This window comes from Pseudophryne corroboree, chromosome 7 (assembly GCF_028390025.1).
Source record: "Pseudophryne corroboree isolate aPseCor3 chromosome 7, aPseCor3.hap2, whole genome shotgun sequence".
Classification (NCBI taxonomy): domain Eukaryota; kingdom Metazoa; phylum Chordata; class Amphibia; order Anura; family Myobatrachidae; genus Pseudophryne; species Pseudophryne corroboree.
Window position 1 is genome coordinate 487,332,970 of NC_086450.1, and position 144,179 is coordinate 487,477,148.

Consider the following 144,179-nt stretch of genomic DNA (forward strand, 5'->3'; position numbering starts at 1 on the left):
AAGATCCGAGTCGCTCGGACCCGTGGAAAAAAATATGAAGTTCGGGCGGGTTCAGGTTCCGAGGAACCGAACCCGCTCATCTCTAATAGGCATGCAGGGATCCATGAGATCCGTGCATGTCTATCAGTGGGAAGGGGTGGGAAAGTTGTTTTTTTCACACAAAAAAATGCGTGGGGTACCCCCTCCTAAGCATAACCAGCCTCGGGCTCTTTGAGCCGATCCTGGTTGCAGAAATATGGGGGGAAAAATGACAGTGGTTCCCCCATATGAAAGCAACCAGCATCGGGCTCTGCGCCTGGTCCTGGTTCCAAAAATACGGGGGACAAAAAGAGTAGGGGTCCCCCGTATTTTTAAAACCAGCACCGGGCTCCACTAGCTGGACAGATAATGCCACAGCCGCGGGTCACTTTTATATAGTGCCCTGCGGCCGTGGCATCAAAAATCCAACCAGTCACCCCTGGCCGGGGTACCCTGGGGGAGTGGGGACCCCTTCAATCAAGGGGTCCCCCCCCCAGTCACCCAAGGGCCAGGGGTGAAGCCCGAGGCTGCCCCCCCCCCATCCAATGGGCTGCGGATGGTGGGGCTGATAGCCTTTGTTGTAAATGAAAAGATATTGTTTTTAGTAGCAGTACTACAAGTCCCAGCAAGCCTCCCCCGCATGCTGGTACTTGGAGAACCACAAGTACCAGCATGCTGCGGAAAAACGGGCCCGCTGGTACCTGTAGTACTATTACTAAAAAATACCCAAATAAACACAGGACACACACACCTTGAAAGTAAAGATTTATTACATACATGCACACAAACATACATACATACTTACCTTATGTTCACACGCAGGTCGGTCCTCTTCTCCAGTAGAATCCAAGGGGTACCTGTTGAATAAATTATACTCCCCAGATCCAGGGTCCCAGGGTCCTCGTCGCATCCATGTGTAATCCACGTACTTGAATAAAATAACAAACCGCAGACCCGAGCCACGAACTGAAAGGGGCCCCATGTTTTCACATGGGACTCCTTTCCCCGAATGCCAGACACCCATTCTGACTTCTGTCTAAGTGGGTTTCTTCAGCCAATCAGGGAGCAGGGAGTTGTAGCACTCTCCTGATCGGCTGTGTGCTCCTGTACTGAGTGACAGGCGGCACACGGCAGTGTTACAATGTAGCGCCTCTGCGCTACATTGTAACCAATGGTGGGAACTTTCTGCTCAGCGGTGACGTCACTTTAGGTCAACCGCAGGGCAGAAAGTTCCCACCATTGGTTACAATGGAGCGCATAGGCACTACATTGTAACACTGCCGTGTGGTGCCGCCTGTCAGTCAGGACAGGAGCACACAGCCGATCAGGAGAGTGCTACAACGTGGCGCTCCCTGATTGGCTGAAGAAACCCACTTAGACAGAAGTCAGAGTGGGTTTCTGGCATTCGGGGAAAGGAGTCCCATGTGTAAACATGGGTCCCCTTTCAGTTCGTGGCTCGGGTCTGTGGTTTGTTATTTTATTCAAGTACGTGGATTACACATGGATGCGACGAGGATCCTGGGACCCTGGATCTGGTGAGTATAATGTATTCAACAGGTACCCCTTGGATACTACTGGAGAAGAGGACCGACCTGCGTGGGAACATAAGGTGAGTATGTATGTATGTTTGTGTGCATGTATGTAATAAATCTTTACTTTCAAGGTGTGTGTGTCTTGTCTTTTTTTGGGTATTTTTTTAGTAATAGTACTACAGGTACCAGCGGGCCCGTTTTTCCGCCGCATGCTGGTACTTGTGGTTCTCCAAGTACCAGCATGCGGGGGAGGCTTGCTGGGACTTGTAGTACTTGGCCATGACTAGTGGCAGCAGCTTCAGCACGAGGTGGAAGTGGATCTTGATCTTTCCCTAATTTTGGAACCTCAACATTTTTGTTCTCCATATTTTAATAGGCACAACTAAAAGGCACCTCAGGTAAACAATGGAGATGGATGGATACTAGTATACTTATGGATGGACTGCCGACACAGAGGTAGCTACAGCCGTGGACTACCGTACTGTGTCTGCTGCTAATATAGACTGGATGATAATGAGATGTAGTATATATAAAGAAGAAAGAAAAAAAATAACCACGGGTAGGTACTAGGTGGTATACAATTATGGATGGACTGCCGAGTGCCGACACAGAGGTAGCTACAGCCGTGGACTACCGTACTGTGTCTGCTGCTAATATAGACTGGATGATAATGAGATGTAGTATATATAAAGAAGAAAGAAAAAAAAACCACGGGTAGGTACTAGGTGGTATACAATTATGGATGGACTGCCGAGTGCCGACACAGAGGTAGCTACAGCCGTGGACTACCGTACTGTGTCTGCTGCTAATATAGACTGGATGATAATGAGATGTAGTATATATAAAGAAGAAAGAAAAAAAATAACCACGGGTAGGTACTAGGTGGTATACAATTATGGATGGACTGCCGAGTGCCAACACAGAGGTAGCTACAGCCGTGGACTACCGTACTGTGTCTGCTGCTAATATAGACTGGATGATAATGAGATGTAGTATATATAAAGAAGAAAGAAAAAAAATAACCACGGGTATGTGGTATACAATTATGGATGGACTGCCGAGTGCCGACACAGAGGTAGCTACAGCCGTGGACTACCGTACTGTGTCTGCTGCTAATATAGACTGGATGATAATGAGATGTAGTATATATAAAGAAGAAAGAAAAAAAATAACCACGGGTAGGTACTAGGTGGTATACAATTATGGATGGACTGCCGAGTGCCGACACAGAGGTAGCTACAGCCGTGGACTACCGTACTGTGTCTGCTGCTAATATAGACTGGATGATAATGAGATGTAGTATATATAAAGAAGAAAGAAAAAAAAACCACGGGTAGGTACTAGGTGGTATACAATTATGGATGGACTGCCGAGTGCCGACACAGAGGTAGCTACAGCCGTGGACTACCGTACTGTGTCTGCTGCTAATATAGACTGGATGATAATGAGATGTAGTATATATAAAGAAGAAAGAAAAAAAATAACCACGGGTAGGTACTAGGTGGTATACAATTATGGATGGACTGCCGAGTGCCGACACAGAGGTAGCTACAGCCGTGGCCTACCGTACTGTGTCTGCTGCTAATATAGACTGGATGATAATGAGATGTAGTATATATAAAGAAGAAAGAAAAAAAATAACCACGGGTAGGTGGTATACAATTATGGATGGACTGCCGAGTGCCGACACAGAGGTAGCTACAGCCGTGGACTACCGTACTGTGTCTGCTGCTAATATAGACTGGATGATAATGAGATGTAGTATATATAAAGAAGAAAGAAAAAAAAACACTGGTAGGTACTAGGTGGTATACAATTATGGATGGACTGCCGAGTGCCGACACAGAGGTAGCTATAGCCGTGGACTACCGTACTGTGTCTGCTGCTAATATAGACTGGATGATAATGAGATGTAGTATATATAAAGAAGAAAGAAAAAAAAAACCACGGGTAGGTACTAGGTGGTATACAATTATGGATGGACTGCCGAGTGCCGACACAGAGGTAGCTACAGCCGTGGACTAACGTACTGTGTCTGCTGCTAATATAGAGTCTAGACTGGATGATAAATTATTGATGAGATGAAATCAATATAATATCACTGTACTGCAGCCGGACAGGTACTATATATATTTATTATGTAATGACTGATGACGGACCTGCTGGACACTGTCAGGTCAGCAGCACAGCACCACAGACTGCCAGTCTGCTACAGTAAGCTACTATAGTAGTATGTAATAGTATAAAGAATGGAAAAAAAAACCACGGGTAGGTGGTATACAATATTATATATATATATATTATATACAATTTTATATATATATATATGTATATATATATATATATATATATATTAAACTGGTGGTGATTGATTATTAAACTGGTGGTCAGGTCACGTTGCAACTTGCAACTAGTACTCCGAGGCCTAAGCAGACAATCACAAAATAAAAAATATATTATTATACTGGTGGTCAGTGTGGTCACACAATGGCAGTGTGGCACTGACTCTGGCAGCAAAAATGTGCTGTGCACTGTACGTTATATGTGTACTCCTGAGTCCTGCTCTCAGACTCTAACTGCTCCCCACTGTCAGTGTCTCCCCCACAAGTCAGATAATTAATACAATACACTGCAGTCACACTATCTAATCTTCTTATCTATATCACTTCAGCAAGTAGTATATATAGTAGTATAGTAGTACTCCTCCTAAGTAATAATGCTCCCCAAAATTACTACTAGTACTGTGTCTCTCTCGTCTCTCTCTACTGTGTCTCTCTCTCTACTGTGTCTCTCTCTCTCTTCTCTAAACGGAGAGGACGCCAGCCACGTCCTCTCCCTATCAATCTCAATGCACGAGTGAAAATGGCGGCGACGCGCTGCTCCTTATATAGAATCCGAGTCTCGCGATAGAATACGAGCCTCGCGAGAATCCGACAGCGGGATGATGACGTTCGGGCGCGCTCGGGTTAACCGAGCAAGGCGGGAAGATCCGAGTCGCTCGGACCCGTGGAAAAAAATATGAAGTTCGGGCGGGTTCGGATTCCGAGGAACCGAACCCGCTCATCTCTAATAGGCATGCAGGGATCCATGAGATCCGTGCATGTCTATCAGTGGGAAGGGGTGGGAAAGTTGTTTTTTTCACACAAAAAAATGCGTGGGGTACCCCCTCCTAAGCATAACCAGCCTCGGGCTCTTTGAGCCGATCCTGGTTGCAGAAATATGGGGGAAAAAATGACAGGGGTTCCCCCATATGAAAGCAACCAGCATCGGGCTCTGCGCCTGGTCCTGGTTCCAAAAATACGGGGGACAAAAAGAGTAGGGGTCCCCCGTATTTTTAAAACCAGCACCGGGCTCCACTAGCTGGACAGATAATGCCACAGCCGCGGGTCACTTTTATATAGTGCCCTGCGGCCGTGGCATCAAAAATCCAACCAGTCACCCCTGGCCGGGGTACCCTGGGGGAGTGGGGACCCCTTCAATCAAGGGGTCCCCCCCCAGCCACCCAAGGGCCAGGGGTGAAGCCCGAGGCTGCCCCCCCCATCCAATGGGCTGCGGATGGGGGGGCTGATAGCCTTTGTTGTAAATGAAAAGATATTGTTTTTAGTAGCAGTACTACAAGTCCCAGCAAGCCTCCCCCGCATGCTGGTACTTGGAGAACCACAAGTACCAGCATGCTGCGGAAAAACGGGCCCGCTGGTACCTGTAGTACTATTACTAAAAAAATACCCAAATAAACACAGGACACACACACCTTGAAAGTAAAGATTTATTACATACATGCACACAAACATACATACATACTTACCTTATGTTCACACGCAGGTCGGTCCTCTTCTCCAGTAGAATCCAAGGGGTACCTGTTGAATAAATTATACTCCCCAGATCCAGGGTCCCAGGGTCCTCGTCGCATCCATGTGTAATCCACGTACTTGAATAAAATAACAAACCGCAGACCCGAGCCACGAACTGAAAGGGGCCCCATGTTTTCACATGGGACTCCTTTCCCCGAATGCCAGACACCCATTCTGACTTCTGTCTAAGTGGGTTTCTTCAGCCAATCAGGGAGCAGGGAGTTGTAGCACTCTCCTGATCGGCTGTGTGCTCCTGTACTGAGTGACAGGCGGCACACGGCAGTGTTACAATGTAGCGCCTCTGCGCTACATTGTAACCAATGGTGGGAACTTTCTGCTCAGCGGTGACGTCACTTTAGGTCAACCGCAGGGCAGAAAGTTCCCACCATTGGTTACAATGGAGCGCATAGGCACTACATTGTAACACTGCCGTGTGGTGCCGCCTGTCAGTCAGGACAGGAGCACACAGCCGATCAGGAGAGTGCTACAACGTGGCGCTCCCTGATTGGCTGAAGAAACCCACTTAGACAGAAGTCAGAGTGGGTTTCTGGCATTCGGGGAAAGGAGTCCCATGTGTAAACATGGGTCCCCTTTCAGTTCGTGGCTCGGGTCTGTGGTTTGTTAGTTTATTCAAGTACGTGGATTACACATGGATGCGACGAGGATCCTGGGACCCTGGATCTGGTGAGTATAATGTATTCAACAGGTACCCCTTGGATACTACTGGAGAAGAGGACCGACCTGCGTGGGAACATAAGGTAAGTATGTATGTATGTTTGTGTGCATGTATGTAATAAATCTTTACTTTCAAGGTGTGTGTGTCTTGTCTTTTTTTGGGTATTTTTAGTAATAGTACTACAGGTACCAGCGGGCCCGTTTTTCCGCCGCATGCTGGTACTTGTGGTTCTCCAAGTACCAGCATGCGGAGGAGGCTTGCTGAGACTTGTAGTACTGCTACTAAAAACAATATCTTTTCATTTACAACAAAGGCTATCAGCCCCCCCATCCGCAGCCCATTGGATGGGGGGGGACAGCCTCGGGCTTCACCCCTGGCCCTTGGGTGGCTGGGGGGGGGGCCCCTTGATTGAAGGGGTCCCCACTCCCCCAGGGTACCCCGGCCAGGGGTGACTGGTTGGATTTTTGATGCCACGGCCGCAGGGCACTATATAAAAGTGACCCCCGGCTGTGGCATTTCTGACCAGCTAGTGGAGCCCGGTACTGGTTTTAAAAATACGGGGGACCCCTACTCTTTTTGTCCCCCGTATTTTTGGAACCAGGACCAGGCGCAGAGCCCGATGCTGGTTGCTTAAATATGGGGGAACCCCTGTCATTTTTTCCCCCATATTTCTGCAACCAGGATCGGCTCAAAGAGCCCGAGGCTGGTTATGCTTAGGAGGGGGGACCCCACGCAATTTTTATTTTTATTTTACATTGTTTCATTAAAAAAAAAAAAAAAAAAATGAACCCCAGCACGGATCACACAGATCCGGCCGAGATTCATTTTTAAAAAGTCAGCAGTGTTTTGCTAATCACTGCCGTGAAAAAAAGAAAAAAAACACGAATGACATCGACATCGGAACAAAATAAAAATCCGAATACGACAGCTTAGTAAATTAGTCGTAATCAATTCAAAAAGTTGCAGTTTTACACTTTCGATGTCATTCGTGATTGAACTTTGACCTTTTCCCGAAAATTACGAATCTTAGTAAATTTACCCCATAGAGATCCTACACATCAGAACCAAAATGATTTCAGATGCTTGTCAGGGTTAGGACGCCTGGTCACAAGACAGGGTAGTAAGGGAACTGTGGTCAGGCAAAGAGACTCTTCTCCATACTATCTAATAAAAGCATACCTCCCAACTTCTGTCCCGTGGGAATTGGGACACGCCGCGTCAATGCGGCAACAGCGGCTGAAAAGGGGCAGAGCTTTGAGTATAGGGGCGGGGTCTCGCAAGGGGCAGGGACTATTGCTGCAACCCCCGTTTTTGTCATTTTGGGGGCATGTCCAGCGCTCCATGACCTGCTGGACAGCCCCCGGCTCCCCTCCTTGCGCTGATAGATCCGTGCGCATGTGCTAAGCAGAGCAGCGTGGTCACAGGATCTCCCAACTGCCCCCCCCCCCCCCTTCGGGGGACACTGCGACCCATGGGAGGGACAGCGGGACAGTGTCCAATTAGCGGGACTGTCCCAGTTGGGAGGTATGATAAAAGGCTAACACTGCTCCTCACCTCTACACGGGAATTCAAGTATTTTGCATATCGGTGGACACTAGATGGCGCCCAATAGAGCAATTCAATTGTTAAAAAAATCCCCCAAACATCAGAACATCGTCACCATCACAACTTTGATTTTCCCATTAAACAATATTTTGAACGATTTGCCCGATAAAGTCGTTAGGACAATCTATCAAATTATCCTAATGTGTACCCACTACATCGCTAGCGACATCCCCCGTCATCTTTACATGCAGCTCAATCTGGGGATGTCGCTAGTGTCGAATGCAGCATGGCCCCGCCCTCCCCAGCCCCGCAATTGCACCATCGCTGCCGACATTGGGAAGTGTGTATGCACTTGCCGATGCCAGCTCCCTCGCCGGGTCCCGTTGCCACCGATGTTGTGCTGGGTACAGGGCCGGATTAACAATGGGGCGGGTGGAGCTGCAGCTCCAGGCCCTCCCATGAAATTAGGCCCACAGGACTCCCTGCAGTGCTGCTGTGCAGCTAGTATTGACAGAAGAAAAATCCTGTCACCAGCAACAGCCCAGCTCACCTCCCAGCCACCCCACTCACCCCACGATCAGCAGGAGCTGTCACACCATTCTACACAGGGCCGGATTAACAATGGGGCGGATGGAGCTGCAGCTCCAGGCCACCCATTGAAAATAGGCCCACAGAGCTCCCTTCCAGTGCAGCCAGTGATGACAGGAAAAAAAATCCTGTCATCATCAGCAGCAGCACACTCACCTCCTTGCCGCCCAGTCACACATCCACCCTGAACCGGCCGGCTGAAGTCCCAACCACCCGTGGGCTTATTCAAAACTACAGTAGCTGCCACTGTCTGAGTGTGCCCGAGGCCCCGCCCCCGGATCCGCCCGAGGCCCCGCCCCCATCCCGACCCGAAGCTCCGCCCCCGCATCCGATGTTACACAGTCTGGTGTGGAGCAGCACAAAGTCACAAACTGCACAACAGTACAAGTAGAAGAGCAAGGTAGGTGCTGCAGTGGTCACAATGTCAATCCATACATTTATTAAGTAAGAGGAATGGGAGCATAATTTAATGATATTATAAAAGGGGTGGGGACAGGCAGCTCAAGTCATAGAAATACTGCATATAAGGGGGGAGGTTAGTGGGTAAAAGTTACATACACATATAAGGAGGAACAGGGCCAAAGTTCAATATAAAGGGGGTCAGGAGGCACAACTTAAATATAAAAGGGTGAATATAGGTACAATGTAAATAATATATATAATGGGGGTAGGTGACATCATAACTAAATATGTAAGGGGGCATGTCGCATAAATGAATAAAAACATATTAACATCAGTATAAACCGCTGCATCTGTGTATAATGCCCACATGTATATACTGCTGCACCTGTATATAACGCCCACATGTATATACTGCTGCACCTGTGTATAACGCCGACGTATATACTGCTGCGCCTGTGTATAACGCCCACATGTATATACTGCTGCACCTGTGTATAATGCCCTCATGTATATACCGCTGCGCCTGTGTATAATGCCCACGTATATATACTGCTGCGCCTGTGTATAATGCTGACGTGTATATACCGCTACACCTTTGTATAACTCCCACATGTATATACTGCTGCACCTGTGTATAACGCTGACATGTATATACTGCTGCACCTGTGTATAATGCCCACATATATATGCTGCTGAACCTGTGTATAATGCCGACATGAATATACTGCTGAACCTGTGTATAATGCCCACATGTATATACCACTGCACCTGTGTATAATGGCCACATGTATATACCGCTGCACCTGTGTATAATGCCCACATGCACCCTTGGACTCATTTATTGTGTGTAAATCTGGCTCTGGTACTAGCCAGTGCTTCCTCAGCCATTTTCCTCACCGCACATCCCTGGTGGTAGGGCACATAGATTATAAGCTTCACTGGGGCAGGGACTGATGTGAATGGGCAAACACTCTCTGCAAATCACTGTGGAATATGTGTGAGCTATATAAATAACTGGTAATGTTAAAAATCATTTTTATTGGCCTGCATTGAGCAGGAAAACACAACAAAGTGCAAGGAGTGTGTGCTGTGTATGACGGCGGGGAGCACTGGCTATGGATTGATAGCTACTCCCCCACCCCCACCCACACACTTGTAGCTCAAAGAGTCATAAACTGCTCACCTGTAGATGCCTGGGCGTAGAAAAAGTGAATTACCAGAGAGAGGCCAATGTTAATTTGTTAACCTAATTTGTGTTTCCAGAGAGAGCTTATTTAATATTCAGTATTAGCATTCCGGCAGACTTTAAAAAAAAATAGTTTTCAAGGAGCGACATTTTCTTATTTCTCTTATTTTTCACACTGGCTGCACTGCCTGCAGGGGTAGAGAGGGCATGCATGGAAACGTGAGAAGGAGCGGCTGCAACACTGTAGACCTGTTCTCTCTGACATTTACTGAGCATCGCGGCTGTAAAGTAAGGAGGGTGATGAAGGAAAGGTCGGTCCAGAATGTGAGGGATGGAGCAGAGTAATGGAGGACAGGAGGGGCCAGAGTATGAGGGAAGGAGCAGAGTGATGGAGGAGAGGAGGGGCTGGAGTGTGATGAATGGAGCAGAGTGAAGGAGGAGGGGCTGGAGTGTGAGGAATGGAGCAGAGTGATGGAGGAGAGGAAGGGCTGGAGTGTGAGGGAAGGAGCAGAGTGATGGAGGAGAGGAGGTGCCGGAGTGTGAGGGAAGGAGCAGAGTAATGGAGGACAGGAGGGGCCAGAGTATGAGGGAAGGAGCAGAGTGATGGAGGAGAGGAGGGGCTGGAGTGTGATGAATGGAGCAGAGTGAAGGAGGAGGGGCTGGAGTGTGAGGAATGGAGCAGAGTGATGGAGGAGAGGAAGGGCTGGAGTGTGAGGGAAGGAGCAGAGTGATGGAGGAGAGGAGGGGCTGGAGTGTGATGAATGGAGCAGAGTGAAGGAGGAGGGGCTGGAGTGTGAGGAATGGAGCAGAGTGATGGAGGAGAGGAAGGGCTGGAGTGTGAGGGAAGGAGCAGAGTGATGGCGGAGAGGAGGTGCCGGAGTGTGAGGGATGGAGCAGAGTGATGGAGGAGAGGAGGTGCCGGAGTGTGAGGGAAGGAGCAGAGTGATGGAGGAGAGGAGTGACCGGAGTGTGAGGGAAGGAGCAGAGTGATGGAGGAGAGGAGTGACCGGAGTGTGAGGGAAGGAGCAGAGTGATGGAGGAGAGGAGGGGCTGGAGTGTGATGAATGGAGCAGAGTGAAGGAGGAGGGGCTGGAGTGTGAGGAATGGAGCAGAGTGATGGAGGAGAGGAAGGGCTGGAGTGTGAGGGAAGGAGCAGAGTGATGGCGGAGAGGAGGTGCCGGAGTGTGAGGGATGGAGCAGAGTGATGGAGGAGAGGAGGTGCCGGAGTGTGAGGGAAGGAGCAGAGTGATGGAGGAGAGGAGTGACCGGAGTGTGAGGGAAGGAGCAGAGTGATGGCGGAGAAGAGGGGCTGGAGTGTGAGGGATGGAGCAGAGTGATGGAGGAGAGGAGTGACCGGAGTGTGAGGGAAGGAGCAGAGTGATGGCGGAGAAGAGGGGCTGGAGTGTGAGGGATGGAGCAGAGTGATGGAGGAGAGGAGTGACCGGAGTGTGAGGGAAGGAGCAGAGTGATGGCGGAGAGGAGGGGCTGGAGTGTGAGGGAAGGAGCAGAGTGATGGCGGAGAGGAGGTGCCGGAGTGTGAGGGAAGGAGCAGAGTGATGGCGGAGAGGAGGGGCCAGAGTATGAGGGATGGAGCAGAGTGATGGCGGAGAGGAAGGACCAGAGTATGAGGGATGGAGCAGAGTGATGGAGGAGAGGAGTGACCGGAGTGTGAGGGAAGGAGCAGAGTGATGGAGGAGAGGAAAGGCTGGAGTGTGAGGGATGGAGCAGAGTGATGGAGGAGAGGAAGGGCTGTAGTGTGAGGGATGGAGGAGAGGAGGTGCTGCAGTGTGAGGGATGGAGCAGAGTGAAGGAGGAGAGGAGGTGCCGGAGTATGAGGGATGGAGCAGAGTGATGTAGGAGAGGAGTGACCGGAGTGTGAGGGAAGGAGCAGAGTGATGAAGGAGAGGAAGGGCTGGTGTGTGAGGGATGGAGCAGAGTGATGGAGGAGAGGAAGGGCTGGAATGTGAGGGATGGAGCAGACTAATGGAGGACAGGAGGGGCCAGAGTATGAGGGAAGGAGCAGAGTGATGGATGAGAGGAGGGGCTGGAGTGTGATGGATGGAGCAGAGTGAAGGAGGAGAGGAGGTGCTGGAGTGTGAGGGATGGAGTAGAGGAGGTGCCGGAGTCGGATGGATGGAGCAGAGTGATGGAGGAGAGGAGGGACCGGAGTGTGAGGGATGAAGCAGAGTTATGGAGAACAGAAGGGGCCAGAGTATGAGGGAATGAGCAGAGTGATGGAGGAGAGGAGGGGCTGGAGTGTGATGGATGGAGCAGAGTGATGGAGGAGAGGAGGTGCTGGAGTGTGAGGGATGGAGCAGAGTGAAGGAGGAGAGGAGGTGCCGGAGTGTGATGGATGGAGCAGAGTGATGGAGGAGAGGAGGGACCGGAGTGTGAGGGAAGGAGCAGAGTGATGGAGGAGAGGAGGTGCCGGAGTGTGAGGGATGGAGCAGAGTAATGGAGGGCAGGAGGAGCCAGAGTATGAGGGAAGGAGCAGAGTGATGGAGGAGAGGAGGGGCCGGAGTGTGATGGATGGAGCACAGTGATGGAGGAGTGGAGGTGCTGGAGTGTGAGGGATGGAGCAGAGTAATGGAGGACAGGAGGGGCCAGAGTATGAGGGAATGAGCAGAGTGATGGAGGAGAGGAGGGGCTGGGGTGTGATGGATGGAGCAGAGTGATGGAGGAGAGGAGGTGCTGGAGTGTAAGGGATGGAGCAGAGTGATGGAGGAGAGGAGGTGCTGGAGTGTGAGGGAAGGAGCAGAGTGATGGAGGAGAGGAGGTGCCGGAGTGTGAGGGATGGAGCAGTGTAATGGAGGACAGGAGGGGCCAGAGTATGAGGGATTGAGCAGAGTGATGGAAGAGAGGAGGGGTCGGAGTGTGATGGATGGAGCAGAGTGATGGAGGAGAGGAGGTGCCGGAGTGTGATGGATGGAGCAGAGTGATGGAGGAGAAGAGGGACCGGAGTGTTAGGGAAGGAGCAGAATGATGGAGGAGAGGAGGGTCCGGAGTGGGAGGAATGTCAGTGTAGAGGAGCTGGAAGGGGACAGTCACCAGCACTGTAAAAGCACTGTAAAGAAGATTGAGAGCACAGTTTGAAGTTAAGTAGCTAATGCTAATAATTAGGTGTGATCCGGTATTGGTTTCGAGAGTTTCTGTTTTGGAGTAGATGGAAGTGGGGGGATATGTGGGTCACAAGGCAAAGTCTCAACTTGCACCCCCCAAGCACATTTTATATGCCATAAGACCATCCAGATGCCCCCAATATGCCTTCAGACTCCTTCATATGCCTGTATAAGTCATTACACTCTTCCACATGCTCTTTATATACCATTAGATCCAATTAGATATGTCATCAGGACCCCGCCCCCTCATAGGCTCTACCCCCTTATTTAGGTCTGCTTCAGAAATTTCCCCAACTGGCTTTCCATCCCAATCTGCCCCTGCTTCCATGGATGTCAGAGCAGAGCTGGAGTGCAAAACCCGGCAAGTTACAGTACACACCAGGCGCGGGGGTTTCCTCTCCCATATTTAAGTGGTGTCTGTGTCAGTAAGTTTATCTGTGTTGTCTGTGTCAGTAAGTAGTATCTGTCAGTAGTGATGAGCGGATTCGGTTTTACTCGGTTCTCAAAACCGAATCTTATTGGCTATCCAAAACACGTGACATCAGTGAGTCAATAAGATTCGGTTTTGAGAACCGAGTAAAACCGAGTGAAACCGAATCCGCTCATCACTATCTGTCAGTAAGTGTGTGTTGTGTTTGTCAGTAGGTGGTGTCTGAGTCAGTATGTGTGTGTCAGTAAGTGGTATATGTGTCAGTAAGGGCTGTTTGTGTCAGTAAGTGGTGTTTGTGCCTGTGTATTTGTATCAGTAAGTTGTATCTGTGTCAGTAACGGGTGTCTGTCATTAAGTATGTACAGTATGTGCCAATAAGTGATGTCTGTGTCTGTAAGGGGTATCTGTCAGTAAGTGGTGTTTGTGTCATTAAACGTGTGCATCAGTAAGAGTTTGCCAGTAAGCTGTCAGTGGTGTGTGTGTCAATAAGTGGTGTGTGTGTGTGTGTGTGTGTGTGTGTGTGTGTGTGTGTGTCTGTCTGTCTAGCAGTGTGTTGGTGTCAGTAAGTGGAATCTGTATTACTAAGGGTTGGATGTGTTGGTAAGTGGTGTCTGCCAGTAAGTGTGTAAGCAAATGGTGTATGTGCTGGTGTGTCCCAGGAGCCCTCTGTTCCCTGTATGCCCAGTATTGCCCCCATCTTTTCTAATCTTTCCACATCTGTTCTGTTTTGTCTCATCATTGCTCCTCTTTAGATATCTCCACCTTTCCAGCTCTCTCTGTTACATGGGGGTCACTGTGATGCTCCCTGTATATGGTGGTCACTAATGCTCTGTATTACATGGTGGTCACACATTTTTTCTTGCTATAGTTAACTATTAAGTGGTTGAAGGTAGGCACTAGCTATGCCCTCCATGGAGATAGCTACACTCATGGCACAGGCCACACCCCCTATTTAGACCACAGACATACCACACATATCACCAGAGCAGGCCCTAACCAATATGATGCCCTAGGCAAGATTTTGGCTGGTGTCCCATAGCACCACCGCTAGTTCCGCCTCTGACCCTGCACCCCTTTCCCAGCAGCATCACCCCTCACCCATAGAAATCCTCATTTTGGTGTTCACATTTTATTATGCGATAGTGTCTCTAATTCACATTACACCACACTGTACACCACTTTACATTATATGTACGTTACGCCATACAGTAGTGCCCCTTATTCACATTACATCACACTGAATTGATCCTTATTCACATTACACCACACCATATTGCTCTTTATTCACATTAGACCACACAGTAATGTCCTTTCTATACGTTACGCCACACAGTAGAGCACCTTATACTCATAATGCCACACATTAGTAATGCATTTATACACATAATACCACACAGCAATGCACCATACACATCAGCCGCACATTATTAATGCCCTTATACACATAATGCCACACATTAGTAATGCATTTATACACATAATACCACACAGCAATGCACCATACACATAAGCCGCACATTATTAATGCCCTTATACACATAATGACACACATAGTGCCACTTACACATTTGCTGCACATTATTAATGCATTTATACACATGACTACTGCACAAGCAACCCAGCCACACACAGCACTCACATGGCTGCTAACACTGTGACCGCTGCCTCTGCTTGGATACAGATGTGTCCACATCCATCTTGCCTCAATACACCATGCAGCAGGAGATGCTTGGCATGAGTCAGCTGGCTGCTCTGCTAACGTCAGGCACCTTTTTTTGATTAAAATGCATCTTATTTGCATTACTTTGTGGCTAGGATGCACAAGCAGCCTCTGCTGATTAAAATAATATGTGGCATGCCTATATTCTGTGTGCGACTATGGCTGTATCTGCATATGGAATGGTACGTTACAGTGATTTCCAGGAATACACTGTAACGTAGCATTTCGTATGCAGATACAGCCGCATTTACACACAGAATATAGGCATGCTGCATATCATTTTAATCAGCAGAGGCTGATTGTGCCCCAATTGCCTAGTTTGCATATGCCTAGGGCCGGCTCTGCATATTACATCACTAGTTACACCACCGCAATGCTGGTCACACCTCCCTCCGGGGCACACAATAGGCCCTTCATAAATGTCAGCTCCAGGCCCATGTGGACCTTAATCTGGCACTGGCTGGGTACACATCATCTAATGTGTACCCAGCTTACATTTCTGTGGTTTCAATCAGGTCTCCTGACCATGGGGGTTGTCCAGAGTTGTTAACAAACCAAAACAGTTAGCAATTGGGCAAAACCATGTCCACTGCAGGTGGGGCAGATGTAACATGTGCAGAGAGAGTAAGATTTGGGTGGGTTATTTTGTTTCTGTGCAGGTTAAATACTGGCTGCTTTATTGTTACACTGCAATGAAGATTTCAGTTTGAACTCACCTCACCCAAATCTAACTCTCTCTGCACATGTTACATCTGCCCCACCTGCACTGCACATGATTTTGACCAATTGCTAACTTTTTTGGTTTGCTAACAGCTCTGAATAACCCCCATATGCTTTATATATATCTACTAGGCTTCTTGTTAGCACAAACACCTCCCCCCCCCCCCCCCCCCCCTTCCCCTCCTGAGGGTGCCTGATATATACTGTACCTTCCACCTGCTTGGTCTGCAATATCTACGGATCACTTACATACTTACATTTACATGATTTCAAACTTATCTCTTGTATTGTATGGATTTTGAGAGACCGTACTTCCGTCCCCATAGACACCGCAGTACGTAGATCACAAGTGTTGTGTCACAATTTACCAACTGAGATCTTCTCTCCGAGGTCATGAGAAACTATTTGTGCTGAATAACTGGAGATACATTTCCAGGTGATTTATTGCGGCTATAACACAACGACGGTTCTGAGTGCAGCCAACTACCAGATTATTCTTTGTTTATTGCTCTTATTGCTATGATATAATATATGAAGTCCCGGCCATCTATGGAGCCTCTGTTATCTTTGCTCCCCGCGGCGCAGGCGTGCACTTCCCCCGTGACTAGGCAATCCTTCTGTATAGTCACGCTGGGAGTGCACAGAGACGCTCCCATTCAGAGCGTCTCTATCCAGGCGCACGGATTGAGATGCACCTCCGTCTGGGCGCGTGCGCCCGTCCAAATGGAGATGCTCGCAATGACTCGGTGCACCCAGGCGGGCGCACCTAGTCACACAGGGAGCCAAGATAACGGAGGCTCCTTCCGTACTTGTCATTTTCATTTGGTCTACTGCAAAAAATAAAAGATTATCAGTTGATGGTAAAGTGGGAAATAACAGGTGTTTATATTACATTTTCTTTCATATGTTTAGTTTGCATTTATGTTTAGATTTAATTTTTATGGGAAATGGGATTTTCACATTTATCGGTAACACTGCTAAGACACAATCCCTCTTATGTATGTGACACAGGGGGTCATTCCGAGTTGATCGCTAGCTGAAAATGTTCACTGTGCAGCGATGATGCAAAAAAAAGGCACTTCTGCGCATGCGTATGCGGCGCAATGCGCACGCGCAACGTACTTTCACAATGACCAATGTAGTTTTACACAAGGTCTAGCGAAGCTTTTCAGTCGCACTGCTGGCCGCAGAGTGATTGACAGGAAGAGGGCGATTCTGGGTGTCAACTGACCGTTTTCAGGGAGTGTTCGGAAAAATGCAGGCGTGCCAGGAAAAACGCAGGCGTGCCAGGAAAAACGCAGGCGTGCCAGGAAAAACACAGGCATGGCTGGGTGAACGCAGGGCGTGTTCATGACATCAAAACAGGAACTGAACAGTCTGAAGTGATCGCAAGCGCTGAGTAGGTCTGGAGCTACTCTGCTAAGCTAAAACACACTCCCAGAGGGCGGCAGCATAGCGTTTGCACAGCTGCTAAAAACAGCTAGCGAGCGATCAACTCGGAATGACCCCCACTATACACTAGGTGGCAGTGTGTCATCAAAAATAATAATTGCAGAATGTGAGGAGCAATACCAGCTACACAGATCAGAGATACCCAGAACACACAACATGCCAGATACAAATGCAAACTTACACACTCAAGGAACAATGCAGAAATATGTATATTACACAAAAAACAAATGTGGTCTATGCAATATAAATAAGCCAAATATATATTTCTAGTGATACACTGTGCAGTAGCCAGTGATAACCTTTAATACATCCCTTTGTTAGTAATTTCCTATTGGGTTTTTTAGGACCAATTTCTTGGATCAGGAGAATCTTCAAAAACAACAGAAATTACATTTGTGTAAACTCAATGCAAAAATTAATGATATAGTATATAGTAAGTAACATAAGTGTCAGTATAAGACACAGATCACAGTTTGCAGTCCCTCTTTCTGCAAGGTCCACGTACAGTTTGTAGCAAAAGGAAATATTCTGTCTTGGGCTGTGGCAAATTTGCCATTTGGCACAGGAGGCACGTGCCTAGGGGCACCACTTGTTGGGGGCTGCACTAAGATGATTGTGTTGGTGATGTCAGCCTGAAATGTACCAGTAACTACAAAATATTCCCACTGTACTGTACAATACGGGATCTTGAATGGACTGTAATTGGGCAAGATATGCACACACTGCCCGTGTAAACCGTCTTACTTAGTAAATATGTATACATAATTAAAAAAAAAATGTCATACTGTAGTTAGTTGCTTTTTTATTATTCTTTTAAACTGCCTATCATCAAATGAGGGCTTATAACCAATCAATGAAAATAATAAAATTAGGAAGATGTTTGCAGGGGGGCGGCCATTACTGTTGGCCTTGGGGTGCCCTTACCCCTAAATCCGCCCATTGCCTTTGAAATTGTCCTTTCCCAGGGGACTTGGTCTAAAAGAATTAATATTATAACTGGATTCTCATCTGCAATTCTACTTCCTATCTACTATTACAAGGCTATGCAGAGTCCCGGTACTAAGAGCCTAATTCAGACTGGATTGCTGCAGCGGCAGAGATCGCAGTCTGAAGCCCTATGCGGAGTGTGCCCCCCGGGAGCCCAGTGAGATGCTAAAAACGTTTTTCCTGACACTCCCAGTAAAAGGTCAGTTACCACCCACAAACGGCCTCCTCCTGTCAATCACCTTGAGAACACCTGTGCAATCAGAATTTTCGCACCATCCCGTCGCTGATGCCCGTTGGTCAAAATCATGTGCAGTGCAGGTGGGGCAGATGTAACATGTGCAGAGAGAGTTAGATTTGGGTGTGGTGTGTTCAAACTGAAATCTAAATTGCAGTGTAAAAATAAAGCAGCCAGTACTTACCCTGTACAAAAAAACAATATAACCCACCCAAATCTAACTCTCTCTGCACATGTTACATCTGCCCCACCTGCAGTGCACATGGTTTTGCCCATTAGAGAAAGATTTTGCTTTTGTGATTAGGTCTGAATTAGGCCCTTAGTTTGATCAGTGGCAGTTATTATACCAGCATGTTTACCATACCTGTATAAGTGCAGATTCAATCATACAGTAAGAGGGAAGAGCAGGAGGAGAGCATTCTGTCCCTCCTGGAGAGGGTCATGTTGGGAGGTATGCCGCATTCTGCGCCTGTGCAACTAGTTACATTGTATGTGTGACAAGTGAATCTGCATTTTGTCTTCTGTGCAGTTACCAGGTCCAGTGTCATCTCTTCAGCTGGGTGGTCTTCACTTTGCCGGCGGTCGGGCTCCCGGCGACCAGCATAATCCCGACCGCCGGCATACCGACAGTTCTTCACCCTCTTGGGAGTCCACGACCCCCCTGGAGGGAGAATAGATAGCGTGGTGCGCATAGCATGCCACCGTGCCCGCAGCGAGCCCGCAAGGATCTCATTTGCGCTCGCCCAGTTGTCGGTATGCCGGCGGTCAAGATTCTGGCACTGGAATGCTGGTCGCCGGGAGCCCGGCCGCCGGCATACCATACTACACCCTCTTCAGCTGGTAGCCAGTTTGGTCCAGCTGTATTCTCCAGCCGATAGCCAGTCCAGTTTAGCTGCCTTCATCCGATAGCCAGTCCGGTTCAGCTATCTTCAGCCGATTACCAGTCCGGTTCAGCTATCTTCAGCTGATAGCCAGTCCGGTTCAGCTATCTTCAGCCGATAGCCAGTCCGGTTCAGCTATCTTCAGCTGATAGCCAGTCCGGTTCAGCTATCTTCAGTCGGTAGCCAGTCCGGAATAGAGCCACTTGGTGGTTCATTATTAGTTTTTACTGCTACCCAAGTCCCATTCAAAAGAGTTATATACAGCCTCATTGGTTCCAGCCCAGAGTCACAGCCACTGAACACCAGTCATCAGCTGAAGCAGCTAACGATATGTTAGGAAGATGACATGTAACACAGGTGTTCTTCAGGTGGGAAATAGGAAAACTAGGTAATTAGAATTTTAATAAACCTCCCCATAGAGGATGAAATGGGGGTTGACATAATGGCGTCATTACCGATGCGTGGCTTGTGTTGCGTAAACGATAACGCCCAAACGGACAATCAGATCAAAATTTGGATTGTACCTCCAGTGGGTAGAATTTAATAAACTACAAAAATGGTCCGGTCACTTTTTACTGTATCTGCTACGGGTGTTCCTCGGGTAACCAAGTATTAGTATTTACTTACATTAACACGTCTTAAATTTACATCTGTATAGATTTACAAAATTATTAACACTCATTTATATGTACAACCGTGACAATCAGAAACTCCCGCACGGGTAGAACAGGTAGTATATACACAGATATCTGGGTGCACTCACCAGACCTTCAGTTTAGTATAAAACGTTCAATGTGTCTCATTTTAGCATGCTACAATAAAGAATTGCACGTCTTTTATTAAACTGAAGGTCTGGTGAGTGCACCCTGATATCTATTTATAATACTCGATGACGGATATTTCCCTATACCAGATTTTGAGTGGCAACCCAGCGTGCTGCTGTACCTGCTGTGAGTGTGGATAGTTTATGGACATATATATATATATATATATATGCATACATACACACACACACAGACACATACTGTATGTGCTTAAAATAATAATAATAATAATAATAATAATAATTAATAATACTATTTAATCAGGGCCGGTTCCAGGCCGCTCTGCGCCCTGGGCAGGAAATGGGGCATGGCCTAATACAGGGGGCGTGGTCAGTTACGCCCCCTGTACATTACTAGCGCCGCTTGAATGCTGAGCGTCTAGTTCCCTTCGTGGAGAGGACCTTTTGCTGTGCGGTGCGCGATGACGTCATCGCGCACCGCTCAGCATTCAAGCGGCGCTAGTAATGTACAGGGGGCGTAACTGACCACGCCCCATTTCCTACCTAGGGCGCAGAGTGGCCTGGAACCGGCCCTGATTAAATAGTATTATTAATTATTATTATTATTATTTTAAGCACATACAGTATGTGTCTGTGTGTGTATGTATGCATATATATATATATATATATATATATATATGTCCATAAACTATCCGCACTCACAGCAGGTACTCTCCACGAAGGGAAACTAGACGCGTAGCGTCTAGTTCCCTTCACAGGAGGCCGGGGGGCAGCGGGCAGCGGAGGCGGACGGGGGGGGGCAGCAGGCAGCAGTGGCGGATCTTGCCATGGTGCGGCGCCCTCCGGACGGCGCCAGCGCCCTCCGGAAGGCGGCGCCCCGGGCAAAAGTCCTGCTTGCCCGTGGCAAGATCCGCTACTGTATTTAATAAAAAGTAAAAATGCGTGCATGTGTGTTACCAGGTTATAAAATGTATTCTGTGCTTTCTGAGTTTGTTACATTATTTTACACTACAATTTAAAGTACGCTGTGTGAAGTATACAGTTTGTGTTATGAATTTCTTTGTGCTGAAAACGGAAAAAAAAAAGTGAACAGGTGCACAGTACAGTGTGTGTAGTCACTATTAATCTACATTCAAAGGAACAGCGCTAATAACAATATAAAAATAAGAGGTATATGTGTAGACCGCAGATATAGACGGTCAGCTTATCTCCCATTACTGTAGTCTAGACATATATTTCTTGTTTTTATATTGTTATTAGCGCTGATCTATTGGATAAAGAATGGTTGAATATTGGCGCTGAATTGTCACCAATTCACCATTTAGGAACTAGCGGCGTATGAGTTATATATTTAAAATTATTAATATCTGTTATAATACTACATATTGGGGACTATGGGGGTTATTCAGGTTTGTTAGCAAAACAAAAAAGCAAGCAACTGTCCAAACCATGAGGGTAATTCAGTTCTGATCGCAGCAGCAAATTTGTTAGCTAATGGGTAGAACAATTTGCAGTGCAGGTGTGGCAGATGTAACATGTACAGAGAGAGTTAGATTTGGGTGGGTTATGGTGTTTCTGTGCAGGGTAAATACTGGCTGCTTTATTTTTACACTGCAAATTAGATTTCAGTTTGAATACACCCCACCCAAATCTAACTCTCTCTGCACATGTTACATCTGCCCCCCTGCACTGCACATGGTTTTGCCCAGCTGTGTGCTTTTTTAGGGGGTTATTCAAATATGGCCGTAGATTTTGCTATCACAGCAAAATCTGTGACCGTATTCTCACATGCCGGGGGCCACACAGCATGTGTGGCGCTGCCTCGCATGTGTGGCGCTGCCCCGCAATGCAATCACAATTCTATTGCAATCACATCTAGTAAAGGTATACCCGTCCAAACTAGGGTGTAGGTAGAGCACAGTCACCATGTTTCCACATGCAGGAAACACAGGCGACGTCATCGGCCGTTCCCGATAACTCCCATGACACTCCTGCGTTTCCTGCCATCCTGCCCCCAGTGCAGCTGGACACGCGTCACCTATCAATCACTCTGCGATTGCATCATTCTGGGATGCAATTGCATAGAGAAGGGTTGCGCACAAGCAGTACAGCCACTACAATGCGCAGATCCTTTGTATGTGGTACGCACTACGCAGTGGCAGCATCCAGGCCAATGACCGCCGCCTCTCCTCTTCCCTGGTCACTGCTTCCCATGCTCGAGTTCAAGACTATGCCCGTGCTGCACCCCTTCAGAGGAACACGTTCCCCCGCTTCATTAGACTCTCCCCAACCTTGCAAAGCTTCAAACGGACACTGAAAACCCACCTATTCATCAAAGCTACCCTCCCGATGCATAACCCAGTCCTGAGGCCGCTCCTCCATCCCCCTCCTGCCTCATACCTTGACCATCTCTGCTTTGCTTGCATACTGCCATCAGGCTTTCCTCCCGCTTGCTTGCACCTCATGTCACCTGTCTGTAGCCCCTTCCCACTAGATTGTTAGCTCTTCAGAGCAGGGCCCTCTTTCCTCTTGTTTTCAAAGCCCTCTTCTCCTCACATATCACTCGCAGCTCTCCCCTACTCAGCGACCATCTTTACCCTGCTAGTAAATGCTTCTCTCTATCTATGGCCACCAGCCCCTAGTAGCACGGTGATTTACTCCCTCACTACTAACATCTTATCTGTATTATGTATGAGAATTGTGCTGCTTGTTACCTGTATTCTATGTCTGTTATTTATCTACTGTAAAGCTAAGTTTTATCTCCCTGTACTGTACTTTGTACGGCGCTGCGAAACACTTGTGGTGCCTTATAAATAACATGTAATAATAATAATAGTATTAATAATAACAAACCTGAATAAGGCCATATGTAGCGCAGAGGAATTTGTTGTTTCTTTATGTTTAGTTCTTTAACAGAACACGCAGGGTTTAAGGAAATATGTTTCAGAAAGTTGCTTCCTAAAATGAAGGTGCATACACACGATGCAATGTATTCTTGCTAAGTTGTCTATATAGTCAAAATCGCAAGAAAAGTTAGCACATATCTCACTGTGGGGGTAATTCCGAGTTGATCGCAGCAGCAATTTTGTTAGCAATTGGGCAAAACCATGTGCACTGCAGGGGGAGGCAGATATAACATTTGCAGAGAAAGTTAGATTTGGGTGGGTTATTTTGTTTCTATGCAGGGTAAATACTGGCTGCTTTATTTTTACACTGCAATTTAGATTTCCGTTTGAATACACCCCACCCAAATCTAACTCTCTCTGCACATGTTACATCTGCACCTCCTGCAGTGCAGTTGGTTTTGCCCAATTGCTAACAAAATTGCTGCTGCGATCAACTCAGATTTAGGCCCTGTGTGTACACAACTTGCGATACTGATGTATGCCTCTGCAGGATCGGTAACGCAAGAAAAAATAGACGGTGCAAGTAAGTCTATTTTTGCTATGATGTGTACAATCTAGTACAAAGTATAGTCAAAAATGGCTCCGCCCCTCCATCTGAGGCCATGCCCACTTCACAAGAGGCCACACCCCTCTTTTGGACGCAACTCATGCGTGCCAGGTCCCACAACCTTCTAAAGTTGGGAGGCATGTGGTAGGGACCCATTCTTAAGGGGTTAGCCCACACAGTCTTGGACAGACATAAGAGACCATGGGCCAAATTCAATTAAAAGATGCAAATTTACTCCGAATCTTGGTACATTTGCTAAAGCGCCTATTCAGTTGTCCGCTAAATGGTCTTTTCTTTGTTTTTACCGCAAATTTTAATTCACCACCTCTGAGCAGGTGATAAACTTGGGGAGAATCCCTATTTTGAGTTATAAATGTCGGGATGTGTTTCTGAACCCCTGGGACACTCCCCTGAATGACTAATTAGGCCTTTAGAACTTTTTAATTGTTTTTAATTTGTCAATAATTACATGTCATTTTTGGAGTGAAAAAGTGCAAAATTATGAAAATTGGGGTACAAGCTATGGGACAGGGATATTGGGGTGCTGTATGAGTGGGACAGGTGTTTTTAGCCTTGCAGGTGGAAGCAATCGGTCTGTTTCCACCATTTTTTTAAAAAGTCCCCTAAAATGACCCATTTTCATATACCCCAAATTTAATGAGACTACTTATTTTGCTGGGAAAAAAACTTTCTATCATTGTTTTACATTTAAAAAAAAATGCATATACAGTAACAGCCATATGACCCAATTTAAGTACAAGAAATACTTTTATTATAACCAGTAATAAACTTTTATACTGTTATTCGATGTTAGTTTCGCTCTTTTGGGGGCTATGGACAGATTTACCCATTTTTCACTTTTACTTTCGGCACCAATTTTCGCTAATTTGCATTTGAATAGGGCGAATTGCAGCAGCGCACATACCGGCGAAAAGTCAGTTTTTGCTGCAAAAAAGATGCAGCAACCAGCAATCACAGTAAATGACAGCGATTTTGCTGCTAATTGAATTCAGACCCTTGTATCTGACCCTCCAAGAGAGTAACGATGTGTAATTTGAGTGCACTCTGTAGAGCCTGACTTTAGAAGGAGTGGGGCCCTCCAGCAGTGGGGCCCCCGGGAATTTCCCCCTGTACCCCTGTATCTTATCTCATGTCACTACGTGATCTGCCTGCACACAGCAGCCTAGCTCTGACTGTATCACAGAGACGACTGGAGACAGGAAAGTGAAACAGAAAGTACAGACGAGCAATAGAACTAAAAACACAGAAGTTAGGAGACGGAGAACAATGGCAGAAAGACACCCAGATCCTGTGAGAGGTGAGTTATGTCAGGAGTAAGTCATTGCTGCACTGGATAGAACGTTACTGGACAGGGAGCAGCTCAGATCCCAGAACTTTACCATGTTTATTGATATCCATCTTCTTCTTTAACTCATGCTTCAGATAATACTCCATGTACGCTCACCCTGTATACACCTTTGTCTTGCAAGCTACAATATATACTCCAGTAAAATAAAACTATTGACTATATGACTTTTCCAGGCTCTGGTCACTATATGCGGACATAGATCCCTGTCCACCTCCACATCTGCTGGACACTTCATAGGTAGAGTGCTGTCATCCTGTAAACAAGAAGTTGTACTGTGTGATCCAGGCATTACACGGTGATGTAGGTGTGATGTTATCAGCAATCACCATTACAGTCCTGCTTTCCTTGGAGTGATGACGATTTGCATGTCAGGGTTGTTTAGTGTTGGGGTTCAGTTCACAGCTCATGGATTGGGGGCACCGCACGTGATCTCGGAATCTGTTTTTGAAGTCCCCTGATTGTCAGATGTGACATAGATTCTGCTGGGGACAGACTCTCCTAGGAACTGACTCCTGTACCTTATATATTCTGCTGGGGACTGACTCCTGTATCTTATATATTCTGCTGGGAACTGACTCCTGTATCTTATATATTCTGCTGGGGACTGACTCCTGTACCTTATATATTCTGCTGGGGACTGACTCCTGTATTTTATATATTCTGCTGGGGACTGACTCCTGCATCTTATATATTCTGCTGGGAACTGACTCCTGTACCTTATATATTCTGCTGGGGACTGACTCCTGTACCTTATATATTCTGCTGGGGACTGACTCCTGTACCTTATATATTCTGCTGGGGACTGACTCCTGTACCTTATGTATTCTGCTGGGCACTGACTGCATTCCAGTACATTCTGCTGGGGACTGACTCCTGTACCTTATATATTCTGCTGGGGACTGACTCCTGTATCTTATATATTCTGCTGGGGACTGACTCCTGTACCTTATATATTCTGCTGGGGACTGACTCCTGTATTTTATATATTCTGCTGGGGACTGACTCCTGTATCTTATATATTCTGCTGGGAACTGACTCCTGTACCTTATATATTCTGCTGGGGACTGACTCCTGTACCTTATATATTCTGCTGGGGACTGACTCCAGTACCTTATGTATTCTGCTGGGCACTGACTGCATTCCAGTACATTCTGCTGGGGACTGACTCCTGTACCTTATATATTCTGCTGGGGACGGACTCCGTTATTTTATGTATTCTGCTGGGAACTGACTCCTGTACCTTATATATTCTGCTGGGGACTGACTCCTGTATTTTATATATTCTGCTGAGAACTGACTCCTGTACCTTATATATTCTGCTGGGGGCTGACTCCTGTACCTTATAAATTCTGCTGGGCACTGACTGTATACCAGTACATTCTGCTGGGGACTGACTCCTGTACCTTATATATTCTGCTGGGGACTGACTCCTGTACCTTATATATTCTGCTGGGGACTGACTCCTGTACCTTATATATTCTGCTGGGGACTGACTTCTGTACCTTATATATTCTGCTGGGGACTGACTGTATTCCAGTGCATTCTGCTGGGAAGTGAGGGGCAGATGTACAGTATTATGAGTTGTTACTTATAGCGTTATCTGCGCACGTTATGTGCGGCAGATTCTGCATCCCTGGATGTATTATAGTTAGGATGCGTGTTCACTGTCTAGCAGGGGCACGATGCGCACCAGTCTTTATTGGTGTTGCTATCTACAAGACGTGTCAGCAGTTGTATGAGTGGTTAATGGCACTGACTGTTTCGACATCTGCACCAATTGATTTTAACGGCTGCAGCGGTCATCGCCGCACAAGAAATGAAGTGTTATTTTTTTTTTTTTATTGACCCGTGGGTGTCGCTGGGGGATTTCTGACAAGCTCATGCGCAGAATGTATATGTATGTATACTGTATTTGTGTATATATATATATATATATAAATATATATATTAGAGATGAGCGGGTTCGGTTCGTCGAGATCCGAACCCCCCCGAACTTCACGTGGTTTACACGGGTCCAAGGCAGCCTCAGTTCTTCCCGCCTTGCTCGGTTAACCCGAACAAGGCCGAACGTCATCATCCCGCTGTCGGATTCTCGCGAGATTCGTATTCCATATAAAGAACCGCGCGTCGCCACCATTTTCACTCGTGCATTGTAGATTAAACGGAGAGGGAGTGGCTACGTTCTCTGCCTGAAAAGCTCAATATCTGTGCTCAGTGTGCTGCATTGTGGTGACCACCAGTAATATAGTAGTACAGTACAGTATCTTGCAGATCCGTGTCAGACTCAGTTCTACTATCCTGATCAGTGCTCAATATCTGCTGCATTGTTGTGACCAGTATATAGTAGTATAGTGCTGCATTGTGGTGACCACCAGTATATAGTAGTACAGTACAGTAGGCCATTGCTGTATCTTGCAGCTCCATGTCAGACTCAGTTCTAGTATCCTGATCAGTGCTCAATATCTGCTGCATTGTTGTGTGACCAGTATATACTATATATATATAATAGTAGTACAGTGCAGCATTGTGGGGACCACCAGTATATAGTAGTACAGTACAGTAGGCCATTGCTGTATCTTGCAGCTCTGTGTCACTTCTAGTATCCTGATCAGTGCTCAATATCTGCTGCATTGTGGTGACCAGTATATAGTAGTACAGTGCTGCATTGTAGTGACCACTAGTATATAGTAGTACAGTACTGGGATCTGGAGCAAACAAAATGGCGGCAAACAGACTGTTGACCCAACGGGAATATTCCCACGCATAGGAATAGTGTGGGAATAGAACCTGTGATGACCACAGTGAGCGCACAAGGTGTTTTGTTGCACTCCCCCCCCCCGTGTGTTTTTAATTTACTAGTTCTAATTATATGTGTAAATATTTTAGTGTCACCAGCTGACATCTTAAAGTGATTAATTTCATTGAACGAGTGTATATAGGATAATACATCCATTTTTATATCACTGTTTGTAGCGCTTCCTTTTTCCTACTTGCTATTTATTCTACGTAAAATGCCAATTCCCAATGCATGTATGGAGCAGACTGCACCCACCTGAAAGTCAGACATTGTGGAGTGAATGTGTTTGTAGTGCTCCAGGACGTGTCCTGCTGTACTTTGCCCTGTGTCTAATACTCCCAGCAGTAATCAGTGGCTGGTGTGGAATTTACCCATGCCATTGTTGAATTACGAGTGACGATGCCTGTGACCAGTTTGCACCTCACATAAGTAATGAGCGCCCCGGTCACAATCACAGCATTCACGGGTGGTTTCCTCTAGGATATTTCTGGAACAAATACTGCCTGGTATACAGCAATAGACATGTGCTATAGGTTTCTTCCTTGCGGAGTCCTGTCTGTACATTACATGCTTTGTGACCGGCCTGATTCTCCGCTGGACATACACTAGTCCTCAGATCATGCACAAAGCTGGACCATTTTGCAAGTTCACGTGTCAGACCCAGGCACATCAATTTGCCCATCTGTAGTGATTATTAACTCCAACAAGGTCACCAACACACTATATAAATGTTCAGTACAGTTTAAGTAATCCACAGTTATAACAATGCAGTTTCTAAAGAAATCTTTATAGCAATATGTAACAAAAATAATATCTAAGTGGCTGTGTGACTACATGTCCCAGCATGCCCTGCCAGATATTTTGCATACACTAACAACAAAGCTGATATTGCCGGTTCGGCGTGTGGTGTGAAAGCGCTATAGTCGAAATCCCGGGATGTCTGACCCGGTAATTCAACCCGGGAATAAAGCAGTGTTATTCCCGGCTTGAATACCGGGTCAGTGGCAGCTTAAACTGGCTCCCGGGTCGATGCGACCTGGGACCCATTCACTACAACTGGCAGAGGCGGCGCAGAGATGATCTCATCTCCCAGCGCCGCCTCCGCCCCCACTGCTGGGTCCGTCCCCAGCCGCTATGGCAAACCGCCCGGCATATTGCTAGGTCGGAGAAGCCAGCAATAGCGTCCAATGCCAGATCCCACCCGGGAAGGACCCGTTTACAATTCCCGGGTGGGATCCAGCATTGGCGGTGTGATAGGGATATTACATAATCAAGTAAGATATCAGTAGAGATGCAATAGGGATTTGTCCTAGAGTGCCCCAAGTTTGTCAACTACAAAAGCACTTTTCAAAAATGTATTTATCCAAGCTCTTAGAGAGGGAGGACACTACAAAATCATTTTGGATCTCTAAGGCCATGAGGGGGTTGGCTAGGTCAGAAGGGGTTAAGGTTTATAAGAGCGTTCCATAGACCTGGGGGGAATATAAAAGAGTGCAAGAACCAGAAGTGCAGAACTTCATCCAAGTTCTCATGTATTATTAAAGGGGAAATCAGTTACACGGCAAAACTAGGTTGGTTTTGTGTTACGATGACCCTGGATGACCTTGAATAAGGTATGTCTTACGAATCGATGACCCTGGAACTTTTAGAGCAGACAGTGATAAAAGGGGTAGGGAAATTTTTTAAGGCAATATTGTATTTGTGGGTCTGTAAGATCACTGGGTGACGAGCTGCGATTGGTTGAACACAGCTTTGATGGGAAATCAATATTTCTTAGCAGCCAATAGAGGGCACAAGTGGCAGCTGTGGGGCACCTTCCCTTTTGCACGGCAAGCTGTCTATGTCCAAAGGGAGGACCTGGGCTTCAATCTCCAATAAGGTTGGGCCCCATTAGTGCTAGACTAATAGAAAGGGAAGTGCAAGCCTTCACAGCTCAGTTTACATCGGGAGACATACACCTGCCCCCCATTGTTTGTGAAATGCATCTTGGCTATCCATAAATCATATTGTATCTTGTAATGTAATCAGACAACATCCACCATTGTCTACATTAAGTCTACTAAGATAAATGAGATCCATATCTTGCAACCTGCAGGCCAGCTTTTCAGGATGTCGATGTGCTTTTTTCAAGACCACTAGTGAGCATCAGGTGTAACTAATAGTGGATTATTCTTAAATAGTGCCATTAGCCACCTTCCAGTGTGTACCAACAGAAACTCCATACTGACCCTCACCCGGAAGTAAATAGCTTTGTAGCGTATAGTGTCGAAATAGCATCAGTTGGTTCCTAAGCAACCATATGGTGCCGAGCCCAACCTACTATATCCAAAAACAAGGCCCACCGTATCAATGGAGGTATATATAGAATGACCATCACTGTCCAATAAGAATCAGAATCAGCTTTATTGGCTAGGTATACTTGCATATACTAGGAATTTGTCTACGGTTTGCTATACAACAGCCAAGTACTGTAGGTAACAGATAAGCAGATGGGGGGGCATGTACAGTCTTACAGATAGGTATACCGGAGGGACACAAGTGAGTTACATGTACGTCTAGTCAGTCAATGTTCAGGAGTTCAGCAGGCGGACCGCTTGGGGAAATACATTTTTTGAGGATTCTGGTGGACCCGGCGGGGGTGGCCCTGTAATGCCTGCCTGATGGAAGCAAGTTAAACATGCTGTGGCTGGGGTGTAGCTGGTGCTTTACTATTTTTGTTGCCCGCTTTTTAGCTCTAGATAGGTACAGGTCCTGGACTGAGGGAGCCGTACAATACCAGTATCACGTAGCACAGTACCAACTCCACAATCGCGGCGTAGAAGAGGAGCAGAAGCTTCTGTGGGATGTTGAACGTCTTTAGTTGCCTGAGGAAGAACAACCTCTGCTGCACTTTTCCGACAGTGGCGTCAGCGTTGGACCCCCATTGAAGGTCCTGGGAGATTGTGGCCCCCAGCAACTTGAAGGAGTCCATTAGCGATACCACACTGTCAGCAATCGTTAGCGGAGGTGCACTAGCTGACTTCTTCCTGAAATCCACTATCATCTCGACAGTTTTGAGGGGATTGAGCTCAAAGTTGTTGTGGCTGCACCACTGGGCCAACCGGTCTACTTCCCGTCTATAGGCCGATTCGTCCCTGTCCTTGATGTAGCCGATGACGGTGGCGAATTTGATGATCTTTACTGATTGCGCCTTTGAGGTGCAGTCATTTGTGTACAGGGAGAAGAGCAGAGGTGAGAGGACACAGCCCTGAGGGGCCCCTGTACTAGTGGACCACACTTAAATTTCCCCGCTCTCACCACCTGTGTCTTATCTGTCAGGAAGTCTACTATTGAGGAACATGTAGCTTCTGGGACCCCTAGTCAAAGTAATTTGGGGTGAAGGATGCTGGGAACGATTGTATTGAAGGCTGAGCTGAAATCGACAAACAGGACCCTCGTGTAGGTACCGAGAATGTCTAGTTGCTGTAGAATGTAGTGCAGGCCCAGGTTGAAAGCATCATTGACACACTGATTCAATCGATAGGAGAACTGTAGGGGGTCCAGTTGGGGGCCAGTCACAGTTTTCAGGTGATTCAAAACCAGACGCTCAGTGCTATCAGCATGTATTCGTTCAGGTTCGTGATAGAGGGTTTCTTGGGGACTGTGACGATAGTGGACCTTTTGAGGCAGGAAGGGACTTTCTGTAGCTCCAGTGATTTGTTGAAGCTCTTGGTGAATATGGGGGTGAGATGACCCACACATGCTCTCAGGTCAGATGGTGACACTCCATCAGGACCCGGAGCTTTTCTGGGTTTGGCCCTTTTGAACAGTGCCTCCACCTCTTCTTGGGCGACTTGAAGTACCTGGACTTGGCCATCTGTGTTCAGGGCATCGTAGAGGTTATTGTTTGGTTCGCAGGGGACTTCTTTTGCTAACCTGCAATAAAAGTATTCAGCTCTTTTGCTAGGTCTCGGTGCTGTTAGGCGCCGGGGTCCGCTCGTCGGTGCGGCCCGGCGCCTAGCAACCAGGGACGACGTACGCGTACAGCCGCCGGCTCCCTGGCAACGCTAGACGCCGGGCGCACTGAGCCGCACGGACCCTAGCAACGGGGACGCCACTGGCGGACCGCGTTCCCCGTTGCTGGGTCCAGTTAAAATGATTGTGCACCTGTTTCCTGGCCGTGCAGCAAGGCAGCTGCACGGCATTTATGTAATCAGCCCTGTCAGCAGCTGATTGGAGGACTCCTGTTTATATGCACTCTCAGGGCTTCTCACAGACGCCGGTAATAGCTTCCTGCATGCTGTCCTTGATTGCTGAGAGTCTGTTTCCAGTCTTGCTGCATCCGGTCGTTCCAGTCTCCAGTAGTCCTGTACTCGGAAGTTGTCATCTTGTTCCTGGAGTCCTGACTGATCACCGTTTAACATCCAGTGGTGTTCGTGAGTCGCGGCTTTGCCGTGTGTTGCGGCTTGGCCGCTTTACCATTTATTATTTGTGTTTTGGAGCATTTTGCGGAGGGTTCCGCTTCCACAGGTCCACTCTGGTATCCGGCGGTGCTGGGTAGGAGTATTGGACAAGTGGATTTTTGGTTGTCCTTTTCCCTGGCGGTTTTTCCGCACATACTTCAGGTCTTTGCTAGTTAGCTTGTTGCCCCTGGCCTGTTGTCAGTCAGAGGTCCTCTTGTTATCATCCTGCCTCGGATTTCCCTTTGTCTCTCATTAAGACCGGGGGGCACCGGAGTTGGGCAGACATAATCCGCCCTTCAAACGTGGCTGCCAAGGGCTCAAGAAACCATAGTCTCGCAAGGGATTTCCGATAGCACGGGTGAGACAATAGAGTTAGGGCGCCAGGGGCAACTAGTCTTTCCTGCTCCCGTTACCAGCATTCCATTCCAGCGCTCTGGTCATTGTCATAAGATCTCCTCTGGTCAGGAGTGCTGGAATCATAACATTATTACCGGCCACACCAAAACTTAAAATTAAACAGGGTTTAATTTTTTTCTCATTCAGTTTTGTAAGAGTTTATCGGCCTCATGAATCCAACAGGTTTAGGGCCAAATCCTGGTCAGCTCTTAGTCAGCCAGATTCAAGAACTTACTCAGATGGTTCAGGATCTTTCCCTTCGGGTGAAGTCGCAGGAAGATCTTTTGCGAACTTCCCCGAAGGTAGTCCCTGAACCAAAGATGCATTTGCCTGACCGTTTTTCTGGTGATAGGAAAGAGTTTTTTAATTTTAAAGAATCCTGTAAACTTTATTTTCGTTTAAGACCGATCTCCTCGGGTACTGAATCTCAGCGGGTTGGGATTATTATTTCTTTGCTCCAGGGGGATCCTCAGACCTGGGCATTTGGTTTAAAAGCAGAGGATCCGGCCTTGTTGTCAGTAGACGCCTTTTTTGGATCTTTAGGGCTATTGTATGATGACCCTGATAGAGAGGCATCCGCTGAAGGTCAGTTGCGCGCTCTCAGACAGGGTAGGAATCCTGCAGAGGTTTATTGTACGGAGTTTCGCCGTTGGTCGAACAACTGTGGCTGGAATGACCCAGCCCTGCGGAGTCAGTTTCGCCTCGGCTTATCAGAGTCTATAAAAGACAGTCTCCTTCAGTATCCCGCTCCTGAGACTCTCGATAAACTCATGGAGCTTTCTATTAAGATTGATCGTCGTCTCAGAGAGCGGAGGGCTGAAAAAGGAGCACCTGTCAGGTAAACTCCATGTGTATATTCCATTCCTGAGGACGTAGAGGAGCCCATGCAGATGGGTCTCTCCCGGCTGTCTCCTGAAGAAAGAGCCAGAAGGCAAAACTCTGGTCTTTGTTTGTACTGTGGGGGTAAGGGACATTTTGCTCGTAATTGTCCGAACAAGTCGGGAAACGCCTCGACCAGGTGAATTGTGAGGGGGTTCACCTAGGTCTGCAGCTTATCTCCTCGAATAACTCCATTTTAGTCCCAGCTAAAGTTTCCTTTGGCAGCCTCAGTTCTTCGGTGTCGGCTTTTGTTGACAGTGGAGCTGCAGGAAACTTTATGGATTTAACTTGGGCTAAAGCCTTAGGCATTCCTCAGTTATCTTTGGGTAGGTGTGTCACCATGCATGGCTTAGATGGGAGTCCACTGTCCAATGGGGTTATTTCCCTCTGTACACCCCCTGTACTACTTACGGTAGGAGCTCTTCATTCTGAAAAAATCGAGTTCTTCCTTACCCATTGCCCAGCAGTTCCAGTGGTTCTGGGTCACCCTTGGCTGGCCTTTCATAATCCCACCATTGATTGGCGGTCGGGGGAGATTTCACAATGGGGTACCTTCTGTGATAAGGAATGTATTACGTTTCCAGTCAGAATAGCAGCTGCCATTCCTGAACTCATTCCCGTGGAATACCAAGAGTTTGCTGATGTGTTCTCCAAGGGCAATGCAGACATTCTGCCTCCACATCGGCCTTATGATTGTGCTATTGAGCTAATTCCTGGTGCCGCATTGCCAAAGGGAAGGTTATATGCTTTATCCGGGCCAGAAACTGCGGCCATGAATGATTATGTTAAGGAGAGCCTAGGGAAAGGATTTATTAGGCCATCAAAATCTCCTTTAAGTGCAGGCTTCTTCTTTGTGGAGAAAAAGGATGGCTCGCTTAGACCTTGCATTGACTTTAGAGCCCTGAATAAAATCTCAGTTAAAAATACTTATCCTCTGCCGCTGATTTCTGTCCTCTTCGATCAGCTGCGTTCGGCTGTGATTTTTTCTAAAATTGACCTAAGAGGAGCGTATAACCTCATCCGAATCAAGTCTGGAGATGAGTGGAAGACGGCCTTCAGTACTCAGTCGGGTCACTACGAGTACCTGGTGATGCCGTTCGGCTTGTCTAACGCTCCAGCAGTTTTCCAGGACCTCATTAACGATGTGCTCCGTGACTTCCTAGGGAAATTCGTGGTCGTTTACTTAGACGACATCCTGATTTATTCTGACTCAATTGAACAACATGTTACCCAGGTGCGTCAGGTTCTTCAAAAGTTACGTGAGAATCATCTATAGGCCAAACTGGAGAAATGTGAGTTTCATGTCACGGAGGTATCTTTTTTAGGGTACATTATTTCCCCTCGGGGATTTTTCATGGAACCTAAGAAGCTCCAGGCCATCCTTAGTTGGGCGCAACCCACCAATTTAAAAGCAATTCAGCGCTTTTTAGGGTTTGCGAATTATTATAGGAGGTTCTTTCATTCTTTTTCCGACCTGGTTGCTCCCATTGTGGCTCTGACAAAGAAAGGAGCGGATCCTACCAACTGGTCGCGTGAAGCTGAGTTGTCCTTTCGGGCCCTGAAACAAGCTTTTGTCTCGGCTCCAGTCCTCAGACATCCCAATCCAGAATTGCCCTTCGTTGTGGAGGTTGATGCCTCGGAGGTTGGAGTGGGGGCTATACTATCTCAAAAGGATCCGGAGTCTCTGGAACTACATCCTTGTGCCTTTATGTCCAGGAAATTCTCCTCCGCTGAATCCAACTATGACGTTGGTAACCGGGAGTTACTGGCAATAAAATGGGCTTTCGAGGAGTGGAGGCATTGGCTGGAGGGAGCAACACATACTATTTCAGTATTGACTGACCATAAAAAACTGCAATACATCGAATCAGCTAAGCGGCTGAATGCCCGGCAGGCTCGTTGGGCTTTATTCTTTACTCGTTTCAAATTTATTATCACTTTCAGGCCAGGTTCCAAGAATACCAAGGCGGATGCCCTGTCACGCAGTTTTCTTCCGGTTCACAATAACAGTCCTGTTACTCCCATACTTCCATCTTCAGTCATTTGGGCAGGCCTCACACAAGATTTATTTACCCAGTTAAAACAGCTTCAACACCAAGCTCCTGGAAATACTCCTGCTGGTCGTCTTTACGTCCCTGAGTTTTTGAGAGCTACTGTTTTGACTGAGTTCCATGATAACAAAGTTTCCGGGCATCCGGGGATCTCTAAGACTTTGGAGTTAGTCTCCCGCTCAGTATGGTGGCCTGGTCTTTCTAAAGACGTTAAGGAGTTTGTTTTTTCATGTCAGGTTTGTGCACAGCATAAGGTTCCCCGTTCCTTGCCTATCGGGCAACTTATGCCCTTAAATGTCCCCCTCAGGCCATGGTCTCATATTTCCATGGATTTTGTGGTAGACCTTCCCCTTTCAGCCGGATTCCGAGTCATATAGGTGGTAGTGGACCGTTTTAGCAAGATGGCTCATTTCATTGCTCTTCCCCGACTGCCATCTGCCCAAGGATTGGCAGTTTTGTTTCTCCGCCATGTTTTCAGACTTCATGGGTTGCCCACTGATATTGTTTCTGATCGGGGTCCACAATTCATTGCACAATTCTGGAAGTGTTTTTGTGCTTCATTAAAGATGAAATTGTCATTAACATCCGGTTACCACCCCCAATCCAACGGGCAAACCGAGCGAGTTAACCAATCATTGAAACAGTATTTGCGTTTGTACTCAGCCAAACTCCAGAATGATTGGTCCGAGTTTCTTCCATTGGCGGAGTTTGCTTACAATAATTCTTGTCATTCCTCCACTAATGTGTCTCCATTCTTTTCAGTTTTTGGTTTTCACCCCAGAGCTAATTCTTTTTTTCAACATTCCTCAGTTTCCTCGCTAACCTTAACCTCCCATCTCAGAGCCATTTGGAAAAAAGTGCACCTTGCTCTCAGAAAAGCGGCCTTTTGAGAGAAAAAAATTTCTGACAGGCTAAGACGTCCTTGCACTTTTAAGGTGGGAGATAGGGTATGGTTGTCGACTCGTAACATTAGACTTCGACAATCCTCGGCTAGATTGGGACCCAAATTTATTGGACCATTTCATATTATTAAAAAGTCAACCCAGTTGCTTTCCGGTTACGTTTACCAAGATCTCTCCGGATAGGAAATACGTTTCATTGCTCCCTGTTGAAACCATACGTTTCTTCCAGTAGATTTCCTCGGAAGATCTCTCAGGGAAGATCTCCAGTGGATGTACAGGGACAACAGGAGTTCCTGGTGGAGAAGGTTCTCGATTCCAAATTGTCCCGGGGCAGGCTTTATTTTCTGGTTCACTGGAGAGGCTATGGTCCAGAGGAAAGGTCTTGGGTCCTGGATAAGGATCTTCATGCCCCGAGGCTCAAGAGGGCATTTTTTCGGGAATTTCCTTGGAAGCCTGGCTTTAGGGGTTCCTTGACCCCTCCTCAAGGGGGGGGTACTGTTAGGCGCCGGGGTCCGCTCGTCGGTGCGGCCCGGCGCCTAGCAACCAGCGACGCCGTACGCGTACAGCCGCCGGCTCCCTGGCAACGCTAGACGCCGGGCGCACTGAGCCACACGGACCCTAGCAACGGGGACGCCACTGGTGGACCGCGTTCCCCGTTGCTGGGTCCAGTTAAAATGATTGTGCACCTGTTTCCTGGCCGTGCAGCAAGGCAGCTGCACGGCATTTATGTAATCAGCCCTGTCAGCAGCTGATTGGAGGACTCCTGTTTATATGCACTCTCAGGGCTTCTCACAGACGCCGGTAATAGCTTCCTGCATGCTGTCCTTGTTTGCTGAGAGTCTGTTTCCAGTCTTGCTGCATCCGGTCGTTCCAGTCTCCAGTAGTCCTGTACTCGGAAATTGTCATCTTGTTCCTGGAGTCCTGACTGATCACCGTTTAACATCCAGTGGTGTTTGTGAGTCGCGGCTTTGCCGTGTGTTGCGGCTTGGCCGCTTTACCATTTATTATTTGTGTTTTGGAGCATTTTGCGGAGGGTTCCGCTTCCACAGGTCCACTCTGGTATCCGGCGGTGCTGGGTAGGAGTATTGGACAAGTGGATTTTTGGTTGTCCTTTTCCCTGGCGGTTTTTCCGCACATACTTCAGGTCTTTGCTAGTTAGCTTGTTGCCCCTGGCCTGTTGTCAGTCAGAGGTCCTCTTGTTATCATCCTGCCTCGGATTTCCCTTTGTCTCTCATTAAGACCGGGGGGCACCGGAGTTGGGCAGACATAATCCGCCCTTCAAACGTGGCTGCCAAGGGCTCAAGAAACCATAGTCTCGCAAGGGATTTCCGATAGCACGGGTGAGACAATAGAGTTAGGGCGCCAGGGGCAACTAGTCTTTCCTGCTCCCGTTACCAGCATTCCATTCCAGAGCTCTGGTCATTGTCATAAGATCTCCTCTGGTCAGGAGTGCTGGAATCATAACAGTTGCTTGGTGTTGGAGTTCAATGTTTTCTTGTAGTTGGTTATGGATTGCATTCCTTTCCATACAGATACGGGGTCATTGATGTAGAGATCGTTTGTCAGCTTGTCCGAGAATCACTTTTTTGCTAGCCTGATTTCTTTAGTCAGAGAGTTCCTAGTTCGGTTGTATAGTGCTCTGTCACCACTGCTAAAGGGCTCCCCTTTGGCCCAACGAAGTTACCTGGGCTGTGCGCTGAACCAGGGCTTGTTGTTGTTGTAAATGCGGTAAGTCTTGGTAGGTACAAACATGTCTTCACAGTAGCTGATGTAGGATGAGACAGTGTCTGTCAGGTCGTTCAGGTCGGTTGCCGAGTCTTCGAAGACCCCCCATTCCATGCAGTCGAAGCAGGCCTGGAGCTTCTCTTAGCCTCTTTGGTCCATTTCTTAACAGTCTTGATGACAGGCTTAACTGCTCTCAGCTTATGTGTATAGATAGGGAGTAGGTGGGTGAGGCAGTGGTCAGATAGGCCCAGTCAGCATGCGGGATAGACCAGAAGGCAGACTTGAGGGTAGTGTAGCAGTGGTGAAGGGTGTGCCCTTTCCTAGTGGGACACGTGACTTGTTTGCACTTAGGTAGCTCCTTGCTCAGATTAGTTCTGTTGAAGTCATCCAGCACTATAAGCAGAGAGTCTGGGTGTTCTATGTCGGATATGCATACGGCCAGGTGGTGCTGGGCTTCGTTTGTGCATGCGAGGGGGGATGTACACTCTCACAAGGACATTTGAGGTAAATTCCCGGGGAGAATAGAAGTGGTTGCAGTTGATACTTAGCATCTTTAGGTGAGGGCTGCATGATTTCCCTAGAATCCTGACATTGGTGCACCATCTGTCATTGATGTAGAAGCAGATGCCACCACCCTTCGTTTTTCCTGAGGGAACCTTGGATCAATCGGCCCTGAATTGACCGAAGCCCGGCAGAGACATTGGGTTGTCCGCAATATGGTCATCCAGCCATGTCTCCGTAAAGCAGAGGATGGACGACCTTGTAATGCCTGACCCTTCATCAAACTTGTTTGCCAGTGAGCGCATGTTTGAGAACAGGATCGTGGGAAGTGCAGACCTGTGCCACCGCCACCTCACTAGGGCACCTGCGTGACAGCCTCTCCTCTGAGCCAGGTCCTTCTACTAGGGCTGACATGAGAGCTTCTTTCATTCTCTTTCCGGAGCCGCCGATCCACCCACCAGACGCTGCATGGGTTGCGGGGGGCCTCGGCCGCTCGGTCACCACTTCGGCATCCAGGACATCTGCATCCCTGCCACACAGGGCAGCGAGGGCTGCAAGAGCCACTGATCTGCCCACCGAAGGACCCGAACATGGGGTAAGCACCGCGGGAACACTGCAACTTAGGAGAGCTTCCCTGCTGTATTTGGTCACCGGTGGAGTAGACAAGGGTGGGGGAAAACAAGGGGAAACAAGTATTTTGGATGAACTGCATAGCTCCGAGGCAGCCATCTGCGGCGCCATCTTGGATTGTAATCGATATAATCGTTGTTGCTATAACCTATTGCTGCTCTTTAATCCAATGGGTATATTTGAAACAAGTGATAAATAAAATAACTTTGCTCTTTCTGTTGCTGATTTAGTCAAATTATTCCAGGACAGAGCAGGCTTGTGGAAAGGTGTTAGAATCAAATTCCTATTGTGTAGGTGTGAAAAATCTCAGTTTCAGAGCCCTTTGAAGTAGATATCTTGTGAGGATAGTGATAACATGTATCCTGTCTGGGGAATGGCTGGGATCCTGCAATTTGAAATGAACAGTGACGCTTCAGCAATTCAGAGCCTGAATATACTGTATATTAGTTGATTAATGTAAGAAGTTACAGTTATTTGTTGCTCTAAGGTAGGGGATTCATCCACCAATGCAAGACATCACAAACTAAAATAAATATAAATTAATTCATAACCTACTTTCCATGTTATAAAAGAATGAATAGGGGAAAGGAAATAAATAAACCACAACAGCATCAAAAGACAAATTAAATAAAAGACTAACAAAACATACCCATTACCAACTAATAAAAACTATTAAAGCAGAATAATCAAGGAATCAGACCTAGGCTAAATAATGGTCCAATACTGGAGAAAACAGATACTGTGTAATTGAAACAATGAAATAAAAAGTGAAGAAAAAGAAAATACTACTACTACTACTACTACTACTAATAATAATAATAATAATAATAATAATAATAAATGAATGGAACATGGGAAGAAGACTGCTACTTTCAAGCAAAATCATTAAAAAGAGTTCCACAAGATCTTCTCATTAAGTCCTTTAGGGTAGATTGTATCTAGGCGTAGACTCCATTGGGTTTCCAAAGTTAATCATTTGCCCACACGGTCACCTCCTCTTATTAATGGAGGCATATAATCAATAGTTTTTTTACTGGAGAGATACCAGAAAATATTCATGTTGTCTAGAGCGTCACACCACTGGCTGATCAGATTCTCGTCCTTCTAACGCAATGTGAATAGATGAACAAAGCCTTGTTGAGGCCTGGTGGCTTTGCCATATTTTTGCAGAAATATGGCAAAGCCACCAGGCCTCGACAAGGCTCCTCCTATATTACACCGTCATTAGTTTATCACTTTTTCTATATAGATTTTGATTTCTTTTTATTAACACATACTAACACTTTACCCTCTTACATGTGTACTGCCCGGGGGTGGCTGGCCTGTGCCGGTTTGTGGGGTTCTGCACCCCAGGCTCAGATATAGTATTAGGGACCACCGGCATCAGAGGAGCCTTGTCGAGGCCTGGTGGCTTTGCCATATTTCTGCAGATATATGTAACTAAGACCTTTGGATTTCTATTATATATATATATATATATATATACACTGCTCAGAAAAATAAAGGGAACACTAAAATAACACATCCTAGATCTGAATGAATGAAATATTCTTATTAAATACTTTGTTCTTTACATAGTTGAATGTGCTGCCAACAAAATCACACAAAAATTATCAATGGAAATCAAATTTATTAACCCATGGAGGTCTGGATTTGGAGTCACACTCAAAATGAAAGTGGAAAAACGCACTACATGCTGATCCAACTGTGATGTAATGTCCTTAAAACAAGTCAAAATGAGGCTCAGTAGTGTGTGTGGCCTCCACGTGCCTCCATTTGATTTCCATTAATAATTTTGTGTGATTTTGTTGTCAGCACATTCAACTATGTAAAGAACAAAGTATTTAATAAGAACATTTCATTCATTCAGATCTAGGATGTGTTATTTTAGTGTTCCCTTTATTTTTTTGAGCAGTATATATATTTGTTCACCTTGACAAAGGGGCGCTTGGTCCCCGAAACGTTGGATCACTATGTGTGTGAAATATATTTGACTTTTCATCAGACTTAGAGTGCCGCTTGCTTTATGTCCTATTATATATATATATATATATATATATATATATATAGTTACAGTGTGCAGTAGGCGGCACTCACCGGACTAATAGCATATGAGCAGGGGCAGAGAAAGCTGGGCAAAATGGTGCTTTTCGCAGTGCTGCCCTGTGAGCTCGCCAGCCTGAGCTGGCATTATTATCACAGGGCACACTGCGGTATTTTTTTCACATTTTTCTTTTTAGTAAATCTGGTCACATCACATTTCCCATTATAAGTATGGGGAACGCGATCTGGGTTACTAAAAAAAAGTGAATTAAAGGACTTGGAGCAGTTTTTCATGAAAGCTGCTCCAAATGCTCTTTATTACATTCAGGTGATCCTAAAATAATGTTTAGTAAAAATAATTTTAATAAATAGACCCCATTGTCCTCTGCACCTCTGGCTTTTCTCCATGAAGAAGAATCAACTTACAGTACCAACAGAATAATTCCTACTTACAGAATAATGGATGGGAGGGTCCAATGATAATGACAGGGACATTTATTTTGAGTTACTAGAAATATGTTTACATTTTTAAATATTCATTTTTGACTTTTTCACATTTCTCTTTCACTGTAATGTATTGATTCAGGGTGTATTTTTTTTTCCATTTCTCAAATATAATGGACACCTCAAGAACAACGTGTACTTTGGCAGATTGTATCCATGATTCATAATGAGTCTATTATATTTTGTCTTTATTTTTATTTATTTTAATAGATGCTGAACTGGAGGAAGAGTCTGCGAACATTCAAACGCCTACAAAAATATCAGGTAAGACATCAGTAGAGATGAGCGATACTTTCAGAACTGTACCATATGCTCATTCAGCTTTTCTTATATCCCGACCGATTCCAAATTAATTTGCTATAGTCATTCTTCCACCTTTATTTTTAGAGTATAAAGATGTATAAGGCAGATGTATAAATCCAGTCTGGATGCCACTTGCAGAAGGGTCAATGGCAGAACTTTAACATCATGTGGCTGGAGATTTTAACATCTGCAAAACAGCCTGGCCCGTACTGTAGTTCCCATATAGAGTAAACTCTGCACAATGAATAGATTACAAGAAAATAAAATGTAAGATCCTCTATTAGCGACAGTGAGAACTGTGTCCAAGTTGTACAGTGTTATACCTGAATGAGGGGTGGTAAAAAGCAGCATTACTCCCCAACGGCCACATGACCACATGACCTTTGGGGTCCAACGTGATTAACAACCTTGACAGTGGCACCTGGATAGGGGACTATGGTAGATAGAACCCTGGCCAGTATTACTACAAGGTAAAGAAACCAGGACATTTGGATGATTTGAAATAAACAGTGATTGAATAAGACTCCATAAATCCCTCCACTACCACTCAAATCTGTAGGGATTCCTTCCCACCAAGTGCTTCCGATAAGTAAGGTCCACGGCCAATCATTGTGCAGTCCATCAACTCTTTTAATATAAATCTTAAAGACATCTTATGTACTTAAAATCTATATTTGCAAGCTCAGCACTGATCGAGTACTGCATCCACAGCTGACGGAGTTCCACTTACACCCCTTGGCGGGGTGCACGTCCAGTGGGTCTTCTACTGTGCACCCATTTCACCTATATTTGTGTCTATGCAGTATATGAGGGATGTGCAATAAGTTTCTGGATGCTAAAAAACAATATATTTACAAACAAAGTGAACATTAAAGTTTTTCAAAGTATTCGCCAGAGGAGTCTGTGCAAACTTGCATGGGGATGGGGACCACTGCTTTGAAGTTGGATATCTCCGGTTGCCCAGTGCCGATTTCCACAAATCTGGTACCCATGGAAAAAAGGGGACCCTCAGCTATCAGCCTATGGCACTTATACTCCTGGGGACCTTGGGCAACTGCCCATTGAGCTCATACAAAAGGATGGCCCTATTCCACCCACCCTGCACTGAGAACGATGGCTTACACCACCATATTGATGGCACTTTCTTTGGGGTCCGTAATGGGGCTCAGACCTGAGTTCTCTGACGACATCTAAAGAGTGGGCCAGAAATACACAAAGCGTAAGACTATTTTCTATCCCCTATAACAATATACAAATTTTCAAACCAGCGCTCCAACACAGAAGTGCCGCTACTTTTGCGTAAGTGGTCACTCCCACTTTAGACAGTCTATAATACAGTTACAATTTGCAAAAGTGCGCACCCTCTGAGGTATAAAATAGTCCACAGTCTAAATATCCAGTTAATATCCAATTAGTTTCTGGTGAATGTTCTGTAATTCTTTCACTTTTTCCTTAGGAGTCACACGGACAACCTCTTCATCCCTCCAAAATAAATCAGGAAAAAGGAATATAGTGAAGTACAGTTTTTTTATTTTTATATATAGCAGCTAAGATAAATTCATAAAATAAACTCCACCACCATTAGTGGGGTAGTTCTGCGTACCAAAATGAGTGGGGCGACCAGTGAAGGCTACCCTAAAGCGCTTAAGAGTACACAGGTACCTCCCGGGAAATCAGCACCGTATTCCCTCTGGCTTCAGGCTTCCTGGATGCTTCCACAGATTCCTTGGTTGCTGCAGTCTGTCCCCCAACACCAACGCGTTTCTGCTCACACGGGAGCCTTTCTCAAGGTGTGTAGTGGAGTGGGATGGCTGGGCTTTTTAAACCCAATGTTCTGATGTGATAGGCTCAGACTGTGCAACCATGGATTGTATATTTGCAGACAGTTAAAATCCAGCTGATATCTTTCTTAAGGTTTCACCGGACTTCCCTAACATCATCATATACAAGAACGATTTAAAACAAAGGTTTATAGGCATAAAACAAATAAAATTATAGATGCGTTCCACCTCCGTGGAACGCACCACGTGTTTCCGCTTCCGCCCTTTATGTGTGTAATCTTGGCGGGGAGAGTTGTGGCGGCTAGTTCCGGCGTAGCGTTCATGCGTTCCACGCTGTACGGAGTGTGTCCGTGCTTCCGCTTCCGGTTTTCAGTATGACTGTACAAGCTGGCTGTACGAAGCGCAACCGCATTTCCGCTTCCGGTTCTTAGTCTTCAGTGACCGCATCCAAGGTTCCGTCTATGCTAACTTAGTACACTTCCTGGTTTATATACAAAAGAGTATGGAACGCATGCAAGTTAGCATAGACGGAACCTTGGATGCGGTCACTGAAGACTAAGAACCGGAAGCGGAAATGCGGTTGCGCTTCGTACAGCCAGCTTGTACAGTCATACTGAAAACCGGAAGCGGAAGCACGGACACACTCCGTACAGCGTGGAACGCATGAACGCTACGCCGGAACTAGCCGCCACAACTCTCCCCGCCAAGATTACACACATAAAGGGCGGAAGCGGAAACACGTGGTGCGTTCCACGGAGGTGGAACGCATCTATAATTTTATTTGTTTTATGCCTATAAACCTTTGTTTTAAATCGTTCTTGTATATGATGATGTTAGGGAAGTCCGGTGAAACCTTAAGAAAGATATCAGCTGGATTTTAACTGTCTGTAAATATACAATCCATGGTTGCACAGTCTGAGCCTATCACATCAGAACATTGGGTTTAAAAAGCCCAGCCATCCCACTCCACTACACACCTTGAGAAAGGCTCCCGTGTGAGCAGAAACGCGTTGATGTTGGGGGACAGACTGCAGCAACCAAGGAATCTGTGGAAGCATCCAGGAAGCCTGAAGCCAGAGGGAATACGGTGCTGATTTCCCGGGAGGTACCTGTGTACTCTTAAGCGCTTTAGGGTAGCCTTCACTGGTCGCCCCACTCATTTTGGTATGCAGAACTACCCCACTAATGGTGGTGGAGTTTATTTTATGAATTTATCTTAGCTGCTATATATAAAAATAAAAAAACTGTACTTCACTATATTCCTTTTTCCTGATTTATTTTGGAGGGATGAAGAGGTTGTCCGTGTGACTCCTAAGGAAAAAGTGAAAGAATTACAGAACATTCACCAGAAACTAATTGGATATTAACTGGATATTTAGACTGTGGACTATTTTATACCTCAGAGGGTGCGCACTTTTGCAAATTGTAACTGTATTCTAGACTGTCTAAAGTGGGAGTGACCACTTACGCAAAAGTAGCGGCACTTCTGTGTTGGAGCGCTGGTTTGAAAATTTGTATATTGTTACTTGCCACATTTTTCACTCATTTCTTACTAGCTGCACCATGCTGGGGTACAGAGATCAAAGAAGATTACTTTTAGATTCAGTATTTGATACTAGAATAGGAGAAGACAAAAATGATAAAGAAACAGTAGTTGATATAAAAGAAATGGATATTACAATGAAAAAATTAGAATATGTTTTATTTAGAGAAAGTAAAGTCTGGTGGGAAACTATAACATTAGAAAAATATATCGCTGAGAAACTTATCCCACGGGGACTAAGAATAGAAAAAAGTCCCTCCTCTGATAATGAGAGTGAGGATTTCTATAAGAAGTGGAATAACATTACTGAAAATTGTTCAATATCCCTTATGGAATTAATAGTACAAGAAAGAAAGAAAGACCTCGTTTTAATAGAAAAACAAATAGAGAGTCTGACCACAGACCTAAGGGCATTTAGGGATTTGGAAGAATACATAGAGAGAGAACATAAAATGGAAAGTAGAATTATTAGGAAGGAAAAAGAAGTGATTTTGAGGAAAAAGAGAAAATATATAAGGGACCAGGAAGAAAAATCAGAAGAATACAAGAAGAGAGAACAAAAGAAGGACAAAGGAACAAAAGAAATTAGAGAAGAAACCCCCTGTGACTGTGAACTTAGGTCATCATGTAGTCCAACAATTAGTAGAAATCCAAGAAGGAGACACAATTCTAGAGAACTAGAGAATAGAAGATCCCCTATCCATCAAGAATCAAGAAACAACTACAGACGGGAACAATTTAATAGGAGGAACTACAGATACTGGAAGAAACCAGACGGAGGTGACAGATTTGATAGACCACACTACAATAGGAATTATTTTGTTAAAGATGAATGGCATGCGAATAGAAGAGACTATCAACCTCAACTAAGACAAAATGAGAATAGGTACAGAGCTTTCAATGATGAGGCTTTTTTAGGACCGAGCAGGAGGAACAACAGAAGATTCTAGTCTTTAGACGAGAAAAAAAGAAAAGGGGCAAGAGAGGTAAAGGACATTCTAAGAAACCAACCCAACCGGAAGTTAGCCCCAACATACATGCTGAATCTGGATCAACAAAGATTTTTAATTTGAGTCAACATGAGTTAACAGCAGATGAAACCAAAGTTTTAGAAAAAGGTCTCAAGTTCGCTCCAGACAATAAATTTAATAAGTTTGAGACCTATCTTGATGTCCAAAAATTTATTAGGAAGGTGTCCCTGAAAAAATATTTTCTGAGCCAACCAGGGGAAACCACTAATGATAGGAACCCCTTCAAACCTAAGTCAACATTTAATCCTACATTCACACGAGGTTGTTTTGTGGAAAGTTTTGGCAAAGCGGTAACAACGGACCTAGAAGAACTACAACCCCATTGGAAGAAGGAATCAAATATGACAAAAAAGGAAAGAGAAGCCATTAAAACATTAAGTAACAACAAGGAGATTGTCATTAAACCTTCGGATAAGGGTGGAGGAGTAGTAATTATGGATACAATGAAATATGAAGCGGAGATCAGAAGACAACTAGATGACAGATTAACTTATGTAATCCTACGCGGAAATCCCAATGATCGTATAGAACGTGAACTAAAGGCTATGGTAAACAGATATAAAAATGAAGGAATCATTAAAGAAAAAGAGGAGCAATATATAAACATCAAGAATCCCACCCTTCCTGTTTTTTACGTACTGCCAAAAATTCATAAAAATTTATCTGAACCCCCAGGAAGGCCAATAGTTGCGGGCACAAATTCAGTAACTTCTAACCTTTCCCATTTTATTGACCATCACCTCCAACCAGAAGTTTTAAAAGTAAAATCGTACATTAAAGATACCATGGACATTTTACAGAAATTGGAAGATTTTAAATGGGAACAAAATTTTATTATGGGAACTGCGGATGTCAGTAGTCTCTACACTATAATTAATCATGAAAAAGGAATAGATGCGGTGCACCATCATCTACAAAATAGCACTTTAGGGACAGAAAAGATTCCTTTTATCTTAGAAAGCATTAGTTTTATTCTAAATAATAACTTTTTTTGGTACAATGGTAAATTTTATTTACAAAAAATGGGGACCGCAATGGGGACACGCTTTGCCCCGGCATACGCAAACTTGTTCATGAGTCATTGGGAAAATAAGTACATCTGGCCAGAAAGTAACCCATTTTTAGCAAATATTAAGTTGTGGTATCGTTTTATTGATGACATTGTTTTTATATGGGAAGGAGAAGAAAAATCTCTTAATCTGTTTTGTGAATCTCTTAATCATAATGATTTTAACATATCCCTCGTTTTTAATACAAGTAAAGTAGAAGTGAATTTTTTAGACCTCACTCTATATATAGAGGACAATATTCTAAAAACCAAGTCTTTCTTCAAACCCACAGATAGTAACTCGTATATATCAGTCAAAAGCAATCACCATCCAAACTGGCTGCGAAATGTACCTAAAGGGCAAATAAAAAGAATTCGGAGAAACTGCACAGACGTCACAGTTTTTAGAAACCAATCAGTTAATATGAAAGAGAAATTTATATGTAAAGGATACAATGGGGATAAAGTAGAGGAATGTATCTCTGAAGTTCAAAGTACAAACAGACAAGATCTTCTACAACCAAAAATAAGGAAGAAGGAGGAAGAATGTTTTTTACCCTTCATTACCTCATACAATGGTCAATATAAAGAAGTGGAACGTATTGTTAAGAAGCATTGGCACTTACTAACAAGGGATCCCGCTCTAGAGAAAATTCTACCTCAGAATCCTAAATTTGTGTATAAAAGAGCACCTAACTTGAAACAAAAATTGGTAAAAAGTGCAATCCCCCCGAAAAAATCATGTAGAATAAAAACTAAGGGGTTCCATAGGTGTGGGCTGTGTTTAATGTGTAGGAATCACAGTCCACAGCCTAGTAAAATGGAGGAATTTAAATCCAACACTACAGGGGTAGTATATAAGATTACTGATTTTATAACGTGCAATACTAAGAACTGCATTTATTTAATAGAATGCAACTGTGGACTACAATATATTGGTCGCACATCTCGACCCCTAAAAGAACGATGGGCCGAACACACACGTAATATTAAGAAAGGTTATGAAAACCATTCAGTTTCAAATCACTTCAAAAATACACATAATAATAACTGCAATGCTCTGAAAACAGTTGTAGGTATTAAAGTAGTCCAAAGTCATTGGCGTAATAAAAACACAGAAGAAAGCCTTGCAAAAATAGAAATGAAGTGGATTTACGATATGTCCACCTTGTCACCAAAAGGACTAAATTTAGATTTCGAATTAAAATGGTTCCTTTAAATATCAGGATAAAATAAATATTTTAAGAGTTGGGTCCCACATATAATTATTGCTCCAAATTTATTCTAGACATCTAAGTAGATAGGTTCCTGTACTGAATATTCATCTCTTTGTAAAAAGCCTTATATGTATTCCTATGGTGTTTGTTTTTTACCAAAAATGGTCTATCAGCAACAGTGCAGTTTATTATGTGTGACACGCATTCAGGATGCATGCGTTCCATACTCTTTTGTATATAAACCAGGAAGTGTACTAAGTTAGCATAGACGGAACCTTGGATGCGGTCACTGAAGACTAAGAACCGGAAGCGGAAATGCGGTTGCGCTTCGTACAGCCAGCTTGTACAGTCATACTGAAAACCGGAAGCGGAAGCACGGACACACTCCGTACAGCGTGGAACGCATGAACGCTACGCCGGAACTAGCCGCCACAACTCTCCCCGCCAAGATTACACACATAAAGGGCGGAAGCGGAAACACGTGGTGCGTTCCACGGAGGTGGAACGCATCTATAATTTTATTTGTTTTATGCCTATAAACCTTTGTTTTAAATCGTTCTTGTATATGATGATGTTAGGGAAGTCCGGTGAAACCTTAAGAAAGATATCAGCTGGATTTTAACTGTCTGTAAATATACAATCCATGGTTGCACAGTCTGAGCCTATTTTCTATCCCCTATCTGCAGGTAGTAGTAACATACAGTATTCATTAAATGTGGGTAGCTGCAAAATACCGGGTCACAGGCCCCTGATCTCTCAAACCCCCAATGGATGGAGCACATTTACTTGTGCTGAACAACATCAGCACCGGTTACATGGCTTCAATTCCTTCCGTTCATCATTTACCAGGGTTGAGACGATGGCGATAGTGGAAGCTTTTGGTGTGAATTGATATTTGACTCCAACAATGCTCCAGATTTAATTATTTTCTTTTACCATTGAAGATGAAGAGAAGAGATCAGACCCTGATCCTGAGACTGCGCCTGAGGACTATGTGTCAGACATGTCACCAGTTCCATCAGGTAAGATGTCAGATGGATTTACTCTGCAACCCGAACGCATCACCACTCATTGCCAGGGCATAAAAACCACCTTCATTTTACATTTACTATGTTATTTATATAGCGCACACCTATTCCGCAGCGCTTTACAGAGAGTATTTCACTCATTCACATCTGTCCCTGCCGAGTAGAGCTTACACCCTACTGCCTACCACATGTACACATACACACTAGGGTTCATTTCTTTAGTACCATGGGGTATAGATCAGGTCCACTGGAGCCTGGCACTTTAAAACCTTTAGTGTGTGCTGGCTCCTCCCCTCTATGCCCCTCCTACCAGACTCAGTTTAGAAAGATGTGCCTAAGGAGCCAGGTGCATTTCTCTAGAGCTCCAGAGAGTTTCCTTTCTTTTTTATTTTAGTTTGTTATTTTCAGGTAGCCCTGTTTGGCAACCATCTACTGATGACAGATGCCAGCCTCCAGGGTTGGGGAGCTGTGACCCAAGGGGCCCAGGTCCAGGGGGCCCAGGTCCAGGGGATATGGTCAGTTCAGGAATCTGCATTGCCGATAAACATCCTGGAACTCAGGACAATTTACAATGCTCTTCTGCAAGCTTCCCATCTCCTGATGGATCAGGTGATCCAGGATCAATCAGACAAAGCCACGGCGGTGGCTTACATAAACCGACAAGGGGGAACAAAAAGCAAAGCGGGGATGCGAGAGGTGTCAAGAATTCTCGTCTGGGCAGAGGCCAACGCAAAGGCCATCTCAGCATTGATTCCAGGAGTGGACAACTGGGAAGCGCACTTCCTCAGCAGACACGACCTCCAACCGGGGGGAATGGGGCCTACATCCCCTGGTGTTTCAACAGTTAATTCACCGGTGGGGCTGTCCGCAGATAGATCTGATGGCTTCTCGTCTCAACAAGAAGCTATGCCGTTACAGTTCCAGAACGAGGGATCCGCAGGCTGTAGCAGTGGACGCACTGACAACGCCATGGACATACCAGTTTGTGTACCTGTTCCCTCCTCTACCGCTAATCCCAAGGGTTCTAAAAAGACTGAGAAGGGAAAGCATTCAAGCAATTCTAATTGCCCCAGATTGGCCTCGATGGGCGTGGTACTCAGACATCCTAACCATGGCTCTGGAGGATCCCTAGCCTCTACCGCTCCAAGAGGATCTTCTTCAACAAGGTCTGTTTGTCTATCCGGACTTACAGCAGCTACGTTGTTAGGGTCTCCTGCCCTGTGCTGCCACGTCGTCATTGCAACCGGGAGACAAGTGCTAGCGGAGTAACCTGAGCGCAGCTGATACTCCGGTTCGGGTCTTTTGCTGTGCAGTGGTTACAGGCTCTGTGCACGGCAGGGGATCCGCTGCTGGTTTTTGTGCTCACAGTCTGTGAGGTCTGAGTGGGGCGTGGACAGCACCTGCTTTATAAACCCTCTTCTCAGGTTAAGCAGATGCTGCTGAATCTTTGTTGGTTAGTTAGTTCCTTAAAGTTAGCCAGTACTGTGTAGCTTTGTATTTGTTGTTGCTTACTGCAAATTGGCCTGGGGATTTGGTACTACACTCTGCCAATCCAGACCTAGCAGTAAGACTGGAGTCAGTCGTTTAACTTGCTGGGGTTCTTTCGCTACTATGTGAACTTAGCAAGTTTGCGGCTGTATTCTCAGACTTGCCTGCCTAAATCCTTTCTCACTGTGCAAGGTGTTCAGGTGTCAGTTTAGTGGCAGTAAGCTGAACCTGTGCACTGCAAGTGAGGATTAGGATTGTGGAGACTCTCCTTGTGTCTATCATTCCATCTCTGACCAAGGAGTTTACTGCCACACCCGTTGGTAACCCTTTAGGGTTTTGCTGTTGCCCTTAGCAACAGCATTTCGGGTTCTCTACGTATTAAAACACAACATCTTGCTTTTTCCATCTGAGCATTCCTAATACTAGGGAGACACCCAGTTTCTTAGCCTCTGGGCTTCTCTGTTCACTTTGTGTTTATTTTGTTATCCTATCACCTTCTGTGTACGTAATGTCATATTCCCCAGTCTGTCTGTGAGTTCATTTGTTTTGCATCCCTATCCGTTCAGACACCAGTACATTCCTGCAGGCACTGGTGTGCATAACAGTTCAGACACCAGTACATTCCTGCAGGCACTGGTGTGCATAACAGTTCAGACACCAGTACATTCCTGCAGGCACTGGTGTGCATAACATATTCAGCAGCCTAATACTCCTGTTGAAATTTTGTGGGAATATGGAGCATACCCCTCACAATACGTTGCAACAGGTGGTCGATCAGGTGCAGGTCCTGACTCGACAATTTAATGATTTGTCCATTAAAATGCACACCTCCCAGGCCGCTGGCGGAGCTCCCGCAGCAGCAGCACCTTCAGGGGTTAAGGAGCCGAAAGTAAATCTCCCAGATCGTTTTTCTGGAGATCGCTCGCAGTTCTTTTGTTTCAAGGAGAGCTGCAAGCTATACTTCCGGCTTAGGCCTCAGTCTTCTGGGTCGGAGATTCAGCGGGTGGGCATAGTGATTTCCTTGCTACAAGGAGACCCACAGGTCTGGGCATATGGGTTGCAGCCTGACTGTCCGTCGCTTAAAAGTGTTGATGCTTTTTTCACGGCACTGGGCATGTTGTATGATGACCCTGACAAGACGGCCTCAGCCGAGACTCAGATTTCGACCCTTAAGCAAGGGCGAAGGCCAGTTGAGGTTTACTGTACGGAGTTTCGGAGGTTGGCCCATGATACCCAGTGGAATGACCCAGCCCTGAGACACCAGTACCGAAGAGGTCTTTCTAACCAGATAAAAGACCAACTGGTACAATATCCCTTGCCTGATAGCTTGGATCAGCTCATGCAGTTATCCATCCGGGGTGGATAGATGGCTGAGAGAGCGTAGGCTTGAAAGGGAGACCGAGGTTTCCTTCTTTCCCAAAAGAACCTCAGACTCTGAGGAATTTTCCGAGGAGCCTATGCAGATTGGGGCTACCCGCCTCTCCTCGCGTGAGAAGACGCGGAGGAGACAGCAGGGGTTGTGTTTGTACTGTGGGAATAAAGGTCATGTGGTAGTATCATGCCCAGAAAAGCCGGAGAACTTCAGGGCCTGAGGGTGATGGGAAATATCCTGTCAGGCCAGAAGTCAGAATTTCACAAGAAGACTTTTATCATTCCGGTGACCTTGAAGATCCTCGGTCAAACTGTCAAGACTGAGGCCTTTGTGGACAGTGGGGCCGACGGGGTTTTTATGGACCGCCAATTCGCCCTGAAACACTCTGTTCCCTTAGTACCCTTGGCATTGGAAATTGAGATTTGTGGGTTAAACGGGGAACCATTATCCCAAGGTAAAATTACCTCTTGCACTAGCCAGATTTCTTTGTTTATTGGAGCCACACACTCTGAAAAATTGTCCTTTTATGTGACTGTCTGTACTTTTGCCCCATTGGTGTTGGGGTTACCCTGGTTAAGGGCCCACAATCCTCAATTTGACTGGGTCTCTGGGGAGATTCTCTTAGTTGGGGTACTGATTGTTTCAGGAGTTGCTTGAGCCTTCCAGTCAGGCTCTCGCAGCTAAGTTTACCAGGATTGCCAGGGTGTTATGCAGATTTTGCGGACGTGTTCTCCAAAAAAGTTGCAGAGGTACTACCTCCCCATCGCCCCTATGACTGTGCCATTGATTTGTTGCTGAATGCTAAGCTTCCCAAGAGCAGGTTGTACTCCCTGTCACGTCCTGAAACTCAGGCTATGGCAGAGTACATTCAGGAGAACTTGGCTAAGGGATTTATCAGACCTTCACAGTCTCCAGTTGGGTCGGGGTTCTTCTTCGTGGGTAAAAAGGACGGTTCGTTGCGTCCCTGCATCGACTTCAGGGAATTGAACCGTATCACAATTAAAAACTCATACCCACTGCCTCACGTTTCGGTCTTGTTTGACCAGCTTCGTACTGCCACCATTTTTTCTAAGATTGACCTACGCGGGGCGTCCAATCTAATCCGAATAAGAGAGGGGGATGAATGAAAGACTGCCTTTAATACCCACTCAGGGCATTATGAATATTTGGTGATGCCTTTTGGGCTCTGTAATGCCTCGGCAGTCTTCCAGGATTTCATGAACGATGTACTCAGGGAATATTTGGATAGATTCTTAGTTGTATACTTAGATGACATCCTAATCTTCTCCCATTCCCTGGAGGAACATCGGAAGCATGTACGCTTAGTCCTCCAGAAACTCAGAGACCACCGGCTTGGGGCGAAGCTGGAGAAGTGCGAATTTGAAGTTCAGCAAATCGCATTTCTAGGATATATTATCTCCCCAGAAGGTTTCCAAATGGAGGGTTCCAAGGCACAGGCAGTCCTGGATTGGGTGCAGCCCACTAGTTTGAAGGCGCTTCAGCGTTTCCTGAGCTTTGCGAATTTTTGTAGACGATTTATCGCTGGATTTTCGTCTATAGTGGCACTCACTAAGAAAGGGGCGGATGTTGCTCACTGGTCTTGTGAGGCTAAAGCGGCTTTTGCCCGTCTCAAAAGGGCATTTGTCTCGGCCAAGGTGCTGCGACACCCAGATCCAGAGCGTCCTTTTGTGGTGGAGGTGGATGCCTCTGAGATGGGTATTGGGGCAGTGCTCTCTCAGATGGGAGTGTCTGATAATCGCCTTCATCCCTGTGCTTACTTTTCCCGTAAATTTTCGCCTGCCGAGATGAATTATGACGTGGGTAACCGGGAATTGTTGGCTATTAAGGATGCACTCGAGGAGTGGAGACACTGGCTTGAGGGGGCTAAGTCTGTGGTCTCAATTCTCACCGACCATAAGAATCTGGCATATTTAGAGTCAGCGAAGCGTCTCAATGGCAGGCACGATGGGCTTTGTTTTTTGCTCGCTTTAATTTTTTGAAAACATATCGCCCTGGGTCAAAAAACATCAAGGCTGATGCGCTCTCGCAGAGTTTTGCTCCAATCCAGGAGACCACCGAGGAGCCGTTGCCCATTGTGTCCCCATCATGTATTAAAGTGGGCATTACCCAGGACCTCTTGTCATTAGTCCTTAGAGCACAGGAGCAGGCTCCTCCAGACCTTCCGGTAGGTCTTTTGTTTGTGCCTCCTAGGTTAAGACAGCGAGTGTTCCTGGAATTCCATGCCAAGAAGTCGGCAGGTCACCCGGGTATTGCCAGAACTCGGGAGTTGCTATCTAGGGCGGTGTGGTGGCCCTCGGTGGCTAAGGATGTGGATCAGTGGGTTCGGGCATGTGACACCTGTGCCCGAAATAAGACTCGTAGAGGGGTTCCTGTTGGCCCATTACATCCACTCTCTATTCCATCTAAGCCATGGACCCACATTTCAATGGATTTTGTGGTGGACTTTCCCAAATCCTCGGGGATGACAGCCATCTGGGTTGTCGTTGACAGGTTTTCGAAGATGGCGCACTTCGTTCCACTGGTTGGGCTGCCATCGGCCAGACGCCTGTCTGAATTATTTATGCTGCATGTTGTGCGTCTCCATGGGTTGCCACTTGATGTGGTCTCTGACCGCGGATCCCAGTTTGTGGCCAAATTCTGGAGGACATTTTGTTCCGATTTCCAGATTTCTGTCAGCTTGTCGTCAGGCTACGATCCGCAGTCTAATGGGCAGACTGAAAGGGTGAACCAGTCCTTGGAGCAGTTCCTCAGGTGTTATGTCTCCAAGTGTCAGACTGACTGGGTTGCTCATCTGTCCATGGCGGAGTTTGCCTATAACAACGCGGCTCACTCTGCTACAGGGTTCTCTCCCTTCCTTTGTGTGTATGGGCATCATCCTAAGGCCAATTCTTTTGACCCCCTGGACTCCACGCCTGGTGGTTCCTCTGTGGTTTCGGTCCTTAGAGGTATTTGGAGGAAAGTGAAGAAAGCCCTTGTGTCTGTGTCATTAGTGACCAAAAGGGTTTTTGATAAGCGGAAAAGACCCTGCAGCTTCAAATTAGGAGACTTCGTCTGGTTGTCTACCAAGAATTTGAAGTTGAGACAGCCATCTCATAAGTTAGGCCCCCGGTTCATCAGCCCTTATTAGATCACCAAGGTTATCAATCCGGTGGCATTTCAGTTAGATCTGTCCCGTTCTTTGGGTATCAATAAAACATTTCATTGTTCCCTTTTAAAACGGGCGATTAGTAATCCTTCTTCCAGTGGAAGACCTTCCCCTCTTCTGATACATGGCCAGAGGGAGTTTGTTGTTGAAAGGATTCTTGACTCCAAGATGGTTCGGGGTCGGCTGTCATTTTTGGTGCACTGGAAGGGGTATGGCCCGGAGGAGCAGTCGTGGGTGCGCAGTTGTGATCTTCATGCCCCCTGACTGATACGCTCTTTCTTCTCGCAGTTCCCCGATAAACCCGGTGGTAGGGGTTCTTTGACCCCTCGTCAGAGGGGGGGTACTGTTAGGGTCTCCAGCCCTGTGCTGCCACGTCGTCATGGCAACCGGGAGACAAGTGCTAGCGGAGTAACCTGAGCGCAGCTGATACTCCGGTTCAGGTCTTTTGCTGTGCAGTGGTTACAGGCTCTGTGCACGGCAGGGGATCCGGTGCTGGTTTTTGTCCTCACAGTCTGTGAGGTCTGAGTGGGGTGTGGACAGCACCTGCTTTATAAACCCTCTTCTCAGGTTAAGCAGATGCTGCTGAATCTTTGTTGGTTAGTTAGTTCCTTAAAGTTAGCCAGTACTTTGTAGCTTTGTATTTGTTGTTGCTTACTGCAAATAGGCCTGGGGATTTGGTACTACACTCTGCCAATCCAGACCTAGCAGTAAGACTGGAGTCAGTCGTTTAACTTGCTGGGGTTCTTTTGCTACTCTGTGAACTTAGCAAGTTTGCGGCTGTATTCTCAGACTTGCCTGCCTAAATCCTTTCTCACTGTGCAAGGTGTTCAGGTGTCAGTTTAGTGGCAGTAAGCTGAACCTGTGCACTGCAAGTGAGGATTAGGATTGTGGAGACTCTCCTTGTGTCTATCATTCCATCTCTGACCAAGGAGTTTACTGCCACACCCGTTGGTAACCCTGTAGGGTTTTGCTGTTGCCCTTAGCAACAGCATTTCGGGTTCTCTACGTATTAAAACACAACATCTTGATTTTTCCATCTGAGCATTCCTAATACTAGGGAGACACCCTGTTTCTTAGCCTCTGGGCTTCTCTGTTCACTTTGTGTTTATTTTGTTACCCTATCACCTTCTGTGTACGTAATGTCATATTCCCCAGTCTGTTTGTGAGTTCATTTGTTTTGCATCCCTATCCGTTCAGACACCAGTACATTCCTGCAGGCACTGGTGTGCATAACAGTTCAGACACCAGTGCATTCCTGTAGGCACTGGTGTGCATAACAGTTCAGACACCAGTACATTCCTGCAGGCACTGGTGTGCATAACATACGTTTGACGGCTTGGAAGTTGAGAGGGAGATTCTAGTGAGAAAAGGTCTTCCCTCCCAGGTTATTTCCACCATGGTCCAGGCCGGGAAGATGGTTACGTCAAAACATTATCATCGTATCTGGAAAAGCATGTTTCCTGGTGTGAAAGTAGAAATGTGTCTCCCGTGGAATTTAGAATTGGTCGTTTTCTACTTTTCCTATAATCGGGAGTAGATATGGGCTTACATTTAGGCTCCATCAAAGTCCAGATTTTGGCGCTCTCTATTTTCTTCCAGAAACAACTTGCCATGTTGCCGGAAGTACAAACTTTCCTAATAGGAGTTCTTCATATGCAACTGCCCTTCGGCACTCCCATCGCTCCGTAGGATCTCAATGTGGTTCTGTCCTTTCTTCAGTCGGACTGGTTTAAACCCTTACATAGGGTGGAGTTAATATTTCTCACCTGGAAGACAGTAAAAGAGCCCTTATTTTATTTTTTATGAAGACAGGGTGGAACTCAGGACCCGAACTCAGTTTTTCCCAAAAGTGGTTTCAGCTTTTCATGTCAATTAACCCATTGTGGTTTTGGTGTTGTCTGATGCTTCCACGTGGCAAGAGTCTTTGGATGCGATGAGGGCTCTGAAGATTTATGTCAAGAGGACAGCTCATCATCGGAAATCTGATTTGCTGTTTGTCCTTTATGATGCCACCAAGATTGGTCGTATGGCTTCTAAGCAATTAATTGCTTGTTGGCTCAGGTTGACCATTCAACAGGCCTATACTTTGGTTGCACTGCCTTTGCTGACGTCTATTCAGGCCCACTCAACAAGGTCAGTGAGCTCTTCCTGGGCAGCTGCCCAGGGTGTCTTGACCTTACAGTTGTGCTGAGCTGCTACTTAGTCTGGTTCAAACACTTTTGTGAAAATCTATTGGTTCGACACCTTGGCCAAGGATGACCTTCAGTTTGGTCAGGCGGTTTTACAGGAATCTCAGCACTCTTCCACCCGTTCAGGAGCTTTGGGACTTCCCCATGGTGCTAAAGTACAGAGCTCCAGTATCCACTAGGACGTTAGAGAAAATAGGAATTTGATACCTACCGGTAATTCCTTTTCTCGTAGTCCATAGTGGATACTGGGAACCCACCTCAGTGCTTCGATTCCTGCTTACCTGTATAAGTGTTTTGTTGGCCCGTCGTTGCGGTCCCATTATGTTGTTGGGATAGCTGTGCTATCCTGGTTAGGTTGGTGTTGCTATCCTCTGATCTGGTTAGCGCCCTCCTTTTAGTTCTGGTTGTGTGTTGGCTTGTTGCCTCAATGTTGTTGTATTTGTTTCTTCTCTGGTGGTTTGTCCATCTCCTCGGGCAGTTTTCCTAGACTAAGTCTGGTAGGAGGGGCATAGAGGGGAGGAGCCAGCACACACATACACACACTAAAGGTTTTAAAGTGTCAGGCTCCAGTGGACCCGATCTATACCCCATGGTACTAAAGTACAGAACCCTAGTATCCACTACGGACTACAAGAAAAGGAATTATCGGTAAGTACTAAATTCCTATTTTTTGTCAATTAACCTACCAGTTACCTCTTGTTATATTGGTGACTGCTCATCCTCACTTTGTAAGTTACAGTATATCTTTTGTTTTCATTTTGTATATTTACAGACAACTGGAACTGTAAGACGTGGGTGGAAAATTGGCTTTGGTATGGACAATATGTACAATTTTGTGTAAGTCACTAGTCACAGTGCTCAGAATGCACACAATCTCCTGTGTTCTATATAGTGAACATGGGCAGTGTCATCTCTTCCTCTGTCTCTCTCTCTCTGAATATATATATATATATATATATATATATACTGTACATATATAGGTAGTAGCAGTGGCAGAACTTGTGGCGGTGCAGGCAGTTCATTGCACCAAGGCCCACCGTAACGAAGGGGCCCTCATCACTAGCAGGTAGCATAATGAGTCATACTGACTCATGATACACTGCCCGCCGCTGCCCCGCGGCCTCTAACAAGAATTGTAGTATATGGCAGTCACTAATGCTGTCTGTAGTATATATAGGTCACAGATGCGGTGTGTAATATATGGCGCTCATTAATGCTGCCTGTAATGTATGGCACTCACTAATGCTGTCTGTAGTATATATAGGTTACTGATGCTGTCGGTAGTATACAGTATATAAGTCACTAATGCTGTCCATCATATATATAGGTCACTATTGCTGTCTGTAGTACATATAGGTTACTGATGCTGTCGGTAGTATACAGTATATAAGTCACTAATGCTGTCCATCATATATATAGGTCACTATTGCTGTCTGTAGTATATATAGGTCACTAATGCTGTCCGTGGTATATATACTGTATGTCACTATTGCTGTCTGTAGTATATAGTGGTCACTAATGCTGTATGTAGTATATATAGGTCACTAATGCTGTCTGTATAGATCCCTGGGGTACTCCACTGGTAACATTTCCCTCCTGTGACTGCGCTCCATTTACTACAACTCTCTGTTTTCTATCCCGCAACCAAGATCTTATATATCCACCTTAGAATCTTGTTATGCTTATTACAGGTTGTCTCGCAGACCACACAGAAATGTGAATGGATTGAAGACTTGCTAAAATCAAACATTTTCAGCAAGTTTAGAAAGGTCGAGGAAACCTGCAAATTTGAAATACACGGAGACATCAACTATAAAAATAAATTGTCTAGCTGCTCCTGTGTCATTTTTTGTTTTGAAAATGCCGCCTGGAATCCCAAATTGCTTGAAGATGTGAAGTTGTTATCTTCCTTTTACGGTAATTATCCTTTTCATGATCTGGAGTATATATTGTATATTTTAGTGTATGGCAAATGTGACAACTGGGGTTAGGCAAAATGTATTTTACTTATCAGGGATTAGCTCAGTGCCAGCAATGTAACACTTATCGGAGCTCAGTCAGTAAGGATTGCAGATGCAGCTTTTTAGCAGAATTTGCAATCCTTTTGATCGTATGCTAGGGGCCGCCCATCGCAGGGCAATGCCGTCCATCATGTTAACCGCTGTTCCCCCCACCCCCTCTGCGGCCAGGATGAAAATGCGGTCGCACTTCTTTTCGAACTTGTATGCCGAAATTGTGGCGGCTTCTGAACGGGGGGCGTGGCGTGGGCGTGATTGGGGTAGCTGCATGACATCACATGCAGCCACTCCAATAAAAAACAATGGTGGTGGGCCTCCTGCCGGCGCAGGCCCGCCACCATTTTTATGATTCGAGTGACTGCATGTGATGTCATGCAGCTACCCCAATCACACCCACGCCATGCCCCCCCATTCAGAAGCCGCCACACGTGTTTCCCTACCGCAACCACCCCGCAACGCTTCGGCTTGGAAACTAACTGTTGCCGACCCCTCCCACCCCACAAACGCCTCTGCCTGTCAGTAGATGCGGATGGGCCCTGTGCATGTGGCCACCGGGCAAATGCAAAAATTCCAGTTGGATTGCCCCAGTATCTATTATGAAAGAATTATTATGTCACTTCCACTGGCCAGAGGTGCTAGAAATGAGCATTAGTTTCATCAGCATGCTACTGTTCCACCATTATAGTGACATTATTGGCATGTAAGCTTTCCGTGCTGATGGTTTTCTCACCCCTGTGCTGAGGCCATTTTCTGATGTTATTGCTCATCACATTCCAACATCAATATCACAGTTTTGTTTTGTTTGTTTTTTTTATCTGAAGAAATTTTATTAGAGAAGATTTTCAATACAGAGCATACACAACGTTATGGAAACAAAAAAGCCAATAACACATTAACAGCATGTCTGTAAACCATAATACATGGTGGTAAAGTAATAATACTAAAGGATTTGAAAGTTAGAAATAAAGAGAAAATAGGGGAGATAAGAAAGAGAGGGAATAGAGAAAGAGTGGAACATAGGATAGAGGAGATGCTGACCATCAGTCTTTCAGGGAAACTGTAGAGAACCTGCGCATACTTCTGTACATTTTTAACTAAGCAGTATGCAGACATATATAAAAGGAAGCTATACATTCACACATTACCAGGCAGGGCATTCCGGGAGGTGGTGCAGGAGGAATAGTAATCAAACCACGGTAACCATTTCAATAGAGGGGATTGGGGGGCTAAGGAATATTTAATGCTCATAGTTTCCATTTCGAAATTGCGCTGTATTGACGTTATAATTTTGGATAAGCGTGGGGGATCTGTTCTTTTCCAATATTGAGCGATTGCGGCCCTGGTGGCTATGAGAATATGGCCTATAACATAAGAGTATTCAGAGGGTACATAGGGAGGAAAGCAATGCAAAAAAACAATCTCAGGACTGTGGGGGAGGGTCACCTTTGTGACCTTTTCAATTAGTCCAAAAACCTCCGTCCACAATGGCCTAATAACTGGACATGTCCAAAATGTATGTAATAAAGTACCTTCCAATCCACATTGCCTCCAACAAAATTTTGAGGAATCTGGCCAGATCCTATGGAGTTTATCCGGTGTGTGATAGAGGCCATGGATTAATTTGAACATCATTTCAGTGTGATTGATGCACCGAGACATTTTAAAAATATTAATAAAAATATTTTCCCATTCCTGATCTGTCAGGAGAATATTAAATTCTGATTCCCACCGTGTTTGAATATGTAATTTCACATCATTGAGCGGAGAGAGAAGCGTAACATACCACTGAGATATACCACCTTTGTGATGTATGGAGGAAAAGTTACTCAAGATATATGGAGGGGTAGTAGGGGAGGAGAGAGGATCAGGCATATTCGCCCTAATCCAGTGTCGAATACGTAGATATTTATAAAAGTCCTTTGACGGTATCAAATGTTGGGTTTGTAGCTGTTGGAAGGTTTTAAGCCCTGATTCATCATACAAGTCCTTGACCAGCTGAACTCCAAGCTCCCGCCAGTTCCGCAAAGAAAGGTCTGGGAGCAGTTTGGAAATCGCTAAGATGGATAGGTGCGTGGAGGGCAGCGGGCAATCTCCCAGATTGGTGACCAATTTGTCCCAGACCTTAAGAGAGTTTGTTATACTCCTCATAAATTTGGTGGAGGCGGGTCTATGTAAAGGTTTGACCCAGATTAAATCTGGAAGAGGAAATTTAGTGCACATATGTCTTTCAATATCTACCCAGGGTTTTACGGACTCAGTCCGGAGCCAGTCCTTCAACTGATCAAGGAGACATGCATGCTGGTAAAGTTCAAGGTTAGGGAATGCGAGACCCCCGCTACCCTTGGATCTAAACAAGCGGGTTCTAGCTATCCTGGGTTTTTTACCCTTCCAAATAAAAGTAGACATGACAGAATAGAATTTGTTAAGGAGAGCAAGCGGGACTAAGTAAGGTATGGCTCTAAACAGGTAGAGAATTTTAGGGAGAAGCATCATTTTAATTGATGAGAGTCGCCCTAACCAAGAAATTTCATAATTCGTCCACTGTTTAGTGAGAGTTTTGAAGTGGCCCAAGAGAGGAAGGTAGTTACAATCCACCGTGGAGTGAGAACTGGAAGGGATCTTGATCCCAAGGTATTGGAGGGAAGTGTCCTGCCAGGCGTATGGATATGTAGATTGTAGGGATTGGAGTGGGATCGGCTCAATGTCAAATGCCAATGCCTCAGTTTTAGCCGTATTCATTTTATAGTAGGAGATTTTAGAGTAGTCCTGTAAAATATCATGGATAGCTGGGAGAGAGGATTCAGGCTTAGTTACAAACAACAGGACGTCATCTGCAAACAGGCAAATCTTATGCTGCGTGGGACCTATGTAGACTCCGCTAACTAGGGTAGACGCCCTGATTTTCTCTTCCAGAGGTTCTATTGCTAAAATGAAAATTAATGGTGAGAGTGGACATCCCTGACGAGTGCCATTGGTAATGGGGAAAGAATCGGATAAAAACCCATTACTAAAAACGCGCGCTGAGGGGTGTGTATATAGGCGTTGGACATTCTGTAAAAATTGTCCCGTGAACCCAAACCTGGCAAGTACTTCTGTCATGTATAACCAATGGATCCTGTCAAAAGCTTTCTCCGCGTCAAGGGAGAGCAATAATAAGGGCTCCCGCGATGTGGAGCGAGCCTCCAGAAGGGAGAAGACTCTCCTGGTATTGTCAGGGGCTTGGCGACTGATAGTGAAACCCACTTGATCTTGATGGATCAATGTTCGGGATCAGCGGATTCAGTCTATTTGCAAGCCGTTTGGCATACAGCTTAATATCTGTGTTCAAAAGTGCTATGGGTCTATAATTTGCGCAGAGAGATGGGTTCTTGCCAGGTTTGAGAATCGTTATCACTTGTGCCTCCAACATTTCTCTAGGAAAAGGGTTAGAGGAAGCGTCATTGTACAGGTTAAGAAGAAGTGGGGAGAGTGAGTCTTGGAAGGTAATGTAAAAGAGATTAATAAACCCATCTGGCCCAGGGGCCTTATCTTTTTTGAGGGCTTTCAGGGAAGTCTGAATTTCTCTCTCAGTCCAAGTGTGCAAAGCGTGGAAGCATCATCCGGGGAAATAGATGGCAAATTGATGGAATCTAAAAATGACCGTATAAGTTGCAAGGAAGGTTGCGGGGTGAGGGAATCATGTTTGAGATTGTACAATTTTCTATAATAAGAGGCAAATTGGTTTGCAATATCTTTAGGGTTCAGGGACAGCGATCCATCTGGGTTTGTCAAGTGTTTAATTCTGTTGATAAGGTTTTTCCCTCTGAGTTTCCGTGCCAGTAATTTACCCACCCTATTACCTAATGTGTAATATTTTTTATTTAGGTTGGAGACTGCTCTTTGTACGTGCAAAAGGTAGAGACTGTTCAATTTCCTCTTTGCTTCAGTCAGAGACGCAAGGGTGAGATCGTCGGCAGGGGATTGTTTATGTTTGGTTTCTAGCGTCGTCACCTCTAACTCATAAGCCAACTGAACTTCCTGGTCACGGCGCGCTATGTGAGCTGAGGCATGTATAGCTGCACCTCACAGGACTGCTTTAAGGGCACACCAATGATTAGAAATAGAGGTATCAGCGGGACTATTGGTGTCCAGGTAAGAAGACAAGGCCTCTCGTAGTATAGAGACTCCGTCCTCATCTTTTAAAATGTAATCTCGCAACCTCCAAGAGCGTGTTGTGGGGATAGGCGTTTTGTATGACCAAGACCAAAGTAAAGGTGCATGGTCTGACCACGATATCGGCAATATTTTGACATTAGGAATTGATTGTAATGTCCATTTATCCGTCAGGAGCAAATCGATCCTAGAGTAGGATCTATGCACCGGTGAATAAAATGTATAGTCTCTAGCACCGATATTCCTGACCCTCCAAGCATCATATAAATCAAATTCGGTTAGTAGGTGTGAAAAAGAGGAGGCCAGGGCTTTGGCTGCGTTAGCAGACTGTTTATCAAGTTTCGAAGATTTGTCTAGATTAGGGTCAGGGGCTATATTAAAGTCACCCATCAGGAAAACCGCACCTTTCTTGACACTATACAGCTTTTGAAAAAAGGATTTCAGGAACCGGGGTTGATTAGAGTTAGGGGCATAAAGGGAGACCAAAGTAACATATTTAGTTCGCAGTTTCCCCACTAGAATCAGATATCTGCCATTGCCATCTACCCATTTACCCTCCAATTGGAAAGAGCACGATTTATGGAAAAGGATAGCGACACCGTTCCTCTTAAACGGCCCACAGGAGACATAGTGAACTGGGTAATTGGTATTGGAGAACTGAGGAGGGGTGTGCAGTGGGAAGTGGGATTCCTGTATAGCTACTACTTCCGCCTTTTGATCAGCAAAATATTTCAGAGCCAGGCGCCTCTTATGGGGTGAATTGAGCCCTTTAACATTAAGACTTAAAAAGGTGGCCATGTGGGAGGGTATGACAGGGTGGTACATAGCACAGCGAAAAGCATCAGTAACACTTGTATCAAAATATAATACATAGCAGCACAGTCCTCTAAGACCGAGGAAATAAAGTCAGCATCAGTAAAGAGAAGAAAATAAGAAGAGAAAACAGAACAAAAAATAAAACAGGGGAAAAAAACAGAAATAGCTTTCATAAAGGAGCTAGAGATCCCCTCACATGGGTATCGTGACGGACAGGTGTGGGTGGGTGGCATATCAGCCAAAATTACCCACCGTCGCCTCCAAACCAGAACATACTTAACAACTGATTATCAATCGCAAAAATAGATAAGATTAATAAATAAGGTCATCCTAAAATGAGGAGAAATGGACGTTTGCTATCTAATTGAAACAGGCACAGTTCTACCTCTATCTAAGTTTTAACGAAAACATTGGAACATCAGACGAAGAACATCGCCTATAGTATAATGAACACATAGACACAGATAAACCTGTAGGGGAAAAAACAAAAGCTAAATAATAGCTATCTTATGGTTATTCCCAGGTGATTCTCAGCCCGGAGCCAATGTCCAGTCTTGGGCTATCCGTTTCGGTGATGTAGCGGGGGGAGCAGGTTGTATATCGAGAAGGATGTCCCATTTTTTCAGGATTTTAGGTCCATCCTCAGGTGAGGTGATAATGGTGGTAATACCATTACGTAGCACGATCAGCTTAGTAGGGAATCCCCACTTGTATTGGACTGCAGCTTTCCGTAAGGCTGAAGTGATATTGTAGAATGAGCGTCTTTTGGCCATAGTCGCTGGAGACAGGTCCTGGAAGAGTTGAAGAGAGTCCAAACAAGTCGCCGTAGGTGAAGAGGGCATTGCTGCACGCAAGATCTTTTCCTTAATGTGAAAAAAATGAACCATGAGAAGTGTGTCCCGGGAGGCCTGAGCGGGTGCTTGCCTAGACTTTGGGAGTCTATGGATCCTGTCGATCAGGAGATCAGATAGCGAAACATCAGGTATCAGTTTATGGAAAAGATTGGTGGCGTAGTCATACAGGTCAGCATTGGAAACATCGTCCGGGATGCCTCTTATCTTTATATTATTCCTACGTGAGCGGTCCTCTAAATCTGTAGTTTTGTCTCGGATGTTAGCGACTTCCTCTAGTAAAGAGTCGTGTGCAGTGATCAAATCATTATGTGATGTTACCAGCTCCTCCATCTTATGCTCGATGTGATCTGTCCTGTCCCCGATTTCAGAGATATCAGAGCGGAGAGCCTGTATGTTAGATCTGAGCTCTGATGCGATGTCAGACTTGAAAGAGGCTAACAAGGAGTGGATAGAGCGCAACGTGACCGGCCATCCAGAGAGTCCATATCAACTTGTGCAACGTTAGCTGGGTTGCATATTTTTGTTGAAGTTGATTGAGGTGGTTGAGCCAGGGTCGGCGAGGGGAGGGATGCATGGGGCTTGTTACCTGAGGAGGAGGACCTGAAGAAGTTCACTTGTGAAGCAGATTTTGACCCCTTCGACTTCTTTGGAGGCATGTCGAGCTGTCCCGAGAGGGATTAGTAGATCATATAGGTAAAAAGAGGATGACCGTAGCGAATGGTTATTCAGGCAGGAGGCGACGGTGAGGCGACCATGGTGTTAGAAGGACATATCCTCACGGGGGAGTCGCACCATACATGCTGTAATTGTTAGCGATGGGTGTGAAGCTGTGTGGTCCAGGGAAATCAGATTATATGCACGAGGGAACAAAACCGGAGCACGTGTCGTATGCTTCCTCTCCAGTCCTGTAATTCAAAGCTCCCAGCCTGGGTCAGTTATCAGTCAGGCTCTACCGCGCAGGGGCTTGTAACTATTTAGGGAGACTTTGGGGAGTGCTTCAGGTGGAGGGCAGCTGGTGTACAGTGTATGTATTTGTATTTAGCTGCAGCAGCAGCAGCTTTTTGCAGCCAGCTCCCCTCTCCACCTCCAATATGGCCGCCGCTGCTGGGTCCCTATGTTATATAATATTAATTCAGGGGTCCCCCACCTCACTGGTGTAACACTGCTTTCCCAGGCCCCCCCACCGGTGCTTTGGAGTGGTCTGGGGTCAGAGCGGTCGATCACACTGGCGCTGCGTCCGCGCGCCCAGCTCTGCCCCAACCAAGATGGCCGCCGGCGTCTGACACTCGCGGGTGCCTCCGCGGCTCCTTGTAGCTCACTTTGTCCGGTCTCAGCGATCCGGCTGCCGCTACAGGGCTTTCAGCAGTGCTGTAGAGGGGTCACAAACGGCAGCAGCGGGGGCTGATCACCTCCGTGTCACTCCCGGTGGGCACCGACGTCCGGCCGGAACTCGCCCAAATCCAGGTCCCGGCTTCAATCCCGGAGGTAGGCCGCAACCTGCAGGAGCAGGGTAAACCTACTCCCCGGCTCCGCAGCTTTCCCTCACTAGGGAATAAGGCTTAGAGTGGCTTTAGGGATCTCAGGGTGAATAGTTATTCTGGGTGGGCTGCCAATAAGGGGGTTAATAAGGGTGTTTTTGTGCGAGCTCCCCTGGGACACAGTTTATCAATCCGTCTGCAGGCCACACCCCCCGTTTTGTTTTGTTTTATTATGTATAATCCACACAAATTACACCTTGTTGTTCTTAGAAGACTGTATTATGAGAGAATGCCACACTATCAGGGGGACATGTACTAAGCAGTGATAAAAGTGTAGAAGTGAGCCAGTGGAGAAGTTGCCCATGGCAACCAATCAGCAGTGACGTAACATTTATAATGTGCATACTATAAAATTATACAGAGCAGCTGATTGGTTGCCATGGGCAACTTCTCCATTGGCTCACTTCTCCAGTGTTTTCACTCCTTAGTACATCTCCCCTTTAGTCTTGTTACTCATTCTAACACATCAAATAAAATGTAACCAAACTGACCCAAAAAAATATATATATTGTATTTTGTATTGGAATTTCAGTGAACCAAAAGCAGAATTTTTTTTTATATATATATATATATATATATATATATATATATATATGTGTGTGTGTAAACACAACAAACAAATATTTGTATTTTTTATTTTTTGCGTGCTGTGAACACCAGAAAATAACTTCTATGGGGGCACTCCCATCTTTCAAACCAGGGTGCCCCCTTATTTGTGCTGGCCAGTATAGGGGAGATATGCACTCTGCTGGGGGTGGGGAGTGAGCTGTGGACATAATTTGAAAGAGGGAACTCCACTCTTTCATTTGGTGGTACACACATATATATATATATATATATATATATATATATATATATATATACATATATACTTGTTAGATGGACCGGCACTGTACCCCTCATATGACAGTCATACCCTGGTGCCCTCTGGAACATTTGGTATAGACGCCTCTTTCAAACAGCAGCGGCACTCGTGGGATTCGTAATCAAGATAAAACGTGTATTTCACATCAAAATCAAAGCTGACGTTTTGGGGCACACACGCCCCTTTGTCGTGTGTGCCCTGAAATGTCGGCTATGATTTTGATGTGAAATACACGTTTTATCTTGATTACGAATCCCATGAGTGCCGCTGCTGTTTGAAAGAGGCGTCTATATATATATATATATATATATATATATATATATATATACACACACACATACATACATACATACATACATATACACATAGTATATTAAACATGCATACATATATATATATATACACACATACAGTACACGTATATACACGCATGTATATATATCACGTGTGTTTATATATATGTATATACATGTGTATATATGTATGCACATGGATATATATGTACTATAATTAAAATAAAGTAAACTTTTATTAAGCACTTACAAGTGCCACCAGGAAGACAGCAGGCTGCAGAGGACGCTAGACAGCCATTAATAATACTCATGCAGCAAAAAGTAAAATAAAAATGTTTTTTGGGTGGAGGGGAGGGGGGGGGGGTGGTGGTTCTGGGAGCTCAAAAATCCCCCCCCCCTCCTCCCTGCGTGCGCCACTAAACATGGTGAAGAAATAACAATGATCTCAGCTCTTGTGTGATCCAATAAGAGGACGCTGAGTCCACGCAGTAACCAGTCTCTGTCTCTCTCACATGTGGTCCAGCAATGAGGAACGTGATTGTTCTTCTGGGTGGAGGCAAAGCGGATCCTGGGCTCTTTGAGCAGAAGATGACAATGAGGACGTGGTACAAGGAACAGAACTGTGATTGTAGCTTTGAGATTCTGCCCCTCACAGACAATGACATCACCTGGTGCAGGAAACATCTGATGTCATATGAGAAGAAGATGGAGGGAATAAGACAACTGTTAGAAGGTAAAATCTGAGATTCCCTTTGTTGTTACAATGTTGTTACAGTTCAGTGGAGGACACAGTATTGATGTTTGCACAGTGGAGAGATCGGTCCACCAGTACTCTTGAGCAGTTATATAAAGTGGGTGATGTAGGGTCAGCTCAGTCCGTCGCACGGTAGTGCACAGAGGGAATGCTCAAACTCACACTAACATATTTTTGCACTTGTGAATCCGTGAGAAATCGCAGCCGTGCCCAAACTGCATGTGCCCCCGTGTCAGGCCCTGTGTAATTATATTTCTGCTCTAACTCAATATCTCTGTCAGTAATTTATATAATTCCCATTCATTGCCAGTACTGTCACTCCTACATGTCAGTTTTTTACAACATGATTGAATGTAATTAACACAGTTATACTTTCTATACAATAGGTGGAATACGTTACTTGGTGAGCTGCTATAAGGTGAGAGGCGATGTTGTACAGACCGTACTCTGTAATGTTACATCAATCCATATACAGTGATAGAAAGTGAATCAATATGGTAAACATTTGTTTTCCCACCTACTAATTCTATTTTATATAATGTGGAATTATGTAATACAGTACGTAATAAAAAACATACTAAGAAGGATACATAAGGGTCTGTATAGGCAACACACCGTCACACCTATGTGCAGTACAGATGCAAGATAAAGTGTGACGTCCCTAGTGGTGGGTTTTGGTGTTACAGTGAGGTTCATCTTCCTGTACGCAACAGCAGAGAGACAGAGAACGCCCAAATCCCCAAAATACTGACACACATTATAATGCAACATTTGGTTTATTACACGGGATCACTCCGTCACTTTGGATCTGTTTAAGTAAAAGGGTAAAAGCGGAATACAAACTTCCAATGACTGGGTCCAATATGGGTAAATACAATTCACTAACACACTTAATCCTGACTGTTACTCCTAGCAACACTAGGAGGCCTTACCTTTGGTATAACATGTGCAAAGGATATCTCAATATCGGCAAATACAACCTCCAAACTGATTCCACTATTGATTCTAGGACTTCGCTCTACTATCCGGGCTCCAGGTAAAGGCCACATGAGCAAAGCTTTAGCAACAATATACAGTGTAATGACTGCACACTATATCTAGAATATAATTCACCAAATAATGCAGTGAATGCGGTGATTATGAGTATAAACTATACGTATTACATAACATTCCACATACACAATGCAATATGAAGTAAACAAAGTAAGAATGAATAAACAGATGAGTAATGAATAAACATCCCGTAATATTTAAATAACCTTTGAGGGATAAGTCCTGTGGCAGAACCAGTTATCCCTGTATCTTCCGTGGCCAGGCTTGCATCGGTGCACATAAAAGGCCGGGGTGAAGTAGGCACTTATACAGTATGAAATCACTATGCTGCTGACTGAGTGTCTCTACTTCTGCTTACCCCCATGTCTCTATCACTGCCACCTCCATAGCTCACTCACTGCCCCCCATAAGCTCTTTCACTGCTCCCTCCACATCTCTCACTGCCCCCATAACTCGTTCTGCCCCTCCATATCACTTTCACAGCTCAATAAGGTATATCTCTCATCTCACCGATGCTCCATATTTCTCTCTATCTTCTCCATATGTCTCTCACTGCCTCCTTCATATCTCTATCTCCTCCGTAACCGCAAATAACTCACTAGCACCCTATGTATTATTATTATCCTTTATTTATTTAGCGACACATGGGATCCGCAGCGCCCAGTTACATAGAACATATACAAATAAGCAAAACAAGAAAACAGTGACTTAAAATTCAATATAATTATACGACAAGTACAGGGTATATATAAATAGCTGCGTCAGCAGACGACACTGACATAAATATCAGGGTGGCAAAAAACCGCCGGGAATTGTTGCTGTCGTAGGGAGTATGGAGTTGAGGATGGTTTAAGTAAGAGAGGGAAAAGCACATGAGGGAAGAGGGCCCTGCTCGTGAGAGCTTACATTCTAATGGGAAGGGGCAGACAGACAGGGGTAGACAGTGAGCGTGGAACAGAGGGTTAGGATGAGATTTGGCTGGGTTTGGTGAAGAAGTGGGTCTTGAGAGCCCGTTTGATGTTCTGTAGAGAGATGGAGAGTCTGAGTGGGAGAGGTAGAGAAAGATATATGGTCAAAGGAAACAGGGTGCACCCTACAGTGAGTAAAAGGTACATAATATTTAATTGCAGCACACATAAAAAACTTACATCATAGATAAAACACATCAGCCAAGATTGACTGCCCAGATGGGATGCAGCGTCCGCTTGAAGACATCAGAGGTAACGGAGCAGTCTAACAGTGGTTTTGTGCAATATTACAAGAAGTCCTCTTCCTCACTCCGGTCCCCGGAGCCGGTACTCATTTCCCGATTTGTGACATCACAGCATTGCAATGTCACCAGGTCATGCTCCACACGCATTTCTTCACAAAGGACTCTGTCATTGGGTCACAGCTGTACTGATGTGAGGAAGCTGCCTATCTACTGTATCTAGTTAGATCAACATTTCCAGATAAGAGCAGCTCTCGATGATGCTAATTATATTTTAAAGGACCCTATAAAGGATGTGTCCACTGGCAGTTTTTACTGAAGAACTAAAGTAAATGGGATTTTCACACCTAGAAATTGAACACCGCTGAGGAAGTAATTTCATGATGAAATGCGTCGGGTCATGCAAGATCGTTTTTAAAAGTGATCTTAAGCTGTCAGGCTCGTCCTGTTATTGGGTAACAGTGAGGTTTAACAACAAATGCCTCACAATTGACCATGATATAATGTATGTGCGATGTCAAGTATTTTTTTAAGTGTTTAAATAAATATATTTGGGATGCGGTCAAGATCCCGCCGGACGGAATACTGGCGGTCGAAATACCGACACCGGAATCCCGACTGGCTCAATCCCGACATATTCCCCCTCTGTTGGTGTACACGATAGCCATACAGGGAGAATATAATAGTGTGCCGAGCGTAGAGAGGCACCATGCCCGCAACATGGCGAGTGCAGCGAGACCACAAGGGGTTGCGTACTGCTCGCCACCCCTGTCGGGATTGTGCTGGTCGGGATTCCGGTGTCGGTATTTCGACCGCCGGGATCCCGTCCAGCGGGATTTCGGGGGTAATTCCAAGTTGATGGCAGCAGGATTTTTGATAGCAATTGGGCAAAACCATGTGCACTGCAGGGGAGGCAGATGTAACATGTGCAGAGAGAGTTAGATTTGGGTGTGTTATATTGTTTCTGTGCAGGGTAAATACTGGCTGCTTTATTTTTATTTTTGATTGCAGATTGAACACACCACACCCAAATCTAACTCTCTCTGCACATGTTATATCTGCCTCCCCTGCAGTGCACATGGTTTTGCCCAATTGCTAACAAAAATCCTGCTGCGATCAACTTGGAATTACCCCCTTCGTACTGATCCCATATATACAGTATGTATTAATGATAAAAGAAATCATGTTTGGATTTTATTGGTTGTACTCGGGTATACTAACCCTGTAATAGGAATATCATCATCATCTACATTACTATAAGACTACAAGCCGTTTCTCTTAATGATAATGGTTAAGTAACGCTACAAATTTATTGGCGCTCCCTTGTACCATATATATATACTGTGTATATATATATATATATATATATATATATATATATATATAGTGACCCCTCCATATCTCTGTCACCGCCCCCTCTTTTCCGTATGTCACTTGCATTCTACATGTATATAATGATGTGAGAATCCTCCGTAGTGTGCATAAAATCCCAGTGACCGCTCTCAGCAACACCATCCTGGACGGGACACCCATTGGAGAGGCAGTGGTGCACCCAGGGGGGGTTTCCGGGCACCTAGAAACCCCCTCCACCAAAAAAAAAAAAAAAAACTTTTTTTTTTTTTTTTTTAGCTGCATGAGTATTATTAATGGCTGTCTAGCGTCCTCTTCCTGGTGGCACTTGTAAGTGCTTAATAAAAGTTTACTTTATTTTAATTATAGTACATATATATCCATGTGCATACATATATACACATGTATATACATACATATAAACACACACACATATGATATATATACATGCGTATATAGGTGTACTATATATATATATATATATATATATGTATGCATGTTTAATATGCTATGTGTGTATATATATGTGTGTGTGTGTATACGGTATATATATGTGTGTGTAGATAGATAGATAGATAGATATACACAGACACACTAGTTTTACAGACCCAGCATATACTGTGTCACCTCAGTCCCCACCCCCGTGCTTGGCTCCACCCAGTTCTGGAACCCCCCCCCCATGCAAATACTGCGTTTGCCACTGAGAGGGACGCGCACTACAAGCTTCAGATTAGCCAAGTTTCTTGCAGGAGCAAGCTGGTCAGTTCCGGTTTTTCCCAATCCCATTAGCTTCTGCTTTCCCACTTGTGCGTCACTCAGAGTCAGCCCCTATTTGTGCAGTTAAGAAAAACTTCTTAGCAAAGAATATATACAAAGAGGGATTACTATAAGTATTTGCAGGTGGCAATATGTCATACATACAGTATTACTTGGATACAATGACAATATTCTGTGATCTGTCTCAGAGTGCAGTTGGGATCTTTTCTCGGTCTTCGGAGAGCGATTACAAGTGGCTAATTAACTGGCTGACATCCGCATCCTTCATGAACCTAGGGGACGTCCGACCTTGTTACATCTCTAACAATGGGTCCCGGCGGTTCAGAGAGGACGTGTCTCAGTGTCGTTTCGGGATTCTATATCACACCAAGAACAGAGGGAGGATCAACATCACTGATGTCACTGACTCTCTGTATGACGCCGAGCTACAGTATATGTCTGAGATACTAGGTAAGTGACAATGTATATTGCACAGATGGGAGGTTTGTCTGATTCTAACCACTATCTCACAGAGCCAGACGTGCCAGAGGGGTTACCGGGCTGGGATTTATTCATTTATTTATTAACAGTTTCTTACATACCACAAAAAATTCTGTTGTGTTAATTGGAAACCGTGAAAACATAAAACAAAACAATTGCAAACAACAGTGAAAAACAAAACTAGGTAATAACAGACAAACATAGAGGTAGGAAGGCCCTGCTCGCAAGATTCAATCTATAGGGAAATAGGCATGGATACACAAGGATAGGTGCTATCTATTGCATAATGGTCCTGCCAGATTGCAAAGGTTCTTGGTGGGCTGTATGATATGGTCACACAGTGATGTTGGCCTGGGGTTAGAAGGATGGGAAAGTAAAGAACGAGAAAATATGTGAGGATGTGTGTGGACTGTACATTGGGAAAGTAATTGGATCGGAAAATTTATGAAGATTATGTGGGCGGTTCTGGAATTTGATAAGCTCCCTGAAGAGGTGAGTTTTCAGAGAACGATTGAAGGTTTGGAGACTAGAGGAGAGTCTTATTGTGCGTGGGAGGGCATTCCACAGAGTGGGTGCAGCCTGAAGAAAGTCCTGCAATCGTGAATGGTGTGTATGAGAGACATAGATCTTGTTCAGAGCAGAGGGTCGGGTTGAGAGATATTTTGAGATAAGTGAAGAGATGTACATTGGTGTAGTTTGGTTAATGGCCTTGTGTGTAAGTAGAAGTATTTTATATTGAATACTGTAGAATACCGGTAACCAATGTAGGGACTGACATAGTGGGTCTGCCAGGGCCGTAACTAGGTGTGGGCCAATGGTGCCTTGCCTACAGCGCAACTGCACTGAAGGCGTACCATCTGGCAGCCCACCCACATGTACGGCCGTTATATGTGGTAGTAGTGAAAGTACCGCTGCCCGCCGGTGCCTGTGTCCCGCCACCGCCTCTGTAAGGTACGGGGAGCCGCTATGTGGTATTACACAGCCCCCGAGTGTTAATTCTGCCTGTGAGAGCCGCCACCACCTCTGCAAACGTGAGGGAATGGGAGCGGCTACTGCATCCGCCAGCTCCTGTCTGTGAGCCGCTGCTAATTGTGCTGCCTGTGCTAATTCCGTGTGTGAGGCCTTCTTGCATTGCAGCAATGGTGTGGGACTAGGAGCAGGCATATATGAGCGTCTGGATTATGGATCGTCCCTACAGGTGACAGACACACAGGGCGGGATGTACTTAAGGAAAAATGCGGTAAAACCTGCGAAAATGGGGATTTTACTGCATTTTCAAATTTACTGAGTCCCTACTGCCGCGTTTTCGCCGTCCAAAGATGGCGATACCCTATAGAAGCCTATGGGCTTCTTATCGCCGACCACCACAACCTGCCGACACCGCCACCCCTGGCTTACCTTCCTCCAGGCTGCCCTGGACTCGGAAGGTAATCTCCTCCTCCCCTTAGCAACGTAGCCGGAGGTCCTTCCGGCTGCAGGGGGGAGGAGGAGGCGCCGGGGGCAACCTTCTGCTGCTTCCTGGCATCTAGCCAGTGTAAAGATCACGGGGAGATGACGGAGACCCCCCACAGACCACCAAACAGGTATCGCGGGGGGCCTCCGTCACCGCATCGCGATATTGATCGCATATGTTAGTACATATGCGATCAACATCGCTGCGGCGAGGGGTGGCAATGTATCTTAATGCCCACAGACACACACACACACACACACACACATATACATACACTTTGTAGCAGTTATCTGTGTGGCACACATACAGTACAGTATGTAGCATTAATCTATGTGGCACACACACACACACACACACACCTCTCTCTCTCTCTCTCTCTCTCTCTCTTTATCTCACTCTCCCACACACACTCCCTGCCTAATGTGTAAAAAGGGACTCTACCTGCCGTACTGTGTAAAAGGGGGACTCCACCTGCCATACTGTTAAAAAAGGGGGACTCTACTTACCTAATGTGTATTATTGTTATTATTACATTTTATTTATAAGGCGCCACAAGTGTTTCGCAGCGCCGTACAAAGGACAGTACAGGGAGACAAACTTAGCATTACAGTAAAGAAAATAACAGACATACAGTACAGGTAACAAAGAGCAGCACACATTCTCAAGACATAATACAGCTAAGAGGTAAGTAGTGAGGGAGTTATCATCGTGCTACTAGGAGCTGGTGGCCATAAATGGAGATGAGCCTTTACTAGCAGGAGAAAAAGCGGTAAAGATGGTCGCTGAGTAGGGGAGAGCTGCAAGTGAAGAGGGCTTAGATAACAAGATGGAAGAGGGCCCTGCTCTGAGGAGCTAACAATCTAGTGGGAAGGGGCGACAGACAGATGACATGAGGTGCAAGCAAGTGGGAGGAGGCCTGATGGCAGGGTGTAAGCAAAGCTGAGATGTTCAAGGCATGAGGCAGGAGGGGGATGGAGGAGCGGCCTCAGGACTAGGTCATGCATCAGAAGGGTACACTTTGATGAATAGGTGGGTTTTCAGTGCCCGTTTGAAGCTTTGCAAAGTCGGGGAGAGTCTAATGGAGCGGGGGAGTGCATTCCACTGAAGGGGTGCAGCACGGGCATAGTTTTGAACACGAGCATGGGAAGCAGTGACCAGGCGGTGGAGAGGTGACGATCATTGGTCAACCGTAGGGGGTGGGAGGGAGTATGAAGGGGGAGGAAGTTAGAGATGTAGGGAGCAGTGGAATCAGAGATGGCCCTGTATGTGAGGGTGAGGAGTTTGAAGAGGATTCTGTAGGGGAATGGGAGCCAGTGTAGATTTTGTCAAAGGGGAGTGGCAGATGTGGAGCGGTGGGAGATGAAAGGTGACTCTGCCTGCTGTACTGTGTAAAAGGGGGACTCTACCTGCCTAACGTGTAATAGGGGACTATACCTGCCGTACTGTGCAAAAAGGAGCTATGTGGCCATGCCCCTTCCTCATGAAGCCATGCCCCTATATTTTGGCATTGGCCCTTTTTCATATTTGGTGGTGGTGGGTGTGGGGAGGTGCTCCGATGCTGTTTCTTGCAAACAGCGCTAAAATGTCTAATATTAGCCTCACAGCTGCATTCAGAATGGATTGTATTGGTGAGAGTCTCTATTTGGCAAGACCGGTAAAGAGACTATTGTAATAATTAGAGATGAGTGGGTTCGTTTCTCAGAGAATCGAACCCCCCGGACTTCATGTTCCGAGCCAGAATCCTAGTCTGGCTCGGGACTTCCCGCCAGACTAGGAAACCAGAAGGAGGCAAAACGTCATCATCCCGCTGTCGGATTCTAGTGGGTTTTGGAATCCATATAAACAGCTGCGCATCACCATCATTTTCAATCTGGACTTGGAGAGTGAGGGAGACAGACCTCTGTCTCTCTCTGTAGGTGGTGGCATCGGGAGGGGCCAGTGTGTGCTCTATAGGGGTGCTGTTCCTGTCACTGTGGTGTCCCTGTGCTGTTAAGGGTGCTGTCCTGGCTTTCACTGGTGTTTCATGTGCTTTTAAGGGTGCTGCAGCTTTACATGGGTGTTGCTGTTCTTGCTGTCACTGTGTTGTACAGGGGGGCAGGGCACTGTCCTCCTGTATGCAATCAAAATACAGGGGTGCTAGCCCTGTCTTGTATGCTGTAAAATTTAGGGGTGCTGTTGTTAAAATAAATGTACACTGGCCCTGTCTTGCATGCTGTAAAAATTCAGGGGTGCTGTTGTTAAAATAAATGTACACTGGTCTTGTCTTGTATGCAGTAAAAATTCAGGGGTACTGTTGTTACAATAAAAGTACACTGGCACTGTCTTGTATGCTGAAAAAAATCAGGGGTACTGTTAAAACAAATGTTAAAATACGCTGTAAAAATGTAGTGGTACAGTGAAAATAATTGTACACTGGCCCTCTATGCTGTAAAAATACAGTTGTTGAAATAAAAGTACACTGGTCTTGTATGCTGTAAAAATACAGGGTTATTGTGAAACTACAGAGGCACTGTCCGCAGTTGCGATGTCTATGCCTGACCTTCACAACACTGTATTGGAAGAGAAGGCTCCTACCATTTGCACGCCCTCTGGAAGTGCTGGGAGGAGCACCGCCAGTCCAGTTGCTGATATGGAGATTGAGGATGTCACTGCAGAAGTACAACAGGATATAAGGAGGATATGGGTATAGCTGGCAATGAGGAGGAAGTTGATGATGAGGATCTGATGGTGATGTGGTTTGTTTTAGAGATGAGCGGGTTCGGTTTCTCTGAAACCGAACCCGCACGAACTTCATGTTTTTTTCACGAGTCCGAGCAGACTCGGATCCTCCCGCCTTGCTCGGTTAACCCGAGCGCGCCCGAACGTCATCATGACGCTGTCGGATTCTCGCGAGACTCGGATTCTATATAAGGAGCCGCGCGTCGCCGCCATTTTCACACGTGCATTGAGATTGATAGGGAGAGGACGTGGCTGGCGTCCTCTCCATTAGAAATTAGATTAGAAGAGAGAGAGAGATTGTGCAGAGTCAGACAGAGTTTACCACAGTGACCAGTGCAGTTGTTGTTAGTTAACTTTTATTTATTTTAATATAATATATCCGTTCTCTGCTATATCCGTTCTCTGCCTGAAAAAAAACGATACACAGCAGCAGCCAGTCACACAGTGTGACTCAGTCTGTGTGCACTCAGCTCAGCCCAGTGTGCTGCACATCAATGTATAAAAGGCAAAGCTTATAATAATTGTGGGGGAGACTGGGGAGCACTGCAGGTTGTTATAGCAGGAGCCCCCAGGAGTACATAATATTATATTAATTTAAAATTAAACAGTGCACACTTTTGCTGCAGGAGTGCCACTGCCAGTGTGACTAGTGGTGACCAGTGCCTGACCACCAGTATAGTAGTATATTGTTGTATGTATTGTATACTATCTCTTTATCAACCAGTCTATATTAGCAGCACACACAGTACAGTGCGGTAGTTCACGGCTGTGGCTACCTCTGTGTCGGCAGTCGGAACTCGGCAGGCAGTCCGTCCATCCATAATTGTATTACAATATATACCACCTAACCGTGGTATTTTTTTTTCTTTCTTTATACCGTCGTCATAGTGTCATACTAGTTGTTACGAGTATACTACTATCTCTTTATCAACCAGTGTACAGTGCGGTAGTTCACGGCTGTGGCTACCTCTGTGTCGGCAGTCGGCAGGCAGTCCGTCCATCCATAATTGTATTATTATTATAATATATACCACCTAACCGTGGTTTTTTTTTCATTCTTTATACCGTCATAGTGTCATACTAGTTGTTACGAGTATACTACTATCTCTTTATCAACCAGTGTACAGTGCGGTAGTTCACGGCTGTGGCTACCTCTGTGTCGGCAGTCGGCAGGCAGTCCGTCCATCCATAATTGTATTATTATTATAATATATACCACCTAACCGTGGTTTTTTTTTCATTCTTTATACCGTCGTCATAGTGTCATACTAGTTGTTACGAGTATACTACTATCTCTTTATCAACCAGTGTACAGTGCGGTAGTTCACGGCTGTGGCTACCTCTGTGTCGGCAGTCGGCAGGCAGTCCGTCCATCCATAATTGTATTATTATTATAATATATACCACCTAACCGTGGTTTTTTTTTCATTCTTTATACCGTCGTCATAGTGTCATACTAGTTGTTACGAGTATACTACTATCTCTTTATCAACCAGTGTACAGTGCGGTAGTTCACGGCTGTGGCTACCTCTGTGTCGGCAGTCGGCAGGCAGTCCGTCCATCCATAATTGTATTATTATTATAATATATACCACCTAACCGTGGTTTTTTTTTCATTCTTTATACCGTCGTCATAGTGTCATACTAGTTGTTACGAGTATACTACTATCTCTTTATCAACCAGTGTACAGTGCGGTAGTTCACGGCTGTGGCTACCTCTGTGTCGGCAGTCGGCAGGCAGTCCGTCCATCCATAATTGTATTATTATTATAATATATACCACCTAACTGTGGTATTTTTTTTTCTTTCTTTATACCGTCGTCATAGTGTCATACTAGTTGTTACGAGTATACTACTATCTCTTTATCAACCAGTGTACAGTGCGGTAGTTCACGGCTGTGGCTACCTCTGTGTCGGCAGTCGGCAGGCAGTCCGTCCATCCATAATTGTATTATTATTATAATATATACCACCTAACCGTGGTTTTTTTTTCATTCTTTATACCGTCGTCATAGTGTCATACTAGTTGTTACGAGTATACTACTATCTCTTTATCAACCAGTGTACAGTGCGGTAGTTCACGGCTGTGGCTACCTCTGTGTCGGCAGTCGGCAGGCAGTCCGTCCATCCATAATTGTATTATTATTATAATATATACCACCTAACCGTGGTTTTTTTTTCATTCTTTATACCGTCGTCATAGTGTCATACTAGTTGTTACGAGTATACTACTATCTCTTTATCAACCAGTGTACAGTGCGGTAGTTCACGGCTGTGGCTACCTCTGTGTCGGCAGTCGGCAGGCAGTCCGTCCATCCATAATTGTATTATTATTATAATATATACCACCTAACTGTGGTATTTTTTTTTCTTTCTTTATACCGTCGTCATAGTGTCATACTAGTTGTTACGAGTATACTACTATCTCTTTATCAACCAGTGTACAGTGCGGTAGTTCACGGCTGTGGCTACCTCTGTGTCGGCAGTCGGCAGGCAGTCCGTCCATCCATAATTGTATTATTATTATAATATATACCACCTAACCGTGGTTTTTTTTTCATTCTTTATACCGTCGTCATAGTGTCATACTAGTTGTTACGAGTATACTACTATCTCTTTATCAACCAGTGTACAGTGCGGTAGTTCACGGCTGTGGCTACCTCTGTGTCGGCAGTCGGCAGGCAGTCCGTCCATCCATAATTGTATTATTATTATAATATATACCACCTAACTGTGGTATTTTTTTTTCTTTCTTTATACCGTCGTCATAGTGTCATACTAGTTGTTACGAGTATACTACTATCTCTTTATCAACCAGTGTACAGTGCGGTAGTTCACGGCTGTGGCTACCTCTGTGTCGGCAGTCGGCAGGCAGTCCGTCCATCCATAATTGTATTATTATTATAATATATACCACCTAACCGTGGTTTTTTTTTCATTCTTTATACCGTCGTCATAGTGTCATACTAGTTGTTACGAGTATACTACTATCTCTTTATCAACCAGTGTACAGTGCGGTAGTTCACGGCTGTGGCTACCTCTGTGTCGGCAGTCGGCAGGCAGTCCGTCCATCCATAATTGTATTATTATTATAATATATACCACCTAACTGTGGTATTTTTTTTTCTTTCTTTATACCGTCGTCATAGTGTCATACTAGTTGTTACGAGTATACTACTATCTCTTTATCAACCAGTGTACAGTGCGGTAGTTCACGGCTGTGGCTACCTCTGTGTCGGCAGTCGGCAGGCAGTCCGTCCATCCATAATTGTATTATTATTATAATATATACCACCTAACCGTGGTTTTTTTTTCATTCTTTATACCGTCGTCATAGTGTCATACTAGTTGTTACGAGTATACTACTATCTCTTTATCAACCAGTGTACAGTGCGGTAGTTCACGGCTGTGGCTACCTCTGTGTCGGCAGTCGGCAGGCAGTCCGTCCATCCATAATTGTATTATTATTATAATATATACCACCTAACCGTGGTTTTTTTTTCATTCTTTATACCGTCGTCATAGTGTCATACTAGTTGTTACGAGTATACTACTATCTCTTTATCAACCAGTGTACAGTGCGGTAGTTCACGGCTGTGGCTACCTCTGTGTCGGCAGTCGGCAGGCAGTCCGTCCATCCATAATTGTATTATTATTATAATATATACCACCTAACCGTGGTTTTTTTATACCACCTAACCGTGGCAGTCCGTCCATAATTGTATACTAGTATCCAATCCATCCATCTCCATTGTTTACCTGAGGTGCCTTTTAGTTCTGCCTATAAAATATGGAGAACAAAAAAGTTGAGGTTCCAAAATTAGGGAAAGATCAAGATCCACTTCCACCTCGTGCTGAAGCTGCTGCCACTAGTCATGGCCGAGACGATGAAATGCCAGCAACGTCGTCTGCCAAGGCCGATGCCCAATGTCATAGTACAGAGCATGTCAAATCCAAAACACCAAATATCAGAAAAAAAAGGACTCCAAAACCTAAACTAAAATTGTCGGAGGAGAAGCGTAAACTTGCCAATATGCCATTTACCACACGGAGTGGCAAGGAACGGCTGAGGCCCTGGCCTATGTTCATGGCTAGTGGTTCAGCTTCACATGAGGATGGAAGCACTCAGCCTCTCGCTAGAAAAATGAAACGACTCAAGCTGGCAAAAGCACAGCAAAGAACTGTGCGTTCTTCGAAATCCCAAATCCACAAGGAGAGTCCAATTGTGTCGGTTGCGATGCCTGACCTTCCCAACACTGGATGTGAAGAGCATGCGCCTTCCACCATTTGCACGCCCCCTGCAAGTGCTGGAAGGAGCACCCGCAGTCCAGTTCCTGATAGTGAGATTGAAGATGTCAGTGTTGAAGTCCACCAGGATGAGGAGGATATGGGTGTTGCTGGCGCTGGGGAGGAAATTGACAAGGAGGATTCTGATGGTGAGGTGGTTTGTTTAAGTCAGGCACCCGGGGAGACACCTGTTGTCCGTGGGACGAATATGGCCGTTGACATGCCAGGTGAAAATACCAAAAAAATCAGCTCTTCGGTGTGGAGGTATTTCACCAGAAATGCGGACAACAGGTGTCAAGCCGTGTGTTCCCTTTGTCAAGCTGTAATAAGTAGGGGTAAGGACGTTAACCACCTCGGAACATCCTCCCTTATACGTCACCTGCAGCGCATTCATAATAAGTCAGTGACAAGTTCAAAAACTTTGGGTGACAGCGGAAGCACTCCACTGACCAGTAAATCCCTTCCTCTTGTAACCAAGCTCACGCAAACCACCCCACCAACTCCCTCAGTGTCAATTTCCTCCTTCCCCAGGAATGCCAATAGTCCTGCAGGCCATGTCACTGGCAATTCTGACGATTCCTCTCCTGCCTGGGATTCCTCCGATGCATCCTTGCGTGTAACGCCTACTGCTGCTGGCGCTGCTGTTGTTGCTGCTGGGAGTCGATGGTCATCCCAGAGAGGAAGTCGTAAGACCACTTTTACTACTTCCACCAAGCAATTGACTGTCCAACAGTCATTTGCGAGGAAGATTAAATATCACAGCAGTCATCCTACTGCAAAGCGGATAACTGAGGCCTTGACATCCTGGGTGGTGAGAAACGTGGTTCCGGTATCCATCATTACTGCAGAGCCAACTAAAGACTTGTTGGAGGTACTGTGTCCCCGGTACCAAATACCATCTAGGTTCCATTTCTCTAGGGTTGCGATACCGAAAATGTACACAGACCTCAGAAAAAGAGTCACCAGTGTCCTAAAAAATGCAGCTGTACCCAATGTCCACTTAACCACGGACATGTGGACAAGTGGAGCAGGGCAGGGTCAGGACTATATGACTGTGACAGCCCACTGGGTAGATGTATGGACTCCCGCCGCAAGAACAGCAGCGGCGGCACCAGTAGCAGCATCTCGCAAACGCCAACTCGTTCCTAGGCAGGCTACGCTTTGTATCACCGGTTTCCAGAATACGCACACAGCTGAAAACCTCTTACGGCAACTGAGGAAGATCATCGCGGAATGGCTTACCCCAATTGGACTCTCCTGTGGATTTGTGGCATCGGACAACGCCAGCAATATTGTGCGTGCATTACATCTGGGCAAATTCCAGCACGTCCCATGTTTTGCACATACCTTGAATTTGGTGGTGCAGAATTTTTTTAAAAACGACAGGGGCGTGCAAGAGATGCTGTCGGTGGCCAGAAAAATTGCGGGACACTTTCGGCGTACAGGCAGCACGTACAGAAGACTGGAGCACCACCAAAAACGCCTGAACCTGCCCTGCCATCATCTGAAGCAGGAGGTGGTAACGAGGTGGAATTCAACCCTCTATATGCTTCAGAGGTTGGAGGAGCAGCAAAAGGCCATTCAAGCCTATACAACTGACCACGATATAGGAGGTGGAATGCACCTGTCTCAAGCGCAGTGGAGAATGATTTCAACGTTGTGCAAGGTTCTGCAACCTTTTGAACTTGCCACACGTGAAGTCAGTTCAGACACTGCCAGCCTGAGTCAGGTCATTCCCCTCATCAGGCTTTTGCAGAAGAAGCTGGAGACATTGAAGGAGGAGCTAAGACAGAGCGATTCCGCTAGGCATGTGGGACTTGTGGATGGAGCCCTTAATTCGCTTAACAAGGATTCACGGGTGGTCAATCTGTTGAAATCAGAGCACTACATTTTGGCCACCGTGCTCGATCCTAGATTTAAAACCTACCTTGGATCTCTCTTTCCGGCGCACACAAGTCTGCTGGGTTTCAAAGACCTGCTGGTGAGAAAATTGTCAAGTCAAGCGGAACGCGACCTGTCAACATCTCCTCCTTCACATTCTCCCGCAACTGGGGGTGCGAGGAAAAGGCTCAGAATTCCGAGCCCACCCGCTGGCGGTGATGCAGGGCAGTCTGGAGCGACTGCTGATGCTGACATCTGGTCCGGACTGAAGGACCTGACAACCATTACGGACATGTCGTCTACTGTCACTGCATATGATTCTATCACCATTGATAGAATGGTGGAGGATTATATGAGTGACCGCATCCAAGTAGGCACGTCACACAGTCCGTACTTATACTGGCAGGAAAAAGAGGCAATTTGGAGGCCCTTGCACAAACTGGCTTTATTCTACCTAAGTTGCCCTCCCACAAGTGTGTACTCCGAAAGAGTGTTTAGTGCCGCCGCTCACCTTGTCAGCAATCGGCGTACGAGGTTACATCCAGAAAATGTGGAGAAGATGATGTTCATTAAAATGAATTATAATCAATTCCTCCGCGGAGACATTGACCAGCAGCAATTGCCTCCACAAAGTACACAGGGAGCTGACATGGTGGATTCCAGTGGGGACGAATTGATAATCTGTGAGGAGGGGGATGTACACGGTGATATATCGGAGGATGATGATGAGGTGGACATCTTGCCTCTGTAGAGCCAGTTTGTGCAAGGAGAGATTAATTGCTTCTTTTTTGGTGGGGGTCCAAACCAACCCGTCATTTCAGTCACAGTCGTGTGGCAGACCCTGTCACTGAAATGATGGGTTGGTTAAAGTGTGCATGTCCTGTTTTGTTTATACAACATAAGGGTGGGTGGGAAGGGCCCAAGGACAATTCCATCTTGCACCTCTTTTTTCTTTTATTTTTCTTTGCGTCATGTGCTGTTTGGGGAGGGTTTTTTGGAAGGGACATCCTGCGTGACACTGCAGTGCCACTCCTAGATGGGCCCGGTGTTTGTGTCGGCCACTAGGGTCGCTTATCTTTCTCACACAGCTACCTCATTGCGCCTCTTTTTTTCTTTGCGTCATGTGCTGTTTGGGGAGGGTTTTTTGGAAGGGACATCCTGCGTGACACTGCAGTGCCACTCCTAGATGGGCCCGGTGTTTGTGTCGGCCACTAGGGTCGCTTATCTTTCTCACACAGTCAGCTACCTCATTGCGCCTCTTTTTTTCTTTGCGTCATGTGCTGTTTGGGGAGGGTTTTTTGGAAGGGACATCCTGCGTGACACTGCAGTGCCACTCCTAGATGGGCCCGGTGTTTGTGTCGGCCACTAGGGTCGCTAATCTTACTCACACAGCTACCTCATTGCGCCTCTTTTTTTCTTTGCGTCATGTGCTGTTTGGGGAGGGTTTTTTGGAAGGGACATCCTGCGTGACACTGCAGTGCCACTCCTAGATGGGCCCGGTGTTTGTGTCGGCCACTAGGGTCGCTTATCTTTCTCACACAGTCAGCTACCTCATTGCGCCTCTTTTTTTCTTTGCGTCATGTGCTGTTTGGGGAGGGTTTTTTGGAAGGGACATCCTGCGTGACACTGCAGTGCCACTCCTAGATGGGCCCGGTGTTTGTGTCGGCCACTAGGGTCGCTTATCTTTCTCACACAGTCAGCTACCTCATTGCGCCTCTTTTTTTCTTTGCGTCATGTGCTGTTTGGGGAGGGTTTTTTGGAAGGGACATCCTGCGTGACACTGCAGTGCCACTCCTAGATGGGCCCGGTGTTTGTGTCGGCCACTAGGGTCGCTAATCTTACTCACACAGCTACCTCATTGCGCCTCTTTTTTTCTTTGCGTCATGTGCTGTTTGGGGAGGGTTTTTTGGAAGGGACATCCTGCGTGACACTGCAGTGCCACTCCTAGATGGGCCCGGTGTTTGTGTCGGCCACTAGGGTCGCTTATCTTACTCACACAGCGACCTCGGTGCAAATTTTAGGACTAAAAATAATATTGTGAGGTGTGATGTGTTCAGAATAGGCTGAAAATGAGTGTAAATTATGTTTTTTGAGGTTAATAATACTTTGGGATCAAAATTACCCCCAAATTCTATGATTTAAGCTGTTTTTTAGGGTTTTTTGAAAAAAACACCCGAATCCAAAACACACCCGAATCCGACAAAAAAAATTCGGTGAGGTTTTGCCAAAACGCGGTCGAACCCAAAACACGGCCGCGGAACCGAACCCAAAACCAAAACACAAAACCCGAAAAATTTCCGGCGCTCATCTCTAGTTTGTTTGAATAAGGCACTAGTAGAGACAGTTGTTGGCCATGGGATGAAAAAGACCATTGTCATGCCTGGGCAAAATACCAAAAAAGCCACCTATTCGGTGTGGAATTATTTCAGCACAGATCCGGACAACAGGTGTCAAGCCAACTGTTGCCTTTGAAAATCCATAATAAGTAGGGGTAAGGATGTTAACCACCTAGGAACATCCTCCCTTATACGTCACCTGCAGCGTATTCATTGTCAAGTTCAGAAACTTTGGGTAATAGCGTAAGCAGTCCACTGACACCTTAATGATGTGGTTTGTTTGAATATTATTTCTCTGTTAGAATGAGGATGTAAACACTGAAGGGGGTGGGGTGGAATCTGAGGATAAGGATGACATCTTGACTCTGCAGAACCAGTTTGTGAAAGGAGAGATTAATTGATTATTTTTTGGTGGGGGCCCAAACAAACCAATCATTTTAGCTATAGTCGTGTGGCAGACCCTGTCGCTGAAATGATTGGTTAGTTAAAGTGTGCATGTCCTGTCTATACAACATAAGGGTGAGTGGGAGTGGCCAAAGGAAATTCCATCTTGCATGTCTTTTCTTTGCCACATCATTCCAGGGGTGCTGACCTATATTGGGTGCTGCTCCTCTGCCCTATCAGTCTAAGGGTGCTGCCCCACTGCCATTTAATTCCAGGGGTGCTGTTGCCTGTCTGCTGTGCTGTGTAATTCTCCAGGGGTGCTGCCTATGCTGTTTAAGTCCAGGGGTGCTGCCGTATAATTACAGGGGTGCTGCTGTACTTGATCCTAGGTTTAAATTAAAGCCTAGAGCAGATATGAAACAAGCTTCAACATCACAAATGGATTTGTGAAAACATAGCCACAAAGGTGGAAATGGAAATTGCAATTTTGATTAAGTGTTTTCCAATGAGACCACATGTATGTCCTAAATCAGTCAATCTCAGAAGAGACAGAATCATAATCCAGCGCAACTGCTGGAGAAGTAAAAGAGAGATTTTCTGCCGGAGCATTAGAGAGAGGTTCTTCTCATTTATTTCATGTTAAGGACTTAGTCAAATGAATGGCTCCAATTAGCATTGCTTCCTCCAACTGTACTACTTACAGTATAAAATGTGTTTGGACTGTAGAGTGGTAAGCTCCAGTAGGGCAGGGGCTCAATAACAAAAAAGTCACTACACAGTCGTGGTTAGTACTTTACCGAATCCACCCGAACTCAACTTGGCCCATCCGGGGCTGCTGTGTGGGCACAAGAAGGGCTGCTAAAACATATAAGGGCTGCTTTTATTTAAAAATTAAATATGAAAAAAATAAACAAGACACACAGGTATGCTCACATGCGTGTAACTGGGACACAGAGGTATGCTCACATACGTGTAACTGGGACACACAGGTATGCTCACATGTGTGTAACTGGGACACACAGGTATGCTCACATGCGTGTAAGTGGGACACACAGGTATGCTCACATGTGTGTAACTGGGATACACAGGTATGCTCACATGTGTGTAACTGGGACACACAAGTATGCTCACATGCGTGTAACTGGGAGCTGTGAAAAACAAAAATAAGGCCTCTGCCACAAAATATGTAAATAAAAATGCAATAAAAATGGAAAAAAAGAAACCCACAAGATTTTCACAAAATAAGTCTCCAGACTCCGTGGAGGGGAAAATATCCAATCTTGATCCTGTGGTATACACCAGTTTACTTACATCCCAGCATTAAATCCGAGATTATCTTAATCCCTGAAAATGGAGAGGGAGGTACAAACTCGAAGGCTTTGGCCCCTAGTTTTTCAGTTTGTCCAGTAATATGGTTATTATATATTTGCTTGGTTGACGTCCATTCCGTTCCACACCAATATAGGCGTGGAGGTGAAAGCCTGTGTGTTGTTCCTGATTGCATGTGCCTCTGTAATTTTTATCACCTTCTTGACACTGTCCTTTTCCTCTTACCTCTTCTTATAATGTGAAAAGTCATCAAAGAAGGAGGTGGCATGTTTGAACTGAAGCTAGCTATGATTTGGAGAACTTGTCGAGCTTTTTCCAGGGGGACCACCTGTGGCTGAAATTATGGGTTTATTAAACTGTGCATGTCCTGTTTAAACAACATAAGGGTGGGTGGGAGGCCCCAAGACTATTCCATCTTGCACCTCTTTTTTTTCTTTGCATTATCTGCTCTTTGGGGCCTAGTTTTTATATCTGCCATCCTGTCTGACACTGCAGTGCCACTCCTAGATGGGCCAGGTGTTTGTCCGCCCACTTGGGTCGCTTAGCTTAGTCATCCAGCGACCTCGGTGCAAATTTTAGGACTAAAAATAATATTGTGAGGTGTGAGGTGTTCAGCATAGACTGGAAATGAGTGGAAATTATGGTTATTGAAGTTAATAATACTGTAGGATCAAAATGACCCCCATATTCTGTGATTTTAGCTGTTTTTTATGTATTAAAAAACCCCATCCAGATCCAAAACCAAAACACAAAAAGTGTCCAACGCACATCTCTAGTAATAATCAATGCGGGAGATAATGAGAGCATGGATTACAGTTTTTGCAGTGTCTTGTGTAAGGTATGAGCATATTTTGGATGTTTTTTAGGCATCAGTGTAACACAGATCTTCTCTCTACGCAACTGACAGCTTCTTATAACGTGGTTATTGGAGCCAATTGGATAGTGTGGGTAATTAAGACTTGATTTCGCACAGCGGGAGATCAGGTCTGAACTGCTCATGCATATACCCCTTGAAGAAGTCTGCTGAGACGAAACGCATTGGGCCTGTATTGACCACCCACTGCTTTCAAGTTAAGTTTGAATTCCTATCCTTTTATTACTTTTGTATTGTTTTACATAGAACAATATTCTTGTATTTTAAAACCCCTTTTTTTTTAAACAGTTTTTACTCTCATATATATTAAAAATGATTTTTATAACTTTATAACATCTTTTGGCGTTTTTAAAACACCTAAAAACATTGTTTTTTAGCCACACTTGTCGCCACTATCCCTATCCCCCCATTTCCTATACTTTTTATCAATACTATACCAGTGTTGCATTTTTAGGGTTGGGCTGACACCATTTATAAGGTTACGTGGGCTTTTAGTGTTTTTATTGAAATATTATAGTTTATTTACATATTGTAGCTTTTACTGAGATTTTTTGCCTCACAAGTGGCGCTGTACCATCTCATTGCATATATATATATATATATATATATATATATTTTTTTTTTTTTTTTTTTTGGGGGGGGGGGGGGGGGTTTGTGTTTTGGCTATGGATTCGGTTCCGCAGCCGTGTTTTGGATTCGGACGCGTTTTGCCAAAACCTCCCTGAAAATTTTTTGTCGGATTCGGTTGTGTTTTGGATTCAGGTGTTTTTTTACAAGAACCCTCAAAAACAGCTTAAATCATAGAATTTGGGGGTCATTTTGATCCCATAGTATTATTAACCTCAATAACCATGATTTACACTCATTTTCAGTCTATTCTGAACACCTCACACCTCACACCTCACAATATTATTTTTAGTACTAAAATTTGCACCGAGGTCGCTGGATGGCTAAGCTAAGCGACACAAGTGGCCGACACAAACAACTGGCCCATCTAGGAGTGGCACTGCAGTGTCAGACAGGATGGCACTTCAAAAAAATAGTCCTTAAACAGCACATGATGCAAAGAAAAAAAGAGGCGCTCCAAGGTCGCTGTGCGACTAAGCTAAGCGAACCCAAGTGGCCGACACAAACACCTGGCCCATCATGGAGTGGCACTGCAGTGTCAGACAAGATGGCACTTCAAAAAAATAGTCCCCAAACAGCACATGATACAAAGAAAAAAAGAGGCGCACCAAGGTCGCTGTGTGACTAAGCTTAGCGACACAAGTGGGCGACACAATCACCTGGCCCATCTAGGAGTGGCACTGCAGTGTCAGACAGGATGTCACTTCAAAAAAATAGTCCCCAAACAGCACATGATGCAGAGAGAAAAAGAGGCGCAATGAGGTAGCTGTGTGACTAAGCTAAGCGACCCAAGTGGCCAACACAAACACCTGGCCCATCTAGGAGTGGCACTGCAGTTTTCTAGCGAGAGGATGAGTGCTTCCATCCTCATGTGAATCTGAACCACTAGCCATGAACATAATCCAGTGCCTCAGCCGTTCCTTGCCACTCCGTGTCGTAAATGGCATATTGGCAAGTTTACGCTTTTCATCAGACGCTTTCAAGTTTGATTTTTGGGTCATTTTACCGAACTTTTGTTTTTTTGATTTTACATGCTCTCTACTATGACATTGGGCATCGGCCTTGGCAGACAACGTTGATGGCATTTCATCGTCCCGGCCATGACTAGTGGCAGCAGCTTCAGCACGAGGTGGAAGTGGATCTTGATCTTTCCCTATTTTAACCTCCACATTTTTGTTCTCCATTTTTTAATGTGCGGAATTATATGCCAGTATCAATAGCAATGGCCTACTACTATATATACTGCGCACAAATGAAATGCACCACAGGTATGGATGGATAGTATACTTGACAACACAGAGGTAGGTAGAGCAGTGGCCTTCCGTACCGTACTGCTATATATACTGGTGGTCACTGTCAGCAAACTGCAAAACTAAAATGCACCACAGGTATAGAATATAGATGGATAGTATACTTGACAACACAGAGGTAGGTAGAGATGTGGCCTTCCGTACCGTACTGCTATATATACTGGTAGTCACTGTCAGCAAACTGCAAAACTAAAATGCACCACAGGTATAGAATCTAGATGGATAGTATACTTGATGACACAGAGGTAGGTAGAGCAGTGGCCTTACGTACCGTACTGCTATATATACTGGTGGTCACTGTCAGCAAAACTCTGCACTGTACTCCTCCTATATAATACTGCTGGTCCCCAGTCCCCACAATAAAGCAGTGTGAGCACAGATATATGCAGCACACTGAGCACAGATATGGAGCGTTTTTCAGGCAGACAACGTATAATACTGGTGGTCACTGGTCAGCAAAACCCTGCACTGTACTCCTCCTATATAATACTGCTGGTCCCCAGTCCCCACAATAAAGCAGTGTGAGCACAGATATATGCAGCACACTGAGCACAGATATGGAGCGTTTTTTAGGCAGAGAACGGATAAAACTGGTGGTCACTGATCGGCAAAACACTGCACTGTACTACTCCTATATAATACTGCTGGTCCCCAGTCCCCACAATAAAGCAGTGTGAGCACAGATATATGCAGCACACTGAGCACAGATATGGAGCGTTTTTTAGGCAGAGAACGGATAAAACTGGTGGTCACTGATCGGCAAAACTCTGCACTGTACTCCTCCTATATAATAGAGCTGCTCCCCAGTCCCCACAATTAAGCAATAAGCAAAAATATTTGCAGCAACATTAATAAACGGAGAGGACGGCAGCCACGTCCTCTCCCTAACATTTCCAATGCACGAGTGAAAATGGCGGCAATGCGCGGCTCCTTATATAGAATCCGAATCTCGCGAGAATCTGACAGCGGGATGATGACGTACGGGTGCGCTCAGATTAACGGAGCCATACGGGAGAATCCGAGTATGCCTCGGACCCGTGTAAAATGGGTGAAGTTCGGGGGGGTTCATTTTCCGAGGAACCGAACCCGCTCATCACTAATATACATATATATATATATATATATACACAGTACTTGTCAAAAGTCTGAGCACACCAGTATATTTTAAGGAATTTTCAATTTAATTGCACACTAACTAAATAAAACCTGTTTTTTAGGCTTTGTGTACAAAATAAACAGCTGTTTGAACAATAAGGAAACAAAAAATAATACTTGTTTTGACTAAGGCAAGTTTATTTAGGTAGTCTGCTTTCAGCGAAATGACGACCCTTAGCTTTGATAAGCGCATTGCATAACCTTAGCATCCTATTTACTAACTTTTCCAGCTTTTGGCAATCCATACTACTCCAGCAGCTTTGAAGAGCATCCCAGAGGCCCTCAGTGTTGGTAGGCATCTGTTTTCGGACTTCCTTGTCTAGTTCTTCCCACAAAAGCTTCATGGGTGAAACAACTGGTGATTGGGGTGGCCATTCCATTTCTGTCATGACTTGAGCGTCTTCTTTCATTTGCAAATAATTAGTACACAACTTGGATGTATGTTTTGGATCATTGTCTTGTTGCAAAACGAAGTTCTGACCCACAAGTCGCCTTCCGGAGGGACACGCATGACGCACTAATATGTTGTGGTACACCTTTTGATCCATTATTCTGTCAATTCTGACTATGTCACCAACTTGGTTGCCCGCAAAACATCCCCAAACCATCACATTGCCCGCCATGCTTAACTGTTGGCACTACAGAGTCTGGGAGAAAGCGCTCACCTGGACGACACAAAAGCTTGGCGATGCAAATTTCGGTTTCTCGGTCCAAAGCACCCTCTTCCACTGTTCCTCTGTCCAATCCTTATGCTTCTTAGCCTATGCGTACCTTTTTGCTACGTTAGTAGCACGTAGAAGTGGTTTTCTTACCGCAACCCTACCATTAAGGACATATTCCTGCAAGTGACTGGCCACCGTCCTATCAGACATAGGCTGGGAACGACTTTTCCGCAACTCCCTTCCAATTTCCGGAGCGGTCAAACGTCTGTTACACTTGCTAGTAGTCACAATGAAGTTGTCCTCATGAACAGTTGTTGTTTTTGGACGACCAGTTCATTTTCTTGTAACATTTTGACCGTTTTTTGACTTTCGTTCAATAGCCTGATGCACGGCCCCAACGGATACCTTCAACCGTTTGAGGATTTGCCGCAAACAATAACCTTCTTCCCTCAAAACAATTATATACTTTGTTATTTTTTTATCATACTCCATTCATACCCAAGTAGCAGAATGTATGATAAACAAGATTCTTTTCCATTTCAGGGGGTGTGCGCAGAGTTTTATATATAAAAACTTATTTGTAAATGTGACCTGTCACCTACAGTATTTAGTGATTAGCAATCACAGATACAGATATATTGGTGTTCGGGCATTGCAGATTTTTAGGAATGGTCATGATATCATCTTATAAGACCAGGATCATAAGTAAAGTATAATATTTGAGCAGGGTGTGCAGTGTGGGGCTCCTCTGGATCCAGGTCCCCATGTGCACTGCACACCCTGCATCCATTATAAATACGCCTATGGAATGTTCCCTGTATCATATACTGTTACCTATTGGGCTGAATTTAGCGCCACAATGGCCTACTGATGACAATGATCAAGGGCCTATCATGGGCAACTGAGGAGATGGGGTTAGTGATGTGTGGGTGTGGCCAGTGATGTGTGGGTGTGACCAGTGATGTGTGGGTGTGGCCAGTGTCATGTGGGTGTGGCCAGTGCTGTATGGGTGTGGCCAGTGCCATATGGGTGTGACCAGTGATGTGTGTGACCAGTGATGTGTTGGTGTGGTCAGTGCCATGTAGGTGTGGCCAGTGCCATGTGGGTGTGGCCAGTGCCATGTGGGTGTGGCTAGTGCCATGTGGGCATGTACACCATCTGCCCTACTGTCTCCCTAAATACTTAAAAAAGTATAAAAATTGCATCATTTTTATGGAAAATAGAGATACAATTTTGATACTTATAGGCCCTACACACTGGCCGACATCAGCCAAAGATATGAACGATCTCGTTCATAAATGAACGAGATACCTTTCATATCTTTGAGTGTGGAGGCTCCAGCGATGAACGATGAGCGGCCCCGCGCTCGTTCATCGCTGGTCCGCCGTCGGCTGTACATGCAGGCCAATATGGACGATCTCGTCCATATTAGCCTGCACTTCAATGCAGCCGGGTGACGGGGGGAGTGAAGAAACTTCACTCCCCCCGTCACTGCCCCTCCGCCGCTGGGTCGCCCGTCGGCCGTATCCGCCGTCGGGCAGCTCGGCGGCATATCGGCCAATGTGTAGGGCCCATTAGAATTTATGGCCTACCGTGTGGCCAGTTGTGCACTGGTCTTCACTATCGTGCTGTCAAGATGATGGGCCTATTTTTATGTGGAGGCCTGGAGCTGTAGTCCTATCTGTTCCATTGTTAGTCTGGCCCTGGGACATAGAATATTCCCGGTACTGTCACAATCTCCATTCTTCTATTTTCTCTCTGGTTATTGGTGTATCACTTTGTCCTTTGTCTGCAGGACGGAGTAATGTGATTGTCGTGGTTGATGATCTGATAGAGAGCAGTGATGGGGAGAAGGATCGGATCCTGGAAACCCAGCCAAGCATTAAAGAAAAGGCTGCAGATATTTTCCTGTTCACCACAGATGAAAGAACTTACCTGGAGAAACTAGTGACTATAAAGAAGTTTATCAAAGGAGGTAAGGCTGTTCCAGCACTGCCAGTCCACCCGCGAGGTCTTAGTCTTAGTATGACAGGGGTAATGCCATGCTGGCTTTTTGGCATCAGTTCAATTCTGAGCGATGTGCCACTGGACTTTGGCTGTGCAAATTACCACCTACTATGGTAGTCATTCTCTGCTCATTTTCCTGCTACCCTCCGGGGGGGGGGGGAGGGGGGGGGGTGAGATAATGGTCATGGAGTGACTCCACCCATCCATTCTGCCATCACTTCATGCACATTGCATGGAATTGAACCACCCACTTCATATTTTTGTCACTTTCCCCCAGGGCAAAGGAGAACTGTTACAAGTAACCACAAGTAATAGAAGAAATATGGAAACTATTTTTAAAATTAATTTATTAAATTGTCAGGACTTTGCCTTTTATATTGTCTGGCCTATATTGTCTATGGGCTGCTAGAGGTGCTGCTGTTGTGTTTCCGGCCTGCAGTACCTTTGGGTTACTAGAGGTGCTGCTGTTGTGTTTCTGGCCTGCAGTACCTTTGGGCTGCTAGAGGTGCTGCTGTTGTGTTTCCGGCCTGAGGTACCTTTGGGTTGCTAGAGGTGCTGCTGTTGTGTATCTGGGCTGCTAGAGGTGCTGCTGATGTGTTTCTTGCCTGCAGTACGTTTTGGTTGCTTGAGGTGCTGCTGTTGTGTTTTTTGGCCTGCAGTACCTCTGGGCTGTTAGAGGTGCTGCTGTTTTGTTTCCGGCCAGCAGTATCTTTGGGCTGCTAGAGGTGCTGCTGTTGTGTTTCCGGCCTGCAGTACCTTTGGGTTGCTAGAGGTGCTGCTGTTGTGTTTCTGGCCTGCAGCACCTCTGGGCTGCTAGAGGTGCTGCTGTTGTGTTTCTGGCCTGCAGCACCTCTGGGCTGCTAGAGGTGCTGCTGTTTGTGTTTCTGGCCTGCAGTACCTTTGGGCTGCTAGAGGTGCTGCTGTTGTGTTTCCGGCCTGCAGTACCTTTGGGTTGCTAGAGGTGCTGCTGTTGTGTTTCTGGCCTGCAGCACCTCTGGGCTGCTAGAGGTGCTGCTGTTGTGTTTCTGGCCTGCAGCACCTCTAGGTTGCTAGAGGTGCTGCTGTTGTGTTTCTGGCCTGCAGTACCTTTGGGCTGCTAGAGGTGCTGCTGTTGTGTTTCTGGCCTGCAGCACCTCTGGGCTGCTAGAGGTGCTGCTGTTGTGTTTCTGGCCTGCAGTACCTCTGGGCTGCTAGAGGTGCTGCTGTTTGTGTTTCTGGCCTGCAGTACCTTTGGGCTGCTAGAGGTGCTGCTGTTGTGTTTCCGGCCTGCAGTACCTTTGGGCTGCTAGAGGTGCTGCTGTTGTGTTTCCGGCCTGCAGTACCTTTGGGTTGCTAGAGGTGCTGCTGTTGTGTTTCTGGTCTGCAGCACCTCTGGGCTGCCATAAGTACTTTGCACCTATTATTCTGCAGAGCACTTGCACTTTTCTGCATACATTCAAATGCTTTGTGACTTGTACTTGAATTTTCTGAGTTTCTCACTCTATGTGGGCAGCAGTGCAGGATGCAAGTAGTACCAGCTGTTGTAGCAGGATGGAATAGGCAATAATAGCAGGGTCTCTGTTGTTTCATTGGGTCCACCTGGATTAAAAAAAAGTTCACAAAGAACTAGATATTTAATTATGAGCACAATTCACAGCTTGATGTGGGTAAGCAAAGAGCAAGACCTGCTGTCACCATACATAGGGAATGACAACCGGATCATCTTCATCATCATCATCATCATCATCATCATCATCATCATCATCATCATTATCAGTGTTTACAGGTTGCATAGAGTCCATACCATGATTCCATCATCATAGTTATATGAAATATATGAATGTAGTATACATAATAACAGATACAGTATGTGAATACAATTAAGCTTAAAGATAAACAACATACATGTAATGACATATACAGTAATAGCAACAGCACATAATATCCTCACCAATTACATTGCTAGGACTAAAGCAATATACAAACTCTGGAGTATACAAAATCAGGGTAACTGTAATGTACCTAATAGAGGGTCACAGAGCCGCTGGTAGTGAGGGCAAAGTATGGAGTAAAGGAGCAGTAATAGGAAATGAACTAGTGTTTAGATGATTCCACTATTCATATACTTATTCGGGAAAGATATATTCCAGGGAATAGGGTGGGCATTATCATTAGCCAATGGGACTACCATGCTTTATACATCCCAAAACCAGTGTCTTTATAGAACATATAGTTTCAGAGCGGATCCAAGTGATAATGAGAGCCTCTGTTACCATGCCCGCATCATGTCTGTCCATCACTCCCATGTTCCCAGTTATAGTCATTGCTCTTTCCAAGCAATAGAATGTCTGTTGTAGAGACCATAGCAGTGGTGGACTGTCATAGACCTGGCTAACGCTTTCTTCTCATTCCCTACAGGTTCTACCTCACAGGACTAATCTTCCTTCACGTGGGATGGATGCCAGTATACTCTCAGTACGACTCTTCATCATTCTGCTACAGTACCACATGTTACTGGTTAGGAGCCAGCTCACCTGGATGTGATGATCTTCCATTACAAGAGAGATATTCTGATCACTGGGAGTACAGACAAAGTGACAGAAACTCTGCATAGACTGACTGATCACATATATAGTTTTAGTGTTTTTAGAGTTAAATGTATATTGCACTCACAGCCTTTTGTGCCTGCAGCTGGCCTGTTGCATGTCAGCAGTGTACAGCGAGGGCAATGACACGTAGATGAAGCACGCCCCTTAGTGAGGCATCCTACCGGGGTTAAGTGTGTCTTTAGGAACAGATAAGCCCTCACTTAAGTTTCCTTCTGGCCAAATTTTTGTGCCCATCTGTTAGATTCCTGATGTAGAGTTTGCGCCTTACCATCTGATAATGACGGACACCAGGGCGAAATGTTATAGGGTACGAGAAGCCGGAGGTGCGGGAGTTTGTGCAAGAATGCTCATATTCTTAAAGCAGCAATCATTTACAAGACAAGACCAATCTGGCAAGTTTGCCGCTTTAAAAACATGAGCATTCTTACACAAACTCCCGCACCTCCGGCTTCTCGCACCCTATTCCATTTAACCCCATGTCTTTCGTTCTTTAATAAATGCTCATTTTAAGGGAAAATTAGTTCCCCCTTAACCAGCTCCAGAACTGTGCAGCCTGATACCCCAACATGTGGGACTCCCAGTTAATTGGGGGAACCGGACCAATTTGTTTCATTCTGGGCTCGTGTCTCCTTCAGCAGCGAAACCCAACAGTCATTGTCTTGCGTTAGTGGATATCAACCCAGGCTATAAAGTGCTCATCAATGAATTTGCAGGATACATTTTTAAAGACTGTTTATATATTGATAATTAGAGACACCATAATCATCATCATCAATGTTTATTTATGAGGCGCCTCAGATTGCGTATATGGTACAATACAGAAATCAAAATAATGGAATATGACCAGACAAGACAAATAAATTGCTCACAAAGCTTGCGCTTACACTCTAAGAATATTAATTTATTTTGCAACTTCCTTATAAATTTCTTCCTTAGTCACTCAGTTAGCTCTGGGGAATTAGCTAGAGATGATGTGCGCCAGATATATATGCTTGATGCTACATATAAATTGATAAATAGGACCACATATCTTTGTAACACACATCTGTACATTAGATGTTAAGTTGGATGCATTACAAGATGCCGTCTTTACAAGGCATAAGTCACTGAGCTGTGTTAATGGTTGAGTGTTGTGATAATGCACAAATCTCATTCTTATTAATCCTATTTTGTACTGTGCTGTTATAACTGGTGTAGACCTCTCCAGCAATGTGTGAGTAGATAAGGACCCCCAAATGAGTATAATCCTGGACAGAGGTTGTGAGTTATCCTGATATCCTGGATAGGAGTCAGGTAACAGGCTACATGCGCTCCTCCAGGTAACAGAGGCTGTGAGTTATCCTGATATCCTGGATAGCAGTCAGGTAACAGGCTACATGCGCTCCTCCAGGTAACAGAGGCTGTGAGTTATCCTGATATCCTGGATAGCAGTCAGGTAACAGGATACAGAAGCTCCTCCAGGTAACAGAGGCTGTGAGTTATCCTGATATCCTGGATAGCAGTCAGGTAACAGGCTACATGCGCTCCTCCAGGTAACAGAGGCTGTGAGTTATCCTGATATCCTGGATAGTAGTCAGGTAACAGGCTACATGCGCTCCTCCATGTAACAGAGGCTGTGAGTTATCCTGATATCCTGGATAAGAGTCAGGTAACAGGATACAGAAGCTCCTCCACGTAACAGAGGCTGTGAGTTATCCTGATATCCTGGATAGGAGTCAGGTTACAGGCTACGTGTGCTCCTCCAGGTAACAGAGGCTGTGAGTTATCCTGATATCCTGGATAGCAGTCAGGTAACAGGCTACAGGAGCTCCTCCATGTAACAGAGGCTGTGAGTTATCCTGATATCCTGGATAGAAGTCAGGTAACAGGCTACATGCGCTCCTCCAGGTAACAGAGGCTGTGAGTTATCCTGATATCCTGGTTAGCAGTCAGGTAACAGGCAGCTCCTCCAGGTAACAGAGGCTGTGAGTTATCCTGATATCCTGGATAGCAGTCAGGTAACAGGCTACATGCGCTCCTCCAGGTAACAGAGGTTGTGAGTTATCCTGATATCCTGGATGGGAGTCAGGTAACAGGCTACAGGAGCTCCTCCAGGTAACAGAGGTTGTGAGTTATCCTGATATCCTGGATAGTAGTCAGGTAACAGGCTACAGGAGCTCCTCCAGGCATCAGAGGTTGTGAGTTATCCTGATATCCTGGATAGCAGTCAGGTAACAGGCTACAGGAGCTCCTCCAGGTATCAGAGGCTTTGAGTTATCCTGATATCCTGGTTAGCAGTCAGGTAACAGGCAGCTCCTCCAGGTAACAGAGGCTGTGAGTTATCCTGATATCCTGGATAGCAGTCAGGTAATAGGCTACATGCGCTCCCTGGTAACAGAGGGTGTGAGTTATCCTGATATCCTGGATAGCAGTCAGGTAACAGGCTACATGCGCTCCCAGGTAACAGAGGGTGTGAGTTATCCTGATATCCTGGATAGCAGTCAGGTAACAGGCTACATGCGCTCCTCCAGGTATCAGAGGCTAGGTCTGCACTGTGATGTTTCTTGTAACATAATTAGAAACAAAGAGAAATAAAAATATTTTCAGCATCCTGAATTTACTGACTAGTAATACATTATTGAATGTTTGTGTATATGGGCACTGTATGTATGTGTGTGCTGGGCTGCAACTAGGGGGGGCTAAGTAGGCATGCGTCCTGGGTGCAGGATTTGAGGTGGCGTTGAGGGGTTACAGAGGAGCAGGGTTTTCTTTTTCATTTTTTTTTTTTTACTGGCAGTGCTGTGCTGCTCCAGTGAGACAGCAGACGGCTCCCAGGGCAAAGTCTCTGAGCCACCTGTCTGCCCATAGCTGGTTCCGACGCTGTGCGGGTGAGCTCCAGTACCTGGGATCTCTCCTATGCTGGCTACTGTCTTAAACTCTCTTCTTTGCCATGCAGTGCTGCAACTAGCGTGCGGTGCACTGTACAAGCAATAGAATAAGCTGTTGGTGCTGTGTTTTTCAGTTAGCCTTATCAACCTCCGCTTTGCCTCCCAGATGGGGGGATTTGGTGTAGCTTATAGGGGGATGTAGTGTAGTAATGTAGTGTACCATATAAGCTATGTAGTGTAGTAATGTATTGCAGTATATAGGGGCATGTAGTGCAATTATGTGGTGTACCCAGTAGCAGATCTTACTACGGGCACACGGGATTTTGGCCCAGGGCGCCGCCTTCAGGAGGGCGCCGCCACCATCCAGAGGGTGCCGCCATGGCAAGATCCGCTACTGTTGGTCAGTGCCCCCGGTTCTGCCGCTTCCTCCCGGTGACACCATGGAAAGGTCCTCTCCACGAAGGGAAGCTAGACGCTACCCATCTAGTTTCCCTTCGTGGAGAGGACCTTTGTTGTGCGGTTTGCGATGACGTCATCGCGCACCGCACAGCATTGTGGGACTGGCACATAGACGCTAGGGGTCATAATTGACCTCTAGTGTCTATGCTGTGCTATGGGAGAGACGTCATGACGTCTCTCCCATAGATTCGAGGAGCGGCTCCGGCGGAGGTCAGCAGCGGTCTGGAATCAGGAGCGGGGCTCGTAAGTATACATGTAGGGGATGTATAATGATGTAGTGCAGTGGATAAGGGAATGAAGTGCAGTGATGAAACGTTATGATATAGTTCCTAATTCAAGGTTGATTGCAAAAGCAAAATCTTCCTCTAATGGTCAAAAGCATGTGCACTGTGGGGTGGATGTAACATGTACAGAGAGAATTAGATTTGGGTAGGGTGTGTTCAAAATGAAATCTAAACTGCAGAGTAAAAAAAATACAGCACCCTGCACAGAAACAATATAACTCACATACAGTAGGCCCAAAGTGCATTGATATAGTGCAATGTATAGGGACACACATGGGGGCATGTAGTGGAACACGCTGCTGGGGGGCATGTGGGGCACATAGGGGAATATCATACAATAGCAACCCCTTTTTTTCCCCAATTTTTGATAATCTGATTATTGCAGTCTGACAGGGTTTGTTTTTTGTTGTTGTTATTTTTATATTATTATTATTATGATTATTATATATATTTTTAATTTTTTTAATTTTTAATTTATTTATTTATTTTTATTTATCTCCAATGAATTGAACCCTCTAATTTGTGACCATATAATTCTTAATTTGGATATCTGCTTTTGAATCCCTGATAGTCCCTGCCAGGCCCAGCTCTACTCCGCCCTATGGCCCTCATTCCGAGTTGTTCGCTCTGTAAATTTCTCCGCATCGCAGCGATTTTCCACTTAATGCGCATGTGCAATGTCCGCAGTGCGACTGCGCCAAGTAAATTTGCTATGCAGTTAGGTATTTTACTCACGGCATTACGAGGTTTTTTCGTCGTTCTGGTGATCGTAATGTGATTGACAGGAAGTGGGTGTTTCTGGGCGGAAACAGGCCGTTTTATGGGAGTGTGCGAAAAAATGCTACCGTTTCTGGGAAAAACGCGGGAGTGGCTGGAGAAACGGAGGAGTGTCTGGGCGAATGCTGGGTGTGTTTGTGACGTCAAACCAGGAACGACAAGCACTGAACTGATCGCACTGGCAGAGTAAGTCCGGATCTACTCAGAAACTGCTAAGAGAGGTCTATTCGCAATATTGCGAATCCGTCGGTCGCAATTTTGAGAAGCTAAGATTCACTCCCAGTAGGCGGCGGCTTAGCGTGTGCAAAGCTGCTAAAAGCAGCTTGCGAGCGAACAACTCGGAATGAGGGCCCATAATTCAACCTGTGTCAGTTCATACAGAGCATATAATATTGTGGTATGAATACCTTTCAACATGTATATGTATTATTAAGTATCAAGACCAGTGTTGCTCCCGAGAGTAATGAAGTATTACATTTATCAGAAAAAGAAAACTCTATTTGTTGAGCCGCTCTTGACATATGTTTAAAACTTAACTTTTATTCTGTCATAAGACTCACAAATTCCCTAAACAAAAAAATAAAATAAAAACAAAAACAAAAAATCATTAAAAATACAATTACAATCACTAAAACATGGAGGCCCTCATTCCGAGTTGTTCGCTCGCTAGCTGCTTTTAGCAGCTTTGCACACGCTAAGCCACCGCCTACTGGGAGTGAATCTTAGCATAGTAAAATTGCGAACAAAAGATTAGCAGAATTGCGAATAGACACTTCTTAGCAGTTTCTGAGTAGCTCCAGATTTACTAATACACTGCGATCAGTTCAGTGCTTGTCGTTCCTGGTTTGACATCACAAACACACCCAGCGTTCGCCCAGACACTCCTCCGTTTCTTCAGCCACTCCCGCGTTTTTCCCAGAAACTGTAGCGTTTTTTCGCACACGCCCATAAAACGGCCAGTTTCCGCCCAGAAACACCCACTTCCTGTCAATCACATTACGATCACCAGAACGAAGAAAAAACCTTGTAATGCCGTGAGTAAAATACCTAACTGCATAGCAAATTTACTTGGCGCAGTCGCACTGCGGACATTGCGCATGCGCCTTAGCGACTAATCGCTCCGTTGCGACAAAAAAATGCAGAGCGAACAACTCGGAATGACCACCGGAATACTGTAGTTCCTATTTGCATGATATTGTTGGAACCATCCAAAAAGCTGCAAGACCTTTTATATATAATAAGCAGTATGGTGATATAATATAATAAACCTTTTTGTTTCTTACACCCCTTTTACACCGAGCTTTTGACCTGGGTTATTGCTGGGTCTACCCAGGGTCGGACTGGCCCACAGGGGTACCAGGGAAACCACCGGTAGGCCCCACTGCCTGAGGGACCACTACTTCCTCTAGGGATCAGGTTCCTAACTGTGCACTTGTATTATACATGGTAGATATGTTGCATTGCACTGCACTAAACTATTCTGTATCTCAAGCCTCTGAGGAGGCTGTCCACACACCCCCTTTGTAGGCTGGCCACACCCCTAAGTATGGGGCCCTATCACTACATTCCCCCGGTGGGCCCTTCTTGCCCCAGTCCGACACTGGGTCTACCCACGTCACAGCTTGGTGTAATAGGGTCCTTGAAAAATAACCCAGGTCGAGTGACCAGGGAATCTGACCCTGGTAGCTACCAGGGTTGGAAGCAGGAAACGGTGCAGTGTAAACAGCTCAACACGGGATATCCGACTAGGGTTTTGCTTAAAAGCTGCTGATTGGCTGTGTGTGCAAAGGCCCGCCTCAAGGGAGTGTCTGTGAGTGACAGACCCGGGTTCAGTGTAATACCCCTTTCATACTGCACATGCCAGATCCAGCATTGGACCCTAACAGGCGGCTTCCTGACCCAGCAATTTGCCGGGTGGGTTGCCATAGCGGTGGGGGCAGAGCCGGCAGCAGGGGTGGAGGGGGCACTGGAAGATGAGCTCATCTCCACGCCGCCTCTCCCTATCTAGTGAACGGGTCCAGTGTCGCATCGGTTGTTTGTGCAATGTGAAAGGGGTATAAATGGGAATAACCTGGGTCCACAGTAGCAAACAAAGGATTTGCATGGGGGGGGGGGGTGTTTCCAGAACTGGGTGGAGCCAAGCACAAGGTTGGGAACTGAGGTAACCCAGTATATGCTGGGTCCGTAAAACTAGTGTGTCTGTGTATATATATATCTACATATTTACACATATATATACACCTATGTATATATTTATATACATATACACATATACACATAGCATATTAAACCTGCATATATATATATATATATATATACATACACATACAGTACACGTATATATTTGCATGTATATATATCATATATGTGTGTGTTTATATGTATGTATGTATGTATATACATACATGTGTATATATGTACAGTGGGGTTCGAAAGTTTGGCCACCCCATGCAAAAATTCATTTTAATGTGCATAAAGAAGCCAAGGAAAGATGGGAAAATCTCCAAAAGTCATCAAATTACAGATAAGACATTCTTATAACATGTCAAAAAAGTTTGATTCTATTTCCATCATTTACACTTTCAGAAGAACAGAAAACAAAAAATGGCGTCTGCAAAAGTTTGAGCACCCTGCAAAGTTAATACCTTGTACTGCCCCCTTTGGCAAATATCACAGCTTGTAAACACTTTTTTTTTTTTGCCTGGGGTGGCCAAACTTTCGAACCCCGCTGTATGTACAAATTGCACATGGATTAGAGATGTGCACTTGAAATTTTTCGGGTTTTGTGTTTTGGTTTTGGGTTCAGTTCCGCTGCCGTGTTTTGGGTTCAACCGCGTTTTGGCAAAACCTCACCGAATTTTTTTTGTCGGATTCGGGTGTGTTTTGGATTCGGGTCTTTTTTTTCAAAAAACACTAAAAAACAGCTTAAATCATAGAATTTGGGGGTCATTTTGATCCCAAAGTATTATTAACCTCAAAAACCATAATTTCCACTCATTTTCAGTCTATTCTGAATACCTCACACCTCACAATATTATTTTTAGTCCTAAAATTTGCACCGAGGTCGCTGGATGACTAAGCTAAGCGACCCTAGTGGCCGACACAAACACCTGGCCCATCTAGGAGTGGCAATGCAGTGTCACGCAGGATGGCCCTTCCAAAAAACACTCCCCAAACAGCACATGACGCAAAGAAAAAAAGAGGCGCAATGAGGTAGCTGTGTGAGTAAGATAAGCGACCCTAGTGGCCGACACAAACACCTGGCCCATCTAGGAGTGGCACTGCAGTGTCACGCAGGATGGCCCTTCCAAAAAACACTCCCCAAACAGCACATGACGCAAAGAAAAAAAGAGGCGCAATGAGGTAGCTGTGTGAGTAAGATAAGCGACCCTAGTGGCCGACACAAACACCTGGCCCATCTAGGAGTGGCACTGCAGTGTCACGCAGGATGGCCCTTCCAAAAAACACTCCCCAAACAGCACATGACGCAAAGAAGAAAAAAAGAGGCGCAATGAGGTAGCTGTGTGAGTAAGCTAAGCGACCCTAGTGGCCGACACAAACACCTGGCCCATCTAGGAGTGGCACTGCAGTGTCACGCAGGATGGCCCTTCCAAAAAACACTCCCCAAACAGCACATGACGCAAATAAAAATGAAAGAAAAAGAGGTGCAAGATGGAATTGTCCTTGGGCCCTCCCACCCACCCTTATGTTGTATAAACAGGACATGCACACTTTAACCAACCCATCATTTCAGTGACAGGGTCTGCCACACGACTGTGACTGAAATGACGGGTTGGTTTGGACCCCCACCGAAAAAGAAGCAATTAATCTCTCCTTGCACAAACTGGCTCTACAGAGGCAAGATGTCCACTTCATCATCATCCTCCGATATATCACCGTGTACATCCTGCTCCTCACAGATTATCAATTCGTCCCCACTGGAATCCACCATCTCAGCTCCCTGTGTACTTTGTGGAGGCAATTGCTGCTGGTCAATGTCTCCACGGAGGAATTGATTATAATTAATTTTAATGAACATCATCTTCTCCACATTTTCTGGAAGTAACCTCGTACGCCGATTGCTGACAAGGTGAGCGGCGGCACTAAACACTCTTTCAGAGTACACACTTGTGGGAGGGCAACTTAGGTAGAATAAAGCCAGTTTGTGCAAGGGCCTCCAAATTGCCTCTTTTTCCTGCCAGTATAAGTACGGACTGTCTGACGTGCCTACTTGGATGCGGTCACTCATATAATCCTCCACCATTCTTTCAATGGTGAGAGAATCATATGCAGTGACAGTAGACGACATGTCCGTAATCGTTGTCAGGTCCTTCAGTCCGGACCAGATGTCAGCATCAGCAGTCGCTCCAGACTGCCCTGCATCACCGCCAGCGGGTGGGCTCGGAATTCTGAGCCTTTTCCTCGCACCCCCAGTTGTGGGAGAATGTGAAGGAGGAGATGTTGACAGGTCGCGTTCCGCTTGACTTGACAATTTTGTCACCAGCAGGTCTTTGAACCCGAGCAGACTTGTGTCTGCCGGAAAGAGAGATCCAAGGTAGGTTTTAAATCTAGGATCGAGCACGGTGGCCAAAATGTAGTGCTCTGATTTCAACAGATTGACCACCCGTGAATCCTTGTTAAGCGAATTAAGGGCTCCATCCACAAGTCCCACATGCCTAGCGGAATCGCTCCCTTTTAGCTCCTCCTTCAATGCCTCCAGCTTCTTCTGCAAAAGCCTGATGAGGGGAATGACCTGACTCAGGCTGGCAGTGTCTGAACTGACTTCACGTGTGGCAAGTTCAAAAGGTTGCAGAACCTTGCACAATGTTGAAATCATTCTCCACTGCGCTTGAGACAGGTACATTCCACCTCCTATATCGTGCTCAATTGTATAGGCTTGAATGGCCTTTTGCTGCTCCTCCAACCTCTAAAGCATATATAGGGTTGAATTCCACCTCGTTACCACTTCTTGCTTCAGATGATGGCAGGGCAGGTTCAGGCGTTTTTGGTGGTGCTCCAGTCTTCTGTACGTGGTGCCTGTACGCCGAAAGTGTCCCGCAATTCTTCTGGCCACCGACAGCATCTCTTGCACGCCCCTGTCATTTTTTTAAAAATTCTGCACCACCAAATTCAAGGTATGTGCAAAACATGGGACGTGCTGGAATTTGCCCATATTTAATGCACACACAATATTGCTGGCGTTGTCAGATGCCACAAATCCACAGGAGAGTCCAATTGGGGTAAGCCATTCCGCGATGATCTTCCTCAGTTGCCGTAAGAGGTTTTCAGCTGTGTGCGTATTCTGGAAACCGGTGATACAAAGCGTAGCCTGCCTAGGAAAGAGTTGGCGTTTGCGAGATGCTGCTACTGGTGCCGCCGCTGCTGTTCTTGCGGCGGGAGTCCATACATCTACCCAGTGGGCTGTCACAGTCATATAGTCCTGACCCTGCCCTGCTCCACTTGTCCACATGTCCGTGGTTAAGTGGACATTGGGTACAACTGCATTTTTTAGGACACTGGTGACTCTTTTTCTGACGTCCGTGTACATTCTCGGTATCGCCTGCCTAGAGAAGTGGAACCTAGATGGTATTTGGTAACGGGGGCACACTACCTCAAGAAATTGTCTAGTTCCCTGTGAACTAACGGCGGATACCGGACGCACGTCTAACACCAACATAGTTGTCAAGGTCTCAGTTATCTGCTTTGCAACAGGATGACTGCTGTGATATTTCATCTTCCTCGCAAAGGACTGTTGGACAGTCAATTGCTTGGTGGAAGTAGTAAAAGTGGGCTTACGACTTCCCCTCTGGGATGACCATCGACTCCCAGCAGCAACAACAGCAGCGCCAGCAGCAGTAGGCGTTACACACAAGGATGCATCGGAGGAATCCCAGGCAGGAGAGGACTCGTCAGAATTGCCAGTGACATGGCCTGCAGGACTATTGGCATTCCTGGGGAAAGAGGAAATTGACACTGAGGGAGTTGGTGGGGTGGTTTGCGTGAGCTTGGTTACAAGAGGAAGGGATTTACTGGTCAGTGGACTGCTTCCGCTGTCGCCCAAAGTTTTTGAACTTGTCACTGACTTATTATGAATGCGCTGCAGGTGACGTATAAGGGAGGATGTTCCGAGGTGGTTAACGTCCTTACCCCTACTTATTACAGCTTGACAAAGGCAACATACGGCTTGACAAATGTTGTCCGCATTTCTGGTGAAATACTTCCACACCAAAGAGCTGATTTTTTTGGTATTTTCACCAGGCATGTCAACGGCCCTATTCCTCCCACGGACAACAGGTGTCTCCCCGGGTGCCTGACTTAAACAAACCACCTCACCATCAGAATCCTCCTTGTCAATTTCCTTCCCAGCGCCAGCAACACCCATATCCTCCTCATCCTGGTGTACTTCAACACTGACATCTTCAATCTGACTATCAGGAACTGGACTGCGGGTGCTCCTTCCAGCACTTGCAGGGGGCGTGCAAATGGTGGAAGGCGTATGCTCTTCACGTCCAGTGTTGGGAAGGTCAGGCATCGCAACCGACACAATTGGACTCTCCTTGTGGATTTGGGATTTCGAAGAACGCACAGTTCTTTGCGGTGCTTTTGCCAGCTTGAGTCTTTTCATTTTTCTAGCGAGAGGCTGAGTGCTTCCATCCTCATGTGAAGCTGAACCACTAGCCATGAACATAGGCCAGGGCCTCAGCCGTTCCTTGCCACTCCGTGTGGTAAATGACATATTGGCAAGTTTACGCTTCTCCTCCGACAATTTTATTTTATATTTTTGAGTCCTTTTTTTACTGATGTTTGGTGTTTTGGATTTTACATGCTCTGTACTATGACATTGGGCATCGGCCTTGGCAGACGACGTTGCTGGCATTTCATCGTCTCGGCCATGACTAGTGGCAGCAGCTTCAGCACGAGGTGGAAGTGGATCTTGATCTTTCCCTAATTTTGGAACCTCAACATTTTTGTTCTCCATATTTTAATAGGCACAACTAAAAGGCACCTCAGGTAAACAATGGAGATGGATGGATACTAGTATACTTATGGATGGACGAGCGACTGCCGACACAGAGGTAGCTACAGCCGTGGACTACCGTACTGTGTCTGCTGCTAATATAGACTGGATGATAATGAGATGAAATTAATATATATATATATATATATATATATATATAATATCACTAGTACTGCAGCCGGACAGGTATATATATATTTATTATGTAATGACTGATGACGGACCTGCTGGACACTGTCAGCTCAGCAGCACCGCAGACTGCTACAGTAAGCTACTATAGTAGTATGTATCAAGAAGAAAGGAAAAAAAAAACACGGGTAGGTGGTATACAATTATGGATGGACCAGCGACTGCTGACACAGAGGTAGCTACAGCCGTGGACTACCGTACTGTGTCTGCTGCTAATATAGACTGGATGATAATGAGATGAAATCAATATATATGTATATATAATATCACTAGTACTGCAGCCGGACAGGTATATATTATATATTTATTATGTAATGACTGATGACGGACCTGCTGGACACTGTCAGCTCAGCAGCACCGCAGACTGCTACAGTAAGCTACTATAGTAGTATGTATAAAGAAGAGAAAAATAAAACAACCACGGGTAGGTGGTATACAATTATGGATGGACTGCCGAGTGCCGACAGAGAGGTAGCTACAGCCGTGGACTAACGTACTGTGTCTGCTGCTAATATAGACTGGATGATAATGAGATGAAATTAATATATATGTATATATATATATATAATATCACTAGTACTGCAGCCGGACAGGTATATATATTTATTATGTAATGACTGATGACGGACCTGCTGGACACTGTCAGCTCAGCAGCACCGCAGACTGCTACAGTAAGCTACTATAGTAGTATGTATCAAGAAGAAAGAAAAGAAAAAAACCACGGGTAGGTGGTATACAATTATGGATGGACCAGTGACTGCCGACACAGAGGTAGCTACACCCGTGGACTACCGTACTGTGTCTGCTGCTAATATAGACTGGATGATAATGAGATGAAATTAATATATATATATATATATATATATGAAAAGAGTTTTTTTAGGGTCGGTGCGCTTAGTCACACGTTCAAAAGTTACTGTAGAACAATTGGTCGTCAGAAAGTTCTGCTACTTTTTGATTAAGTCAGTCAAAGACACTCCGTTAAAGGACACCTCCCAAACTTCTTTGGTGGCTGCACCGTTCTTCAAAAATGACTCGGGTATGTTCAGTCATGCAATTCTGTAAAGGTAGTGGAAAAGAACATGCGCCATATGGTGTAGTATTTAAGAATAAAATGGAGTGATATATATGTAAATAAGATATAAGTACCGGATAACTTCTTGAGATTTAAGCCTATATATCTCAGATAGTTCTTTGTGGCTGTTTCCCCACTGGATAACTTCTTGAGATTGAGCCTGTATATCTCAGACAATTCTTTGTGGCTGTTCCCCACCTAGGGAGAAAAGATCATCGCCATATAGTGTAGTAACCTCAGGTATATCTTGGGGTAACCCCCCTTTCCTGTTATAAGCGTACCAGATTGAAAATTCAATAATGCATATAGGATATGTAAATATCCGTGTAGAACAAGTCGGTCCAGTGATGTGTGATAGCTGAATCAATCGTCTGCTACTGCCTTGTAATTTATCAATGAAGTATTTAATCATTAACAATAATAATAATACACAAATTCAAAAAAATAAATAAAATAAAACAGATCATAAATCTTAGCTGATTGGTATAGGCAGTAGACAGGTCAGTCTCAACGCGTTTCGCCTCCAGGGCTTCCTCAGGAGAATACCCTTGAATTTTCCACTATACCACCAATGAAACATAATGTTATTAGAGAAAAGACAATTGGGAAGTTTTATATACATTTACAAGTCGGACCTAGCACTTCCGGTTCCGGAAATGACGCGAACCGGAAGTGCAGTCGAAAGTGAAACTGAAAGCAGTATAAATATGTGCACCTTATGATATGATGTATTCTCCTGAGGAAGCCCTGGAGGCGAAACGCGTTGAGACTGACCTGTCTACTGCCTATACCAATCAGCTAAGATTTATGATCTGTTTTATTTTATTTATTTTTTTGAATTTGTGTATTATTATTATTGTTAATGATTAAATACTTCATTGATAAATTACAAGGCAGTAGCAGACGATTGATTCAGCTATCACACATCACTGGACCGACTTGTTCTACACGGATATTTACATATCCTATATGCATTATTGAATTTTCAATCTGGTACGCTTATAACAGGAAAGGGGGGTTACCCCAAGATATACCTGAGGTTACTACACTATATGGCGATGATCTTTTCTCCCTAGGTGGGGAACAGCCACAAAGAATTGTCTGAGATATACAGGCTCAATCTCAAGAAGTTATCCAGTGGGGAAACAGCCACAAAGAACTATCTGAGATATATAGGCTTAAATCTCAAGAAGTTATCCGGTACTTATATCTTATTTACATATATATCACTCCATTTTATTCTTAAATACTACACCATATGGCGCATGTTCTTTTCCACTACCTTTACATATATATATATATATATATATATATAATATCACTAGTACTGCAGCCGGACAGGTATATATATTTATTATGTAATGACTGATGACGGACCTGCTGGACACTGTCAGCTCAGCAGCACCGCAGACTGCTACAGTAAGCTACTATAGTAGTATGTATCAAGAAGAAAGAAAAAAAAAAAAAAACACGGGTAGGTGGTATACAATTATATATATATTATATACAATTATATATATATATATATATATATATATATTAAACTGGTGGTGATTAATTAAACTGGTGGTCAGGTCACTGGTCACACTATCAGCAACTTGCAAGCAGTACTCCTAAGCAGACAATCACAATATATATTATACTGGTGGTCAGTGTGGTCACAATGGCAGTGTGGCACTCTGGCAGCAAAAGTGTGCACTGTACGTTAAAATATGTACTCCTGCTCTCAGACTCTAACTGCTCCCCACTGTCTCCCCCACAAGTCAGATATATACAGTCACACTATCATTTCAGCAAGTAGTAGTACTCCTCCTAATGCTCCCCAAAATTACTAAAGTATACTGTGTCAATCTCTACTCTAGTCTCACTCTCTTCTCTATAAACGGAGAGGACGCCAGCCACGTCCTCTCCCTATGAATCTCAATGCACATGTGAAAATGGCGGCGACGTGCGGCTCCTTATATAGAATCCGAGTCTCGCGATAGAATCCGAGCCTCGCGAGAATCCGACAGCGGGATGATGACGTTCGGGCGCGCTCGGGTTAACCGAGCAAGGCGGGAAGATCCGAGTCGCTCGGACCCGTGTAAAAAAACCTGAAGTTCGAGCGGGTTCGGATTCCGAGGAACCGAACCCGCTCATCTCTATCATGGATATATATGTACTATAATTAAAATAAAGTAAACTTTTATTAAGCAGTTACAAGTGCCACCAGGAAGACAGCAGGCTGCAGAGGACGCTAGACAGCCATTACTAACACTCATGCAGAAAAAAATAAATAAATAAAGAAATAAATATATATATATATATATATATATATATATATAATTATTTTTTTTTGGTGGAGAGGGGTTTCTGGGTGCTCGGAAACCACCCCTGGGTGCGCCACTGGTCCAGTGTGCAGTGTAAACAAAGTCTGACCCAGGTTGGAACTGTGGCCCTCATTCCGAGTTGATCGGTCGCAAGGCGAATTTAGCAGAGTTACACACGCTAAGCCGCCGCCTACTGGGAGTGAATCTTAGCTTCTTAAAATTGCGACCGATGTATTCGCAATAATGCGATTACTAACTACTTAGCAGTTTCAGAGTAGCTCCAGACTTACTCTGCCTGTGCGATCATTTCAGTGCTTGTCGTTCCTGGTTGACGTCACAAACACACCCAGCGTTCGCCCAGGCACTCCCACCGTTTCTCCGGCCACTCCTGCGTTTTTCCCGGAAACGGTAGCGTTTTCAGCCACACGCCCCTGAAACGCCGTGTTTCCGCCCAGTAACACCCATTTCCTGTCAATCACATTACGTTCGCCGGAGCGAAGAAAAAGGCGTGAGTAAAAATACTTTCTTCATAGTAAAGTTACTTGGCGCAGTCGCAGTGCGAACATTGCGCATGCGTACTAAGCGGATTTTCACTGCGATGCGATGAAAAATACCGAGCGAACAACTCGGAATGAGGGCCTGTGTCCGGACACCTAGGTTGAATCTGGGTTTTTGGTGTAAAAGTGGTGTAGGTAAATCCTATTGCCTCATTTTCATTCTAGCATGAGACCACAACATAATTGACAATGACAACAGTGTCATTAAAGTGGAAACAACTGTATGGGATCTGGTATCTAGGTCGACAGAAACTAGGTCGACACTATCTAGGTCAACCACTATTGGTTGACAGTGACTAGGTCGACAGGGTCTCTAGGTTGACATGTTCTAGGTCGACAGGTCAAAAGGTCGACATAAGTTTTTAACTTATTTTTCATTTTATGAACCTTTTCATACTTAACGATCCACGTGGACTACAATTGTGAATGGAAACCTGTGCCGAGCGCAGCGGTGGTGGAGCGAGGCACCTTGCCCGAAGCCGCGAGCCATGCGAGGGGACACGGTGCACTAATTGGGGTTCCCGGTCACTCTATGAAGAAAATGACACAAACCCCCCATAAAAAACTCATGTCGACCTATTGACCTTTTGAACTAGACCATGTCGACCTAGAGACCCTGTCGACCTAGCATCCCTGCCGACCTAGCATCCCTGCCAACCTAGTTACTGTCGACCAATAGTGGTCGACCTAGACACTGTCGACCTAGTTATTATCTGCCTTCTATACCACACCCAACTGTACATAACAATGTAGCACACAATTGCCAGCTGGTATATATTAATGAACACGGGGTCATTCCAACCCGTTCGCACTCTGCTGTTTGTCGAAGTGGAGCGAACTTGTCGAGTCTGCGCATGCGTGGCGGACGCAATGCGCACACACGTCGTTGCCCAGTGACGTGTGTGCTGATTCAAAAAATACGGCGAACCCCTACGCTTTTTGTCCCCCTTATTTTTTGCACCAGGACCAGGCGCAGAGCCCGGTGCTGGTTGATTAAATATGGGGGATCCCCTGTCATTTTTTACCTCATATTGTTTTAACCAGGACCGGCTCAAAGAGCCAGAGGCTGGTTTTGCTTAGGAAGGGGGACCCCACGCATTATTTTTCTACTTTAAACTATTTTTACTTTTTTTAAAGATGCACAATGAAACCCTTCACGGATCTCAAAGATCCGGCCGAGGTTCATAGTTTTAATGTCGGCAGTGTTTTACTATTCACTCCCGTAAAACACTGCCAAAAAATACTAATGACATCGACATAGGAAAACACGAAAATGTAAAATACGACAGCTTAGTAAATGAGTCGTAATAAATTCAAAAAGTTGCAAAATTACACATTCGATGTCATTCGTGTTTGAACTCTAACCTTATTCTGAAAAATATGAATTTTAGTAAATATACCCCCTTGTATTTGTTTGAATGAGGAATGAGCTAAGGCATCTCTGTGTATGAGAATGGCCACTTGGTATCTACGTGTATAAGCATGGTGCCTTGGTGTCATGCGTATGAGGTTTATGCCTTGGTATCTGTGTGTATGAGGATAGCACCTTGGTATCTGTGTGTAAGAGGATGGCACTTTGGTATCTGTGTGTATGAGGATGGAACCTTGGTATCTGTGTGTATGAGGTTTATGCCTTGGTATCTGTGTGTATGAGGATGGCACCTTGGTATCTGTGTGTAAGAGGATGGCACTTTGGTATCTGTGTGTATGAGGATGGAACCTTGGTATCTGTGTGTATGAGTGTATGACACCTTGGTATCTGTGTGTATGAGTGTATGACACCTTGGTATCTGTGTGTATGAGGATGGCACCTTGGTATCTATGTGTATGAGGATGGCACCTTGGTATCTGTGTGTATGAGGATAGCACCTTGGTATCTGTGTGTATGAGAATGGCACCTTGGTATCTGTGTGTAGGAGGATAGCACCTTGGTATCTGTGTATATGAGGATGGCACCTTGGTATCTGTGTGTATGAGGATGGCACCTTGGTATCTGTATGTATGAGGATGACACCTTGGTATCTGTGTGTATGAGGATGGCACCTTGGTATCTGTGTGTATGAGGATAGCACCTTGGTATCTGTGTGTATGAGTATGATCACCTTGGTATCTGTGTGTATGAGGATGGCAGCTTGGTATCTGTGTGTATGAGGATGGCACCTTGGTATCTGTGTGTATGAGGATGGCACCTTGGTATCTGTGTGTATGAGGATGGCACCTTGGTAGATGTGTGTACGAGTATGATCACCTTGGTATCTGTGTGTATGAGGATGGCACCTTGGTATCTGTGTGTATGAGGATGGCACCTTGGTATCTGTGTGAATTTTAGTAAATATACCCCCTTGTATTTGTTTGAATGAGGAATGAGCTAAGGCATCTCTGTGTATGAGAATGGGCACTTGGTATCTACGTGTATAAGCATGGTGCCTTGGTGTCATGCGTATGAGGTTTGTGCCTTGGTATCTGTGTGTATGAGGATAGCACCTTGGTATCTGTGTGTATGAGGATGGCACCTTGGTATCTGTGTGTATGAGGATGGCACCTTGGTATCTGTGTGTATGAGGATAGCACCTTGGTATCTGTGTGTATGAGTATGATCACCTTGGTATCTGTGTGTATGAGGATGGCACCTTGGTATCTGTGTGTATGAGGATGTCAACTTGGTATCTGTGTGTATGAGGATTGCACCTTGGTATCTGTGTGTATGAGGATTGCACCTTGGTATCTGTGTGTATGAGAATGACACCTTGGTATCTGTGTGTATGAGGATGGCACCTTGGTATCTGTGTGTATGAGGATGGCACCTTGGTATCTGTGTGAATTTTAGTAAATATACCCCCTTGTATTTGTTTGAATGAGGAATGAGCTAAGGCATCTCTGTGTATGAGAATGGCCACTTGGTATCTACGTGTATAAGCATGGTGCCTTGGTGTCATGCGTATGAGGTTTGTGCCTTGGTATCTGTGTGTATGAGATACCAAGGTATCTGTGTGTATGAGGATGGCACCTTGGTATCTGTGTGTATGAGGATGGCACCTTGGTATCTGTGTGTATGAGGATGGCACCTTGGTAGCTGTATGTATGAGGATGGCACCTTGGTATCTGTGTGTATGAGGATGGCACATTGGTAGATGTGTGTACGAGTATGATCACCTTGGTATCTGTGTGTATGAGGATGGCACCTTGGTATCTGTGTGTATGAGGATGGCACCTTGGTATCTGTGTGTATGAGGATGGCACCTTGGTATCTGTGTGTATGAGTATGGTATCTGTGTGTATGAGGATGGCACCTTGGTATCTGTGTGTATGAGGATTGCACCTTGGTATCTGTGTGTATGAGGATGGCACCTTGGTATCTGTGTGTATGAGGATGGCACCTTGGTATCTGTGTGAATTTTAGTAAATATACCCCCTTGTATTTGTTTGAATGAGGAATGAGCTAAGGCATCTCTGTGTATGAGAATGGCCACTTGGTATCTACGTGTATAAGCATGGTGCCTTGGTGTCATGCGTATGAGGTTTGTGCCTTGGTATCTGTGTGTATGATGATAGCACATTGGTGTCTGTGTGTATGAGGATGGCACCTTGGTATCTGTGTGTATGAGGATGGCACCTTGGTATCTGTGTGTATGAGGATGGCACCTTGGTAGCTGTATGTATGAGGATGGCACCTTGGTATCTGTGTGTATGAGGATGGCACATTGGTAGATGTGTGTACGAGTATGATCACCTTGGTATCAGTGTGTATGAGGATGGCACCTTGGTATCTGTGTGTATGAGGATGGCACCTTGGTATCTGTGTGTATGAGGATGGCACCTTGGTTTCTGTGTGTATGAGGATGACACCTTGGTTTCTGTGTGTATGAGTATGGCACCTTGGTATCTGTGTGTAATAGGATGGCACATTGGTAGATGTGTGTATGAGGATGGCAACTTGGTAGCTGTGTGTATGAGGATAGCACCTTGGTACCTGTGTGTATGAGGATGGCACCTTGGTATCTGTGTGTATGAGGATGGCACCTTGGTATCTGTGTGTATGAGGATGGCACCTTGGTATCTGTGTGTATGAGGATGGCACCTTGGTATCTGTGTGTATGAGGATGGCACCTTGGTATCTGTGTGTATGAGGATGACACCTTGGTATCTGTGTGTATGAGGATGACACCTTGGTATATGTATGTATGTATGAGGATGACACCTTGGTATCTGTGTGTATGAGGATGACACCTTGGTATCTGTGTGTATGAGGATAAAGCCTTTGTATCTGTGTGTATGAGGATGGCCCCTTGATATCTGTGTGTAAGAGGATGGCACCTTGGTATCTTTGTGTAAGAGGATGGCACCTTGGTATCTGTGTGTAAGAGGATGGCACTTTGGTATCTGTGTGTATGAGTATGATCACCTTGGTATCTGTGTGTAAGAGGATGGCACCTTGGTATCTGTGTGTAAAAGGATGGCACCTTGGTATCTGTGTGTATGAGTATGATCACCTTGGTATCTGTGTGTATGAGGATGGCACCTTGGTATCTGTGTGTATGAGGATGGCACCTTGGTATCTGTGTGTATGAGGATGACACCTTGGTATCTGTGTGTATGAGGATGGCACCTTGGTATCTGTGTGTATGAGGATGACACCTTGGTATCTGTGTGTATGAGGATGGCACCTTGGTATCTGTGTGTATTAGGATGGCGTCTTGGTATCTGTGTGTATGAGGATGACACCTTGGTATCTGTGTGTATGAGGATGGTGCCTTGGTATCTGTGTGTATGAGGTTGGCACCTTGGTATCTGTGTGTATGAGGATGGCACCTTGGTATCTGTGTGTATGAGGATGACACCTTGGTATCTGTGTGTATGAGGATGGTGCCTTGGTATCTGTGTGTATGAGGTTGGCACCTTGGTATCTGTGTGTATGAGGATGGCACCTTGGTATCTGTGTGTATGAGGATGGCATCTTGGTATCTGTGTGTATGAGGATGGCACCTTGGTATCTGTGTGTATGAGGATGGCACCTTGGTATCTGTGTGTATGAGGATGACACCTTGGTATCTGTGTGTATGAGGATGGCACCTTGGTATCTGTGTGTATGAGGATAGCACCTTGGTAGCTGTGTGTATGAGGATGACACCTTGGTATCTGTGTGTATGAGAATGGCGCCTTGGTATCTGTGTGTATGAGGATGACACCTTGGTATCTGTGTGTATGAGGATAGCACCTTGGTATCTGTGTGTATGAGGATGACACCTTGGTATCTGTGTGTATGAGAATGGCACCTTGGTATCTGTGTGTATGAGGATGACACCTTGGTATATGTATGTATGAGGATGACAACTTGGTATCTGTGTGTATGAGAATGGCACCTTGGTATATGTATGTATGAGGATGACACCTTGGTATCTGTGTGTATGAGGATGGCACCTTGGTATCTGTGTGTATGAGGATGACAACTTGGTATCTGTGTGTATGAGGATGACACCTTGGTATCTGTGTGTATGAGGATAGCACCTTGGTATCTGTGTGTATGAGGATGACACCTTGGTATCTGTGTGTATGAGGATGGCACCTTGGTATCTGTGTGTATGAGGATGACACCTTGGTATCTGTATGCATGAGGATGACACCTTGGTATCTGTGTGTATGAGGATGGCACCTTGGTATCTGTGTGTATGTATGAGGATGACACCTTGGTAACTGTGTGTATGAGGATGGCACCTTGGTATCTGTGTGTATGAGGATGACACCTTGGTATATGTGTGTATGAGGATGACACCTTGGTATCTGTGTGTATGAGGATGGCACCTTGGTATCTGTGTGTATGAGGATAGTACCTTGGTATCTGTGTGTATGAGGATGACACCTTGGTATCTGTGTGTGTGAGGATAGTACCTTGGTATCTGTCTGTATGAGGATGGCACCTTGGTATCTGTGTGTGTGAGGATAGTACCTTGGTATCTGTCTGTATGAGGATGGCACCTTGGTATCTGTGTGTGTGAGGATGGCACCTTGGTATCTGTGTGTATGAGGATGGCACCTTGGTTTCTGTGTGTATGAGGATGGCACGTTGGTATCTGTGTGTATGAGGACGACACCTTGGTATCTGTGTATGAGGATGACACCTTGGTATCTGTGTGTATGAGGATAGCACCTTGGTATCTGTGTATGAGGATGACACCTTGGTATCTGTGTGTATGAGGATAGTACCTTGGTATCTGTGTGTGTGAGGATGGCACCTTGGTATCTGTGTGTATGAGGATGGCACCTTGGTATCTGTGTGTATGAGGATGACACCTTGGTATCTGTGTGTATGAGGATGGCACCTTGGTATCTGTGTGTATGAGGATGACACCTTGGTATCTGTGTGTATGAGGATGGCACCTTGGTATCTGTGTGTATTAGGATGGCGTCTTGGTATCTGTGTGTATGAGGATGACACCTTGGTATCTGTGTGTATGAGGATGGTGCCTTGGTATCTGTGTGTATGAGGTTGGCACCTTGGTATCTGTGTGTATGAGGATGGCACCTTGGTATCTGTGTGTATGAGGATGACACCTTGGTATCTGTGTGTATGAGGATGGTGCCTTGGTATCTGTGTGTATGAGGTTGGCACCTTGGTATCTGTGTGTATGAGGATGGCACCTTGGTATCTGTGTGTATGAGGATGGCACCTTGGTATCTGTGTGTATGAGGATGGCACCTTGGTATCTGTGTGTATGAGGATGGCACCTTGGTATCTGTGTGTATGAGGATGACACCTTGGTATCTGTGTGTATGAGGATGGCACCTTGGTATCTGTGTGTATGAGGATAGCACCTTGGTAGCTGTGTGTATGAGGATGACACCTTGGTATCTGTGTGTATGAGAATGGCGCCTTGGTATCTGTGTGTATGAGGATGACACCTTGGTATCTGTGTGTATGAGGATAGCACCTTGGTATCTGTGTGTATGAGGATGACACCTTGGTATCTGTGTGTATGAGAATGGCACCTTGGTATCTGTGTGTATGAGGATGACACCTTGGTATATGTATGTATGAGGATGACAACTTGGTATCTGTGTGTATGAGAATGGCACCTTGGTATATGTATGTATGAGGATGACACCTTGGTATCTGTGTGTATGAGGATGGCACCTTGGTATCTGTGTGTATGAGGATGACAACTTGGTATCTGTGTGTATGAGGATGACACCTTGGTATCTGTGTGTATGAGGATAGCACCTTGGTATCTGTGTGTATGAGGATGACACCTTGGTATCTGTGTGTATGAGGATGGCACCTTGGTATCTGTGTGTATGAGGATGACACCTTGGTATCTGTATGCATGAGGATGACACCTTGGTATCTGTGTGTATGAGGATGGCACCTTGGTATCTGTGTGTATGTATGAGGATGACACCTTGGTAACTGTGTGTATGAGGATGGCACCTTGGTATCTGTGTGTATGAGGATGACACCTTGGTATATGTGTGTATGAGGATGACACCTTGGTATCTGTGTGTATGAGGATGGCACCTTGGTATCTGTGTGTATGAGGATAGTACCTTGGTATCTGTGTGTATGAGGATGACACCTTGGTATCTGTGTGTGTGAGGATAGTACCTTGGTATCTGTCTGTATGAGGATGGCACCTTGGTATCTGTGTGTGTGAGGATAGTACCTTGGTATCTGTCTGTATGAGGATGGCACCTTGGTATCTGTGTGTGTGAGGATGGCACCTTGGTATCTGTGTGTATGAGGATGGCACCTTGGTTTCTGTGTGTATGAGGATGGCACGTTGGTATCTGTGTGTATGAGGACGACACCTTGGTATCTGTGTATGAGGATGACACCTTGGTATCTGTGTGTATGAGGATAGCACCTTGGTATCTGTGTATGAGGATGACACCTTGGTATCTGTGTGTATGAGGATAGTACCTTGGTATCTGTGTGTGTGAGGATGGCACCTTGGTATCTGTGTGTATGAGGATGGCACCTTGGTTTCTGTGTGTATGAGGATGGCACGTTGGTATCTGTGTGTATGAGGATGACACCTTGGTATCTGTGTATGAGGATGACACCTTGGTATCTGTGTGTATGAGGATAGCACCTTGGTATCTGTGTATGAGGATGACACCTTGGTATCTGTGTGTATGAGGATTGCACCTTGGTATCTGTGTGTATGAGGATGGTACCTTGGTATTTGTGTGTGACGATGGCACCTTGGTATCTGTGTGTTTGAGGATGGTACCTTGGTATCTGTGTATGAGGATGGCACCTTGGTATCTCTGTGTATGAGGATTGCACCTTGGTATCTGTGTGTATGAGGATGGTACCTTGGTATCTGTGTGTGTGAGGATGGCACCTTGGTATCTGTGTGTGTGAGGATGGCAACTTGGTATCTGTGTGTATGAGGATGACACCTTGGTATCTGTGTGTATGAGGATGACACCTTGGTATCTGTGTGTATGAGGATGGCACCTTGGTATCTGTGTGTATGAGGATTACACCATGGTATCTGTGTGTATGAGGATGATACCTTGGTATCTGTGTATGAGGATGTCACCTTGGTATCTGTGTGTATGAGGATGGCACCTTGGTATCTGTGTATGAGGATGACACCTTGGTATCTGTGTGTATGAGGATGGCACCTTGGTATCTGTGTATGAGGATGACACCATGGTATATGTGTGTATGAGGATGGCATCTTGGTATCTGTGTGTATGAGGATGGCACCTTGGTATCTGTGTGCATGAGGATGACACCTTGGTATCTGTGTATGAGGATGACACCTTGGTATCTGTGTGTATGAGGATGGCACCTTGGTATCTGTGTGTATGAGGATGACACCTTGGTATCTGTGTGTATGAGGATGGCACCTTGGTATCTGTGTGTATGAGGATGGCACATTGGTATCTGTGTGTATGAGGATGGTACCTTGGTATCTGTGTGTATGAGGATGACACCTTGGTATCTGTATGTATGAGGATGGCACCTTGGTATCTGTGTGTATGAGGATGGCACCTTGGTATCTGTGTGTATGAGGATGTCACCTTGGTATCTGTGTGTATGAGGATGGCACCTTGGTATCTGTGTGTATGAGAATGGCACCTTGGTATCTGTGTGTATGAGGATAGCACCTTGGTATCTGTGTGTATGAGGATGACACCTTGGTATCTGTGTGTATGAGGATGTCACCTTGGTATCTGTGTGTATGAGGATGGCACCTTGGTATCTGTGTGTATGAGGATGGCACCTTGGTATCTGTGTGTATGAGGATGGCACCTTGGTATCTGTGTGTATGAGGATGTCACCTTGGTATCTGTGTGTATGAGGATGGCACCTTGGTTTCTGTGTGTATGAGGATGACACCTTGGTTTCTGTGTGTATGAGTATGGCACCTTGGTATCTGTGTGTAATAGGATGGCACATTGGTAGATGTGTGTATGAGGATGGCAACTTGGTAGCTGTGTGTATGAGGATAGCACCTTGGTACCTGTGTGTATGAGGATGGCACCTTGGTATCTGTGTGTATGAGGATGGCACCTTGGTATCTGTGTGTATGAGGATGGCACCTTGGTATCTGTGTGTATGAGGATGGCACCTTGGTATCTGTGTGTATGAGGATGACACCTTGGTATATGTATGTATGAGGATGACACCTTGGTATCTGTGTGTATGAGGATGACACCTTGGTATCTGTGTGTATGAGGATAAAGCCTTTCTATCTGTGTGTATGAGGATGGCCCCTTGATATCTGTGTGTAAGAGGATGGCACCTTGGTATCTTTGTGTAAGAGGATGGCACCTTGGTATCTGTGTGTAAGAGGATGGCACCTTGGTATCTGTGTGTAAGAGGATGGCACCTTGGTATCTGTGTGTAAGAGGATGGCACCTTGGTATCTGTGTGTATGAGTATGATCACCTTGGTATCTGTGTGTAAGAGGATGGCACCTTGGTATCTGTGTGTAAAAGGATGGCACCTTGGTATCTGTGTGTATGAGGATGACACCTTGGTATCTGTGTGTATGAGGATGGCACCTTGGTATCTGTGTGTATGAGGATGGCACCTTGGTATCTGTGTGTATGAGGATGACACCTTGGTATCTGTGTGTATGAGGATGGCACCTTGGTATCTGTGTGTATGAGGATGACACCTTGGTATCTGTGTGTATGAGGATGGCACCTTGGTATCTGTGTGTATTAGGATGGCGTCTTGGTATCTGTGTGTATGAGGATGACACCTTGGTACCTGTGTGTATGAGGATGGTGCCTTGGTATCTGTGTGTATGAGGTTGGCACCTTGGTATCTGTGTGTATGAGGATGGCACCTTGGTATCTGTGTGTATGAGGATGACACCTTGGTATCTGTGTGTATGAGGATGGTGCCTTGGTATCTGTGTGTATGAGGTTGGCACCTTGGTATCTGTGTGTATGAGGATGGCACCTTGGTATCTGTGTGTATGAGGATGGCACCTTGGTATCTGTGTGTATGAGGATGTCACCTTGGTATCTGTGTGTATGAGGATGACACCTTGGTATCTGTGTGTATGAGGATGTCACCTTGGTATCTGTGTGTATGAGGATGGCACCTTGGTATCTGTGTGTATGAGGATGGCACCTTGGTATCTGTGTGTATGAGGATGTCACCTTGGTATCTGTGTGTATGAGGATAGCACCTTGGTATCTGTGTGTATGAGGGTGGCACCTTGGTATCTGTGTGTATGAGGATGGCACCTTGGTATCTGTGTGTATGAGGATGTCACCTTGGTATCTCTGTGTATGAGGATGTGCCTTGGTATCTGTGTGTATGAGGATAGCACCTTGGTATCTGTGTGTATGAGGATGGCACCATGGTATCTCTGTGTATGAGGATGTGCCTTGGTATCTGTGTGTATGAGGATAGCACCTTGGTATCTGTGTGTATGAGGATGACACCTTGGTATCTGTGTGTATGAGAATGGCACCTTGGTATCTGTGTGTATGAGGATAAAGCCTTGGTAGCTGTGTGTATGAGGATGGCACATTGGTATCTGTCTGTATGAGGATGGCACCTTGGTATCTATGTGTATCAGGATAGCACCTTGGTATCTGTGTGTATGAGGATAGCACCTTGGTATCTGTGTGTATGAGGATGACACCTTGGTATCTGTGTGTATGAGGATAGCACCTTGGTATCTGTGTGTATGAGGATAGCACCTTGGTATCTGTGTGTATCAGGATAGCACCTTGGTATCTGTGTGTATGAGGATAGCACCTTGGTATCTGTGTGTATGAGGATGACACCTTGGTATCTGTGTGTATGAGGATAGCACCTTGGTATCTGTGTGTATGAGGATGACACCTTGGTATCTGTGTGTATGAGGATGGCACCTTGGTATCTGTGTGTATGAGGATGGCACCTTGGTATCTGTGTGTATGAGGATGGCACCTTGGTATCTGTGTGTATGAGGATGGCACCTTGGTATCTGTGTGTATGAGGATGTCACCTTGGTATCTGTGTGTATGAGGATAGCACCTTGGTATCTGTGTGTATGAGGGTGGCACCTTGGTATCTGTGTGTATGAGGATGGCACCTTGGTATCTGTGTGTATGAGGATGTCACCTTGGTATCTCTGTGTATGAGGATGTGCCTTGGTATCTGTGTGTATGAGGATAGCACCTTGGTATCTGTGTGTATGAGGATGGCACCATGGTATCTCTGTGTATGAGGATGTGCCTTGGTATCTGTGTGTATGAGGATAGCACCTTGGTATCTGTGTGTATGAGGATGACACCTTGGTATCTGTGTGTATGAGAATGGCACCTTGGTATCTGTGTGTATGAGGATAAAGCCTTGGTAGCTGTGTGTATGAGGATGGCACCTTGGTATCTGTCTGTATGAGGATGGCACCTTGGTATCTATGTGTATCAGGATAGCACCTTGGTATCTGTGTGTATGAGGATAGCACCTTGGTATCTGTGTGTATGAGGATGACACCTTGGTATCTGTGTGTATGAGGATAGCACCTTGGTATTTGTGTGTATGAGGATGACACTTTGGTATCTGTGTGTATGAGGATGGCACCTTGGTATCTGTGTGTATGAGGATGGCACCTTGGTATCTGTGTGTATGAAGATGGCACCTTGGTATCTGTGTGTATGAAGATTGCGCCTTAATATACAGTATGTATGTAGCTGGATGGTGCTTTGTTAATTGTGTTTATGCGCATGGTGTCTTCTTATGTATGTATATGTGGATGACACAATTGTATTGTGTATGAGAATTGTCCCTTAGTACCTTTTTAAGTATGAGTATAGTGTATTTGTGTCTGTGCATGAAAATGGCACCATGGCATCTATTTGTGCATATGGTTATGGCACCTTTGTATCTGTGATCTCCACACGGACAAATCTGTCACCAAATCGCCAGTTGACCAACCTAATGCAAATCTTCACCTCTCCAACTCATCATAGTAGAAGAAGATCAGCCAGGAATTTGTAATTAACCAGTGTGGAAGTCATGGGCGATACAACAGAATATAAATATTCCATGCAAGGATGTCTATTGGGACTGAGCGAGAGCTCTCTTCAATCCCGAGCCCCTGCAGGGCCATCTCATGCCAACCAATATACTATTCAAGTGTACAGCCTAGTAATAGCTTATAATCTGTTGGAGCTGCTAAAAAAACAATAGCAATGGCAAAAGAAAAATTGAAGAAAACACTTGGTGGTAATTTTATGACCATCAGATCTGCTGTTGGATTGATTTTCCATTAACCAGCATCAGAGAGAAACAACTATGGGACTGACACTATAGCAGAAGGACACACAGCTTGAGGTTCCCCTACCATAATGGCAACCAGACCCAAACTTGTTGGCCCATGGCTGGAATCCCTGGGGAAGTGTCCCCCCCCCCCCTTCCCCATCAAGAAAAAAAAGGGGTCCCCCATCCCTTAAGGACAAACAGAGATAATACTTATGAAATAATATTATTTTTTACTGGCGGCCCACAGGCCAAGCTAGCCTGCCCTGGCAAGATAGCACTTGTCAAACCACAAGTACCAACATGATCAGGCATCAAGGAAGTGCTGGCCTCTGGCACTTGTAGTCCAAATGACAATACACACACCATAGAGAAAAAGTTTATTAAATAAAGATTCCCCCAGACACCTTCATTTACCCCTTTATTGCTCTCTCAGTCCAATTTGGAAAGATCCTCTTTGGTCCCTGTAGGCATTCCACTCGGTCTTGACAAAAAAAATGAGACCACTATGAACAAGGCAACTTGTCCCTTTCAGGACCCCAACGCAATTTAGAGGTCGCTCCGGGACACTTTACATAGTAATGAATTGGTCTGCACTGATTGGTCAGACTGTGGCAGCTGCCAACAAACTGACCAATCAGTCCATCCTCATTCATTCCTATGGAGAGTGTCCTCCATTCAGAAAGTGTTGCACATACAGTAGTTACAGAATGTAACTTGTCACAGGTCCCAAGTTCCTTTCTCTACAGAATGTTCCTACTGTGTTCAAAATGTCACACTCTGCCTAGAAAATTGTTGCATTTCAAAATTTCTCTCGCACACACAGTACATGTATTGTACAATGTACACAAGAAAATACATCATTAAAAAAATAACAAATAATATTACAAATAATATGTGCAAAATGGATATGAGTCATTAGCCATTAGGGCATTTATGAAGGAGAGGTTCTAGTGTGCAAGAAAGTAAGTTGATCTTTGATGTGATATATTTTGTGTCTACTCCTTGCATTTCTCAGGTGAATCGGCCACGCAGTCCTGTATATAAGATGCAGACTGAGGTTACTGAGTGTTTCCAAAGATTGTAAGGTAGGCTACACTTACACATGTACTTATTCTACAAGCAGGTGCATCGCAGGGTGCAGCAGCTATAGAGTAATATTCTGCTAGAGTTATGTGTTATTACCGCACCGTTCTCAGAAACACTTCTTATTACTGTATATATCGTCTATATATCCTGTTTCCTGTGACCGCACCCAATTCCTGTCTCACATTGTATCGCACCTTAAATGTTCTCTATTAAGAGGTGATAGATTACATTTCTGATTTCTTTCCACCCTCTGCTTGAAAACATTTCCTGCAGGTGTTAAGTAGTTAATTCTTAAGTAGCTAAAAATCTTTGTGAAACAATATAAAACAAAGCAAATATTCTATTCAATGTTTTGAAAGCAAAGTAGAATAGAATCATAATTAATGTGATTAACATTTATTTAGAAGCGTAAAGTGTGATAACTACTCTCAGGCAGAGCCGGCCATAGGTATAGGCAAACTAGGCAATTGCCTAGGGCATTTGATAAGCCTAGGGGCATGAGCAGCTTCTGCTGATTAAAATGATATGCGGCATGCCTATATTCTGTGTGTAGCATTTCATATGCAGATACAGCCACAGTCTCACACAGTATATAGGCATGCTGCATATCAGTTTAATCAGCATAAGCTGCTTGTGCATCCTATCCACATAGCGATGCAAATAAGATGCATTTTCATAAAAAAAAAGGTGCCCGATGTTAGCATTGAGGCGAGATTTGTGAGGCAGAGGTTACAGTGTTAGTGGAAGTGTGAGTGCTGTGTGCATGGGAGTGGGTTGGTTGTGCAGTAGTGTGCGGAATATGTGTAAGGAGCATTATGTGTGTCATGTAAAAATGCATTAATAATGTGCAACATATGTGTAGCAGGGTACTACTGTATGTGTGTCATTATGTGTATAACGACATTAATAATGTGCGGCATATGTGTAACAGTGTACTACTGTATGTGTGTCATTATGTGTATAGGGGCACTAATAATGTGCAGCAAATGTGTAGGGGGCACTGTGTGTCATTATGTGTATAAGGGCATTAATAATGTGCGTCATATGTGTAACAGAGTACTACTGTCATTATGTGTATAGGGGCACTAATATTGTTCAGCAAATGTGTAGGGGGCACTGTGTGTGTCATTATGTGTATAAGGGCATTAATAATGTGCGCCATATGTGTAAGGGACATTATGTGTAAAAGGGCATTAATAAAGGTTGTCATAATGTGTAAGGCGCATTATGTTTATAAGGACATTAATGTGTCTCATATGTGTAAGGGGCATTACTGTGTGGAATTGTGTATAAATGCATTACTAATGTGTGGCAATATGTGTATAAGGTGCTCTACTATGTGGCGTTGCATATAGAAAGGGCACTACTGTGTCGTCTAATGTGTGTCACAACTGAGGGCCTGAGCTGACGGGAGGCAGCCTCAGTTGTAGGGGCTGAGATGTACCGGAACCTGGGAGGTTGTATCAGACCCCTGGACATGTAAGTAACATGAATAATAACTGCCCGAAGGCGTGACCACGACAACTTGGATAAAAGTCAATGATGTTTATTATGACAACTCCGCAACACAGCAGCAGTAAAAGAAAACGTAAAAGTCAGCAAAGAATAAATACAGTTCCTGAGTACTACAGGATGGCAGGAGCCACAGGGCACTGGTAGTGTGAGATAGTTCTTATGATCTTCTAGATGGAAAGTCCTTACCAGGCCCGACTGTAGCAATGGAGATAACCCAGGATTGTGCCAGCTGGTGTTCCAGGAAAAGCTGGGTTGCTGAAGGTAAAACAGCTGCTGTGGATACTGGCTGGAACCAGACTGTTGTTAGCACGGAGTGGATACTGGCTGGAACCAGTTAAATAATAAATGAACTTGGGAGCGATGAAATATGAACTGAAATGTAGAACTTGAGAGCGGAGAAATAATAATACCGGTGGAGAGTGGTAAAGTGTAGAAAGGACACCGGCCCTTTAAGGGAAGCTGTACTCTGCTGGAAGCTGAGCTGGAAGCAGGTAATGTTGTAGCTGGAAACAGATGAATCCACAATGGATTGGAGAGTCAGGCTACACCGCAGGTGGAATGCTGGTGCGGGTCTCTATGGTGGAAGTCTTGAGACAGGAGCTGGAACCTGGAAGACAATCACAGGAGAGAGACAAACAGGAACTAGGTTTGACAACCAAAGCACTGACGTCTTCCTTGCTCAGGCACAGCTTACTTATACCTGCAGCAAGGAAGGGGTTGGCTAGGCAATTATGCAAATCAACAATACAGACAGCAGATTTGGTGGAAATGATCAGATGACAGAATCCAAGATGGCTGCGCCCATGCAGACACTTGGAGGGAAGTTTGGTTTGTAATCCATGTGGTCTGGGAAACAGTAATGGCGGCGCCGGCCACCGGAGACAGGAGACGCCAGGCTGATAGATGCACATTTAACCACGCGGGCACAGCGGAGGCCGCGGCTGATGAAAACACCACTCTGACACTCTGCATGTGGAAACTCAGGAACAGCGGGATCCGGTCCTGGAACGCTGAGCCCGCCTTAGGAGGCATCTGAAGGGTAAGTAATGGCGTCCAGATACCCGGATCGTGACAATGTGAATAAAGAGCAATAGAGTGTGGTGTAATGTGAATAAGAAGCAATTCAGTGTGATGTAATGTGAATAAGGGGCTCTACTGTGAGGAGTAACGTTTATAAGGTAAAGTGATACTACTGTGGGATGTAATGAGAATTATGGACACTATTGCAAGATAAAATGTAAATTAAGTTGCAGTACTGTGTGGCATAATTGGAATTGGCGTTACTATTGTGTGGCCATGCCCCTTTCCCAGCAAGAAGATGCCCCTTTCTGGGCTGTGTGTCAAATGTGCGAACTGTTCCTATTTAAAATATAGGGGGTAAAAGGACTGCTATGGGTGAGGGGTGATGGTGCTGGGAAAGGGATGCAGGGTCAGAGGCAGAACCAGCGGTGGTGCTAGGGGGCACCAGACAAAATCTTGCCTAGGGCATCATATTGGTTAGGGCCGGCTCCTGCTCTCAGGGAAGTAATGGGAGAACAGAATATTCATGTCAGCGAGAGACCAACTGCCACCAATTCATTTATTCCCAGGGAAGAACTTTAACCTCCCCACTGAAACCATCACCCCCCTCCTTCCCTCCACTCATCCCCCACCACTACATCTGCTGGAAGTTTGAAGTCGGCATCAACTACTATTTCAATAAAACACATTTGTGAATATTGGGTCTCATTTGTGGCCTGAATGCTTTGTATTTTGATAGCACCAGTTATCAATCAGTGCAATGGAATTTGCAGGCACTTCTGTATATAAATAAATGATAATAAATCCACACCTTCATGATGATGATAATACAGTAGGAGCTATAAATGCAGCACGGGTGCTCTTAGGGGCTGCTGCTGTTGGCGCAGCGTATCTTGGGTGTTTGTGCACTACTTACGCCCTGGTGCAGCGTCTATACAAGTATCAGCAATACAAATTACTATCTAGCATTATGCAGAGTCTCCAGATTGCTGAGGTGAAACCGGGAGGCAATTGGGTGATATCACATAGTCAAAGTTCAGTAAGGATGTGTTGACGCAACTGCCGACAATGTAGGTTGCAAGCGCAAACATGGCTCTTTCCGGGAGCAGTGTTTTAACCGTGAGTAGTCTGGTGCAAGTGCAACTGATGATGATGACCAGTAGCAAAATCAAGCACCAAGCACATAGACAGCTGACGGGGGCCACCACAAGGTGCATACAACGGGTAAATATATGCATTTTATTCTGTGTATAAATTTACAAGAGAAAATGCACCAGATTCCGTTCCACTCAGTGTCAGGTCCATAGTCAGGGCTAGTTACATTTAATACGGGAGGGGGTGAGCAGTGAGGGGGGTGTAGGTCCTCACTGTGATACTGAGTCTCTGCCCCAGCTTCATCTTCTGCTGGCTGTGGGCCTAATTCAGACCGGATTGCAGCAGCAAATTTGTTAGCTAATGGGCAAAACCATGTGCACTGCTGGTGGGGAAGATGTAACATGTGCAGAGAAAGTTAGATTTGGGTGGGGTGTGTTCAAACTGAAATCTTAATTGCAGTGTAAAAATAAAGCAGCCAGTATTTACCCTGCAGAGAAACAATATAACCCACCCAAATCTAACTCTCTCTGCACATGTTATATCTGCCCCACCAGGGACGTGCGGTGAGCTAAAAGGCTAAGGGGACACTAGCTAGCACCAGAGCCAGATTTACACACAAAATATGAGCCAAAGCGTACATGTGGGCATTATACACAGGTGCAGCGGTATGTACATGTGGGCATTATACACAGGTGCAGCAGTATAAACTCCTGGAAATTTGGTGAGTTTTGATCAGAGATGTGTGGAAAGTAGAGATGAGCGGGTTCGGTTCCTCGGAATCCGAACCCGCCCGAACTTCAGCTTTTTTTACACGGATCCGAGCGACTCGGATCTTCCCGCCTTGCTCGGTTAACCCGAGCGCGCCCGAACGTCATCATGACGCTGTCGGATTCTCGCGAGGCTCGGATTCTATCGCGAGACTCGGATTCTATATAAGGAGCCGCGCGTCGCCGCCATTTTCACACGTGCATTGAGATTGATAGGGAGAGGACGTGGCTGGCGACCTCTCCATTTAGATTAGAAGAGAGAGAGTGAGATTGAGACAGAGACACTTGATTTACTGGAGCTTAGGAGTACTAGAGAGTGCAGAGTTTACTAGTGACTGACCACTGACCAGTGACCACCAGTGCAGTTTTATTTAATATAATCCGTTCTCTGCCTGAAAAAAACGATACACAGTGACTCAGTCACATACCATATCTGTGTGCTCAGCCCAGTGTGCTGCATCATCTATGTATAATATCTGACTGTGCTCACACAGCTTAATTGTGGGGGAGACTGGGGAGCAGTTATAGGTTATAGCAGGAGCCAGGAGTACATATTATTAAAATTAAACAGTGCACACTTTTGCTGCAGGAGTGCCACTGCCAGTGTGACTGACCAGTGACCTGACCACACTGACCACCAGTATAGTATACTATATTGTGATTGCCAGAAAAAGTTAAACACTCGTCGTGTGACTTGTGTGGTGTTTTTTTTTTTATTCTATAAAAAACTCATTCTGCTGACAGACAGTGTCCAGCAGGTCCGTCATTATATAATATATACCTGTCCGGCTGCAGTAGTGATATATATATATTTTTTATATCATTATTTATCATCCAGTCGCAGCAGACACAGTACGGTAGTTCACGGCTGTAGCTACCTCTGTGTCGGCACTCGGCAGTCCATCCATAATTGTATACCACCTACCCGTGGTTTTTTTTTCTTTCTTCTTTATACATACTACATCTCATTATCATCCAGTCTATATTAGCAGCAGACACAGTACAGTACGGTAGTCCACGGCTGTAGCTACCTCTGTGTCGGCACTCGGCAGTCCGTCCATAATTGTATACCACCTACCCGTGGTTTTTTTTTCTTTCTTCTTTATACATACATACTACATCTCATTATCAACCAGTCTATATTAGCAGCAGACACAGTACAGTACGGTAGTCCACGGCTGTAGCTACCTCTGTGTCGGCACTCGGCAGTCCGTCCATAATTGTATACCACCTACCCGTGGTTTTTTTTTCTTTCTTCTTTATACATACATACTACATCTCATTATCAACCAGTCTATATTAGCAGCAGACACAGTACAGTACGGTAGTCCACGGCTGTAGCAACCTCTGTGTCGGCACTCGGCAGTCCGTCCATAATTGTATACCACCTACCCGTGTTTTTTTTTTCTTTCTTCTTTATACATACATACTACATCTCATTATCAACCAGTCTATATTAGCAGCAGACACAGTACAGTACGGTAGTCCACGGCTGTAGCTACCTCTGTGTCGGCACTCGGCAGTCCATTCATAATTGTATACCACCTACCCGTGGTTTTTTTTTCTTTCTTCTTTATACATACATACTACATCTCATTATCAACCAGTCTATATTAGCAGCAGACACAGTACAGTACGGTAGTCCACGGTTGTAGCTACCTCTGTGTCGGCACTCGGCAGTCCATCCATAATTGTATACCACCTACCCGTGGTTTTTTTTTCTTTCTTCTTTATACATACTACATCTCATTATCATCCAGTCTATATTAGCAGCAGACACAGTACAGTACGGTAGTCCACGGCTGTAGCTACCTCTGTGTCGGCACTCGGCAGTCCATCCATAATTGTATACCACCTACCCGTGTTTTTTTTTTCTTTCTTCTTTATACATACTACCTCTCATTATCATCCAGTCTATATTAGCAGCAGACACAGTACAGTACGGTAGTCCACGGCTGTAGCTACCTCTGTGTCGACACTCGGCAGTCCGTCCATAATTGTATACCACCTACCCGTGGTTTTTTTTTTCTTTCTTCTTTATACATACTACATCTCATTATCATCCAGTCTATATTAGCAGCAGACACAGTACAGTACGGTAGTCCACGGCTGTAGCTACCTCTGTGTCGGCACTCGGCAGTCCATCCATAATTGTATACCACCTACCCGTGGTTTTTTTTTCTTTCTTCTTTATACATACTACATCTCATTATCATCCAGTCTATATTAGCAGCAGACACAGTACAGTACGGTAGTCCACGGCTGTAGCTACCTCTGTGTCGGCACTCGGCAGTCCGTCCATAATTGTATACCACCTACCCGTGGTTTTTTTTTCTTTCTTCTTTATACATACATACTACATCTCATTATCATCCAGTCTATATTAGCAGCAGACACAGTACAGTACGGTAGTCCACGGCTGTAGCTACCTCTGTGTCGGCACTCGGCAGTCCATCCATAATTGTATACTAGTATCCATCCATCTCCATTGTTTACCTGAGGTGCCTTTTAGTTGTGCCTATTAAAATATGGAGAACAAAAATGTTGAGGTTCCAAAATTAGGGAAAGATCAAGATCCACTTCCACCTCGTGCTGAAGCTGCTGCCACTAGTCATGGCCGAGACGATGAAATGCCAGCAACGTCGTCTGCCAAGGCCGATGCCCAATGTCATAGTACAGAGCATGTCAAATCCAAAACACCAAATATCAGTAAAAAAAGGACTCCAAAACCTAAAATAAAATTGTCGGAGGAGAAGCGTAAACTTGCCAATATGCCATTTACCACACGGAGTGGCAAGGAACGGCTGAGGCCCTGGCCTATGTTCATGGCTAGTGGTTCAGCTTCACATGAGGATGGAATCACTCAGCCTCTCGCTAGAAAAATGAAAAGACTCAAGCTGGAAAAAGCACAGCAAAGAACTGTGCGTTCTTCGAAATCCCAAATCCACAAGGAGAGTCCAATTGTGTCGGTTGCGATGCCTGACCTTCCCAACACTGGACGTGAAGAGCATGCGCCTTCCACCATTTGCACGCCCCCTGCAAGTGCTGGAAGGAGCACCCGCAGTCCAGTTCCTGATAGTCAGATTGAAGATGTCAGTGTTGAAGTACACCAGGATGAGGAGGATATGGGTGTTGCTGGCGCTGGGGAGGAAATTGACCAGGAGGATTCTGATGGTGAGGTGGTTTGTTTAAGTCAGGCACCCGGGGAGACACCTGTTGTCCGTGGGAGGAATATGGCCGTTGACATGCCTGGTGAAAATACCAAAAAAATCAGCTCTTCGGTGTGGAAGTATTTCACCAGAAATGCGGACAACATTTGTCAAGCCGTGTGTTCCCTTTGTCAAGCTGTAATAAGTAGGGGTAAGGACGTTAACCACCTCGGAACATCCTCCCTTATACGTCACCTGCAGCGCATTCATAATAAGTCAGTGACAAGTTCAAAAACTTTGTCCGACAGCGGAAGCAGTCCACTGACCAGTAAATCCCTTCCTCTTGTAACCAAGCTCACGCAAACCACCCCACCAACTCCCTCAGTGTTAATTTCCTCCTTCCCCAGGAATGCCAATAGTCCTGCAGGCCATGTCACTGGCAATTCTGATGATTCCTCTCCTGCCTGGGATTCCTCCGATGCATCCTTGCGTGTAACGCCTACTGCTGCTGGCGCTGCTGTTGTTGCTGCTGGGAGTCGATGGTCATCCCAGAGGGGAAGTCGTAAGCCCACTTGTACTACTTCCAGTAAGCAATTGACTGTTCAACAGTCCTTTGCGAGGAAGATGAAATATCACAGCAATCATCCTGCTGCAAAGCGGATAACTGAGGCCTTGACAACTATGTTGGTGTTAGACGTGCGTCCGGTATCCGCCGTTAGTTCACAGGGATCTAGACAATTTATTGAGGCAGTGTGCCCCCGTTACCAAATACCATCTAGGTTCCACTTCTCTAGGCAGGCGATACCGAGAATGTACACGGACGTCAGAAAAAGACTCACCAGTGTCCTAAAAAATGCAGTTGTACCCAATGTCCACTTAACCACGGACATGTGGACAAGTGGAGCAGGGCAGGGTCAGGACTATATGACTGTGACAGCCCACTGGGTAGATGTATGGACTCCCGTCGCAAGAACAGCAGCGGCGGCACCAGTAGCAGCATCTCGCAAACGCCAACTCTTTCCTAGGCAGGCTACGCTTTGTATCACCGGTTTCCAGAATACGCACACAGCTGAAAACCTCTTACGGCAACTGAGGAAGATCATCGCGGAATGGCTTACCCCAATTGGACTCTCCTGTGGATTTGTGGCATCGGACAACGCCAGCAATATTGTGTGTGCATTAAATATGGGCAAATTCCAGCACGTCCCATGTTTTGCACATACCTTGAATTTGGTGGTGCAGAATTTTTTAAAAAACGACAGGGGCGTGCAAGAGATGCTGTCGGTGGCCAGAAGAATTGCGGGACACTTTCGGCGTACAGGCACCACGTACAGAAGACTGGAGCACCACCAAAAACTACTGAACCTGCCCTGCCATCATCTGAAGCAAGAAGTGGTAACGAGGTGGAATTCAACCCTCTATATGCTTCAGAGGTTGGAGGAGCAGCAAAAGGCCATTCAAGCCTATACAATTGAGCACGATATAGGAGGTGGAATGCACCTGTCTCAAGCGCAGTGGAGAATGATTTCAACGTTGTGCAAGGTTCTGATGCCCTTTGAACTTGCCACACGTGAAGTCAGTTCAGACACTGCCAGCCTGAGTCAGGTCATTCCCCTCATCAGGCTTTTGCAGAAGAAGCTGGAGACATTGAAGGAGGAGCTAACACGGAGCGATTCCGCTAGGCATGTGGGACTTGTGGATGGAGCCCTTAATTCGCTTAACAAGGATTCACGGGTGGTCAATCTGTTGAAATCAGAGCACTACATTTTGGCCACCATGCTCGATCCTAGATTTAAAGCCTACCTTGGATCTCTCTTTCCGGCAGACACAAGTCTGCTGGGGTTGAAAGACCTGCTGGTGAGAAAATTGTCAAGTCAAGCGGAACGCGAACTGTCAACATCTCCTCCTTCACATTCTCCCGCAACTGGGGGTGCGAGGAAAAGGCTCAGAATTCCGAGCCCACCCGCTGGCGGTGATGCAGGGCAGTCTGGAGCGACTGCTGATGCTGACATCTGGTCCGGACTGAAGGACCTGACAACGATTACGGACATGTCGTCTACTGTCACTGCATATGATTCTCTCACCATTGAAAGAATGGTGGAGGATTATATGAGTGACCGCATCCAAGTAGGCACGTCACACAGTCCGTACTTATACTGGCAGGAAAAAGAGGCAATTTGGAGGCCCTTGCACAAACTGGCTTTATTCTACCTAAGTTGCCCTCCCACAAGTGTGTACTCCGAAAGAGTGTTTAGTGCCGCCGCTCACCTTGTCAGCAATCGGCGTACGAGGTTACATCCAGAAAATGTGGAGAAGATGATGTTCATTAAAATGAATTATAATCAATTCCTCCGCGGAGACATTGACCAGCAGCAATTGCCTCCACAAAGTACACAGGGAGCTGAGATGGTGGATTCCAGTGGGGACGAATTGATAATCTGTGAGGAGGGGGATGTACACGGTGATATATCGGAGGATGATGATGAGGTGGACATCTTGCCTCTGTAGAGCCAGTTTGTGCAAGGAGAGATTAATTGCTTCTTTTTTGGGGGGAGGTCCAAACCAACCCGTCATATCAGTCACAGTCGTGTGGCAGACCCTGTCACTGAAATGATGGGTTGGTTAAAGTGTGCATGTCCTGTTTTGTTTATACAACATAAGGGTGGGTGGGAGGGCCCAAGGACAATTCCATCTTGCACCTCTTTTTTCTTTTCTTTTTCTTTGCGTCATGTGCTGTTTGGGGAGGGTTTTTTGGAAGGGCCATCCTGCGTGACACTGCAGTGCCACTCCTAGATGGGCCCGGTGTTTGTGTCGGCCACTAGGGTCGCTTATCTTACTCACACAGTCAGCTACCTCATTGCGCCTCTTTTTTTCTTTGCGTCATGTGCTGTTTGGGGAGGGTTTTTTGGAAGGGCCATCCTGCGTGACACTGCAGTGCCACTCCTAGATGGGCCCGGTGTTTGTGTCGGCCACTAGGGTCGCTTATCTTACTCACACAGTCAGCTACCTCATTGCGCCTCTTTTTTTCTTTGCGTCATGTGCTGTTTGGGGAGGGTTTTTTGGAAGGGCCATCCTGCGTGACACTGCAGTGCCACTCCTAGATGGGCCCGGTGTTTGTGTCGGCCACTAGGGTCGCTTATCTTACTCACACAGTCAGCTACCTCATTGCGCCTCTTTTTTTCTTTGCGTCATGTGCTGTTTGGGGAGGGTTTTTTGGAAGGGCCATCCTGCGTGACACTGCAGTGCCACTCCTAGATGGGCCCGGTGTTTGTGTCGGCCACTAGGGTCGCTTATCTTACTCACACAGTCAGCTACCTCATTGCGCCTCTTTTTTTCTTTGCGTCATGTGCTGTTTGGGGAGGGTTTTTTGGAAGGGCCATCCTGCGTGACACTGCAGTGACACTCCTAGATGGGCCCGGTGTTTGTGTCGGCCACTAGGGTCGCTTATCTTACTCACACAGTCAGCTACCTCATTGCGCCTCTTTTTTTCTTTGCGTCATGTGCTGTTTGGGGAGGGTTTTTTGGAAGGGCCATCCTGCGTGACACTGCAGTGCCACTCCTAGATGGGCCCGGTGTTTGTGTCGGCCACTAGGGTCGCTTATCTTACTCACACAGTCAGCTACCTCATTGCGCCTCTTTTTTTCTTTGCGTCATGTGCTGTTTGGGGAGGGTTTTTTGGAAGGGCCATCCTGCGTGACACTGCAGTGCCACTCCTAGATGGGCCCGGTGTTTGTGTTGGCCACTAGGGTCGCTTATCTTACTCACACAGTCAGCTACTAGAGATGAGCGCCGGAAATTTTTCGGGTTTTGTGTTTTGGTTTTGGGTTCGGTTCCGCGGCCGTGTTTTGGGTTCGACCGCGTTTTGGCAAAACCTCACCGAATTTTTTTTGTCGGATTCGGGTGTGTTTTGGATTCGGGTGTTTTTTTCAAAAAACCCTAAAAAACAGCTTAAATCATAGAATTTGGGGGTAATTTTGATCCCAAAGTATTATTAACCTCAAAAAACATAATTTACACTCATTTTCAGCCTATTCTGAACACATCACACCTCACAATATTATTTTTAGTCCTAAAATTTGCACCGAGGTCGCTGTGTGAGTAAGATAAGCGACCCTAGTGGCCGACACAAACACCGGGCCCATCTAGGAGTGGCACTGCAGTGTCACGCAGGATGGCCCTTCCAAAAAACCCTCCCCAAACAGCACATGACGCAAAGAAAAAAAGAGGCGCAATGAGGTAGCTGACTGTGTGAGTAAGATTAGCGACCCTAGTGGCCGACACAAACACCGGGCACATCTAGGAGTGGCACTGCAGTGTCACGCAGGATGTCCCTTCCAAAAAACCCTCCCCAAACAGCACATGACGCAAAGAAAAAAAGAGGCGCAATGAGGTAGCTGTGTGAGTAAGATTAGCGACCCTAGTGGCCGACACAAACACCGGGCCCATCTAGGAGTGGCACTGCAGTGTCACGCAGGATGTCCCTTCCAAAAAACCCTCCCCAATCAGCACATGATGCAAAGAAAAAGAAAAGAAAAAAGAGGTGCAAGATGGAATTATCCTTGGGCCCTCCCACCCACCCTTATGTTGTATAAACAAAACAGGACATGCACACTTTAACCAACCCATCATTTCAGTGACAGGGTCTGCCACACGACTGTGACTGATATGACGGGTTGGTTTGGACCCCCCCCAAAAAAGAAGCAATTAATCTCTCCTTGCACAAACTGGCTCTACAGAGGCAAGATGTCCACCTCATCTTCACCCTCCGATATATCACCGTGTACATCCCCCTCCTCACAGATTATCAATTCGTCCCCACTGGAATCCACCATCTCAGCTCCCTGTGTACTTTGTGGAGGCAATTGCTGCTGGTCAATGTCTCCGCGGAGGAATTGATTATAATTCATTTTAATGAACATCATCTTCTCCACATTTTCTGGATGTAACCTCGTACGCCGATTGCTGACAAGGTGAGCGGCGGCACTAAACACTCTTTCGGAGTACACACTTGTGGGAGGGCAACTTAGGTAGAATAAAGCCAGTTTGTGCAAGGGCCTCCAAATTGCCTCTTTTTCCTGCCAGTATAAGTACGGACTGTGTGACGTGCCTACTTGGATGCGGTCACTCATATAATCCTCCACCATTCTATCAATGTTGAGAGAATCATATGCAGTGACAGTAGACGACATGTCCGTAATCGTTGTCAGGTCCTTCAGTCCGGACCAGATGTCAGCATCAGCAGTCGCTCCAGACTGCCCTGCATCACCGCCAGCGGGTGGGCTCGGAATTCTGAGCCTTTTCCTCGCACCCCCAGTTGCGGGAGAATGTGAAGGAGGAGATGTTGACAGGTCGCGTTCCGCTTGACTTGACAATTTTGTCACCAGCAGGTCTTTCAACCCCAGCAGACCTGTGTCTGCCGGAAAGAGAGATCCAAGGTAGGCTTTAAATCTAGGATCGAGCACGGTGGCCAAAATGTAGTGCTCTGATTTCAACAGATTGACCACCCGTGAATCCTTGTTAAGCGAATTAAGGGCTGCATCCACAAGTCCCACATGCCTAGCGGAATCGCTCCGTGTTAGCTCCTCCTTCAATGCCTCCAGCTTCTTCTGCAAAAGCCTGATGAGGGGAATGACCTGACTCAGGCTGGCAGTGTCTGAACTGACTTCACGTGTGGCAAGTTCAAAGGGCATCAGAACCTTGCACAACGTTGAAATCATTCTCCACTGCACTTGAGACAGGTGCATTCCACCTACTATATCGTGCTCAATTGTATAGGCTTGAATGGCCTTTTGCTGCTCCTCCAACCTCTGAAGCATATAGAGGGTTGAATTCCACCTCGTTACCACTTCTTGCTTCAGATGATGGCAGGGCAGGTTCAGTAGTTTTTGGTGGTGCTCCAGTTTTCTGTACGTGGTGCCTGTACGCCGAAAGTGTCCCGCAATTCTTCTGGCCACCGACAGCATCTCTTGCACGCCCCTGTCGTTTTTTAAAAAATTCTGCACCACCAAATTCAAGGTATGTGCAAAACATGGGACGTGCTGGAATTGGCCCAGATTTAATGCACACACAATATTGCTGGCGTTGTCCGATGCCACAAATCCACAGGAGAGTCCAATTGGGGTAAGCCATTCCGCGATGATCTTCCTCAGTTGCCGTAAGAGGTTTTCAGCTGTGTGCGTATTCTGGAAAGCGGTGATACAAAGCGTAGCCTGCCTAGGAAAGAGTTGGCGTTTGCGAGATGCTGCTACTGGTGCCGCCGCTGCTGTTCTTGCGGCGGGAGTCCATACATCTACCCAGTGGGCTGTCACAGTCATATAGTCCTGACCCTGCCCTGCTCCACTTGTCCACATGTCCGTGGTTAAGTGGACATTGGGTACAGCTGCATTTTTTAGGACACTGGTGACTCTTTTTCTGAGGTCTGTGTACATTTTCGGTATCGCCTGCCTAGAGAAATGGAACCTAGATGGTATTTGGTACCGGGGACACAGTACCTCCAACAAGTCTCTAGTTGGCTCTGCAGTAATGATGGATACCGGAACCACGTTTCTCACCACCCAGGATGCCAAGGCCTCAGTTATCCGCTTTGCAGTAGGATGACTGCTGTGATATTTCATCTTCCTCGCAAAGGACTGTTGAACAGTCAATTGCTTACTGGAAGTAGTACAAGTGGGCTTACGACTTCCCCTCTGGGATGACCATCGACTCCCAGCGGCAACAACAGCAGCGCCAGCAGCAGTAGGCGTTACACGCAAGGATGCATCGGAGGAATCCCAGGCAGGAGAGGACTCGTCAGACTTGCCAGTGACATGGCCTGCAGGACTATTGGCATTCCTGGGGAAGGAGGAAATTGACACTGAGGGAGTTGGTGGGGTGGTTTGCGTGAGCTTGGTTACAAGAGGAAGGGATTTACTGGTCAGTGGACTGCTTCCGCTGTCACCCAAAGTTTTTGAACTTGTCACTGACTTATTATGAATGCGCTGCAGGTGACGTATAAGGGAGGATGTTCCGAGGTGGTTAACGTCCTTACCCCTACTTATTACAGCTTGACAAAGGGAACACACGGCTTGACACCTGTTGTCCGCATTTCTGGTGAAATACCTCCACACCGAAGAGCTGATTTTTTTGGTATTTTCACCTGGCATGTCAACGGCCATATTCCTCCCACGGACAACAGGTGTCTCCCCGGGTGCCTGACTTAAACAAACCACCTCACCATCAGAATCCTCCTTGTCAATTTCCTCCCCAGCGCCAGCAACACCCATATCCTCCTCATCCTGGTGTACTTCAACACTGACATCTTCAATCTGACTATCAGGAACTGGACTGCGGGTGCTCCTTCCAGCACTTGCAGGGGGCATGCAAATAGTGGAAGGCGCATGCTCTTCACGGCCAGTGTTGGGAAGGTCAGGCATCGCAAACGACACAATTGGACTCTCCTTGTGGATTTGGGATTTCAAAGAACGCACAGTTCTTTGCGGTGCTTTTGCCAGCTTGAGTCTTTTCAGTTTTCTAGCGAGAGGCTGAGTGCTTCCATCCTCATGTGAAGCTGAACCACTAGCCATGAACATAGGCCAGGGCCTCAGCCGTTCCTTGCCACTCCGTGTGGTAAATGGCATATTGGCAAGTTTACGCTTCTCCTCCGACAATTTTATTTTAGGTTTTGGAGTCCTTTTTTTTCTGATATTTGGTGTTTTGGATTTGACATGCTCTGTACTATGACATTGGGCATCGGCCTTGGCAGACGACGTTGCTGGCATTTCATCGTCTCGGCCATGACTAGTGGCAGCAGCTTCAGCACGAGGTGGAAGTGGATCTTGATCTTTCCCTAATTTTGGAACCTCAACTTTTTTGTTCTCCATATTTTATAGGCAGAACTAAAAGGCACCTCAGGTAAACAATGGAGATGGATGGATTGGATACTAGTATACAATTATGGACGGACTGCCACGGTTAGGTGGTATAAAAAAACCACGGTTAGGTGGTATATATTATAATAATAATACAATTATGGATGGACGGACTGCCTGCCGACTGCCGACACAGAGGTAGCCACAGCCGTGAACTACCGCACTGTACACTGGTTGATAAAGAGATAGTAGTATACTCGTAACAATTAGGATGACACTATGACGGTATAAAGAATGAAAAAAAAACCACGGTTAGGTGGTAGGTATATAATAATAAATAATACAATTCTGGTCGGACGGACTGCCTGCCGTGTGCCGACACAGAGGTAGCCACAGCCGTGAACTACCGCACTGTACACTGGTTGATAAAGAGATAGTAGTATACTCGTAACAATTAGGATGACACTATGACGGTATAAAGAATGAAAAAAAAACCACGGTTAGGTGGTAGGTATATAATAATAAATAATACAATTCTGGTCGGACGGACTGCCTGCCGTGTGCCGACACAGAGGTAGCCACAGCCGTGAACTACCGCACTGTACACTGGTTGATAAAGAGATAGTAGTATACTCGTAACAATTAGGATGACACTATGACGGTATAAAGAATGAAAAAAAAACCACGGTTAGGTGGTAGGTATATAATAATAAATAATACAATTCTGGTCGGACGGACTGCCTGCCGTGTGCCGACACAGAGGTAGCCACAGCCGTGAACTACCGCACTGTACACTGGTTGATAAAGAGATAGTAGTATACTCGTAACAATTAGGATGACACTATGACGGTATAAGAATGAAAAAAAAAACCACGGTTAGGTGGTAGGTATATAATAATAAATAATACAATTCTGGTCGGACGGACTGCCTGCCGTGTGCCGACACAGAGGTAGCCACAGCCGTGAACTACCGCACTGTACACTGGTTGATAAAGAGATAGTAGTATACTCGTAACAATTAGGATGACACTATGACGGTATAAAGAATGAAAAAAAAACCACGGTTAGGTGGTAGGTATATAATAATAAATAATACAATTCTGGTCGGACGGACTGCCTGCCGTGTGCCGACACAGAGGTAGCCACAGCCGTGAACTACCGCACTGTACACTGGTTGATAAAGAGATAGTAGTATACTCGTAACAATTAGGATGACACTATGACGGTATAAAGAATGAAAAAAAAAACCACGGTTAGGTGGTAGGTATATAATAATAAATAATACAATTCTGGTCGGACGGACTGCCTGCCGTGTGCCGACACAGAGGTAGCCACAGCCGTGAACTACCGCACTGTACACTGGTTGATAAAGAGATAGTAGTATACTCGTAACAATTAGGATGACACTATGACGGTATAAAGAATGAAAAAAAAACCACGGTTAGGTGGTAGGTATATAATAATAAATAATACAATTCTGGTCGGACGGACTGCCTGCCGTGTGCCGACACAGAGGTAGCCACAGCCGTGAACTACCGCACTGTACACTGGTTGATAAAGAGATAGTAGTATACTCGTAACAATTAGGATGACACTATGACGGTATAAAGAATGAAAAAAAAACCACGGTTAGGTGGTAGGTATATAATAATAAATAATACAATTCTGGTCGGACGGACTGCCTGCCGT

The 144,179-nt window shown here is 45.5% G+C and overlaps 1 protein-coding gene across 1 annotated transcript; it reads left to right on the forward strand.

Moving 5' to 3' along the window:
- Positions 1-24,791: 24,791 nt before the first annotated feature.
- On the forward strand, positions 24,792-98,058 carry LOC134945685 (uncharacterized). The gene is made up of 10 exons (XM_063935126.1): positions 24,792-24,897; positions 42,029-42,082; positions 49,686-49,763; positions 58,757-58,821; positions 59,676-59,901; positions 69,044-69,253; positions 69,661-69,692; positions 73,853-74,114; positions 94,956-95,135; positions 97,565-98,058. The coding sequence occupies exons 1-10, from the start codon at positions 24,867-24,869 to the stop codon at positions 97,582-97,584; spliced, it is 1,158 nt and encodes a 385-aa protein (XP_063791196.1). The 5' UTR covers positions 24,792-24,866; the 3' UTR covers positions 97,585-98,058.
- The last annotated feature ends 46,121 nt before the right edge of the window (positions 98,059-144,179 follow it).

What these genes read in the sequence shown, in the direction of transcription:
- LOC134945685 (XM_063935126.1), top strand. Translation starts at nt 24,867, where the DNA reads ATGGCAGAAAGACACCCAGATCCTGTGAGAG. An exon ending in GTTGTTATCTTCCTTTTACG is followed by an intron (nt 59,902 to 69,043) that starts GTAATTATCCTT and finishes CATGTGGTCCAG; the next exon opens with CAATGAGGAACGTGATTGTT. An exon ending in GTATATGTCTGAGATACTAG is followed by an intron (nt 74,115 to 94,955) that starts GTAAGTGACAAT and finishes CTTTGTCTGCAG; the next exon opens with GACGGAGTAATGTGATTGTC.